This window comes from Rutidosis leptorrhynchoides, chromosome 6 (assembly GCF_046630445.1).
Source record: "Rutidosis leptorrhynchoides isolate AG116_Rl617_1_P2 chromosome 6, CSIRO_AGI_Rlap_v1, whole genome shotgun sequence".
Lineage (NCBI taxonomy): Eukaryota > Viridiplantae > Streptophyta > Magnoliopsida > Asterales > Asteraceae > Rutidosis > Rutidosis leptorrhynchoides.
The window spans coordinates 27848033-27992211 of NC_092338.1; the positions used below are offsets into that span (position 1 = coordinate 27848033).

The 144179-nt window shown below is 31.4% G+C and overlaps 1 non-coding gene across 1 annotated transcript; it reads right to left on the bottom strand.

Moving 5' to 3' along the window:
* Positions 1-101627: 101627 nt before the first annotated feature.
* Positions 101628-101734, bottom strand: LOC139856458 (small nucleolar RNA R71). The gene has a single exon (XR_011761941.1). It is a non-coding gene; the product is annotated as a small nucleolar RNA R71 (small nucleolar RNA).
* Between the last annotated feature and the right edge of the window lie 42445 nt (positions 101735-144179).

Sequence of the window (144179 nt, forward strand, 5' to 3'; positions counted from 1 at the left end):
TACGATTTCTTTTCAAGTAGCAGATTTTGTCACAGCTCCACTTCGACTTCTCAGTGAGACTACTTCTATTATAATCTCGATACATATACCTTGTCCTTTCGCCATCATTACCGGAGAACCTTTTATATTTCACAACATCATCAGCAGATGTACCAGCAACTCGTTATCTCTTTTGCGAAATCCGCAATCAGTATTTTGAAAATCTCGTAGAAATTCTCCCAGTTATACCGAAAACGTCTATCCCTAAGAATTTCATACTCCGAATGTGAAGTTTCTGAAAAACACCCTGAACTGCGAAGTAGTTCTTGGGATGCTAATGAAGCAGCAAAAACCATAAACGATGTTAACAGTCAAAAGTTTGATGATAAATTATAGTGTGTTGGTAAAGCTCAGAAAAATAGAAGGGGTTGGAATTGGAAAATGGACGGAGCAAAGTATGAAAGAGGTTGTGAATAAATCACAAGAACTGAATCTGCTTTCAAAGAATTCAAATGATTCAGAACCTGCTGAAACCGTTAGTAAGAACCCTACTCGATATTCTAAATCTTTCCGGATGATATTCTTCGTCATTACCTTATCTTAGATATTATAAGATATCTTCATATTTTCTGTTATACATATTCTCCATATTTCAGGAGATATTTTCACAACCATTCATATCCGCAATCATTTATCTCTCCGTAACATCTGCGTTACATCATAAAAGAAACTGTGTTAGTTTCTAAATTCTGAAACCTCCGAATTTAAAATATGAATGTTTTGAAGTAAGTGTTAGGAACTGATGCATGAATTAGTATAATATAATGAAACTTGATCAACTTCATTATATTATAGTAGGTTATGTTAAGTTTCTAATGGAATGTGATGATACACAGTACCATCATCATGTGCCATGTTACACGGCTCTTACATTCTATCTAATCCTCAAACGTATTAGGAACATATCGTCTTGATAGTTCGATCTTTTCCAGGATATTCTGGTAATTGGACAAATCAAAATCATGCCATTATCAATTCTTTCTTAAAGCATTAGCTATGTTCATTCCAAATTTCATACCTACGAATTCCGGATCATTACTCGCTTGACTCGAGGACGGGAAGAAGAAACGAAGGGACAAAGCCTCGAAGTAGGAAGTGGGGTAAAAATCGCAGCAAATAGAAGAGAGCCTTAACTATGGATGACAACGATTATAAAAGACAAAAGCAGGAACATCGAAGTATAAGGGAAGATATCAAACTCAACAACCATCCAGAATTTACAAACCGTGTGTATCGATGACGATAGCAATATAGAGACACGGGAGAACTAGAAACAATATCAACGCAAGAATATAGTAGAAGTAAATAGATTCTTCTGGTGGAAGATGAAAAAGAAGGATGACAGATGTAAAAATTAAGTATATATCAAGGATTAGAATAGGATGGAGCATATTGACAAATATCCTTAAGTAAGAATTAAGGGGAAAGAGTAGAAGATGTGGGATATGGAAATAAGGGAACGAAGGGAGGTAGTTTTATAAGTGTCCGACAAAGAAATCACAATAGATTTGCCGCATTAAATCAAAGGAGATCCTGTTTCCTAAATCGTCGAAGAACCAAATCTTATTACATAATATTTTCTTTAAATCTCTTAAATTCTGGAAATCAATTCTAGTCACGTCATCGGTTAAAACAATTTCATATTCATTCTTTTGTGATAGCTTCACTCGTGCGCTTCACATGATCGAATCGTTTTATCCATATCTTCCGATAATGATAAAACTCTATTATTACCTCATATTTGTCATGAAAATATTCCTATTGTTATTTATGACAATTTCTACCAAATTTCGGGGACGAAATTTATTTAACGGGTGGGTACTGTAACGACCCGGAAATTTCCGACCAAATTTAAACCATAATCCCTATATGTCTCCGACACGATAAGCAAAAACTTTAATGTTGAGTCTAGAAAGTCTGAAATCTAGATCTGGATAATTAGTTACCCTATCGACCATTCCGACGATTCACGAACAATTATGTATAAATAATTATGTAAATATAAATATATAAATATAAATATATGGACATGATGTTTGATATGCATAGTTTGTTATATTAATAGCAATATTAATATCATTATTATTATGATATGTAGAAATTTATAATATTTCAATTAATGTAAAATAATCATGTATCGTTATATTAATGTTATAATTGTTATTATTAATATTGGAGAAATATAATTATAATCATGAATATATATATAAAAAAAATAATAATAATCATAATTAGGAAAAGCATAAGTATAAAATAAGTGTATAGTTATGATAAAATTTTATCATTAATACTATCATTAACTTCAATATTATTATTATCAGAATTATGAAAATGATTAAGATTTATTTATAACTATTATATCTAATAATATTATTAACATCATTTTTATAATTATAAGTATTAAAATTATTATTGTTGATATTAGTGTTAACATTATTATTAATTATTAACAATTATTATAATTGAAAATAACATTTTATTATTAATCTCTGTATTACTAATAAAAGTATTATTATTGTTAATTATTGATTAATTATATATAATTCTTTATAAAAAAAAAAACGTTGCATGTCTTTATCCAGCTGTGTTGTAATTTTGTTGTGTCCCTAAAAATTCCTATAACCAAGATAACTTCATATATATGGATCCAAAAATCAGTTCCACCTTTACATCTTTATTTGTATTTTTCTTTTTCTTCTACTGTATGTAATTGATTCCTTACGTTGGATTCTTGGATATAAAAATCAGTTAATCATTCATTAACACTACAAAATATCATTTGAGATTACCCCAAAATACTGAATTCAATTAAAATGTTTTATATATATATTTTTTTAAATCGCTACACCTCTGTACGCTAATTTTTTTTAGCCAAAACCTCAAATTCGATTTCAAACATAAATTGTATGAATGCCAATCTGTTAAGAATCTCTTATACAAACTATCTGCAAGGTTTCGCTTTTCAATTTCTCAAAACGATTACAAAATCGTGATTCAGACTTTAGAAATTCAAAAGTCAATATTATGTTCTTGGATTAAAATCGAAATGGTTTTGATGTTTTCGATTAAATTGATAATTTCTTAGGTTTCTGTAAACGATTTAAAACGTATTTCATTTAGGTTATATGATCTATAACATACTAAATTTCAAAATCTATTTTTTTATAAAAGTAAGCAGCGAACAGCGACTGTGCTGTTTTTTTTTTTTTTTTTTTTTTTCGCGTTTGATAAATATATATATATCAACTTGCAAATCGTTTATGAATTAATTTCACATTTTAAATCGATTTAATCGTATATCTGCTGGATAGACTGGATTCATGGTCGAGCTAGTTAAGGAAGAAGAAGGAAAAGATTAGAAACAGAGAAATACGGTTTAATAATAATTAGGATAGGATAAGAATCAGAAAAAAAGCAATAGCCGAATGGTTGGGGAGTGTTTGGGATTAACGGGAGGTCATGGGTTCAATTCCGGTCTAGTGCAAATCTTTTTGTGACAAACCTCAAAGGTAGTCTTTACTTATTATTATTATTATTATTTCATTATTATTATTTATTGTTATTAGTATTATTATTACTATTATTATTATGATCATTTTATTCAAAATTTATAAAATTATTATTAGTATTAACATTATTATTATTATTATCATTATTACTTTCATATTAAACAAGATTTTTAAGACAAATTATTTATACATACATAAAACTATATGAATATTAATTACTTTAAAGATATACAAATTAAACATAATATAAATTAGTTCGATTTCAATTACGTGTGTTAATATACATATAAATGATATAGGTTCGTGAATCCGAGGCCAACCTTATACGTGTTCAACGATGTTATATGTATTTTTACTACAAAATACAGTAGGTGAGTATATAGTCCCACTTTTAAACTCTAAATATTTCGGGATGAGAATACATGTATTTTATGTTTTACGTTATGGACACAAGTAACTGAAAAATATATTCTACGTTGAGTTGTACCACTGGCATACTTCCCTGTAGCTTGGTAACTATTATTTACAGCGGTATTGTAAACGCGAATCCTGTTGATAGATCTATCGGGCCTGACAACCCCAACCGGACTGGACGACCAGTATTCAAAGGTTGCACAGTACTTCGTTTTGCGACTACACTTGGTACGGTGTAGTAAGATTTCATAATAAAGGGAATATGCGACGTGATTAAATGTTAAGTATGGTTACCAAGTGCTCAACCACTTAGAATATTTTTATTAAAATGTTTACATATGAAATCTTGTGGTCCATAGTTATTACGCTGCTAGCATCAAACCTATATATCTCACCAACTTTATGTTGACGTTTTAAAGCATGTTATTCTCAGGTACAAATTAAGTCTTCCGCTGTGCATTTGTTCATGTTAAGGACATTAGTTGGAGTCGATCATCGCAATGGAACCAACTGTTGAAGATTCCGTCCGGGAGGATTAGTCTCGGACGTTTCAGTATACGTCTCAGACTCGATCACAACTCAAACTATATATATTATTGTAGAATCAACCTCAACCCTGTATAGCTAACTCATGCATTACTGCATATAGAGTGTCTATGGTTATTCCAAATAATATATATAGATGCGTCGATATGATATGTCAAAACCTTGTATACATGTCCCGATATTTAAAGTGCGTAAAATAAATAACAGAAATTAAAAGACGATAAATAAAGTGCATAAAGTGAATAACAGAATTTAAATGACGATAAATAAAATTGCGAGAATATAAATTGCGAGAAATAAACTACGATAAATAAATTGCGATAATAAAATGTATCAACAGTTAGCTAGGAACAGTTAGCTAGGATTTTGTTAACGTGGATTCTTAACAAAATTTCTCATAGTTAATTTGTTTGTTTCTAACAAATTTTATTTTGTCCAATGTTTTCTTCATTATGCCACTTGTTGGATTCTGATAGGTCAAAATCCAAATATGAAGTTGAAGGAAAATGGTTATTCTGCGGTAAACGGATACGTATATCTGTGGATGTAAGTAGGATAGTAATTGACCGTTGAATCTGATTCGAAGAATGTACAGTGTAACTTATTAATGTGAAATCTAAATATTCCTCGGGTATTACCTACCCGTTAAAATATTTTCACCATTAACAGTTTGTACAAAAGAATTTTTAATTACAATCTTTATGAAAACATATATACATATATATTTTCTTCAGATGTAATCATGGATTTAATGAGTTAATATGATATTAATCTCATTTGATTTATCGTTAGAACTAAAATACATAATCTCTAAAACATTAGAAATTATATAATCGTCATGTAGAACGAAGATAAATGATGTAGAATGATTCGTGGAACGATGATTGTGCTCGAGGTACAGAATGCAATATTGAGGCATGTGATGTTGAAACTTGTGTTGTTGGTGGTACTGTTGATGCCGGTGATGTTGCTGAAGCTGGTACGTTTTGCACCATATCTTCCAAATTGATTACTCTAACGCGAAGTTCGTTAACTTATTACTACGGGATGATTGTCGGTCAAAACGAGCGGATGAATAAGGTTTAGAATTGTGGATAGAATATAATCGTGACGAGATACTTTGAAAATAAGAGAGAAAATGGTGTTTCGAACAGGTTCGCCGGTAAGCGCTTCGGATTCATTGTCAAGAGGTGAATTCGATTTTTGGAAGGGATCGCCTTCTTCGCGTCTCCATTGATTAAGTCGACTACGAATGCATCAGATGAATTGGGAATGGCTGATTGATTGATTCATTCTGGTTATACTACTTTCAGAGTTCGAGTGGAAATCCATATCGGAATAGCTGTCGGAATAACTATCGGAATAGCTATCAAAATCTGAGGGACTCGAACTGGTTGAGGGATTCATCTCGTACGATCAGATGAAGGATTTTCATTAAGAAATAGATTATAGGATGTAGATTAGTACCCTGCAATACATAGTTTACATATGGATATATAATACTAAAATCCCATAAGTTACAGAGGAATCTACGAAAGCTGTCAGACAAAGGTAACAATAACAGATACGCTAAGATATGAATTTATCTATACAATGTCTATACAATAGAGGTAGTAAGACATGTCTAGACTTTAAGAATGATAAGCAAATGATTCCCTAAGAATGATAAGCAGGTAATTTTTGACACGAAATGATAAGCAAAACTTTTGACATGCGGTCGAAGTCCAGACTCACTAATGCATCCTAACGACTTATCAGTTAGACACACTAATGTAGACCTGGTTCGCTAAGACCACCGCTCTGATACCAACTGTAGAGACCCGTCCTAATCTGTCATGACCGAGAAAATTTCGACTAATTTTAAATCAAACTTTCAATACGATTTAGTATTTTTGACACAATAAGAAAAGTCTGTAATGTTGAATCTCAAAATCTTTGAACTATTCTTATGAATCCATTTGACATTTGATTATTTCCGACGACTCACGATACGATTGCTTGTAAATAGATATGTGTGTGTATAATAATATGAAATATTATTTATTGTAATTGTTATAATTAATTTTGTAAAATAATAAATTTTATTTACAAAGTATCTATAAATAAAGTATATAGAATATATATATATATATATACATATATATATATATATATATATATATATATATATATATAGGATTTCGAAGTTGTTTAGTAAACAACGGTAACGCTCAATTTTCATTCGATTGATAGTAAACGAGTTAAAAAGGAACTTATGTGATTTAAAGATAAAAGGTGATCTTAAAATGAGTTCTATAAATTATAGACTTAATAAAAATGTATTTAGGAACTATTTGGTAAGTTTTAAAACTTTTTATATTTTTACCCAGAATTGAGAGGGACAGTTGGTGTAATTTTTATTTAATAATTAATGATTGAATTTTTATACCATAATGACCAATATAAATAAATATAGTTAATTTAAAAATATCAGATTTTTCTGGATACTTTTTATCCGCCACTGATTACGACGGAGCACGAAATTCAGCCCGTAAAAGAAATTTAAAACAATAATGGACCGATGGCTATACTATTAATACTGTGTTGCACTTTTCTTTCAATCTTTCAAGTTGATTGAATTGTGATTTTTAAATATATTATTAATATTAATAGAGTTAGTACACGAACTATAACTTATAATTATACAAAAACTAATATGAGTATAATTCATATTACATATCCTACTTTATCGTTATCATAAAAGTTAGACTAATAATAATCATCTACCTAATATCACTTGACTATTTAAATAACAACTAGGTAAAAAAATAAATAAATAAATAAATAACAACAATCGAATAGATCCACACGTGATTTTCATTTGATATTTATATTGATTGATATCTTGGGAGTATTTTGAAGAAGTCAAAAAGGGGATGAATACATGATTATAAAATCTCTATTATGTCGGCCATATATGGTTTTATATACCAATTCAAATTCATAGCGTTATTCATCTAACTGCATAATTCACCTCTAATAAATAAACCTATACAATCAAGAAAAGACGACTTGAAAAAAAAAACAAATAAAGATAACGGAGAGTGAGCAATCGTAAGGGAAATAAAGGTGACTTCTACTAGTTAATTCGATGCTCTTTTGAGGTAATTCCTAACCTTACTTCAATATTTATATATGATTATGTACCGTGTGTTCATATTTTGATTGGAGCAAATCGAAATCGGCCATTAAACTCACCATCTTGATTGATTAGGAAACCAAAAAGTTCGGGTCCTAAATCAACGACTAGGAATTTAAGAATGTGATAACAATCAATATTAATACGTTGTATGATATAATGATGGGAACTGTTATACTTAATTAATTTAATTACTAGAATTAAAAGAGAATAATAGTCATAGAATCATAAGTTGAATTGATAACTTAATAAAAGTATTTTTTTTACTCGCCTAAATTAAATTTCAGGCAGGATTTAAAACCCATGGAAATTTGATTTTACCATTTTCATGGCGTCTTAATTTTATTTTTAGTTTTATTTAATTTTTTTTTTAAATTTTCCAACTTATTGGCCGGAGGTCCACTCGGAAGCAATCTCTCTATCCGTCGAATAGAGAGAGGGATGACTTTCTCTACTTTTGAGAGTGTTTTTCACTTTAGGTGAAGAAATGACTTCTTTGTATTCTCGGATAGGGGAAGGATCGTCTACATCTCACCTCCCCCATACACCACTCATTGTGGTATTGGATTTTGTTGTAGTTGTTGTTAATAAAAGTATTTTTTTTTTTTTTTTACAAATTTTACAATTTGACAGACTTTGGGATATTGTGAGAAAAAGAACTGGGAATTGGATTTGAAAGTGAAGTTTATATGAGTGTAATTACCAAATAAACATGAAAATGTACGGTTTCATAAATATTGCACTTGACATCCCTTCAGTAAAACCTTTTGAAAATTTATGATTTTACAATTATAGGGTTCTTGTAAACAATAGTAGGCGTACCATTTTAATACTATGAATTAATTAATTTCCGTACTCATTATATTAGCTGATATGGACAAATTTGTACGATGTAGTATTACTTCTATTAAAATAATAATAAATATAGTTACGGTTATAATTTATTAATTAAATATTATTTATTTAATTAAATAGAAATGATAAAATAAATCCATAAATCAATAAAACATAGAGGGCTTCATTGGAATTTGTCTTAATAATTGTGGAGTACAACAGTAAGCTATAACTAAATACTTAAATTTTATCATTGGTGTTGTATGACTTATGACTTGACCTAGATTGTTAGACATTTATTAACCAAGATATGTTCTCTAGGTTGATGTCTATGGTTACTTGCATTTCGAGTTTCAATCACATCTCTGTAATTTGCTTTTCTGTGCTGCTAAGGTGAGTTTCATTTGCTCCCTTTTTAATTGCTTTTGCAATATATATTTTTGGGCTGAGAATACATGCGCTGCTTTTATAAATGTTTACGAGGTAGACACAAGTACTTAAAATATATTCTACGTTGAGTTGTACCACCCTGCATATCTTCCCTAATAGCTTGGTAACTACTATTTACATGTGGTATTGTAAACGCGAATCCTGTTGATAGATCTATCGGGCCTGACAACCCCAACCGGACTGGACGACCAGTATTCAACGGTTGCACAGTACTTCGTTTCGGTGAATACACTTGGTACGGTGTAGTGAGATTTCATAATAAAGGGAATATGCGACGTGATTAAATGTTAAGTATGGTTACCAAGTGCTCAACCACTTAGAATGCTTTACATACACTTGCGAGTGTATTATGTTTATGATTATGAAATCTTGTGGTCTATTAATATATTGAAATAATTGATACGATAAACCTATGAACTCACCAACCTTTTGGTTGACACTTTTAAGCATGTTTATTCTCAGGTACGAATTAAGTCTTCCGCTGTGCATTTGCTCATTTTAAGGACATTACTTGGAGTCGATCATCACAATGGGACCAAATGTTGATGACTTCGTCCAGATGGATTAGGACGGGTCGTTTCAGTTGGTATCAGAGCGGTAGTCTTAGCGAACCAGATCTTGCATTAGTGTGTCTAACTGATAGTTGTTTAGATGCATTAATGGGTCTGGACTTCGACCGTGTCTGCATGTCAAAAGTTTTGCTCATCATTTAGTGTCGAAAATTATTTGCTTATCATTCTTAGTCTAGACACATTTTACTGCATTGACTGCATGAATAGTGTATAGACAAAATTCATATCTTAGCGTATCTGTTATTGTTACCTTTGCCTGACAGCTTCCGTAGATTCCTCCGTAACTTATGGATTTTAGTATTATATATGCATATGTAAATGATGTATTACAGGGTACTAATCTACATCCTTTAATCTATTTCCTATCGAAAATCCTTCATCTGATCGTACGAGATGAATCCCTCAACCAGTTCGAGTCCCTCAGATTTCGATAGCTATTCCGACATGGATATTCACCTAAGCTCCGAAAGCGGTGTCACCAGAATGAATCAATCAATCAGCCATCCCCAATTCATCTGATGGGTTCGTAGTTTACTTAATTATTGGAGATAAGAAGAAGGTGATCCCTTCCACCAACCGAATTCACCTCTGGGTGAAGAACCTGAAGCACTTACCGACGAACCAGTCCGAAACACCATTTTCACCCTCATTTCCCGAATATCTCACCACGATTATATTCTATCTAAAATTCTAAACCTTATTCATCCGCTAGTTTCGACCGACGATCATCCCAGAATAATGGAAGAAGTCAATGAGCTTCGCGCTCGAGTAATCAATTTAGAAAACATGGTGCGAAACTTACCAGCTTCAGCAACATCACCAGCACCAACAGTACCACTAACAACCAAAGTTTCAACATCACATGCCTCAATATCTCATTCTGTACCTCGAGTATAATCATCGTTCTACATGACGTTCTACATCATTTATCTTCGTTCGACATGATGATTATGTAATCTCTAATGTTTTAAAGATTATGTACTCTAGTTCTAACCAAAAAGCAAATGAGATTAATAACATATTAACTCATTAAATCCATGATTGCATCTGAAGAAAATATATATGCAAGTATATTTTCATAAAGATTGTAATTAAAAATTCTTTTGTACAAACTGTTAATGGTGAAAATATTTTAACGGGTAGGTAATACTCGAGGAATATTTGGGTTTCACATTAATAAGTTACACTTACATTCTTCAAATCCGATTCAACAGTCATTTACTATCTTACTTACATCCACGGATATACGTATCTGTTCACTACAAAATAACCATTTTCATTCAATTTCATATTTGGATTTTGACCTATCAGAATCCAACAAGTGGCATAATGAAGAAAACATTGAACAAAATAAAATTTGTTAGAAACAAATAAATTAACTATGAGAAATTCTATTAAGAATCCACGCTAACAAAATCCTAGCTAACTGTTCCTTGCTAACTGTTAATTCCAATTACATTTATTTATCGCAATTTTAATTCTTGCAATTTTATTTATCGTCATTTAATTTTTGTTATTTATTTTACGCACTTTAAATATCGAGACACGTATACAAGGTTTTGACATATCTTATCGACGCATCTATATATATTATTTGGAATAACCATAGACACTCTATATGCAGTAATGCTGGAGTTAGCTATACAGGGTTGAGGTTGATTCTACAATAATATATATAGTTTGAGTTGTGATCGAGTCTGAGACGTATACGGGTCACGACACGTATTAATTAATTCGAATATAATATATTAAACTATATATGAATTACTGAACTGTTAAATGTGGACTATCGACTGTGGACTAATGACATTGGACAATTAAAATGAATTAAAATATTGATTATAACATATGAAACTAAACATCTCTTCAAGTTTGCCACTTGATTTCATCTTAAACCTCATTTGTATCTTGACGAATACAATCTGCGTTCAAACTTTTCATGATTCTTGAAAACACCTCAATTGAGGGGATGAACCAACCGCACTTCATCTACGGAAGAAATGATTGACGCATGTAGTTATCTACCTGAAAACACTCAGAACCTGAGTAAACGTTTAACACGTATTTGTGCTAGCTCCTTTAGTGTTGTTATTACCCAAAATAACTTTACAATCCCTTTTTAAGATAGCCAATTTTGTCACAGCTCTAGCAAGTCAACTTCGACTTTTCGTTCGAAACAATCATATTATAACCTTGATATATATGCGTGCTCTTTTATTGTTACCGGGGAACGTTTTATATTCCACCATATTACCATCAGCGTTTAATCATCTAAAAACACAATTCTCCTAAAACTGCCTTGGTTTAATAACCGATGACCCAGATCCGTTAACTTTGAAAATGCTAACGAAGCAGCATGTTGTAGATGGTCTTAATGGCTAAAAGTTGGTGATAAAGAAGGAAGTGTTAGGAACGCTCGATAGAAAATTTGGTACTGAAAATCGGATTAAGCACACCATGAAGGAGACCAAGGATAAATACAAAGACTAAACCCTATATTCAAAGAATCCAGGTAATTCTGGATCCGATGAAATCTTTAGAGAATATCTTGCTCCAAAGTCATGTTAAAATATTGCGGAAAATTTTTCTTTATCAACTTTCGAACTTAGAAATTCTAAAATATCATCATAAAATATCTTCGATATTTCTGAGGATATTTTCATAAATATTCTTGTCCGAAATTATCTACCTCTTCGTGTTTTCTGTATTCCATTATATTGGAAACTTCTGTAAAATCTAAGTATTAATTATGAATGAATTGTGGAGAAGTGTTGGGAATTGAAGCATGGGTTAGTATAATATAATGACGCTTGGCCAACGTAATTATATTACAGTAAGTCATGCTAAGTTTTTAATGGAAAGGGATGATTCAGAGAATATAACGTCATCATGTGCCATGTTACATAACTCTATCATTCTACTTAACTTCTGAACATATCAAGAAAATGTAATCTTGATGGTTCTATTTTCCGTGATGTTGATAAATTTGAAAATCAAATCGTGCTATCACGTTCCTTCCTGTTTAGAAAATTATAATCATTCGAAACTCTATATCTACGAATTCTGGACCATTATTCGCTTGACTTAAAGTTGGGAAGAGAAAACAAAAGTATGAAGTTTCGATACATAGGGGAAATATAAAGCCCAACAACAACACCGAAATTACAAACCGTGTATAGCAATGTTTATAGCAATTTAAAGACTCGGGAGAACTAAAAACACTATAAACCCAAGAGCATAGTAGAAGTAGACAGATTCTTTTGGTGGTAGATGAAAAAGGACAATGACAGATATGAAAGTCATGATATATCCAGAATTAAAATTAGATGAAGCATATTGACTGATGATTTTGAAATATGAATTAAAGTATAGAAAATGGAAGAAGTGAAAAACATTGGAACGGGAGAAGCTTAATTTATAATGGAAATATCGGACATAGTAATCAGGCAGATTACCGTATTTAATAATAGAGATCTTAAATTCCTTATTCGTCGAAGAAAATCAAATCTTTTAGATTTCGAAGATTTTCTTTAAATCCCTTGAATTCCGAAATTCAACCAATCTACGTCAAAAGATATGACAAAACTTACTTTCCTCATTTCACACTTTTGTGATAGCTTCATTCGTACTCCTCGAATAATCGAATCGTTTTATCAATATTACTCAATGTTGATAAAACCCTATTTTGTCAACTCTGATTCGCCATAAAAACATTCTTATTGTCAGCCATGACGACCTCGACCAAATTTCGGAACGAATTTTTTTTAACGGGTAGGTACTGTCATGACCGGGAAAATTTCGACTAATTTTAAATCAAACTTTCAATACGATTTAGTATTTTTGACACAATAAGAAAAGTCTGTAATGTTGAGTCTCAAAATCTTTGAACTATTCTTATGAATCCATTTGACATTTGATTATTTCCGACGACTCACGATACGATTGCTTGTATATAGATATGTGTGTGTATAATAATATGAAATATTATTTATTGTAATTGTTATAATTAATTTTGTAAAATAATAAATTTTATTTACAAAGTATCTATAAATAAAGTATATAGAATATATATATATATATATATATATATATACATATATATATATATATACATATATATATATATATATATATATATACACATATATATATACATGTATATATATATATACATATATATATATATATATATATATATACATATATATATATATATATATATATATATATATATATATATATATATATATATATATATATATATATATATATACATATATATATATATATAGGATTTTGAAGTTGTTTAGTAAACAACGGTAACGCTCAATTTTCATTCGATTGATAGTAAACGAGTTAAAAAGGAACTTATGTGATTTAAAGATAAAAGGTGATCTTAAAATGAGTTCTATAAATTATAGACTTAATAAAAATGTATTTAGGAACTATTTGGTAAGTTTTAAAACTTTTTATATTTTTACCCAGAATTGAGAGGGACAGTTGGTGTAATTTTTATTTAATAATTAATGATTGAATTTTTATACCATAATGATCAAAATAAATAAATATAGTTAATTTAAAAATATCGGATTTTTCTGGATACTTTTTATCCGCCACTGATTACGACGGAGCACGAAATTCAGCCCGTAAAAGAAATTTAAAACAATAATGGACCGATGGCTATACTATTAATACTGTGTTGCACTTTTCTTTCAATCTTTCAAGTTGATTGAATTGTGATTTTTAAATATATTATTAATATTAATAGAGTTAGTACACGAACTATAACTTATAATTATACAAAAACTAATATGAGTATAATTCATATTACATATCCTACTTTATCGTTATCATAAAAGTTAGACTAATAATAATCATCTACCTAATATCACTTGACTATTTAAATAACAACTAGGTAAAAAATAAATAAATAAATAAATAACAACAATCGAATAGATCCACACGTGATTTTCATTTGATATTGATATTGATTGATATCTTGGGAGTATTTTGAAAAAGTCAAAAAGGGGATGAATACATGATTATAAAATCTCTATTATGTCGGCCATATATGGTTTTATATACCAATTCAAATTCATAGCGTTATTCATCTAACTGCATAATTCACCTCTAATAAATAAACCTATACAATCAAGAAAAGACGACTTGAAAAAAAAAACAAATAAAGATAACGGAGAGTGAGCAATCGTAAGGGAAATAAAGGTGACTTCTACTAGTTAATTCGATGCTCTTTTGAGGTAATTCCTAACCTTACTTCAATATTTATATATGATTATGTACCGTGTGTTCATATTTTGATTGGAGCAAATCGAAATCGGCCATTAAACTCACCATCTTGATTGATTAGGAAACCAAAAAGTTCGGGTCCTAAATCAACGACTAGGAATTTAAGAATGTGTTAACAATCAATATTAATACGTTGTATGATATAATGATGGGAACTGTTATACTTAATTAATTTAATTACTAGAATTAAAAGAGAATAATAGTCATAGAATCATAAGTTGAATTGATAACTTAATAAAAGTATTTTTTTTACTCGCCTAAATTAAATTTCAGGCAGGATTTAAAACCCATGGAAATTTGATTTTACCATTTTCATGGCGTCTTAATTTTATTTTTAGTTTTATTTAATTTTTTTTAAATTTTCCTACTTATTGGCCGGAGGTCCACTCGGAAGCAATCTCTCTATCCGTCGAATAGAGAGAGGGATGACTTTCTCTACTTTTGAGAGTGTTTTTCACTTTAGGTGAAGAAATGACTTCTTTGTATTCTCGGATAGGGGAAGGATCATCTACATCTCACCTCCCCCATACACCACTCATTGTGGTATTGGATTTTGTTGTAGTTGTTGTTAATAAAAGTATTTTTTTTTTTTACAAATTTTACAATTAGACAGACTTTGGGATATTGTGAGAAAAAGAACTGGGAATTGGATTTGAAAGTGAAGTTTATATGAGTGTAATTACCAAATAAACATGAAAATGTACGGTTTCATAAATATTGCACTTGACATCCCTTCAGTAAAACCTTTTGAAAATTTATGATTTTACAATTATAGGGTTCTTGTAAACAATAGTAGGCGTACCATTTTAATACTATGAATTAATTAATTTCCGTACTCATTATATTAGCTGATATGGACAAATTTGTATGATGTAGTATTACTTCTATTAAAATAATAATAAATATAGTTACGGTTATAATTTATTAATTAAATATTATTTATTTAATTAAATAGAAATGATAAAATAAATCCATAAATCAATAAAACATAGAGGGCTTCATTGGAATTTGTCTTAATAATTGTGGAGTACAACAGTAAGCTATAACTAAATACTTAAATTTTATCATTGGTGTTGTATGACTTATGACTTGACCTAGATTGTTAGACATTTATTAACCAAGATATGTTCTCTAGGTTGATGTCTATGGTTACTTGCATTTCGAGTTTCAATCACATCTCTGTAATTTGCTTTTCTGTGCTGCTAAGGTGAGTTTCATTTGCTCCCTTTTTAATTGCTTTTGCAATATATATTTTTGGGCTGAGAATACATGCGCTGCTTTTATAAATGTTTACGAGATAGACACAAGTACTTAAAATATATTCTACGTTGAGTTGTACCACCCTGCATATCTTCCCTAATAGCTTGGTAACTACTATTTACATGTGGTATTGTAAACGCGAATCCTGTTGATAGATCTATCGGGCCTGACAACCCCAACCGGACTGGACGACCAGTATTCAACGGTTGCACAGTACTTTGTTTCGGTGAATACACTTGGTACGGTGTAGTGAGATTTCATAATAAAGGGAATATGCGACGTGATTAAATGTTAAGTATGGTTACCAAGTGCTCAACCACTTAGAATGCTTTACATACACTTGCGAGTGTATTATGTTTTTGATTATGAAATCTTGTGGTCTATTAATATATTGAAATAATTGATACGATAAACCTATGAACTCACCAACCTTTTGGTTGACACTTTTAAGCATGTTTATTCTCAGGTACGAATTAAGTCTTCCGCTGTGCATTTGCTCATTTTAAGGACATTACTTGGAGTCGATCATCACAATGGGACCAAATGTTGATGACTTCGTCCAGATGGATTAAAACGGGTCGTTTCATAATCCATCCGGACGAAGTCCATATCGATTATAAACGATTCACAACAGTTGATTTCATCGCGAGGTACTTGACCTCTATATGATACATTTTTCACACATTGCATTCGTTTTTGAAAAGACAATCTTTCATTTCATCGAAAGTTGACGACATGTATACCATTTCATAATATATCTAACTATAATTGACTTAATTATAATCTTGATGAACTCAACGACTCAAATGCAACGTCTTTTGAAATATGCCATGAATGACTCCAAGTAATATCTCTAAGATGAGCAAATGCACAACGGAAGATTTCTTTCATACCTGAGAATAAACATGCTTTCAAGTGTCAACCAAAAGGTTGGTGAGTTCATTAGTTTAACATAAATAATCATTTCCATTATTTTAATAGACCACAAGATTTTCATTTCTCATAAATATACGTCCCATGCATAGAGACAAAAATACCATTCATATGGATTGAACACCTGGTAACCGACATTCACAATATGCATATAAGAATATTCCCATCATTCCAGTGGGGGATCCTCCTTCGGACATGATATAAATTTCGAAGTACTAAAGCATCCGGTACTTTGGATGGGGCTTGTTGAGCCCGATAGATCTATCTTTAGAGTTCGCGTCAATTAGGGTGTCTGTTCCCTAATTCTTAGATTACCAGACTTAATAAAAAGGGCATATTCGATTTCGATAATTCAGCCATATAATGTAGTTTCAATTACTTGTGTCTATTTCGTAAAGCATTTATAAAAACAGTGCATGTATTCTCAGTCCCAAAAATATATATTGCAAAAGCATTTAAAAGGGGAGCAAATGAAACTCACGCTTATAAATATTGTAAAATAGTTATTAAAACATTTCATGTATTCTCAGCCCAAAAATATATATAAAAAGGGAATAATGAAACTCACCAAATGTATTTTGTAGTAAAAATACATATGACTATATTGAACAATGCAGGGTTGACCTCAGATTCACGAACCTATATCGTTTTGTATATTCATTAATACATATAATCGTGATCGAACAATTATTTATATTATTATTAGTGATAATTTTTATATTATTAACTTACATATTTTATTATATAATCATTTTGTATATTTTAAGTAAAGTATCTATATATTTAAGTTATGGTTATTATATTTATTTGATATATATAATCTTTTGTTTACAAAATAATATTTATAGTAAGACTAGAGTAATAATATAATAATAAAAATGACAATAATTATAATACTTAATATTACCATTTGAGATATTAATGGTTATGGTTTCATTAGTGATAAAGTTAATGCTATTAATACTAATAATATACTTATACTAATAATAATGGTCCTAATATTTATAAAGTGATAATAATACTAATAATTATGAAAATAATAATAATTTGTATTATCTTCATAATAATAATAATAATAAACATATTCATCATAATGATACTAATATTAAAGTTTTAAAATTAATAATAATATCACAGTTAATACTTATAATAATAATAACAATAGATATAATACTTGTAGTTATAATACAAATAACAATTATGATACATACAATAATAATTACAATACTAAGTATAATACTAGTAATTATGATAAAAATGATACTATATTTATAATAATCTCAAAGTTATATTAATATTCATGATAATCATTAGTATTCAAATAATACTAACCATAATAATAATAATAATAATAATAATAATAATAATAATAATAATAATAATAATAATAATAATAATAATAATAATTATAATTATAAAAGAAATGATAATAAAAAGTATATACCCTCTTAATTGATTTTCTGGAAAAAAAAATGCTCGGGCGGGACTTGAACCCGTGACCTCTCGAAACTCGCTAACACTGTTCACCATCGGACCATTACCATTTTTCTGAAGTAATACAACTCTAATATATATATAACTCGTCCTCTCTGTCTCACCTTCTTCTTCCTCTTTCCTCAACTCACACGACCCAATTCAATTACAAATCGTATAAACAATTTATATGTTGTCTTGAAATTATAAAACCGAAACATAAATCAATTAGATGTGTTTGAGATTAATTAAAACAGAAAAGGAAATAAAAAAAATAAAATAAAAAAGAGAACCGTTGCTGGTGGTCACGGCTTAAAAAAAAATGATTATGATTATGGAAACGTTTTGGACAAAGTTTATAATACAAATTGTGTTTCAAATGTTCCATAAAAACGTTTTCAATCATCAAATTCAACAGATACGTCACGAAATTTCTCAATTTGAACTTAGAACAAAAGTTGACTTTTTTTATCAAAAACTTTGACTCTAAAATTACTCATCGATTTTGCGAATTGATAACTAAAACTTTGCAGAAAGATCGTGTGAGCAATTTCTAACAACTTTACATTTATACTTTTTGGATTTTGATTTAAAATCGGCTTTTGATGATTTGAGTTCAATGCAGGGGAAACCGACGGATTTTTAAAAAAATAAATAAATACAGAATAGAGAGTGGATCGAGATATTAGACAGATTTTTGTAGTATTGAGAAATTGATGTATCAAGTTGCGGACAGGAACAAGATTCTGTACTGAGTGATCGAGATATATAACCTACTCTAATTATATAACAGATTTTATAATTTATATAACATAATTAGTATAAATAAATAATAAGTGTATTAATAATAATAATTCTAATTATCTTAATAATAATAATTAGTAATGATAATAAATAAATAAAATGATAATAATAATAATATCACTAATGATAATAATATTATTAGTAATATTTATAATATTAATATGATGTTATAAAAAAAATAATATTGATTTCTAATAATATTACTTATTATAATACTAGTTATAATAATACTATTATTTGTGATAATAGTAAGACTTCATACATATACCCAATTTCTTATCTGTAGATAATAATATTAATAATAATAATATCGAAATACAAATAATCATAATACAAATAATTTTGTTAGTAGTAACATTAATGATAATTGTTGATGATTATGTAATAATAATATCTGCTAATAATATAATTAATAATTAAGTTATAACAAGTTACATATATCCATTTTTATAGAAAAACAGTAATACAAGTATTGATAATGATACTATAACAATTATATTTTTAAATTATAATTACGTATTATATGATAACATATGTTTGAATAATTAATAGTTACCCATTTATATATATTACCATATATTAATAGTTATTAGTAAGAATCATATATATATATATATATATATATATATATATATATATATATATATATATATATATATATATATATATATATATATATATATATACATACATATACATTTTTAGAATACATAATTATTATTATTTTACATTTTTATTTCTAATTGATTAAAGCATATTTTATTTATTCAAAAATATTATATATACTTAAGTTTATATTTATATATATTTACATTTTTTTTACACACATTTGTTCGTGAAACGTCGGGAGGTGGTCGAGGTTCAAATGATTACATGAATACAGTTTAAATTGTTTTGTGACTCAACATTACAGACTTTACTTATCGTATCTAAATCATATAAAGGTTAAGTTTAAATTTAGTCGGAAATTCCCGGGTCATCACATAAAACATCACTTCTATTCATTAAACCCATAAAACAATTTTTGTGTTATTCAAAAATTCATTACAATTTACATTCAAACCGTTCATGATTCTTGAAAATGAAATGCCCCGTTCTTATTGATTAAAAACGTTCCATATTAATTGATTTCGTTGCGAGGTTTTGACCTCTATATGAGACGTTTTTCAAAGACTGTATTCTTTTTAAAACAAACCATAACCTTTATTTCATCAATAAAGGTTTAAAAAGCTTTACGTAGATTATCAAATAATGATAATCTAAAATATCCTGTTTACACATGACCATTACATAATGGTTTACAATACAAATATGTTATAACAAAATAAGTTTCTTGAATGCAGTTTTTACACAATATCATACAAGCATGGACTCCAAATCTCGTCCTTATTTAAGTATGCGACAGCGGAAGCTCTTAATAATCATCTGAGAATAAACATTCTTAAAACGTCAACAAAAATGTTGGTGAGTTATAGGTTTAACCTATATATATCAAATCATAATAATAGACCACAAGATTTCATATTTCAATACACATCCCATACATAGAGATAAAAATCATTCATATGGTGAACACCTGGTAACCGACATTAACAAGATGCATATATAAGAATATCCCCATCATTCCGGGACACCCTTCGGATATGATATAAATTTCGAAGTACTAAAGCATCCGGTACTTTGGATGGGGTTTGTTAGGCCCAATAGATCTATCTTTAGGATTCGCGTCAATTAGGGTGTCTGTTCCCTAATTCTTAGATTACCAGACTTAATAAAAAGGGGCATATTCGATTTTGATAATTCAACCATAGAATGTAGTTTCACGTACTAGTGTCTATTTTGTAAATCATTTATAAAACCTGCATGTATTCTCATCCCAAAAATATTAGATTTTAAAAGTGGGACTATAACTCACTTTCACAGATTTTTACTTCGTCGGGAAGTAAGACTTGGCCACTGGTTGATTCACGAACCTATAACAATATATACATATATATCAAAGTATGTTCAAAATATATTTACAACACATTTAATATATTTTGATGTTTTAAGTTTATTAAGTCAGCTGTCCTCGTTAGTAACCTACAACTAGTTGTCCACAGTTAGATGTACAGAAATAAATCGATAAATATTATCTTGAATCAATCCACGACCCAGTGTATATGTATCTCAGTATTGATCACAACTCAAACTATATATATTTTAGAATCAACCTCAACCCTGTATAGCTAACTCCAACATTCACATATAGAGTGTCTATGGTTGTTCCGAAATATATATAGATGTGTCGACATGATAGGTCGAAACATTGTATACGTGTGTATGGTATCTCAAGATTACATAATATACAATACAAGTTGATTAAGTTATGGTTGGAATAGATTTGTTACCAATTTTCACGTAGCTAAAATGAGAAAAATTATCCAATCTTGTTTTACCCATAACTTCTTCATTTTAAATCCGTTTTGAGTGAATCAAATTGCTATGGTTTCATATTGAACTCTATTTTATGAATCTAAACAGAAAAAGTATAGGTTTATAGTCGGAAAAATAAATTACAAGTCATTTTTGTAAAGGTAGTCATTTCAGTCGAAAGAACGACGTCTAGATGACCATTTTAGAAAACATACTTCCACTTTGAGTTTAACCATAATTTTTGGATATAGTTTCATGTTCATAATAAAAATCATTTTCTCAGAATAACAACTTTTAAATCAAAGTTTATCATAGTTTTTAATTAACTAACCCAAAACAGCCCGCGGTGTTACTACGACGGCGTAAATCCGGTTTTACGGTGTTTTTCGTGTTTCCAGGTTTTAAATCATTAAGTTAGCATATCATATAGATATAGAACATGTTTTTAGTTAATTTTAAAAGTCAAGTTAGAAGGATTAACTTTTGTTTGCGAACAAGTTTAGAATTAACTAAACTATGTTCTAGTGATTACGAGTTTAAACCTTCGAATAAGATAGTTTTATATATATGAATCGAATGATGTTATGAACATCATTACTACCTAAAGTTTAGTAGGTAAACCTACTAGAAGTGACAAGAAATGATCTAGCTTCAAAGGATCTTGGATGGCTTGAAAGTTCTTGAAGTAGGATCATGACACAAAAACAAGTTCAAGTAAGATTTTTACTCGAATTAAGATAGTTTATAGTTATAGAAATTGAATCAAAGTTTGAATATGAATATTACCTTGAATAAGAAAGATAACCTACTATATATAACAAAGGTTTCTTGATCTTAGATGATTACTTGGAATGGATTAGAAAGCTTGGAAGTAAATTAGTAAACTTGAAGGGATTTTTGAAGTGTTCTTGAAGTGTTCTTCCTATGATGATTATAGCTTGATTCTTGAAGTGATTTTTGATGAAGATGATGATTAACTACTGGAAAAATACGTTCATAATAGTGTGTGTGTGTTGAGAGAGAATTAGAAAGAGAATTGGAAGTGAAATGGAGTGAATGATGAGTGGTAATTGGTGAGTGGTGAGTGGGGTTAAAAGGAGTTCTAGTTAGTTGATTAGCTCATGGTAGAAGTTAAAATTGATTAGTCATACATGACATAATCAAGAGTGGAATCCCATTCTAGTTCCTATTGGTATATACCCATAGTAAGTACGTGTTGAAGCTGTGTATAATACGGGTAAGAATACGACTAGAATTCTTGATGAAAGAAAAGAATGGGAAAGTAACTGTAACCATTTTCTTTAAGTATGAGTATTTTGATATATGTCTTGAAGTCTTCCAAAAGTATTTTAATACATCTAAATACACTACATGTATATACATTTTAACTGAGTCGTTAAGTCATCATTAGTCGTTACATGTAAGTGTTGTTTTGAAACCTTTAAGTTAACGATCTCAATTAATGTTGTTAACCCATTGTTTATTATATCTAATGAGATGTTAAATTATTATATTATCATGATATTATGATATATTAATATATCTTAATATGATATATATACATTTAAATGTCGTTACAACGATAATCGTTACATATATGTCTCGTTTCGAAATCCTTAAGTTAGTAGTCTTGTTTATATGTATATAACTCATTGTTAATATACTTATGGAGATACTTACTTATCATAATCTCATGTTAACCATATGTATATCCATGTATATATCGTCATGTCGTTTTTACAAGTTTTAACGTTCGTGAATCGCCGGTCAACTTGGGTGGTCAATTGTCTATATGAAACATATTTCAATTAATCAAGTCTTAACAAGTTTGATTGCTTAACAAGTTGGAAACATTTAATCATGTAAATATCAATCTCAATTAATATATATAAACATGGAAAAGTTCGGGTCACTACAGTACCTACCCGTTAAATAAATTTCGTCCCGAAATTTTAAGCTGTTGAAGGTGTTGACGAATCTTCTGGAAATAGATGCGGGTATTTCTTCTTCATCTGATCTTCACGCTCCCAGGTGAACTCGGGTCCTCTACGAGCATTCCATCGAACCTTAACAATTGGTATCTTGTTTTGCTTAAGTCTTTTAACCTCACGATCCATTATTTCGACGGGTTCTTCGATGAATTGGAGTTTTTCGTTGATTTGGATTTCATCTAACAGAATAGTGAGATCTTCTTTAGCAAAACATTTCTTCAAATTCGAGACGTGGAAAGTGTTATGTACAGCCGCGAGTTGGTGAGGTAACTCAAGTCGGTAAGCTACTGGTCCGACACGATCAATAATCTTGAATGGTCCAATATACCTTGGATTTAATTTCCCTCGTTTACCAAATCGAACAACGCCTTTCCAAGGTGCAACTTTAAGCATGACCATCTCTCCAATTTTAAATTCTATATCTTTTCTTTTAATGTCAGCGTAGCTCTTTTGTCGACTTTGGGCAGTTTTCAACCGTTGTTGAATTTGGATGATCTTCTCGGTAGTTTCTTGTATAATCTCCGGACCCGTAATCTGTCTATCCCCTACTTCACTCCAACAAATCGGAGACCTGCACTTTCTACCATAAAGTGCTTCAAACGGCGCCATCTCAATGCTTGAATGGTAGCTGTTGTTGTAGGAAAATTCTGCTAATGGTAGATGTCGATCCCAACTGTTTCCGAAATCAATAACACATGCTCGTAGCATGTCTTCAAGCGTTTGTATCGTCCTTTCGCTCTGCCCATCAGTTTGTGGATGATAGGCAGTACTCATGTCTAGACGAGTTCCTAATGCTTGCTGTAATGTCTGCCAGAATCTTGAAATAAATCTGCCATCCCTATCAGAGATAATAGAGATTGGTATTCCATGTCTGGAGACGACTTCCTTCAAATACAGTCGTGCTAACTTCTCCATCTGGTCATCTTCTCTTATTGGTAGGAAGTGTGCTGATTTGGTGAGACGATCAACTATTACCCAAATAGTATCAAAACCACTTGCAGTCATTGGCAATTTAGTGATGAAATCCATGGTAATGTTTTCCCATTTCCATTCCGGGATTTTGGGTTGTTGAAGTAGACCTGATGGTTTCTGATGCTCAGCTTTGACCTTAGAACACGTCAAACATTCTCCTACGTATTTAGCAACATCGGCTTTCATACCCGGCCACCAAAAATGTTTCTTGAGATCCTTGTACATCTTCCCCGTTCCAGGATGTATTGAGTATCTGGTTTTATGAGCTTCTCTAAGTACCATTTCTCTCATATCTCCAAATTTTGGTACCCAAATCCTTTCAGCCCTATACCGGGTTCCGTCTTCCCGAATATTAAGATGCTTCTCCGATCCTTTGGGTATTTCATCCTTTAAATTTCCCTCTTTTAAAACTCCTTGTTGCGCCTCCTTTATTTGAGTAGTAATGTTATTATGAATCATTATATTCATAGATTTTACTCGAATGGGTTCTCTGTCCTTCCTGCTCAAGGCATCGGCTACCACATTTGCCTTCCCCGGGTGGTAACGAATCTCAAAGTCGTAATCATTCAATAATTCAATCCACCTACGCTGCCTCATATTAAGTTGTTTCTGATTAAATATGTGTTGAAGACTTTTGTGGTCGGTATATATAATACTTTTGACCCCATATAAGTAGTGCCTCCAAGTCTTTAATGCAAAAACAACTGCGCCTAATTCCAAATCATACGTCGTATAATTTTGTTCGTGAATCTTCAATTGTCTAGACGCATAAGCAATCACCTTCGTTCGTTGCATTAATACACAACCGAGACCTTGCTTTGATGCGTCACAATAAATCACAAAATCATCATTCCCTTCAGGCAATGACAATATAGGTGCCGTAGTTAGCTTTTTCTTCAATAACTGAAACGCTTTCTCTTGTTCATCATTCCATTCAAATTTCTTCCCTTTATGCGTTAATGCAGTCAAGGGTTTTGCTATTCTGGAAAATTCTTGGATGAACCTTCTGTAGTAACCCGCTAGTCCTAAAAACTGGCGTATGTGTTTCGGAGTTTTCGGGGTTTCCCACTTTTCAACAGTTTCTATCTTTGCCGGATCCACCTTAATACCTTCTTTGTTCACTATGTGACCGAGGAATTGAACTTCTTCCAACCAAAATGCACACTTTGAAAACTTAGCGTACAATTCTTCCTTCCTCAATACTTCTAATACCTTTCTCAAATGTTCACCGTGTTCTTGGTCATTCTTTGAGTAAATAAGTATGTCATCAATGAAAACAATGACAAACTTGTCAAGGTATGGTCCACACACTCGGTTCATAAGGTCCATGAACACAGCTGGTGCATTAGTTAAACCAAACGGCATGACCATAAACTCGTAATGACCGTAACGTGTTCTGAAAGCAGTCTTTGGAATATCATCTTCTTTCACCCGCATTTGATGATACCCGGAACGTAAGTCAATCTTTGAATAAACAGACGAGCCTTGTAGTTGATCAAATAAGTCGTCGATTCTAGGTAGTGGGTAGCGGTTCTTGATGGTAAGTTTGTTCAACTCTCGGTAGTCGATACACAACCTGAATGTACCATCTTTCTTCTTGACAAACAAAACAGGAGCTCCCCACGGTGATGTGCTTGGTCGAATGAAACCACGCTCTAAAAGTTCTTGTAATTGGCTTTGCAGTTCTTTCATCTCGCTAGGTGCGAGTCTGTAAGGAGCACGAGCTATTGGTGCAGCTCCTGGTACAAGATCTATTTGAAATTCAACGGATCGATGTGGGGGTAATCCCGGTAATTCTTTCGGAAATACATCGGGAAATTCTTTTGCAATGGGAACATCATTGATGCTCTTTTCTTCAGTTTGTATTTTCTCGACGTGTGCTAGAACAGCATAGCAACCTTTTCTTATTAGTTTTTGTGCCTTCAAATTACTAATAAGATGTAACTTCGTGTTGCCCTTTTCTCCGTACACCATTAAGGGTTTTCCTTTTTCTCGTATAATGCGAATTGCATTTTTGTAACAAACGATCTCTGCTTTCACTTCTTTCAACCAGTCCATACCGATTATCACATCAAAACTCCCTAACTCTACTGGTATCAAATCAATCTTAAATGTTTCGCTAACCAGTTTAATTTCTCGATTCTGACATATATTATCTGCTGAAATTAATTTACCATGTGCTAATTCGAGTAAAAATTTACTATCCAAAGTCGTCAATGGACAACTTAATTTAGCACAAAAATCTCTACTCATATAGCTTCTATCCGCACCCGAATCAAATAAAACGTAAGCAGATTTATTGTCAATAAGAAACGTACCCGTAACAAGCTCCGGGTCTTCCTGTGCCTCTGCCGCATTAATATTGAAAACTCTTCCGCGGCCTTGTCCATTCGTGTTCTCCTGGTTCGGGCAATTTCTAATAATGTGGCCCGGTTTTCCACATTTATAACAAACTACATTGGCATAACTTGCTCCGACACTACTTGCTCTGCCATTACTCGTTCCGACACCATTTGTTCCTTTCGTTCTATTAACCCCTGGTCCGTAGACCTCACACTTCGCCGCGCTATGACCATTTCTTTTACACTTGTTGCAAAATTTGGTGCAAAACCCCGAGTGATACTTTTCACACCTTTGGCATAGCTGCTTCTGATTGTTGTTGTTGTTGTTGTTGTTGCGGTTATTATTGTTGTTGGGATGATTGTTGTAGTTGCTGTTGTTGTTGTTGTTGTTGTTGTTGGGCCGTTTGTTGTAGTTGCGATTGATGTTGCGATTGTTGGGATAATTGTTGTAATTGCTGTTGTTGTTGTATTGGTGATTCTTATCACCGTTTTCCTCCCACTTTCTTTTGACTTGCTTCACATTGTCCTCTTCAGCAGTCTGTTCTTTAATTATTTCTTCAATCTGGTTCACTAGTTTGTGAGCCATTCTACATGCCTGTTGTATGGAGGCGGGCTCGTGTGAACTTATATCTTCTTGGATTCTTTCCGGTAATCCTTTCACAAACTCGTCAATCTTCTCTTCCTCATCTTCGAATGCTCCCGGACACAATAGGAACAATTCTGTGAATCGTCTTTCGTACATGGTAATATCAAATCCTTGGGTTCGTAACACTCTAAGTTCTGTCTTGAGCTTATTGACCTCGGTTCTGGGACGGTATTTCTCGTTCATCAAGTGCTTGAATACTGACCACGGTAGTGCGTACGCATCGTCTTGTCCCACTTGCTCTAGATAGGTATTCCACCATGTTAACGCAGAACCTGTGAAGGTATGCGTAGCGTACTTCACTTTGTCCTCTTCAGTACACTTACTTATGGCAAACACCGATTCGACCTTCTCGGTCCACCGTTTCAATCCGATCGATCCTTCGGTTCCATCAAATTCCAAAGGTTTGCAGGCAGTGAATTCTTTGTAGGTGCATCCTACACGATTTCCTGTACTGCTAGATCCAAGGTTATTGTTGGTATGTAGCGCAGCCTGTACTGCGGCTATGTTTGAAGCTATAAAAGTACGGAATTCCTCTTCATTCATATTCACGGTGTGTCGAGTAGTCGGTGCCATTTCCTTCAAAATAGTCAAATGGAACAAGTTAATCATACAGAATATTAAGAGTAGTTAATAGTATTTCGTAGCATAATATGAACTCATTTATAAAAGCTTTTTCTTCATATTACCGTTTTATAAGTTTAAATTCGGGTAGTACCTACCCGTTAAGTTCATACTTAGCAGCTAATATACAATTCAACTACTACAATTCTATATGAAAAACTGATTATAATAATATTTCGCGTTCAAACTTTTACACAATATTTTACAACTTACAATACCGCTTATTTTACATATAGCATGAAATATAGCACACAATAAATTTGATACAAGATGGTTGAGAAGATAATTCTAGCTAGTACACAAGTCGTTCAGCAAAGGCAATAAAGACACGTAATTCATACGTCCAGAAACAAGTCATGCATTCTGGTTTTACTAGGATTACTTCCCATCCTTGGTCTTGTGGAACATAACCGTTATGGCCATTGATAAGACATCGTGTTGTAACGTCGTCAAAGGGACGAGGGGTACGTAATGTCCAACAGTCCCGTAACAATCTAAAAACCTCATTTCTTACCCCAATTACCGACTCCGTCACTTGTGGGAACGTTTTGTTTAATAGTTGTAGCCCGATGTTCTTGTTCTCACTTTGGTGAGAAGCGAACATTACTAATCCGTAAGCATAACATGCTTCTTTATGTTGCATGTTAGCCGCTTTTTCTAAATCACGAAGTCCAATATTCGGATATATTGAGTCAAAATAATTTCTTAACCCATTGCGTAAAATAGCATTTGGGTTCCCCGCAATATATGCGTCAAAGTAAACACATCGTAACTTATGGATTTCCCAATGTGATATCCCCCATCTTTCGAACGAAAGCCTTTTATAAACCAAGGCATTCTTGGAACGTTCTTCGAATGTCTTACAAACTGATCTCGCCTTAAATAGTTGTGCTGAAAAATTTTGACCGACTCTAGACAAGATTTCATCAATCATGTCTCCGGGTAGGTCTCTTAAAATATTGGGTTGTCTATCCATTTTGTATTTTTATACTGTAAAATAGACAGGAGTTAGATTCATAAAAAAAAATACTTATTAATACAAGCAATTTTTACATATATCATAAAGCATAAGCACACTATATTACATATATTACACCACACGAATACAACTATCTTATTCCGACTCGCTTGTTTCTTCTTCTTCGGTTTTGGTTCGTTTTGCCAAGTTTCTAGGGATATATGATGTTCCCCTAATACGAGCCGTCGTTATCCACATTGGTTTAGAAAAACCTGGTGGTTTAGAGGTTCCCGGGTCATTGTTACAACTTAAGGACTTCGGGGGTTGACGATACATATAAAGTTCATCGGGGTTGGAATTAGATTTCTCTATTTTTTTGCCCTTTCCCTTATTATTTTCTTTTGCCTTTTTAAATTCAGTTGGGGTAATTTCTATAACATCATCGGAATTCTCGTCGGAATCCGATTCATCGGAGAATTGATAATCCTCCCAATATTTTGCTTCCTTGGCGGAAACACCATTGACCATAATTAACCTTGGTCGGTTGGTTGAGGATTTTCTTTTACTTAACCGTTTTATCATTTCCCCCACCGGTTCTATTTCTTCATCCGGTTCCGATTCTTCTTCCGGTTCCGATTCTTCTTCCGGTTCCGACTCTTCTTTCGGTTCCTCTTCGGGAACTTGTGAATCAGTCCACGAATCATTACAATTTACATTTGACTCTTCATTATTATTAGGTGAGTCAATGGGACTTGTTATAGAGGTAGACATCTATCACATAATATCAAACGCGTTAAGAGATTAATATATCACATAATATTTACATGTTAAAAATATATAGTTTCCAACAAAATTTGTTAAGCAATCATTTTTCAAGTAAACACGGTCGAAGTCCAGACTCACTAATGCATCCTAACAAACTAGATAAGACACACTAATGCAAAATTCTGGTTCTCTAAGACCAACGCTCTGATACCAACTGAAATGTCCCGTTCTTATTGATTAAAAACGTTCCATATTAATTGATTTCGTTGCGAGGTTTTGACCTCTATATGAGACGTTTTTCAAAGACTGCATTCTTTTTAAAACAAACCATAACCTTTATTTCATCAATAAAGGTTTAAAAAGCTTTACGTAGATTATCAAATAATGATAATCTAAAATATCCTGTTTACACATGACCATTACATAATGGTTTACAATACAAATATGTTACAACAAAATAAGTTTCTTGAATGCAGTTTTTACACAATATCATACAAGCATGGACTCCAAATCTCGTCCTTATTTAAGTATGCGACAGCGGAAGCTGTTAATAATCACCTGAGAATAAACATGCTTAAAACGTCAACAAAAATGTTGGTGAGTTATAGGTTTAACCTATATATATCAAATCATAATAATAGACCATAAGATTTCATATTTCAATACACATCCCATACATAGAGATAAAAATCATTCATATGGTGAACACCTGGTAACCGATATTAACAAGATGCATATATAAGAATATCCCCATCATTCCGGGACACCCTTCGGATATGATATAAATTTCGAAGTACTAAAGCATCCGGTACTTTGGATGGGGTTTGTTAGGCCCAATAGATCTATCTTTAGGATTCGCGTCAATTAGGGTGTCTGTTCCCTAATTCTTAGATTACCAGACTTAATAAAAAGGGGCATATTCGATTTTGATAATTCAACCATAGAATGTAGTTTCACGTACTTGTGTCTATTTTGTAAATCATTTATAAAACCTGCATGTATTCTCATCCCAAAAATATTAGATTTTAAAAGTGGGACTATAACTCACTTTCACAGATTTTTACTTCGTCGGGAAGTAAGACTTGGCCACTGGTTGATTCACGAACCTATAACAATATATACATATATATCAAAGTATGTTCAAAATATATTTACAACACTTTTAATATATTTTGATGTTTTAAGTTTATTAAGTCAGCTGTCCTCGTTAGTAACCTACAACTAGTTGTCCACAGTTAGATGTACAGAAATAAATCGATAAATATTATCTTGAATCAATCCACGACCCAGTGTATACGTATCTCAGTATTGATCACAACTCAAACTATATATATTTTAGAATCAACCTCAACCCTGTATAGCTAACTACAACATTCACATATAGAGTGTCTATGGTTGTTCCGAAATATATATAGATGTGTCGACTTGATAGGTCGAAACATTGTATACGTGTCTATGGTATCTCAAGATTACATAATATACAATACAAGTTGATTAAGTTATGGTTGGAATAGATTTGTTACCAATTTTCACGTAGCTAAAATGAGAAAAATTATCCAATCTTGTTTTACCCATAACTTATTCATTTTAAATCCGTTTTGAGTGAATCAAATTGCTATGGTTTCATATTGAACTCTATTTTATGAATCTAAACAGAAAAAGTATAGGTTTATAGTCGAAAAAATAAATTACAAGTCGTTTTTGTAAAGGTAGTCATTTCAGTCGTAAGAACGACGTCTAGATGACCATTTTAGAAAACATACTTCCACTTTGAGTTTAACCATAATTTTTGGATATAGTTTCATGTTCATAATAAAAATCATTTTCTCAGAATAACAACTTTTAAATCAAAGTTTATCATAGTTTTTAATTAACTAACCCAAAACAGCCCGCGGTGTTACTACGACAGCGTAAATCCGGTTTTACGGTGTTTTTCGTGTTTCCAGGTTTTAAATCATTAAGTTAGCATATCATATAGATATAGAACATGTTGTTAGTTAATTTTAAAATTCAAGTTAGAAGGATTAACTTTTGTTTGCGAGCAAGTTTAGAATTAACTAAACTATGTTCTAGTGATTACGAGTTTAAACCTTCGAATAAGATAGTTTTATATATATGAATCGAATGATGTTATGAACATCATTACTACCTCAAGTTTAGTAGGTAAACCTACTGGAAGTGACAAGAAATGATCTAGCTTCAAAGGATCTTGGATGGCTTGAAAGTTCTTGAAGTAGGATCATGACACAAAAACAAGTTCAAGTAAGATTTTTACTCGAATTAAGATAGTTTATAGTTATAGAAATTGAATCAAAGTTTGAATATGAATATTACCTTGAATAAGAAAGATAACCTACTATATATAACAAAGGTTTCTTGATCTTAGATGATTACTTGGAATGGATTAGAAAGCTTGGAAGTAAATTAGTAAACTTGAAGGGATTTTTGAAGTGTTCTTGAAGTGTTCTTCCTATGATGATTATAGCTTGATTCTTGAAGTGATTTTTGATGAAGATGATGATTAACTACTGGAAAAATACGTTCATAATAGTGTGTGTGTGTTGAGAGAGAATTAGAAAGAGAATTGGAAGTGAAATGGAGTGAATGATGAGTGGTAATTGGTGAGTGGTGAGTGGGGTTAAAAGGAGTTCTAGTTAGTTGACTAGCTCATGGTAGAATTTAAAATTGATTAGTCATACATGACATAATCAAGAGTGGAATCACATGCTAGTTCCTATTGGTATATACCCATAGTAAGTACGTTTTGAAGCTGTGTATAATACGGGTAAGAATACGACTAGAATTCTTGATGAAAGAAAAGAATGGGAAAGTAACTGTAACCATTTTCGTTAAGTATGAGTGTTTTGATATATGTCTTGAAGTCTTCCAAAAGTATTTTAATACATCTAAATACACTACATGTATATACATTTTAACTGAGTCGTTAAGTCATCGTTAGTCGTTACATGTAAGTGTTGTTTTGAAACCTTTAAGTTAACGATCTCAATTAATGTTGTTAACCCATTGTTTATTATATCTAATGAGATGTTAAATTATTATATTATCATGATATTATGATATATTAATATATCTTAATATGATATATATACATTTAAATGTCGTTACAACGATAATCGTTACATATATGTCTCGTTTCGAAATCCTTAAGTTAGTAGTCTTGTTTATATGTATATAACTCATTGTTAATATACTTATGGAGATACTTACTTATCATAATCTCATGTTAACCATATGTATATCCATGTATATATCGTCATGTCGTTTTTACAAGTTTTAACGTTCGTGAATCGCCGGTCAACTTGGGTGGTCAATTGTCTATATGAAACATATTTCAATTAATCAAGTCTTAACAAGTTTGATTGCTTAACATGTTGGAAACATTTAATCATTTAAATATCAATCTCAATTAATATATATAAACATGGAAAAGTTCGGGTCACTACAGAAAACACCTCAAATAAGTAACAATCGAGATGATGATCCAACCACACGTTATCAATGGAAAGAAGGATTACGCGTATAGCGATACACCTGAAAAACTCTCGAAACCAAAGTAACAGCTTAACACATATCTGTGTCAGATCCTTTGGCATTTATTACCAAAAATAACTTTGTAATTCCTTTTCAAAGTAGGAAATTTTGTCACAGCTTCAACAAGCCGATTTTGAATTTTCATTCGAATTAACTTTATCATAACCTTGATATATACGGTTACCCTTTTCGTCATTGTTACCGGGGAACCTTTTACATTCCACCACATTATCAGCAGATATACCAGCAACTTCATTACACCTTGACTTTAGCCTCTCCGAAGAGTCATTATATTTATTTTTTGAAACCCTACCATGTACTCATCTACATCTTGTAACAATAATTGCCATACCAACTACCGGGAATCATCAATCAGTATTTTGAATCTCGCAGCGTTTCTACATCAATAGTTATATGTACACATATAACATTTATCTCTTAGAATTATGATCTTCCATTCTGAAAAGTACCCAGTCTATGAATCAATACTCTGAATGATGAAAAAGCTGAATGAAGCAGCAAAAACTGTAAACGACCTTAATAGTCGAAGGTGTAATGATAAAGAATAGTGTGTTGGCAAAGCTCGGAAGAGTTGGAATTAGAAAACGGATTGAGCAAACCATGAAGGAGGCTGTGGACAAATCACAAATACTAAACCTGCCTTCAAAGAATCCAAATGATTCGGTATCTGCTGAAGTCATTAACGAATACTTTGCTCCTGACTCTACACTTTTACGGACAAATCTTCATCACCATCCATCAATATTAGAAATTCTAAGATATCATCGTATCTTTCATTATAAATATCCTTGATATTTCTGAAGATATTTTCATAACTATTCTTATTTGAAATTATTTATCTCTTCGCGATATCAGTGTTACATCAGAAAGGAAACTGTTTTAGTTTCTAAATTCTGAAAGATTCGAATTTAAAATATGAGTGTTGTAGTAACCCGAACTTTTCCATGTTTATATATATTAATTGAGATTGATATTTACATGACTAAATGTTCCAACGTGTTAAGCAATCAAACTTGTTAAGACTTGATTAAATGAAATAAGTTTCATATCGACAATTGATCACCCAAGTTGACCGGCGATTCACGAACGTTACAAAATTGTAAAAACTACATGTTGTGGTATATATAGACATATATATATGGTTGACATAAGATTATGATGAGTAAGTATCTCACTAAATATATTAACAATGTGTGATATACATAAGAAATGAGATTACTAAGTTAAGAAACTCGAAATGATATATATAACGATTATCGTTATGATAACGTCTACTAAATACATATGTACCATATTAAGATAATGATACACTATATTTAACATGAAAAAATGATATTTGAATATATCATTAAGTGTGTTAACAATGAACTACATATGTAAAAACAAGACTACTAACTCAAGAATTACGAAACAAAGACTTATATGTAACGATTATCGTTGTTACGATATTTTAATGTATGTATCATATTAAAAGATATTCATACATCATAATATCATGATAATATAATAATTTAACATCTCATTTGATATAATAAACATTGGGTTAACAACATTAATTTAGATCGTTAACTTAAAGGTTTCAAAACAACCCTTACATGTAACGACTAACGAAGACTTAACGACTCCATTAGAATGTATATACATGTTGTGTTCTGATATGTATTCTTACACTTTTGAAAGACTTCAAGACACATATCAGAGTAGTTCTACTTAACAAAAATGCTTACAATTACATCCTCGTTCAGTTTCATCAACAATTCTACTCGTATGCACCTGTATTCGTACTCGTACAATACACAGCTTTTAGATGTATGTACTATTGGTATATACACTCCAATGATCAGCTCTTAGCATCCCATGTGAGTCACCTAACAAATGTGAGAACCATCATTTGGCAACTAGCATGAAATATCTCATAAAATTTCAAAAATATTAGTAATCATTCATGACTTATTTACATGAAAACAAAATTACATATCCTTTATATCTAATCCATATACCAACAACCAAAAACACCTACAAACACTTTCATTCTTCAATTTTCTTCATCTAATTGATCTCTCTCAAGTTCCATCTTCAAGTTCTAAGTGTTCTTCATAAATTCCATAAGTATAGTTTCATAAAAATCAAGAATACTACCAAGTTTGCAAGTTTACTTCCAAGCTTTCTAATCCATTCCAAGTAATCATCTAAGATCGAGGAACCTTTGTTATTTACAGTAGGTTATATTTCTAATTCAAGGTAATATTCATATTCAAACTTTGATTCAATTTCTACAACTAAAACAATCTTATTTCGAGTGAAAATCTTACTTGAACTGTTTTCGTGTCATGATTCTGCTTCAAGAACTTTCAAGCCATCCAAGGATCCTTTGAAGCTAGATCCATTTTTCTCACTTCCAGTAGTTTTATCCAGAAAACTTGAGGTAGTAATGATGTTCATAACATCATTCGATTCATACATATAAAGCTATCTTATTCGAAGGTTTAAACTTGTAATCACTAGAACATAGTTTAGTAATTCTAAACTTGTTCGCAAACAAAAGTTAATCCTTCTAACTTGAATTTTAAAATTAACTAAACACATGTTATATATCTATATGATATGCTAACTTAACGATTTAAAACCTGGAAACACGATGAACACCATAAAATCGGATATACGCCGTCTTAGTGAAACTGGGGGCTGTTTTAGTTTGGATAATTAAAAACTATGATAAACTTTGATTTAAAAGTTGTTCTTCTGGGAAAATGATTTTTCATATGAACATGAAACTATAACCAAAAATCTTGGTTAAACTCAAAGTGAAAGTATGTTTTTCAAAATGGTCATCAAGATGTCGTTCTTTCGATGGAAATGACTACCTCTTTAGTAATTGACATGTAACTTAAATTTCTGACTATAAACCAATACTTTTTCTGTTTGGATTCTTAAATTAGAGTTCAATATGAAACCATAGCAATTTTATTCACTCAAAAAGGATTTAAAATGAAGAAGTTATGGGTAAAACAAGATTGAATATTTTTGATCTTTTTAGCTACGGGAAATGTTTAACAAATCTATACCAATTATATCCTAGCTAACTTATATTGTATTATACATGTATTCTAATATATTATGTATTCTTGGGATACCATAGGCCCTTATGAAAATGTTTTGACATATCATATCGACCCATGTATATATATTTTGGAACAACCATAGACACTCTATATGCAGTAATGTTGGAGTTAGCTATACAGGATTGAGGTTGATTCTAAAAATATATATACTTTGAGTTGTGATCTAGCCTAAGACGTGTATACACTGGGTCATGGATTGATTCAAGATAATATATATCGATTTATTTCTGTACATCTAACTGTGGACAACTAGTTGTAGGTTACTAACAAGGACAGCTGACTTAATACACTCAAATCTTTAAAACATAATAAAAATGGTTGTAATTATATTTTGATCTTACTTTGATATATATGTACATATTTGTATAGGTTCGTGAATCGATCTGTGGCCAAGTCTTATTTCCGAGGAAGGAAATATCTGTGAAAGTGAGTTATAGTCCCACTTTTAAAATCTAATATTTTTGGGATGAGAATACATGCAGGTTTTATAAATGATTTACAAAATAGACACAAGTACGTGAAACTACATTCTATGGTTGAATTATCGAAATCGAATATGCCCCTTTTTATTAAGTCTGGTAATCTAAGAATTAGGGAACAGACACCCTAATTGACGCGAATTCTAAAGATAGATCTATTGGGCCTAACAAACCCCATCCAAAGTACCGGATGCTTTAGTACTTCGAAATTTATATCATATCTGAAGGGTGTCCCGGAATGATGGGGATATTCTTATATATGCATCTTGTTAATGTCGGTTACCAGGTGTTCACCATATGTATAATTTTTATCTCTTTGTATGGGATGTGTATTGAAATATGAAATCTTGTGGTCTATTGTTACGATTTGATATATATAGGTTAAACCTATAACTCACCAACATTTTTGTTGACGTTTAAAGCATGTTTATTCTCAGGTGAATATTAAGAGCTTCCGCTGTTGCATACTAAAATAAGGACAAGATTTGGAGTCCATGTTTGTATGATATTGTGTAAAAAATGCATTCAAGAAACATATGTCGATGTAATATATTTCTATTGTAAACCATTATGTAATGGTCGTGTGTAAACAGTATATTTTAGATTATCATTATTTGATAATCTACGTAATTTTTTTAAAACCTTTATTGATAAAATAAAGGTTATGGTTGTTTTAAAAATGAATGCAGTCTTTGAAAAACGTCTCATATAGAGGTCAAAACCTCGCAACGAAATCAATTAATATGGAACGTTTATAATCAATATGAACGGGACATTTCAGTTGGTATCCGAGCGTTGGTCTTAGAGAACCATAAAAATTTGCATTAGTGTGTCTTATCGAGTTTGTTAGGATGCATTAGTGAGTCTGGACTTCGACCGTGTTTTCTTTAAAAATGATTGCTTAACATTTTTGTTGGAAACTATATATTATTAACATGTAAATATTATGTGATAAATTAATCTCTTAACATGTTTGATATTGTGTGATAGATGTCTACCTCTATCACAAATCCCATTGACTCACCTAATAATAACGAAGAGTCGAATATATATTGGCAAGATTCACAAGTTCCCGAAGAACCGGAAGAAGAGGAAACGGAACCGGAAGAAGAGGAACCAGAAGAAGAGGAACCAGAAGAAGAGGAAGTTCCGGAGGGGGAATAGTAGGAACCACAGAAAAATGGTCAAATAAAAGAAAATCCTCAACCAATGGACCAAAGTTAATAATGGTCAATGGTGTTTCCGCTAAGGAAGCAAAATATTGGGAAAATTACCAATTTTCTGATGAATCGGATCCTGATGAGGATTTCGATGATGTTATAGAAATTACCCCGACCCAATTTAATGAGGTAAAAGAAAATAATAAGGGAAAAGGCATCAAAATAGAGAAATCTAATTCCGACCCCGATGAACTTTATATGTACCGTCAACACCCGTGTCATAACCCGTCCTTATCCTCCTGGATGAAGTCATCATCATCTGGTCCCATTGCGAGGTACTGACCTAAATATGCCACGAATGACTCCAAATAATATCTTTCAATTGAGCAAATGCACAGCGGAAGACTTAATTCGTACCTGAGAATAAACATGCTTAAAAGTGTCAACCAAAAGGTTGGTGAGTTCATAGGTTTATCCTAACAATCATTTCAATATATTAATAGACCACAAGATTTCATAATCATAAACATAATACACTCGCAAGTGTATGTAAAGCATTCTAAGTGGTTGAGCACTTGGTAACCATACTTAATATTTAATCAACGTCGCATATTCCCTTTATTATGAAATCTCCCTACACTGTACCAAGTGTAGTAACAAAACGAAGTACTGTGCAACCGTTGAATACTGGTCGTCCAGTCCGGTTGGGGTTGTCAGACCCGATAGATCTATCAACAGGATTCGCGTTTACAATACCCATGTAGATAGTAGTTACCAAGCTACAGGGAAATATGCCAGTGGTACAACTCAACGTAGAATGTATTTTTAAGTACTTGTGTTTATTTCGTAAATATTTATAAAAGCAGCGCATGTATTCTCAGCCCAAAAATATATATTGCAAAAACAATTAAAAAGGGAGCAAATGAAACTCACCATACTGTATTTTGTAATAAAAATACATAGGACGACATTAAACAAGTATAGGGTTGGCCTCGGATTCACGAACCTATATCATTTATATATATATTAACACATAATATGGTAATCGAACGAATTTATATTATTAGTGATATATAAGTTATTGTTATATGTTTTAAATTTAGTGTTATGTATTAATTGTTATTAATACTCGTAATTAAAAAAAATTGTAATCTCTTTATAATGTTAATAATAATGATATCACTAATGTCAATTCCAAAATAATAAATAAAAATGATAGTTTTATTAATAATGTTATTTTTAATAAAAATATAGTTTTTGTAAAAATGATAATTTTAACAATAATGATATTAAAATAAAAAGTTGTATTGTTTTTATAATAAAAATTATAGTTTTGATAATAACTCTTAATTTTAATAATGCTTAATAATAATACTTGATAATAATTAATGTTAATAACAAAAATAATATTAATGATAATGATAGTTATGATAATAATAATAATAATAATAATAATAATAATAATAATAATAATAATAATAATAATAATAATAATAATAATAATAATAATAATAATAATAATAATAATAATAATAATAATAATAATAATAGAAATAATAATAATAATAAGTTATACCTTTTTAGCATTAAAAAGACTTAAAGTGCCCGAGACAGGACTCGAACCCAAAAAGACTTAAAGTGCCCGAGAATGGACTCGAAGCCAAGACCTCTCGGTTCTCAACACTCCTCCTTACCTTCTGAGCCACTCATACTTTTCTGATTTATTTGATACATAATTTATTTTAGCTAATAATTTTTGTTCTCTGCTTCATCTTCCTAAACAATCACGATCATCATTATCTGTATATTATTGCCATTAACACTATCATTCATCTTCATATTTTACGTACGTTTCTTCACCATCTTTCGATACTATCACAACTTAAATCATCGATAACATTTAATCGTTCCAACAAAGAACATTAGTTATATTTCGGCCCAATTAGAAACTTGAACATGGGACACGGCCCAACATAAGTTAGATCTCATTCCAATCTCACAAACGGCAACGTGGTCCAACCAATAAAAAAATGAAGAAGCCCGATCCAATTAAATTAATAAGAGGCGGCTGTACATGTGTTTTAAAATCCAAAATTTATGTCTCTATCTTGATTCTTGACCCCATCAAAACTTTATCATAATTATTTAATCATGCCTCCACAACTTGTGATAAAAAAAAATATATCGTGCAGTAGTCATATAGAAGCCGCAACAATAGAGTTTTCGATTTGAATTAGAAACAGAAATAAACATGAAAGAGAGGGAGATAGAGAGAGAGAGAGAGAGAGAGAGAGAGAGAGAAGAAAGAGTGGTGATCGTGATTCGAACGAGAAACAGAAAAACAAAGTAGCGGTGATGGTGGTAGATGGTTCTTTGGTTTGAAGATGGTGATGCAAGGTGGGTGTTTACAGCAGCAGGGTGGTTTTCGAATCATAACAGGGATAGATAGGTGGTGTTAGGTCTTTTCGAGATTTGCAATAACAATAACAATATAGCAGCTAATGACGAGTTGGTGGTGGGTTCACGGTGAAGAGAGATGGAGGAGAGAGAGGAGAGAGATATGGTGTCGGTGATGGTTAAATGATTGTCTTCGATGAACAGAAAATGATGTTGGTTGTTTTGGTTGTTCACATAAAGAGAAACAGAAACACAGAAAATAGATAGCAGCGTAGCAACATTTATAGGTTGGTGATTGGGTTTGATCAAAGGGGTGTTCTTGGACTGAGATGGAAACAGAAATAGCTTGTAGTGATTGTTAGTTGTGAACAGAAGTGGATATTCATGGAGCTTAGTCGAAACGAAATAGAAAAAGAAAAAGGAAGAATGAAACGTGAAGATGGTGAAGGTTGTCCTTGGTGGTTATGGAATTGTTGGGTTTGTTTTATGGTTCAATGGAGATGACGATTATATAGTATGCCGTAGGTGGTTAGTGGTGTTTGTGGTTCATATATAATATGAAGAAGGAAAGAAAACGCAGCAGGGGTCAAGCAATTTTTCGTGGTTTCGTTTAATGAAGAATATGGGTGGAGTGAAAATTATGATGTGTGAGTTCATCATGTAATATATGTAATTATATATATATATACACACTGTAAGATTTTAAATGATGAGGAGAAGGAACAAAAACAGAATATCAATTAAGAATAGTAATTCAATCTTACATCACACAGTAATGCAGCCATATTACTTGGAATTTTATACCGACAGTTTTATCCCTTATGGCTATATCGTGTCCATTGCTAAACAGTTACGGAATAAAAGTGTTCCTAAAAATCTCAAACTTTTAGATTAAATATAATTAATTATTTCACTCATTAACTATTTGAAACCTGATCAAAAAGGTTCGATAATTATTTATTTTCTGTTCCAATTTATATGTACGGAGTACTAATATTTAATCTTAAAAATGTAAAAATATTTTAAACAAATCCAAAATCTTCGTAATCAATTTACAGTCCAACTTTTATCTTAACCATTCATGAACATGTATTATATCTATATTAAAACTAACGAAACGTTAACCGAGTGTCACTGACGTTTACTAATTAGGTTCGAAATCAATTATTTTTAATATATTTTCTTTCTATATGCAAACAGTTGTAAATAGTAAGTTTTAACTATTAAAATAAATATATTATATATTTTTAAACAATTCGATTTAATATAATTTTATATATTTAAAAGAAATATTTATATATACATATATATATACATATCTATATATTTATAATAGTAGTTTTCATTACATCACATATTATTTTACATATTTATTTTCCTAAAATTAAATCATATACTATATCAAATAATATTTCAAATTATTATTATTATATATATATATATATATATGTTTAAATATATATGTATCTATTTACAAATAGTTGTTCGTGAATCGTAGGAAACAGTCGAAGGTCAAATGAATATATGAAACAGTTCAAAATTTTTGAGACTCAACCTAACAGAGTTTTCTTATCGTGTCAAGAATATTAAATCGTATCGAGAGTTTGGTTTAAAATTAGTCGAAATTTTCCGGGTCGTGACAGTACCTACCCGTTAAAGAAATTTTGTCCCGAAATTTGAGTGAGGTTGGCATGACTAACAATAAAAATGTTTTCATGAAAAATATGAGTTGATAATTAGAGTTTTATCATTAATATAGATAAAACGATTCAATCATGGGAAGCATACGAGTGAAGCTATTACAAAAGAGTGAAAAGTTTCGTCTTCATTTTTGACGTAGTCACTGTTGAATTCCGGAATTCAAGGAATTTAAGGAAAATTTTTGAAACCTGAATAAGATCTAATTTCCTCAGGATTAAGGAAATTAAAATCTCTTTAATTTAATGCGATCATCTGTCTTGATTGCTTTGTCTGGCATCTCCACTATAAATGAACTTCTCCCGTTTCATTATTTTCACCACTCCAATACCTTCTTTCTCGATCTATACTTTCAGTGATTGTGAATATGCTTAATCCAGTTCTGATTCTTGTTCTTATCCTCATTATCACAACAATCATTCTACTTTTCCAACTTCTACCGGAGGAATCTGTTTTCTTCTACTTCGCCCTTGGGGTTATAATGTTTTTAATTTTCCCGTGTCTTTATGTTGCGATAAACATTGATATACACGATTTGTAATTCCTGTTTTTGTGATCGGCTTTATATTTTCCTTTATTTTTCGGAACTCCATGCTCTTGTTTTCTCTTCCCGATTCTAAATCAAGCGATTAATGGTCCAGATTTCGTAGATATAGAGTTTCGAATGATTATAGTATTCTAAGTAGAAAGGAATGTATTAACACGATTTAATTTGTCAAATTACCAGAATCTCTGAGGATGGAACTATCAAGAATATATTTTCTTGATATGTTCAAAGGTTAAATAGAATGAAAGAGTTATGTAACATGGTTCATGATAAAGGTATGATCTGTGATCCTTTATCACGCTCCATTAGAAATTTAGCATGACTTACTGTAATATAATCACGTTGGCCAAGTGTCATTATATTATACTAACTCATGCTTCAATTCCCAACACTTCTTCACAATTCATTCATAATTTATACTTAAACTTTACAGAAGTTTCCAATATAATGGAATACAGAAAACACAAGAGGTATATAATTTTTGACAAGAATATTTATGAAAATATCCTCAGAAATATTGAAGATATTTATGATGATATTTTGGAATTTCTAAGTTCGAAAGTTGATGAAGAAAAATTTTTCGCAAGATTTTAACATGACTTTGGAGCAAGATATTCTCTAAAAATTTCATCGGATACAGAATTACTTGGATTCTTTGAATATAGGGTTTAGTCCTTGTATTTGTAGAGACCCGTCCTAATCCATCCAGATGAAGTTCATATCGGTTACAAACGATTCACAACAGTTGATTACATCACGAGGTAATTGAAATATCCCGTTCTTATTGATTAAAAACGTTCCATATTAATTGATTTCGTTGCGAAGTTTTGACCTCTATATGAGACATTTTTCAAAGACTGCATTCATTTTAAAACAAACCATAACCTTTATTTCATCAATAAAGGTTTAAAAATCTTTATGTAGATTATCAAATAATGATAATCTAAAATATCCTGTTTACACACGACCATTATATAATGGTTTACAATACAAATATGTTACAACAAAATAAGTTTCTTGAATGCAGTTTTTACACAATATCATACAAGCATGGACTCCAAATCTCGTCCTTATTTAAGTATGCGACAGCGGAAGCTCTTAATAATCACCTGAGAATAAACATGCTTAAAACGTCAACAAAAATGTTGGTGAGTTATAGGTTTAACCTATATATATCAAATCATAATAATAGACCACAAGACTTCATATTTCAATACACATCCCATACATAGAGATAAAAATCATTCATATGGTGAACACCTGGTAACCGACATTAACAAGATGCATATATAAGAATATCCCCATCATTCCGGGACACCCTTTGGATATGATATAAATTTCGAAGTACTAAAGCATCCGGTACTTTGGATGGGGTTTGTTAGGCCCAATAGATCTATCTTTAGGATTCGCGTCAATTAGGGTGTCTGTTCCCTAATTCTTAGATTACCAGACTTAATAAAAAGGGGCATATTCGATTTCGATAATTCAACCATAGAATGTAGTTTCACGTACTTGTGTCTATTTTGTAAATCATTTATAAAACCTGCATGTATTCTCATCCCAAAAATATTAGATTTTAAAAGTGGGACTATAACTCACTTTCACAGATTTTTACTTCGTCGGGAAGTAAGACTTGGCCACTAGTTGATTCACGAACCTATAACAATATATACATATATATCAAAGTATGTTCAAAATATATTTACAACACTTTTAATATATTTTGATGTTTTAAGTTTATTAAGTCAGCTGTCTTCGTTAGTAACCTACAACTAGTTGTCCACAGTTAGATGTACAGAAATAAATCGATAAATATTATCTTGAATCAATCCACGACCCAGTGTATACGTATCTCAGTATTGATCACAACTCAAACTATATATATTTTGGAATCAACCTCAACCCTGTATAGCTAACTCCAACATTCACATATAGAGTGTCTATGGTTGTTCCGAAATATATATAGATGTGTCGACATGATAGGTCGAAACATTGTATACGTGTCTATGGTATCTCAAGATTACATAATATACAATACAAGTTGATTAAGTTATGGTTGGAATAAATTTGTTACCAATTTTCACGTAGCTAAAATGAGAAAAATTATCCAATCTTGTTTTACCCATAACTTCTTCATTTTAAATCCGTTTTGAGTGAATCAAATTGCTATGGTTTCATATTGAACTCTATTTTATGAATCTAAACAGAAAAAGTATAGGTTTATAGTCGGAAAAATAAGTTACAAGTCGTTTTTGTAAAGGTAGTCATTTCAGTCGAAAGAACGACGTCTAGATGACCATTTTAGAAAACATACTTCCACTTTGAGTTTAACCATAATTTTTGGATATAGTTTCATGTTCATAATAAAAATCATTTTCTCAGAATATCAACTTTTAAATCAAAGATTATCATAGTTTTTAATTAACTAACCCAAAACAGCCCGCGGTGTTACTACGACGGCGTAAATCCGGTTTTACAATGTTTTTCGTGTTTCCAGGTTTTAAATCATTAAGTTAGCATATCATATAGATATATAACATGTGTTTAGTTGATTTTAAAAGTCAAGTTAGAAGGATTAACTTTTGTTTGCGAACAAGTTTAGAATTAACTAAACTATGTTCTAGTGATTACAAGTTTAAACCTTCGAATAAGATAGCTTTATATGTATGAATCGAATGATGTTATGAACATCATTACTACCTTAAGTTCCTTGGATAAACCTACTGGAAAAGAGAAAAATGGATCTAGCTTCAACGGATCCTTGGATGGCTCGAAGTTCTTGAAGCAGAATCATGACACGAAAACAAGTTCAAGTAAGATCATCACTTGAAATAAGATTGTTATAGTTATAGAAATTGAACCAAAGTTTGAATATGATTATTACCTTGTATTAGAATGATAACCTACTGTAAGAAACAAAGATTTCTTGAGGTTGGATGATCACCTTACAAGATTGGAAGTGAGCTAGCAAACTTGAAAGTATTCTTGATTTTATGTAACTAGAACTTGTAGAATTTATGAAGAACACTTAGAACTTGAAGATAGAACTTGAGAGAGATCAATTAGATGAAGAAAATTGAAGAATGAAAGTGTTTGTAGGTGTTTTTGGTCGTTGGTGTATGGATTAGATATAAAGGATATGTATTTTTGTTTTCATGTAAATAAGTCAGGAATGATTACTCATATTTTTGTTATTTTATGAGATATTTCATGATAGTTGCCAAATGATGGTTCCCACATGTGTTAGGTGACTCACATGGGCTGCTAAGAGCTGATCATTGGAGTGTTTATACCAATAGTACATACATCTAAAAGCTGTGTATTGTACGAGTACGAATACGGGTGCATATGAGTAGAATTGTTGATGAAACTGAACGAGAATGTAATTGTAAGCATTTTTGTTAAGTAGAAGTATTTTGATAAGTGTATTGAAGTCTTTCAAAAGTGTATAAATACATATTAAAACACTACATGTATATACATTTTAACTGAGTCGTTAAGTCATCGTTAGTCGTTACATGTAAGTGTTGTTTTGAAACCTTTAGGTTAACGATCTTGTTAAATGTTGTTAACCCAATGTTTATAATATCAAATGAGATTTTAAATTATTATATTATCATGATATTATCATGTATGAATATCTCTTAATATGATATATATACATTAAATGTCTTTACAACGATAATCGTTACATATATGTCTCGTTTAAAAATCATTAAGTTAGTAGTCTTGTTTTTACATATGTAGTTCATTGTTAATATACTTAATGATATGTTTACTTATCATAGTATCATGTTAACTATATATATATATCCATATATATGTCATCATATAGTTTTTACAAGTTTTAACGTTCGTGAATCACCGGTCAACTTGGGTGGTCAATTGTCTATATGAAACATATTTCAATTAATCAAGTCTTAACAAGTTTGATTGCTTAACATGTTGGAAACATTTAATCATGTAAATATCAATCTCAATTAATATATATAAACATGGAAAAGTTCGGGTCACTACAGTAATTGACCTCTATATGATACATTTTACAAACATTGCATTCGTTTTTAAAAGACAAACTTTCGTTACATCGACAGTTGACGGGCATGCATATCATTTCATAATATATCCAAATATAATTGACTTAATAATAATCTTGATGAACTCAACGACTAGAATGCAACGTCTTTTGAAATATGTCATGAATGACTCCAAGTAATATCTCTAATATGAGCAAATGCACAGCGGAAGATTTCTTTCGTACCTGAGAATAAACATGCTTTCAAGTGTCAACCAAAAGGTTGGTGAGTTCATTAGTTTAACATAAATAATCATTTCCATAATTTTAATAGACCACAAGATTTTCATTTCTCATAAATATACGTCCCATGCATAGAGACAAAATAATCATTCATATGGATTGAACACCTGGTAACCGACATTCACAATATGTATATAAGAATATCCCTATCATTCTGGGATCCTCCTTCGGACATGATATAAATTTCGAAGTACTAAAGCATCCGGTACTTTGGATGGGGCTTGTTGGACCCGATAGATGTATCTTTAGGATTCGCGTCAATTAGGGTGTCTGTTCCCTAATTCTTAGATTACCAGACTAAAAAGGGGCATATTCAATTTCGATCATTCAACCATATAATGTAATTTCGATTACTCGTGTCTACTTCGTAAAACAGTTATAAAAACAGCGCATGTATTCTCAGTCCCAAAAATGTAAAGAGTAAAAGGGAGCAAATGAAACTCACCTAATGTATTTTGTAGTAAAAATACATAGAACGACATTGAACAAGTATAGAGTTGACCTTGGATTCACGAACCTATATCATTTATGTATATATTAACACACATAGTATTAATCAACTAGGTTTATAGATTTTATAATGTATTATGATTAATATCCTTATATATAATTATATTTTATATATATAAAGAATATTTGTTGTAATAATAATAATAATACTAGTAGTACTATTAGTAATACAATTAATGATAATAATAATAATAATAATGTTAAAATTAATAATTTTAAATGTTAAAAATAAAAAATAATAATAATGATAATATTCATAAAAATAATAATAATAGTAATTTTCAAAAAAATAATAATAATGATGACAATTTTAATAATAATAATGATAAAAATAGTTATTAATAATGATAACATAAAAAAAATAGTTTTTAATAATAATAATAATAATAGTAATAATAATTATAATAATAATAATAATAATAATAATAATAATAATAATAATAATAATAATAATACTTACTTTAATAAATAAAATGATAATAATAATAATAATAATAATAATAATAATAATAATAATAATAATAATAATAATAATAATAATAATAATAATAATAATAATAATAATAATAATAATAATAATAATAATAATAATAATAATAATAATAATAATAATAATAATAATAATAATAATAATAATAATAATAATAATAATAGATTGAGTGTTTACCTTCAAGCTTTTTCCTAAAAAAATGTCTCAAACAGGGCTCGAACTTCAGACCCCTAGCTTAACCCAAAACACACTCAACCACTACACCATCTATGCTTTTCTAATTAAGTTCCTAATTCAAATCTTATTAACCATCTCTCGGCCCAACAGGAAGTATACCATGGATTTCGGCCCAATCAACCTATAAGGATCGAATAAGGAATATAAACAAGGTGGCCCAAATACTTAGTCCAACTGGTGCAGTTATTATTTGAAAAAAAATAAACTGTAGTAGCCAAGATTTGAACTCAAGACCAATCGCTAACCCAACAACACTCTAAACCATTCCGCTATTTGTACTTTTCTAATTTAATACCCAACTTGTATCTTAATATATAATATATCTCTATGTTTTCATCTTCTTCTTCTAAAATAAAATCTCTGTATTTTTGCTTCTCATTCTCATCATCGTAATCCTGGTTTCATGCTTCATTATTCATAATCATAATCATAATTATCATTATCATAATTTAATCGTCATCTTCTACATCTATACCTTAATTGCGATTATCACTTCATCACCATTAACATCATCATTCTATCATGTTATTATCTATCATCATATCATTAATAACTATCATCACTTTCCTAATCGACGATCATAATCGTTTAACATAAAATCACGATTATTACTAATAATTATTGTTATTGTACCTTCTTCATCATCATTCGAAGCTTTCTCGTCGTCCTCACTAAAACTGAATCGAGTCACAGTAGATTTGTAGCAGTAGTAATAGTTCAAAATAGAAAGATAGTAACCGTAACAGATGCAGGTTTCGATGGAGTTAATTTTAGCGAAAATAATAGGAACAGAAAAGGAATCGGAATGGGTGTTGGTTTTATTTAACGAAACAGAAGTTAGCAACAGGAAACAGAAAGAGTTGCAGTAGTCTTTTCTTTTCTTTTCTTTTCTTTTGAATTACACAGGATTATAGCAGCGGTTTACATAGATGCGTGTTATGTAATAAACGTATAGCAACATAGCATCGTTGATGGTGATCGTTGTGAGGTTGTGGTCTCAAGGTGTTGTGGTGGTGACGGTTTAGTGTATCATGATGATGGTTTGATGTAGGTTCACAAAAGGTTGAAGGCTTGTTGAATGGTGATGAAAAAAATGGGTTTTTGAATAACAGTAACCAAATAAGTGGGTTTTGAACATAACTAACAACTAGAATCCAAGGGTGATTTTAATGGTGGTGATGTTTATAGGATTACAAGTACACCGTAGGTGATGGTGGTTTGTCATGGTATCGTTAATATGTTGGTGAATGGTGGTTTAGTCGTGTAAGGTTGATAGCATTAAACATCCACGAAAGGAAGTTCAGCAGCAGTAAGTTAAGCAACGATGAGGTTGTTTTTGGATGTCGATAGTTGCTCAAAGAAAAGAGCTATTCAGCTCATTTATTTCATAGAAAGAAAGGAAAGAGAGTAGCAAGTGGGTTAAAGGTATGAAGGTGGGTGTGAATTGATCTTAGATGTATGCATTATATATATATATATATATATATATATATATATATATATATATATATATCTGTTAAGTGATAAAAAAATTTAATAGTAAACAGGTGAGTCAAATGGATTAAGATAGATAGAAGGGTTGTTTATATTGCTCACAAGAAAAATAGGAAATGGGAAAAGCAGTAGCAACAAAAGAAGTGGGGTTGAAGTGTTTGTTAACTTCTTGCATTACATTAACATACATACATACATACATACATACATACATACATACATATATATATATATATATATATATATATATATATATATATATATATATATATATATATATATATATATATATATATATATATATATATATCAATCAATTTTGAAAGGAACTTGTAACAGAAAAGTAGTCGAATATCATGCATAGTGCTTTCTAAATGATTATAATATAATTGAGATTTAAACGTGTTAATTCTTAGCCATCGTCTACTATTCCTTTCACGGACTGAAATTTGTGCTCCGTTGATAAATTAGTGGCGGATTAAAAGTCTTCAGAAAAATCCCAAATTTTTATGATAATTATATTTATTTATTTCAGTCATTATGGTATAAAATTCAATCGTTAATTTATTAAATAAAACTTACATCAACTGTCCCTCTCATTTTTGAGTAAAATATAAAAAGTGTTAAAATTAAATATCTAGATCCTAAATACATTTTTAGTAAGCCTAAAATTTATAGAACTCATTTTCGGATCACCGTTGTGATGACCCGGAAATTTCTGACAAAATTTAAACTTAATCTTTGTATGATTAACATTTTCGACACGATAAGCAAAGTCTGTAAAACTGAATCTCAAAATTTTTGAACTACTTTCATATATTCAAATACCTTTCGGTTATTCTTGACGATTAGCGAACAATTATATGTATATAGATACATATATATATATATACTATAACTTGAAAACGTAACAATGTATTAATTGTTTGATACTGTACATTAAACTTATTGGTTTAAATATTTATTTGAATATATATGATAAGTTGGAATATTAATTATATGAATAACTTGCGACGTATATTTAAAACGTGTTTATGAATGTTGAAAATATATATTAACTTGGTCATAAAACGATTTGTTATTATATATATATTAATAAATAGCGAGACAACGATTTATAGAAGTAAATGACCAAAACACTCGAAAGTTTAAGATACACTTTGAATGATATAGTTTATTGATAATTTAAAACTATATTTTGACAAAGGTAAGAGTCACAAAACGTAAATTGCGAGTTTTCTAAGCGTACAAAAATGCGTTCGAGAAACCGGAACCGGGACATAAGTCGAGTGACAATGTACGAGTCATCGGAACAAAAATTACAAGTCAACTATGCACATGAATTTAATATAATATATAATTAATTATTTAAATTATATATATTATAAATATTATAAAATATTATGTCGACAAACAAGAAGTTAAAAATTTGTGAGCTGTCCTAGGGTGCCATGCGATCGCATGGCCTTGAAGCACAAATCCCATGCGATCGCATGGGGTACTTTTTCAGAAAAGGTTCTATAAATTCAAACGATTTCATTTCAATCACACACATATTTATTTATGTTACTTCCTCCGTATTTAAATTATTATTATTATTATTATTATTATTATTATTATTATTATTATTATTATTATTATTATTAAGATTAATATTATTATTAATCTTATTAATTATTAGTGTTATTAATTATTAATTAGTAATATACATAAAATACTACGACGAGGTTATGAGCGTGTCACTTTCAAAAATGGGTTTTTGAGTGGGATAAAGTTAAGAAAATTATGGGTTATAGCTATGGAGGTTATGGGTAATGTTCATGGGTATTATTTACAAGTCAAACCTACTGTTACAATCTATTTTGTGTCTACGTACTTTTCTGCAATATTGAATCACAATATTGATACGTAAGCATTTATATTTTATCTTTTATACATTAATTGTGTATCCATGTCTAGTGCTTGAGTATATATATTTATACATGTTTGTATGCTAAATTTCGTCGTTAATCAGTTTATAATGAATCACGAATTAAATACATATATTACTGGTAAAAGGTATATGATATACATGTTTTCGGAAAGCTGGCGAAAAATCAATAACTTTTCATTTAGACACCGAATAGTTTCGATGAACGGATTAAAAGATATGATCAACTGAATTATGATTGACGTTAATTGAAATTGCTTTTGAATCTGCAATTAAGATTTAAACAACTTGTTTACGAGATTGATAAAGTGAACTTTTAAATATTACCAACCGAGTAAATGACTCCTTATATAAGGTATGTCTCGTTTTGTTGAAATATTGTCAAAATTGACTTTTGAAACGACTTTGGATAACTTTTGTATGTCGATCTCGAGCATTAGGATTATGATACACTATGACCTGACCTAGCTTGATAGACATTTATTGACCAACATATGTTCTCTAGGTTGAGATCTACGGTTATTTGGTAATCCGAGTTTCAGTCACATTTTGGTGAACGACTTTATATGCTGCTAAGGTGAGTTTCATTTGCTCCCTTTTTAATTGCTTTTGAAATATATATTTTTGGGCTGAGAATACATGCACTTTATTTTAAACGCAATGGATACAAGTACACACTAAATTCTACACCGAGTTTGAACCGAAAATCCCTTAGCTTTGGTAACTAGTAACTGCCGGTTATAAGAACTGGTGGGCGCGAGTAGTTATATATGGATCCATAGGGCTTGATATCCCCGTCCGAGCTAGAGCACTAGCCTTTTAATGGACGTATGCTATTTGAGAAGCGCACACGTTGGTTTGCGTGTATTATTAAGATGATTATACAAAGGGTACAAATTATATATACGTTAAGTTTAGTTACCAGGGTGCTCAATTTCGTAGAATATTTTGATAAACGTTTCTGGATGAAACAGCTGAAATCTTGTGATCCACCTTTATGTACAGATTATGCAAAACATTAAAACTATGAACTCACCAACCTTTGTGTTGACACTTGTTAGCATGTTTATTCTCAGGTTCCCTAGAAGTCTTCCGCTATTTGCTTATATGTGATACAAGCTATGTTCATGGAGTCATACATGCTTTATTCAAGAAAACGTTGCATTCACCAAATCATCACCATGTATCTTATTTTGACTGCATTGTCAACGGAAGTACTATTGTAAACTATTATTTACGGTGATTGTCTATATGTAGAAATCATCAGATGTCAAAAACCTTTGATTTAAATATTCATATATGGTTTGCCTTTTTAAAAGAATGCAATGTTTATAAAACATATCATATAGAGGTCAAATACCTCGCAATGAAATCGATGAATGACGTGTTCGTCCATATGGATTTGGAGCGATCGTCACAGTTGGTATCAGAGCGTTGGTCCTAGCGAACCAGGTCTTGCATGAGTGTGTCTAACTGATAGTTGTTAGGATGCATTAGTAAGTCTGGACTTCGACCGTGTCTGCATGTCAAAAGTTTTGCTTATCATTTCTTGTCGGAAATTACCTGCTTATCATTCCTAGTCTAGACACGTTTTACTGCATTGATTGCAAGAATAGTGTATAGACAAAATTCATATCTTAGCGTATCTGTTACTGTAAACTTTTTCTGACATTTTTCGAAAATTTCTCCGTGATTTATGGAATTTGGTATTATATATACATATGTAAATTATGTATTGAAGAATACCAAACTAAATTCTATAATCTGATTCATATCAAAAATCATCTCCCTAATTATACAAGATGGATCCCGTATTTAGTTCAAATTCCTTAAATTTCGACAGCTATTCTGATATGGATATTCACCTGAACTCCGAAGACAGTGTAACCAGAATGGATCAACAAATTAGCCATCATGTATTCTGGATGAATTGGGGATGGGTTCGTAGCTTACTTAGTCATTGGAGACAAGAAGAAGGCGATCCCTTCCATCCACCACATTGCCCTCTTGGCGAAGAACCTGAAGCACTTACCGGCGAACCTATTCGTAATACTATTTTCTCTCTCATTTCCAGAGTATCTCATCATGATTATATACTATCCCATATTATAAATCTTATTTATCCGATCGTCCGAACCACCGATCATCCCGATATAATAGAAGAAGTCAACGAGCTTCGTGCTCGGGTAGTGGCTTTGGAGAATATGGTGCGAAGGTTACAAACACCAGCAGCAGCACCAGCAGCATAACCAGTACCACCATCATCAACAACAACAACAACAACAGTACCATTACCACCACCAACAACCACATCCGCATCCCACACCTCAATATCACATCTAAAAACTGTACTTCGAATATCAACATCATATGCACCGTAGATACCAAGGAGTGCCAACAACAATAAATGATGAAGTATGGATTCATAACTTCATCGAAGAAACATTCTACGGTGATTATGTGATTTCTAAAGTTTAGAGATTATCTAGTCTAGCCTTAACCCTAAATCAGATAGAGTAGAAACCCTTATCCGAATGGTGTAAGATACAATCTAGACTTGTTTTACCAACATCATCAACAGTACCCTTAGCCTCACCAGCACAGTCAGTGTTGTCAACAAGGTTAGAATCAGCAGCACCTCTAACATCACAAGCTCCGTCAGTTCAAGAAAGCACCGTGGATATTATTACAAGTCAAAAACGCGTATATTTGTATCAACGAGTTATGAAATATTAACTCATTCCCTTTGAAGAATTTATATGTATATCTTATATATATTTTAAAACCATCATAAATCTTTTCATACTAAGCTATTAAGTATAAATTGAAAAATGGTAAATACTACTCGGTTAAATTCATATTACTAATATGCTATGATGTACATCCTTCGTTAACAACTTAACCTTCATTAACTACAATCTCTGTTTCAATCCAATGAATTCTGTTTCATAATAAACCAAGTGTATTATTCAATAATATGGTTGATTTTACACTTTCATCTTCGATGCACTCGAAACTTTCTAGAAAACATCATTTGCACCTTGCGAAGTTTGCAAGAATTCCACGAATATCAACACCCTTCACCAAGGAATATCAATAAGAATAAATAATGAAGTATTGATTTCATTAGCGAAATACTCCCCAAAGATTATGTAATCTTTAATATTTTAGAGATTATTCATTTCTAATTCAAGCTGAAAATCAAATGAGCTTAATATGATATTAACTCATTAAATATGTATTACATCTGAAGAAAATATACATACATATATTTTCATAAAAACGGTAATAAAAATTCTTTTGTACAAAGTATTAATTGTGAAATCTTTAACGGGTAGGTAATACTCGGGAAATATATAAGTTCACAATTAATATGTTATACTATACATTCGTCAACTTTGATTCAAAAAAAAAAATTATTAACTATGCTAACAGCGATATACAATCGTTTCCATACAAATTCAATTACATATTCTGATATTGACGGATCAGAATCCAAGTCAAGATTTAACGGGTGACATTATTCTTAGATCTTTACATCTTTCAAATGCTATACTTTGACTTCAAAACTGTGCTAGAACATCACTTCTATTCGTAAACCCAGAAGAAGAAAAAAAATATTTGTATCATTCAAAATTCTAGAACATCATATGTATCTTGACAATTACAATCTTCATGTAAACCCTTCAAACTTCTGAAAACACCTCGGATTGATAACCGACGATTCGGTTATGATAACTTTGAATGCTCATGAAGCAGCAAAAACTGTAAACGACCTTATCAGCCAAAAGTTTGATGATAAAGAAAAGTGTGTTAGCAAAGCTCAGAAAAAAAAGAGAAGGTTTGAAACTGGAAAACGGATTGAGCAAAGTATGAAGGAGGCTGTGGATAAATCACAAAGACTAAACCTGCCTTCAAAGAATCCAAATAATTCAGTATCTGCTGAAGCCATTAACGAATACCTTGCTTCCGAATCTAAACCCTTGCGGACAATATTCTTCATCATCCTCTGATATTAGAAATTCTAAGATATCATCGTATCTTTCATTATAAATATCCTCCATATTTCTGGAGATAATTCCATAATCATTCTTATCGGAAATCAATTTTCTCCTTGCGATATCTGTGTGACATCATAAAAGAAACTATTTTAGTTTCTAACATCTGAAAAATTCAAAAAATTTAATGTTTTGAAGTAGTGTTGGGAATTGAAGCATGAATTAGTATAATATAATGACACTTGATCAACGTGATTATATTACAGTAAGTCATGCTAAGTTTCTAATGGAACGTGATAAAGGTTCACAGATCCCACCCTCATCATGAACCATGTTACATAACTCTTTCATTCTATTTAACCTCTAAACATATCAAGAAAATATTTTTCTTGATGATTCAGTTTTTTTCGAGGTATTCTGGTAATTTGACAAATCAGATTGTGCCATTACCGTTTCTTTCTTAGAATATTAATTATGTTCATTCCGAAATTCATACCTACGAATTCTGGACCATTATTCGCTTGACTTAAAGTCGGGAAGAGAAAACGAAAGCATGAAGCTCCGAAATATAAAGGAAAATATAAAGCCAGAAAACAACCCCGAAATTACAAACCGTGTATATCAATGCGTATAGCAATATAAAGACACGGGAGAATGAAAACAATATAACCCCAAGGTAATAGTAGAAGAAAATAACCTCCTCTGGTGGCAGATGAAAAAGAAGAATGAATGATATGATAGTCAAGAAAATATCAAGAATCGGAACTGGATGAAGCATTTTCACAAATCTTTTGTAAGTATGAAATAAGGAAGAAGATTATAGGAGTGGTGAAAATAAATGAAACGAAAAAGGTCAATTTATAGCAAAATATCAGACATAGCAATCGAGACAGATTACACATTTAATCAAAGGAAATCCTAATTTCCTTAAATTCCGAAGAATCAAATCTTATTTAAATTATGAAGATTTTCTATTCCTTAAATTCCGGAAATCAATCGTTACTACGTCAACAGATAAGACGAATCTCTATTCTCCATTTCACTCTATTACGATAACTTCCCTCATACGCTTCGAGTAATTGGATTTTTTTTATCCATATTATTCAACGGTGATAAAAATTCTATTTATCAACACATAATCGTTATGAAAACATTTTTATTGTTAGCCATGACGACCTCACTCAAATTTCGGGACGAAATTTCTTTAACGGGTAGGTACTGTGATGACCCGGAAATTTCTGACAAAATTTAAACTTAATCTTTGTATGATTAACATTTTCGACACGATAAGCAAAGTCTGTAAAACTGAATCTCAAAATTTTTGAACTACTTTCATATATTCAAATACCTTTCGGTTATTCTTGACGATTCGCGAACAATTATATGTATATAGATACATATATATATACTATAACTTGAAAACGTAACAATGTATTAATTGTTTGATACTGTACATTAAACTTATTGGTTTAAATATTTATTTGAATATATATGATAAGTTGGAATATTAATTATATGAATAACTTGTGACGTATATTTAAAACGTGTTTATGAATGTTGAAAATATATATTAACTTGGTCATAAAACGATTTGTTATTATATATATATTAATAAATAGCGAGACAACGATTTATAGAATTAAATGACCAAAACACTCGAAAGTTTAAGATACACTTTGAATGATATAGTTTATTGATAATTTAAGACTATATTTTGACAAAGGTACGAGTCACAAAACGTAAATTGCGAGTTTTCTAAGCGTACAAAAATGCGTTCGAGAAACCGGAACCGGGACATAAGTCGAGTGACAACGTACGAGTCATCGGAACAAAAATTACAAGTCAACTATGCACATGAATTTAATATAATATATAATTAATAATTTAAATTATATATATTATATATATTATAAAATATTATGTCGACAAACAAGAAGTTAAAAATTTGTGAGCTGTCCCAGGGTGCCATGCGATCGCATGGCCTTGAAGCACAAATCCCATGCGATCGCATGGGGTACTTTTTCAGAAAAGGTTCTATAAATTCAAACGATTTCATTTCAATCACACACATATTTATTTATGTTACTTCCTCCGTATTTAAATTATTATTATTATTATTATTATTATTATTATTATTATTATTATTATTATTATTATTATTATTATTATTATTATTATTATTATTATTATTATTATTATTATTAAGATTAATATTATTATTAATCTTATTAATTATTAGTGTCATTAATTATTAATTAGTAATATACATAAAATACTACGACGAGGTTATGAGCGTGTCACTTTCAAAAATGGGTTTTTGAGCGGGATAAAGTTAAGAAAATTATGGGTTATAGCTATGGAGGTTATGGGTAATGTTCATGGGTATTATTTACAAGTCAAACCTACTGTTATAATCTATGTTATGTCTACGTACTTTTCTGCAATATTGAATCACAATATTGATACGTAAGCATTTATATTTTATCTTTTATACATTAATTGTGTATCCATGTCTAGTACTCGAGTATATATATTTATACATGTTTGTATGCTAAATTTCGTCATTAATCAGTTTATAATGAATCACGAATTAAATACATATATTACTGGTAAAAGGTATATGATATACATGTTTTCGGAAAGCTGGCGAAAAATCAATAACTTTTCATTTAGACACCGAATAGTGTCGATGAACGGATTAAAAGATATGATCAACTGAATTATGATTGACGTTAATTGAAATTGCTTTTGAATCTGCAATTAAGGTTTAAACAACTTGTTTACGAGATTGATAAAGTGAACTTTTAAATATTACCAACCGAGTAAATGACTCCTTATATAAGGTATGTCTCGTTTTGTTGAAATATTGTCAAAATTGACTTTTGAAACGACTTTGGATAACTTTTGTATGTCGATCTCGAGCATTAGGATTATGATACACTATGACCTGACCTAGCTTGATAGACATTTATTGACCAACATATGTTCTCTAGGTTGAGATCTACGGTTATTTGGTAATCCGAGTTTCAGTCACATTTTGGTGAACGACTTTATATGCTGCTAAGGTGAGTTTCATTTGCTCCCTTTTTAATTGCTTTTGCAATATATATTTTTGGGCTGAGAATACATGCACTTTATTTTAAACGCAATGGATACAAGTACACACTAAATTCTACACCGAGTTTGAACCAAAAATCCCTTAGCTTTGGTAACTAGTAACTGCCGGTTATAAGAACTGGTGGGCGCGAGTAGTTATATATGGATCCATAGGGCTTGATATCCCCATCCGAGCTAGAGCACTAGCCTTTTAACGGACGTATGCTATTTGAGAAGCGCACACGTTGGTTTGCGTGTATTATTAAGATGATTATACAAAGGGTACAAATTATATATACGTTAAGTTTAGTTACCAGGGTGCTCAATTTCGTAGAATATTTTGATAAACGTTTCTGGATGAAACAACTGAAATCTTGTGATCCACCTTTATGTACAGATTATGCAAAACATTAAAACTATGAACTCACCAACCTTTGTGTTGACACTTGTTAGCATGTTTATTCTCAGGTTCCCTAGAAGTCTTCCGCTGTTTGCTTATATGTGATACAAGCTATGTGCATGGAGTCATACATGCTTTATTCAAGAAAACGTTGCATTCACCAAATCATCACCATGTATCTTATTTTGACTGCATTGTCAACGGAAGTACTGTTGCAAACTATTATTTACGGTGATTGTCTATATGTAGAAATCATCAGATGTCAAAAACCTTTGATTTAAATATTCATATATGGTTTGCCTTTTTAAAAGAATGCAATGTTTATAAAACATATCATATAGAGGTCAAATACCTCGCAATGAAATCGATGAATGACGTGTTCGTCCATATGGATTTGGAGCGATCGTCACAACTGTTTATTTTAAAATCATATAAGTTAGAAAATTAACTTGTCTAAATAATCATTGAATGTTAACGAGTGCTTCTATCGTTTACTTAACTAATTTAATAAACACATTTTAAATACACAATGCAAGTTATGTATATATATAGTTCTAACAATTAACATTTGTATATATTGAACTTCATTCTTTAAAAGGCTTCACCTATATCATAAACGTTTTCAATAATATGAAACTAAATAATTATCTTATCAAAGACATGTGAAAATCATTGAATTGATAGTTAAGCAGGAATCTCTACTATCCTTAATGTTAAAATGGAAAGATTTCCTAAATCAAAGTAGACCTCTCAACAGAGACTCGTAATCATACAATGTATCTGATAAATCAATCTTTTTATATTATCTTTTAATCTCGTCGTTAAATATATTAAACAAATATGTTCATGTAAGGTATTGTCCATTTAAATACTTTGTTAACATTTCAAGTTATAATCTACACACACACACACACACACACACACACACACACACACACACACACACACATATATATATATATATATATATATATATATATATATATATATATATATATATATATATATATATATATATATATATATATATAATCATATTTATTTACTTATTAGTTCGTGAATCGTCGTAATTTGGTCAAGGTTAAATGAATGTATGAACACATTTTAAGATTTTTGAGATTCAACTTAACAAATTTTACTTATCGTATCGGAAACATATAAAGATCAAGTTTAAATTTGGTCAGAAATCTCCGGGTCATCACAGTACCTACCCGTTAAAGAAATTTCGTCCTGAAATTTGAGTGTGGTGGTCATGGCTAACAATATAAATGTTTTCATGACGAATATGAGTGGATAAAATAGAATTTTATTACCATAGAGTAATGTGGATAATATGATTCGATTACTCGAAGCGGGTGAGTGAAGTTATCACAAAAGAGTGAGATGAGAAAGACAAGTTTCATCATAACTTTTAACTAGTCATGGTTGAATTCCGGAATTCAAGGGATTTTAAGAAAATTTTCGAAATCTAAAAGATTTGATTCTTCGGCGAGTAAGGAAATTAAGATCTCTATAATTAATGCGGAAATCTGCCTTGATTTCTTTGTCTGGTATTTTCACTATAAATGAACTTCTTCCGTTCCATTACTTTCACCATTCCTATACTTTATTCCTCTATTCCTACTTCTAAAATATTGTGGAAATGCTCCATCCAGTTCTGATTCTTGATATTTTCCTATCTATGTATCTGTCATCCTTCTTTTCAATCTTCCACCAGAAAATCTGTTTACTTCTACTATTGCCTTGAGGGGATACTATTCTTAATTATACCGTGTCTTTATATTGCTATTCGTATTAATATCCACAGTTTGTAACTTCTGTGTTGTTATTGGGTTTTATATCTTCCCTTATATTTCAATGTCCCTGCTTCTGTCTCCTATAATTATTATCATCCACAGTTATGTGCTCTCTTATTTGCTGGCATTTATACCCCTTTCTATTTCAGAGCTTCATGCTTTTGTTTACTTTTCGCAAGTACGGTCCAGAATTCATAGGTATGGAGTTTCGAATTATCATAATATACAAGGTAGAAAGGAAAGGTAGTAGCACGATTTGTTTTGTCAAATTACCCGAATCACTGAGAATAGAACTATCAAGAATATATTTTCTTGATATGTTCAGAAATTAAGCAGAATGAAAGAGTTATGTAACATGGCACATGATGACGTTATAATCTGTGAATCATCATGTTCCATTTAGAAACTCAGCATGACTTACTGTAATATAATCACGCTGATCAAGTGTCATTATATTATACTAACTCATGCATCAGTTCCCAACATTACTTCAATAACATTCATATTCTAAGCTCGAAAGTTTACAGAATATAGAAACTAACAGTTTCTATATGATGTAACACTGATATCAGGAAGAGATTAATAATTTCAGATAAGAATAGTTATGAAAATATCTTCAGAAATATGGAGAATATTTATAATGAAAGATACGATGATATCTTGGAATGTCTAATATTTAAGGACGGTGAAAAAAATTTTGTCCGCAAGAGTTTGGAGTCAAAAGCAAGGTATTTGTTAATGACTTCAGCAGGTACTGAATCATTTAGATTCTTTAAAGTCAAACTTATTCTTTGTGATTTGTCCACGACTTCCTTCATAGTTTGCTCAATCAGTTTTTCAGTTCCAACTTTTCTGAGCTTTTCCAACATACTACTCTTTATCATCAAATTTTCGACGATTCAGGTCGTTTACAGTTGCCCACAGTTTCTGCTGCTTCATTCAGCTTTTTCAAAGTTCAATGTATTGATTCGTAGGCTGGGTGCTTTTCAAAATTTCAGAATGAAAGATCGTAATTCTAAGAGATAAATGTTATATGGATACATATAACTGTTGATGTAGATATGCTATGAGTTTTCAAAGTACTGATAGCTGATTCCCGGTAATTGGTATGGCAGTTCTCGTTACAAGATGCGGATGAGTATATGATAGGGTTTCAATGAATAAATATAATGATTTATCAGAGAGATTTAAATCAAGAAGCAACGAGGTTGCTGGTACGTCTGCTGGTAAGATGGTAAAATATGAAAGGTTCCCCGGTAACAATAAAAGAGCATGCATATATATATCAAAGTGATAATAAGGTTGTTTCGAACGAAAAGTCGAAGTTGACTTGTTGGAGCTGTGACAAAATTGGCTAATTTGGAAAGAGATTGCAAAGTTATTTTCGATAATAATAACGCTAAAGGAATTAGCACAGCTATGCATTAAACGTTTACTCAATTTTCGAGAGTTTTTAGGTGCATAACAATATGCATCGATCTTTTCTTCCATAGGTAATGTCACGACCCGGAAAATTTCGACTAATTTTAAACCAAACTCTCGATATGAATTAATATCTTTGATACGATAAGCAAAGTCTGTTAGGTTGAGTCTCAAAAATTTTGAACTGATTTCATATATATTCATTTGACCTTTGACTATTCTCGACGACTCACGATACGATTGCTTGTAAGTAGATATGCATCTATATATATATGTATATAATAATATGAAATATTATATACTGTAATTGTTAGAATTAATTATTGTAAAATAATAATAATATATAATAATTACTATTTAAAAAGTATTTACATAAGTAAATAAAGTATATATATATATATATATATATATATATATATATATATATATATATATATATATATATATATATATATATATATATATGATTTAGAATTTATTAATAAACGCTCGTAGCACCCGTTTGTCATCTTGATAATTATTAATCAAGTTAAAGACGAACTTATGTGATTTTAAATAAACGGTGATCTAAAAATGAGTTATAGCTTGTTAAAAATATATTTAAAACATATTAAGTTAAGTACTCCGTACATATTAATTGGAACAGAAAACAAATAATTAACGTATACGTTTGATCAGGTTTCAAACAGTTAATGAATGAAATGAATAAATTGATTTAATTTTAAAATATGGGATTTTATGAATTAAATTTATCCATAACTGTTTAGTAATGGAAACAATATAATACTCCGTGATTTAATGTCAGTAGAAGAATCCATAAATTAAGCCGCTTAACTGTGACTTGATTCTCACACGTTTATTAGATAACTTTATATTATAATTACAATTAATTTGGTTATTGCTGTTGATTGAATCCATCATCCATTCTTTATTCTCTTATATATACATACATACATACATATTCATACAAAAGATCAAAACCTACTATCTTATATTTTTGTTTTATGTTGAAACATAATCTTTGGCACCCACACATACATAATCTGTTTTACATCAATATCCAACTCACTATTATATTTCCAAATGATTCTTTTTCTTTTCACCTTTCACTTTCTAAAATATATGCTAGCTATCATTATTCTATATAAATATATCTACATATATATCAATACTTAGAGATACACACATATAATCAAACCCAAACCAAACCACCATCTTCACTCTTCTTCTTCAACGATCATCACCATCTAGAAACCATTGATCTACCACCATTTCCAAACATAACTCGACACCATTTTCAATATTTAAACAATCACTACAAATCTACAAAACTACCACCATCCCCGCAACTACTGTGATAACTTGTTGTTGCTACGGTTTTGTACTAAAATACCCTAAAAACACCACGTCGATCACTAATGCATTAAAACAGGCTGTAATTTCTACTTAACTTCCTCAAACAGTGAACGAAGGAAATATATGATATTGTGTGTTTTGTTTTGTTTAGATCACCATAAACTACTTCAACCATAAACCACATAACCACCAACAAAACCACTGTGTTGTTTGTGTGTTGAGTGAGAAAAAAAAACAAATCGGAACAATCACTTACGATCACCCTGGCTCAACGCCACGAATCATCCTTGATATGTAGCTATTCGATTCAATATTTTCTGGTTCACCCTTTCTGTTTCAACCACCAACGAACACCAAGACTCAAGAACAACCATCACCACCGAAACCACCACCCTAAACTATCACTACCACCTTTTTCTCGATCTCTCTCTAACTTCGAGCTTTCTGTGTCAACCATCCTCACTGTTTACCATTACTACTACCATTTTTTTTTACTGTTACGTTGCTACTATTGTCCTTGTAATCGAGACCCAAACCCACTGCACTAATACACTTTTGGATGGTGATATACTACAGTATAAATGGAAGTGAAGAAGACCCAAAATGAAAACAGGAAACTGCTATGCTACTCGCTGTCTTTCGTTTTCCTCTTTTCTGTTTATATTCGCACCTATCTATAACCAAACCCAATTGAGTTTCTGTTGCTACTCCACCTGCAATACTGATACCCGTTTGCTACTATACTATTCCTACTTCACCTCACTAACCTTAATAAACTTGCTTGAATTATTATTCAATTGATACTATTTTCGGGTTCAAGAAACATCACCATAATCATCTCATCAGACCACCACCATCGACCACTAAAACAATTAAACTTACAGCAGTCGACGACGATGATGAATTTATGATGAATTGATGATAACGATGACACGAGAATGATACAATAAAGATTGATGATGATTACCTGCTATTCGTGAAGATTGGTGCTCGAATAAAGATAATGATGAACTGATGGTTATTGCTTGATAAATTAATCGATTGTTGAACCAAAAGATTCAGTGAACCATCGCGATATTTTTATTTCTTCTTCCTGCGTTCTGCGTTTAATCTCGATCTGTTTTGGGGATGACAACAAACGCGTAATTGCTTTTGTTAGGTATTATTAATATTATATTTATTATTATTATTATTATTATTATTATTATTATTATTATTATTTTAATTATTATTATTATTATCAATAATATTGTCATTATAAGTATTATTATTTTTATTATCATAATTATTATTATCATCATTTTTAGGAATATTTACTAATATTATTATTATAAAATAATACAACTTTTTATTTATTATTATTGATATTATTTTATCAAATGATTTTTTAGTTATATAAACTATAGTTAATACATATAACATATCTGTATTACAATAAATATTAGTTATTTAAAGTGCAAATATTTAAATTAGTTACTAATGAAACATAAAATTTATTTAAAATAACAATTATATCATCAATAATATATAACTTTGTTCGATTACAATTATGTGTGTTAATAGATATATAAATGATATAGGTTCGTGAATCCGAGGTCAGCCTTACACTTATTAAATGACGTCATATGTATTTTTACTACAAAATACAGTATGGTGAGTTTCATTTGCTCCCTTTTTAATTGCTTTTGCAATATATATTTTTGGGCTGAGAATACATGCGTTGCTTTTATAAATGTTTACGAAATAGACACAAGTACTTAAAATACATTCTACGTTGAGTTGTACCACTGGCATACTTCCCTGTAGCTTGGTAACTACTATTTACATGGGTATTGTAAACGCGAATCCTGTTGATAGATCTATCGGGCCTGACAACCCCAACCGGACTGGACGACCAGTATTCAAAGGTTGCATAGTACTTCGTTTTGGTGACTACACTTGGTACGGTGTAGTGAGATTTCATAATAAAGGGAAGATGCGACGTTGATTAAATGTTAAGTATGGTTACCAAGTGCTCAACCACTTAGAATATTTTTAGTAAAACGTTTGTATACATGAAATCTTGTGGTCTATTAACATATGGAAATGAGTGTTATTATAAACCTATGAACTCACCAACCTTTTGGTTGACACTTTAAAGCATGTTTATTCTCAGGTATGAATTAAGTCTTCCACTGTGCATTTGCTCAATTTAAGGACATTACTTGGAGTCGATCATCGCAATGGGACCAAATGTTGATGACTTCGTCCAGGTGGGTAAGGACGGGTCGTTTCAGGTAATGTGCAGTTAGTTCATCCTTTCGATTGAGGTGTTTTCAAGAATCATGAAAGATTTTGAACGCAGATTTGTAATCGTCAAGATACAAATGAAGTTTAAGATGAAATCAAGTGGCAAACTTGAAGAAATGTTTAGTTTCATATGTTATAATTAATGTTTTAATTTATTTTAATTGTCCAATGTTATTATTCCACAGTCGATAGTCCACAGTTGACAGTCCAATAATTCATATATAGTTTAATATATAATATTCGAATTAATTAATACGTATCATGACCCGTGTACATGTCTCATGTAGTGACCTGAACTTTTCCATGTTTATGTATATATTAAATGAAATTGTTATTTACATGATTAAGTGTTTCCAATATGTTAAGCAATCAAACTTGTTAAGACTTGATTAATTGAAATAGGTTTCATATAGACAATTGACCACCCAAGTTGACCGGTGATTCACGAACGTTAAAACTTGTAAAAACTATATGATGACATATATATGGATATATATATATAGTTAACATAATATTATGATAAGTAAACATATCATTAAGTATATTAACAATGAACTACATATGTAAAAATAAGACGACTAACTTAATGATTTTGAAACTAGACATATATGTAACGATTATCGTTGTAACGACATTTAATGTATATATATCATATTAAGATATATTCATACATCATGATATCATGATAATATAATAAATTAAAATCTCATTTGATATTATAAACATTGGGTTAACAACATTTAACAAGATCGTTAACCTAAAGGTTTCAAAACAACACTTACATGTAACGACTAACGATGACTTAACGACTCATTTAAAATGTATATACATGTAGTGTTTTAATATGTATTCATATACTTTTTAAAGACTTCAAGACACTTATCAAAATACTTCTACTTAACAAAAATGCTTACAATTACATCCTCGTTCAGTTTCATCAACAATTCTACTCGTATGCACCCGTATTCGTACTCGTACAATACACAGCTTTTAGATGTATGTACTATTAGTATATACACTCCAATGATCAGATCTTAGCAGCCCATGTGAGTCACCTAACACATTTCAGAACCATCATTTGGCAACTAGCATGAAATATCTCATAAAATTACAAAAATATGAGTAATCATTCATGACTTATTTACATGAAAACAAAATTACATATCCTTTATATCTAATCCATGCACCAACGACCAAAAACACCTACAAACACTTTCATTCTTCAATTTTCTTCATCTAATTAATCTCTCTCAAGTTTTATCTTCAAGTTCTAAGTGTTCTTCATAAATTCTACAAGTTATAGTTTCATAAAATCAAGAATACTTCCAAGTTTGCTAGCTTACTTCCAATCTTGTAGAGTGATCATCCAACCTCAAGAAATCTTTCTTATTTATAGTAAGATATCTTTCTAATACAAGTTAATTCTCATATTCAAACTTTGATTCAATTTCTATAACTATAACAATCTTATTTCAAGTGGAAATCTTACTTGAACTTGTTTTCGTGTCATGATTCTGCTTCAAGAACTTTCAAGCCATCCAAGGATCCTTTGAAGCTAGATCCATTTTTCTCATTTCCAGTAGCTTTATCCAGAAAACTTGAGGTAGTAATGATGTTCATAACAGCATTCGATTCATACATATAAAGCTATCTTATTCGAAGGTTTAAACTTGTAATCACTAGAACATAGTTTAGTTAATTCTAAACTTGTTCGCAAACAAAAGTTAATCCTTCTAACTTGACTTTTAAAATCAACTAAACACATGTTCTATATCTATATTATATGCTAACTTAATGATTTAAAACCTGGAAACACAAAGAACATTGTAAAACCGGACATACGCCGTCGTAGTAACATCGCGGGCTGTTTTGGGTTAGTTAATTAAAAACTATGATAAACTTTGATTTAAAAGTTGTTCTTCTGGGAAAATGATTTTTCTTATGAACATGAAACTATATCCAAAAATCATGGTTAAACTCAAAGTGAAAGTATGTTTTCTAAAATGGTCATCTAGACGTCGTTCTTTCGACTGAAATGACTACCTTTACAAAAATGACTTGTAACTTATATTTCTGACTATAAACCTATACTTTTCTGTTTAGATTCATAAAATAGAGTTCAATATGAAACCATAGCAATTTGATTCACTCAAAACGAATTTAAAATGAAGAAGTTATGGGTAAAACAAGATTGGATAATTTTTCTTGTTGTAGCAACGTGAAAATTGGTAACAAATCTATATTAATCATATCCTAGCTAACTTATATTGTATTATACATGTATTCTAATATATTATGTAATCTTGGGATACCATAGACACGTATGCAAATGTTTTGACATATCATATCGACCCATGTGTATATATTATTTGGAACAACCATAGACACTCTATATGCAGTAATGTGGGAGTTAGCTATACAGGATTGAGGTTGATTCCAAAAATATATATACTTTGAGTTATGATCTAGCCGGAGACGTGTATACACTGGGACGTGGATTGATTCAAGATAATATATATCAATTTTTTTTATGTACATCTAACTTTGGACAACTAGTTGTAGGTTACTAACGAGGACAGCTGACTTAATGAACTTAAAACATCAAAATGTATTAAAAGTGTTGTAAATATATTTTGAACATACTTTGATATATATGTACATATTTTTTATAGGTTCGTGAATCGACTAGTGGCCAAGTCTTACTTCCCGACGAAGTAAAAATATGTGAAAGTGAGTTATAGTCCCACTTTTAAAATCTAATATTTTTGGGATGAGAATACATGCAGGTTTTATAAATGATTTACAAAATAGACACAAGTACGTGAAACTACATTCTATGGTTGAATTATCGAAATCGAATATGCCCCTTTTAATTAAGTCTGGTAATCTAAGAATTAGGGAACAGACACCCTAATTGACGCGAATCCTAAAGATAGATCTATCGGGCCCAACAAGCCCCATCCAAAGTACCGGATGCTTTAGTACTTCGAAATTTATATCATATCCGAAGGAGGATCCCGGAATGATAGGGATATTCTTATATATGCATCTTGTTAATGTCGGTTACCAGGTGTTCACCATATGAATGATTCTTATCTCTATGTATGGGATGTATATTGAAATATGAAATCTTGTGGTCTATTGTTACGATTTGATATATATAGGTTAAACCTATAACTCACCAACATTTCTGTTGACATTTAAAGCATGTTTATTCTCAGGTGAATACTAAGAGCTTCCGCTGTTGCATACTAAAATAAGGACAAGATTTGGAGTCCATGTTTGTATGATATTGTGTAAAAACTGCATTCAAGAAACATATGTCGATGTAATATATTTCTATTGTAAACCATTAAGTAATGGTCGTGTGTAAACAGTATATTTTAGATTACCATTATTTGATAATCTACGTAAAGCTTTTTGAACCTTTATTGATGAAATAAAGGTTATGGTTTGTTTTAAAATGAATGCAGTCTTTGAAAAACGTCTCATATAGAGGTCAAAACCTCGCAACGAAATCAATTAATATGGAACGTTTTTAATCAATAAGAACGGGACATTCAGTTGGTATCCGAGCGTTGGTCTTAGAGAACCAGAAAATTTGCATTAGTGTGTCTTATCGAGTTTGTTAGGATGCATTAGTGAGTCTGGACTTCGACCGTGTTTTCTTTAAAAATGATTGCTTAACATTTTTGTTGGAAACTATATATTTTTAACATGTGAATATTATGTGATATATTAATCTCTTAACGTGTTTGATATTATGTGATAGATTTCTACCTCTAGAACAAGTCCCATTGACTCACCTATTAATAATGAAGAGTCAAATGTAAATTGGAATGATTCGTGGACTGATTCACAAGTTCCCGAAGAAGAACCGGAAGAAGAGTAGGAACCGGAAGAAGAATCGGAACCGGAAGAAGAATTGGAACCGGAAGAAGAAATAGAACCAGTGGGGGAAATAATAAAACGGTTAAGTAGAAGAAAATCCTCAACCAACCGACCAAAGTTAATTATGGTCAATGGTGTTTCCGCCAAGGAAGCAAAGTATTGGGAGGATTACCAATTCTTCGATGAATCGGATCCCGACAAGGATTCCGATGATGTTATAGAAATTACCCCAACACAATTTAATAAGGCAAAAGAGAACAATAAGGGAAAGGGTATAAAAATAGAGAAATTTGATTCCAAACCCGATGAACTTTATATGTATCGTCAACACCCGTATTTCTTAAGTTGTGACAATAACCCGGGAACCTCTAAACCACCAGGTTTTTCTAAACCAATGTGGAAAACGACGGCTCGTATTAGGGGAACATCATATATCCCTAGAAACTTGGCAAAACGAACCAAAACCGAAGAAGAAGAAACGAGCGAGTCGGAATAAGATAGTTGTATTCATGTGGTGTAATATATGTAATATAATGTGCTTATGCTTTATGATATATGTAAAAATTGCTTGTATTAATAAGTATTTTTTTTATGAATCTAACTCTTGTCTATTTTACAGTATAAAAACACAAAATGGATAGACAACCCAATATTTTAAGAGACCTACCTGGAGACATGATTGATGAAATCTTGTCTAGAGTCGGTCAGAATTCCTCGGCACAACTATTTAAGGCGAGATCAGTTTGTAAGACATTCGAAGAACGTTCCAAGAATGCCTTGATTTATAAAAGGCTTTCGTTCGAAAGATGGGGGATATCACATTAGGAAATCTATAAGTTATGATGTGTTTACTTTGACGCATATATTGCGGGGAACCCAAATGCTATTTTACGCAACGGGTTAAGAAATTATTTTGACTCAATATATCCGAATATAGGACTTCGTGATTTAGAAAAAGCGGCTAACATGCAACATAAAGAAGCATGTTATGCTTACGGGTTAGTAATGTTCGCTTCTCACCAAAGTGAGAATAAGAACATCGGGCTACAACTATTAAACAAAACGTTCCCACAAGTGACGGAGTCGGTAATTGGGGTAAGAAATGAGGTTTTTAGGTTATTACGAGACTGTTGGTCATTACGTAACCTTCATCCTTTTGACGATGTTACAACACATTGTCTTACTATCGGTCACAACGGTTATGTTCCACAAAACCAAGGATGGGAAGTGGTATTAGTAAAACCAGAATGCATGACTTGTTTCTGGACGTATGAATTACGTGTCTTTATTGCCTTTGCTGAACGCCTTATTTATTAACTAGAATTATCTTCGCAACTACTTTGTATCAAAGTTTTATGTGCAATATTTCATGCTATATGTAAAAAAAGCGGTATTGTAAGTTTGTAAGTTATTGTATAAAGGTTTGATTATGATTTTTTTTTTTGATTAGTTTTTCATATAGAATTGTAGTAGCTGAAATGGTATGTTAGCTACTAAGTATGAACTTAACGGGTAGGTACTACCCGAATTAAAGAGTATAGAACGCTAATATGAAGAAAGAGCTTTTATAAATAAGTTCATATTACGCTACGAAATACTATTGACTACTCTTGATATTCTATATGATTAACTCGTTTCATTTGACTATTTTGAAGGAAATGGCACCGACTACTCGACACACCTTGAATATGAGCGAAGAGGAATTTCGTGCCTTTCTTGCTTCAAACATAGCCGCAGTACAGGCTGCGCTACATACCAACAATAACCTTGGATCTAGCAGTACAGGAAATCGTGTAGAATGCACCTACAAAGAATTCACTGCCTGCAAACCTTTGGAATTTGATGGAACCGAAGGACCGATCGGATTGAAACGGTGGACCGAGAAGGTCGAATCGGTGTTTGCCATAAGTAAGTGTACTGAAGAGGACAAAGTGAAGTACGCTATGCATACCTTCACAGGTTCTGCATTAACATGGTGGAATACCTATCTAGAGCAAGTGGGACAAGATGATGCTTACGCACTACCGTGGTCAGCATTCAAGAACTTGATGAACGAGAAGTACCGTCCCAGAACCGAGGTCAATAAGCTCAAGACAGAACTTAGAGGGTTACGAACCCAAGGATTTGATATTACCACGTACGAAAGACGATTCACAGAATTATGCCTATTGTGTCCGGGAGCGTTCGAAGATGAGGAAGAGAAGATCGACGCGTTTGTGAAAGGATTACCGGAAAGAATCCAAGAAGATATAAGTTCACACAAGCCCGCCTCCATACAACAGGCATGTAGAATGGCTCAAAAACTAGTAAACCAGATTGAAGAAAGAATTAAAGAACAGACTGCTGAAGAGGTCAATGTGAAGCAAGTCAAAAGAAAGTGGGAGGAAAACGGTGATAAGAATCACCAATACAACAAAAACAGCAATTACAACAATAATCGCAACAACTATCCCAACAATCGCAACATCAATCGCAACTACAACAAACAGCCCAACAACAACAATAACAACAACAACAACAACAACAACAATAATAACAACTACAACAATCATCCCAACAACAATAATAACCGCAACAACAACAACAATCAGAAGCAACTATGCCAAAGGTGTGAAAAGTATCACTCGGGGTTCTGCACCAAATTTTGCAACAAGTGTAAAAGAAATGGTCATAGCGCGGCGAAGTGTGAGGTCTACGGACCAGGGGTTAAAAGAACGAAAGGAACAAATGGTGTCGGAATGAGTAATGGCGGAGCAAGTAGTGTCGGAGCAAGTTATGCCAATGTAGTTTGTTATAAATGTGGAAAACCGGGCCACATTATTAGAAATTGCCCGAACCAGGAGAACACTAATGGACAAGGCCACGGAAGAGTTTTCAATATTAATGCGGCAGAGGCACAGGAAGACCCGGAGCTTGTTACGGGTACGTTTCTTATTGACAATAAATCTGCTTACGTTTTATTTGATTCGGGTGCGGATAGAAGCTATATGAGTAGAGATTTTTGTGCTAAATTAAGTTGTCCATTGACGCCTTTGGATAGTAAATTTTTACTCGAATTAGCAAATGGTAAATCAATTTCAGCAGATAATATATGTCGAAATCGAGAAATTAAACTGGTTAGCGAAACATTTAAGATTGACTTGATACCAGTAGAGTTAGGGAGTTTTGATGTGATAATCGGTATGGACTGGTTGAAAGAAGTGAAAGTAGAGATCGTTTATTACAAAAATGCAATTTGCATTATACGAGAAAAAGGAAAACCCTTAATGGTGTACGGAGAAAATGGCAACACGAAGCTACATCTTATTAGTAATTTGAAGGCATAAAAACTAATAAGAAAAGGTTGCTATGCTGTTCTAGCACACGTCGAGAAAGTACAAACTGGAGAAAAGAGCATCAATGATGTTCCCGTCGCAAAAGAATTTCCCGATGTATTTCCGAAAGAATTACCGGGATTACCCCCACATCGATCCGTTGAATTTCAAATAGATCTTGTACCAGGAGCTGCACCAATAGCTCGTGCTCCTTACAGACTCGCACCCAGCGAGATGAAAGAACTGCAAAGCTAATTACAAGAACTTTTAGAGCATGGTTTCATTCGACCAAGCACATCACCGTGGGGAGCTCCTGTTTTGTTTGTCAAGAAGAAAGATGGTACATTCAGGTTGTGTATCAACTACCGAGAGTTGAACAAACTTACCATCAAGAACCGCTACCCACTACCGAGAATCGATGACTTATTTGATCAACTACAAGGCTCGTCTATTTATTCAAAGATTGATTTACGTTCTGGGTATCATCAAATGCGGGTGAAAGAAGATACTATTCCAAAGACTGCTTTCAGAACACGTTACGGTCATTACGAGTTTATGGTCATGCCATTTGGTTTAACTAATGCACCAGCTGTGTTCATGGACATTATGAACCGAGTGTGTGGACCATACCTTGACAAGTTTGTCATTGTTTTCATTGATGACATACTTATTTACTCAAAGAATGACCAAGAACACAGTGAACATTTGAGAAAGGTGTTAGAAGTATTGAGGAAGGAAGAATTGTACGCTAAGTTTTCAAAGTGTGCATTTTGGTTGGAAGAAGTTCAATTCCTCGGTCACATAGTGAACAAAGAAGGTATTAAGGTGGATCCGGCAAACATCGAAACCGTTGAAAAGTGGGAAACCCCAAAAAACTCCGAAGCATATACATCAATTTTTAGGATTGGCTGGTTACTACAGAAGATTCATCCAAGATTTCTCCAAAATAGCAAAACCCTTGACTGCATTAACGCATAAAGGGAAGAAATTTGAATGGAAGGATGAACAAGAGAAGGCGTTTCAATTATTGAAGAAAAAGCTAACTACGGCACCTATATTGTCATTGCCTGAAGGGAATGATGATTTTGTGATATATTGTGACGCATCAAAGCAAGGTCTCGGTTGTGTATTAATGCAACGGACGAAGGTGATTGCTTATGCGTCTAGACAATTGAAGATTCACGAGCAAAATTATACGACACATGATTTGGAATTAGGCGCGGTTGTTTTTGCATTAAAGACTTGGAGGCACTACTTATATGGGGTCAAAAGTATTATATATACCGACCACAAAAGTCTTCAACACATATTTAATCAGAAACAACTGAATATGAGGCAGCGTAGGTGGATTGAATTGTTGAATGATTACGACTTTGAGATTCGTTACCACCCGGGGAAGGCAAATGTGGTAGCTGACGCCTTGAGTAGAAAGGACAGAGAACCCATTCGAGTAAAATCTATGAATATAATGATTCACAATAACCTTACTACTCAAATAAAGGAGGCGCAATAAGGAGTTTTAAAAGAGGGAAATTTAAAGAATGAAATACCCAAAGGATCGGAGAAGCATCTTAATATTCGGGAAGACGAAACCCGGTATAGGGCTGAAAGGATTTGGGTACCAAAATTTGAAGATATGAGAGAAATGGTACTTAGAGAAGCTCATAAAACCAGATACTCAATACATCCTGGAACGGGGAAGATGTACAAGGATCTCAAGAAACATTTTTGGTGGCCGGGTATGAAAGCCAATGTTGCTAAATACGTAGGAGAATGTTTGACGTGTTCTAAGGTCAAAGCTGAGCATCAGAAACCATCAGGTCTACTTTAACAACCTGAAATCCCGGAATGGAAATGGGAAAACATTACCATGGATTTCATCACTAAATTGCCAAGGACTGCAAGTGGTTTTGATACTATTTGGGTAATAGTTGATCATCTCACCAAATCAGCACACTTCCTGTCAATAAGAGAAGATGACAAGATGGAGAAGTTAGCACGACTGTATTTGAAGGAAGTCGTCTTCAGACATGGAATACCAATCTCTATTATCTCTGATAGGGATGGCAGATTTATTTCAAGATTCTGGCAGACATTACAGCAAGCATTAAGAACTCGTCTAGACATGAGTACTGCCTATCATCCACAAACTGATGGATAGAGTGAAAGAACGATACAAACACTTGAAGACATGCTACGAGCATGTGTTATTGATTTCGGACACAGTTGGGATCGACATCTACCGTTAGCAGAATTTTCCTACAACAACAGCTACCATTCAAGCATTGAGATGGCGCCGTTTGAAGCACTTTATGGTAGAAAGTGCAGGTCTCCGATTTGTTGGAGTGAAGTGGGGGATAGACAGATTACGGGTCCAGAGATAATACAAGAAACTACCGAGAAGATCATCCAAATTCAACAACGGTTGAAAACTGCCCAAAGTCGACAAAAGAGCTACGCTGACATTAAAAGAAAAGATATAGAATTTGAAATTGGAGAGATGGTCATGCTTAAAGTTGCACCTTGGAAAGGCATTGTTCGATTTGGTAAACGAGGGAAATTAAATCCAAGGTATATCGGACCATTCAAGATTATTGATCGTGTCGGACCAGTAGCTTACCGACTTGAGTTACCTCAACAACTCGCGGCTGTACATAACACTTTCCACGTCTCAAATTTGAAGAAATGTTTTGCTAAAAAAGATCTCACTATTCCGTTAGATGAAATCCAAATCAACGAAAAACTTCAATTCATCGAAGAACCTGTCGAAATAATGGATCGTGAGGTTAAAAGACTTAAGCAAAACAAGATACCAATTGTTAAGGTTCGATGGAATGCTCATAGAGGACCCGAGTTCACCTGGGAATGAGAAGATCAGATGAAGAAGAAATACCCACATTTATTTCCAGAAGATACGTCCACACCTCCAACTGCTTAAAATTTCGAGACGAAATTTATTTAACTGGTAGGTACTGTAGTGACCCGAACTTTTCCATGTTTATGTATATATTAAATGAAATTGTTATTTACATGATTAAGTGTTTCTAATATGTTAAGCAATCAAACTTGTTAAGACTTGATTAATTGAAATAGGTTTCATATAGACAATTGACCACCCAAGTTGACCGGTGATTCACGAACGTTAAAACTTGTAAAAACTATATGATGAAATATATATGGATATATATATAGTTAACATGATATTATGATAAGTAAACATATCATTAAGTATATTAACAATGAACTACATATGTAAAAATAAGACGACTAACTTATTGATTTTGAAACTAGACATATATGTAATGATTATCGTTGTAACGACATTTAATGTATATATATCATATTAAGAGATATTCATACATCATGATATCATGATAATATAATAATTTAAAATCTCATTTGATATTATAAACATTGGGTTAACAACATTTAACAAGATCGTTAACCTAAAGGTTTCAAAACAACACTTACATGTAACGATTAACGATGACTTAACGACTCAGTTAAAATGTATATACATGTAGTGTTTTAATATGTATTCATATACTTTTTAAAGACTTCAAGACACTTATCAAAATACTTCTACTTAACAAAAATTCTTACAATTACATCCTCGTTCAGTTTCATCAACAATTCTACTCGTATGCACCCGTATTCGTACTCGTACAATACACAGCTTTTAGATGTATGTACTATTGGTATATACACTCCAATGATCAGCTCTTAGCAGCCCATGTGAGTCACCTAACACATGTGGGAACCATCATTTGGCAACTAGCATGAAATATCTCATAAAATTACAAAAATATGAGTAATCATTCATGACTTATTTACATGAAAACAAAATTACATATCCCTTTTATCTAATCCATACACCAACGACCAAAAACACCTACAAACACTTTCATTCTTCAATTTTCTTCATCTAATTGATCTCTCTCAAGTTCTATCTTCAAGTTCTAAGTGTTCTTCTTAAATTCTACAAGTTATAGTTTCATAAAATCAAGAATACTTCCAAGTTTGCTAGCTTACTTCCAATCTTGTAGAGTGATCATCTAACCTCAAGAAATCTTTCTTATTTACAGTAAGATATCTTTATAATACAAGGTAATACTCATATTCAAACTTTGATTCAATTTCTATAACTATAACAATCTTATTTCAAGTGGAAATCTTACTTGAACTTGTTTTCGTGTCATGATTCTGCTTCAAGAACTTTCAAGCCATCCAAGGATCCTTTGAATCTAGATCCATTTTTTTCATTTCCCGTAGCTTTATTCAGAAAACTTGAGATAGTAATGACGTTCATAACATCATTCGATTCATACATATAAAGCTATCTTATTCGAAGGTTTAAACTTGTAATCACTAGAACATAGTTTAGTTAATTCTAAACTTGTTCGCAAAAAAAAGTTAATCCTTCTAACTTGACTTTTAAAATCAACTAAACACATGTTCTATATCTATATTATATGCTAACTTAATGATTTAAAACCTGGAAACACGAAGAACACTGTAAAACCTGACATACGCCGTCGTAGTAACACCGCGGGCTGTTTTGGGTTAGTTAATTAAAAACTATGATAAACTTTGATTTAAAAGTTGTTCTTTTGGAAAATTATTTTTCTTATGAACATGAAACTATATCCAAAAATCATGGTTAAACTCAAAGTGGAAGTATGTTTTCTAAAATGGTCATCTAGACGTCGTTCTTTCGACTGAAATGACTACCTTTAAAAAAATGACTTGTAACTTATATTTCCGACTATAAACCTATACTTTTTCTGTTTAGATTCATAAAATAGAGTTCAATATGAAACCATAGCAATTTGATTCACTCAAAACGGATTTAAAATGAAGAAGTTATGGGTAAAACAAGATTGGATAATTTTTCTTGTTGTAGCAACGTGAAAATTGGTAACAAATCTATATTAATTATATCCTAGCTAACTTATATTGTATTATACATGTATTCTAATATATTATGTAATCTTGGGATACCATAGACACGTATGCAAATGTTTTGACATATCATATCGACCCAAGTGTATATATTATTTGGAACAACCATAGACACTCTATATGCAGTAATGTGGGAGTTAGCTATACAGGGTTGAGGTTGATTCCCAAAATATATATACTTTGAGTTGTGATCTAGCCTGAGACGTGTATATACTGGGTCGTGGATTGATTCAAGATAATATATATCAATTTTTTTATGTACATCTAACTTTGGACAACTAGTTGTAGGTTACTAACGAGGACATCTGACTTAATGAACTTAAAACATCAAAAAGTATTAAAAGTGTTGTAAATATATTTTGAACATACTTTGATATATATGTACATATTTGTTATAGGTTCGTAAATCGACTAGTGGCCAAGTCTTACTTCCCGACGAAGTAAAAATCTGTGAAAGTGAGTTATAGTCCCACTTTTAAAATCTAATATTTTTGGGATGAGAATACATGCAGGTTTTATAAATGATTTACAAAATAGACACAAGTACGTGAAACTACATTCTATGGTTGAATTATCGAAATCGAATATGCCCCTTTTTATTAAGTCTGGTAATCTAAGAATTAGGGAACAGACACCCTAATTGACGCGAATCCTAAAGATAGATCTATCGGGTCCAACAATGAAAGGACCCGTCCTAATCCATCCGGACAAAGTCCATATCGATTACAAACGATTCACAATAGTTGGTTACATCGCGAGGTACTTGACCTCTATATGATACATTTTACAAACATTGCATTCGTTTTTAAAAGACAAACTTTCTTTACATTGATAGTTGACGGCAAACACACCATTTCATAATATATCTAACTATAAGTGACTTAATAATAATCTTGATGAACTCAACGACTCGAATGCAACGTCTTTTGAAATATGTCATGAATGACTTCAAGTAATATCTTTTAAATGAGTAATTGCATAGCGGAAGATTTCTTTCGTACCTGAGAATAAACATGCTTTCAAGTGTCAACCAAAAGGTTGGTGAGTTCATTAGTTTAACATAAATAATCATTTCCATCATTTTAATAGACCACAAGATTTTCATTTCTCATAAATATACGTCCCATGCTTAGAGACAAAAATCATTCATATGGATTGAACACCTGGTAACCGACATTAACAATATGCATATAAGAATATCCCCATCATTCCGGGATCCTCCTTCAGACATGATGTAAATTTCGAAGTACTAAAGCATCCAGGATCCTCCTTTGGATGGGGCCCGATAGATCTATCTTTAGGATTCGTGTCAATTAGGGTGTCTGTTCCCTAATTCTTAGATTACCAGACTATAAAGGGGCATATTCGGTTTAATAATCCAACCATTGAATGTAGTTTCGATCACTTGTGTCTATTTCGTAAAGCATTTATAAAAGCAGCGCATGTATTCTCAGTCCCAAAAATATATATTGCAAAAGCATTTAAAAAGGGATTAATAAAACTCACCTAATGTATTTTGTAGTAAAAATACATATGACAATATTGAACAATGTAGGGTTGGCCTCGGATTCACGAACCTATATACAATTTTGTATATTAACACATGTAATGGAAATCGAATAAATATATATATTATTTTTAATAATATACTTGTTAAATTATTTGTTATACACATATAGTTATATTTAATTTATATATTTTATTTAACTAGTGTTTATCTTTCACCATAACATATTAATACTAATAATTTATTTAGGATTTATATATGATAAAATATATGTATATATACGTATATATTATTTGATATATTTATATATATATATAGCTTAGTTACTATCTTGTTAATGAAAATTATAGTGATATTGTTAATAATGATACCTTTATCTAATTATAAGATTAATAATACTAATAGTTACAAAAGTGATACTAGTATTAATATTAATCATAATCATATTAATAATATCACTAAAATGACAAGGTTTATAATAATCTTACCTATAACAATATTAATATTAATTAATGTTCCTAATACATATAAAATTAATTATAATATTAGTAATACTAATAATATCAATAATAACAATATTCCTAATATCTAATAAATAATACTAGTAGTAATCCTAATCATTTTACAAAAATATTATTACATATATTAATAATTAGTAATGGTACTAATAATAATAATCATAATACTTTTAATAATAATAATCAATAATCATAATAACAGTAACAATAACAATAACAATAGCAATACCAATAACAATAAGAATAATAATAATAATAATAATAATAATAATAATAATAATAATAATAATAATAATAATAATAATAATAATAATAATAATAATAATAATAATAATAATAATAATAATATATTTATAAAAATAAGATTAGAAAGTATACCCTTTTAAAAAGCTTTTAGAACAAGGATGCATGGAACAAGACTCGAACCCGAGACCATTTGCTCACCCACCAACACCCTCACCATCCATCTGTCTTGCTTTTTCTGTTTTAATCCCATAACTAATTTTTATAACCCGTATTACATATTCATCTCCTTCTTCAAATTCAAAATGAACACAGATCATAACTCATTTAATCCATCAGTTAAACAGTTGATTTAAAACTTGTAATAACATGTGTAATTGAAACAGAAAACGACCTTTGTGATTAACAGAAAAACAAAACAGAAAAAAAATTAAATACCGAGATAGCTGCTGCTGTTTGCGACGAGAAAAAAAAAATATGATTTCGATTTTTACAACGTGTTAGCCAAAGATTACAACATAAAATATCTTTCAAATCGTTCAAAGAAACTTTAAAAATTTTCAATTTTACCTAAAAAAATCTCAAGATTATGAATTCGCAATTTAAAGAACGGTTTGATATTTAAGAACAAAAACTTTGACTCTACAATTGATACTCGATATTATGAATTGGGTTATGAAACATTGCAGAAAGTTTCACTAAGGGATTCCTAACATAACTGCATTTTTACATTTTTAAAATTCGTTTGAAAAGGAATTATGGTGAAAAAGTAATAATAACAGAGGTAGCGACTAATTTATTGAATTCCTTTTTTTTTTTAAATCAATCAAACAAAAGTTGTATTGGGTTTTAATTGATAAAGATGATAGATAAATGACTGAATTAATCTCTATCATTGTGTAACTTGTTTGATTTATATCCAAAAAAGAATCGACAGGCTTTTCATTCAGTAAAATAAATAAATAAATAAATAAAACTGGGAAAAAGACTTGCAACTGATTTTGGTCTTTTGTGATGATCGAATCTCAATTGGTAACAATGTTGGAGACAATAACAAAAAATCAGATAGTGCTTGACAAGGATGTAAAACAGCTTCTGCTTTCCAATCCATATATTCGATTTTTTTTTATTTTTATTTATTTTTAATATTAATAAATAATTAAATAGATTAATAAATATAATAATTAATAACAACATTAACAATTATGGTAATAATAATTATCATTAACAATATTAATGATAAATTGTATTATTTATATGATAATATTAATAATGACTTTAATAATAATGGTAATTATAATTTATAAAAGTAATAATATTAATAATAATAATAATATTAATCATGATAAGAAATAATATTTAAATTACAACTAAATAATAATTTTAATCATTCTTATAATAATATTTATATTTAAGTATTTATTTTGATAATCATAATCTTAAATTTATTAAAAAAATTTTTTTTTATATTTAACATTTGTTAATATCACTAACAATGATATTAATAATAATGAAAGTAGTAATAATATAGTTTGTCCTTACTATTATATCTTATATATATATAATAATAATTATGTATAGTTATCATATATGTTTATATATGTAAAATTTTTAATAATAACATTATTATATTATTTATTATTTTACATAATTCGTTCTTATAACAACAACATATAATATTATATTCCAATTACCATTTATATACACACATATCTATTTACAATTAATTGTTCGTGAATCGTCGAGAATAGTCGAAGGTTAATTGATTACATGAATATAATTTTCAAAGTTTGCGAGACTCAACATTACAGACCTTGCTTATCGTGTCGGAAACATATAAAGATTAAAGTTTAAATTTGGTCGGAAATTCCCGGGTCATCACAGTACCTACCCGTTAAAGAAATTTCGTCCCGAAATTTGAGTGAGGTCATCATGGCTAACAATAAATATGTTTTCTTGACGAATATGAGCTGATAAATAGAGTTTTCATCATTACAGAATAATACAGATAAAATAATTCGATTATACGAAGAGTATGAATGAAACTATCATGAGAGAGGTCCCAACGGGCATCGTCCACCTTCGCCCAAAAACTTGCCCAAATTTTTAGCCGTTAGTAAAATAAAATAAAAATTCCAACGGCTATCCCAACGGTCACTTTTACCCTATAAAAACACCACCCATATACTTCATTTTATACACTCAAACATATATTTCTTTTATATTTCCACCTTTCTCAAAATCAAAATCAAACACTCCCAAACTGCAAAATGTTAACACTTCCCCCAATGATTGTTTCATTCGATGTTCATTACGGAGGTGATTTCCGTAATCAAATGAAGGAATATAAGTGGTGCGACAGTATTTCGTTTGAAGATATTGACATTCGTGATGTTGGTTTACAAGACTTGCTATCCTTTCTGAAGGAAAAAGTTCCGTGTGAATTCACGTCTGTGTTCTTTTATAAAGACGATTATGATGCGGATTGTAGGGCAAGTTTTCTGTGTACCGATGATCAATGGTACTTTATAAAAGATACCATTAAAGATCGTGGTAAACGCATTTCTTTGTATGCGGTTCTTGAAGATGAAGAGACGTTGGGTTATCGCTACCTCGATGAATCAACTGAAGCAGCAGTTGAGGCATCAAGAGAAATACCGATGTCTCCAGAGTACCTCACGGATGGGGAAATGACTGGTGAACGCTACTTTGTAGATGACAATTGACGACGACGAGTAGTTTGATTGTAATCTTTTAATTTTTAATTGTCGTGATGTTTTAATTTTTAATTATTGTAATTTCAGTATTGTTGTCGAGTTTTATATCTTCCTTTATGTTTCGGAGCTCTTCGTCTTTTTAATCTCCTCTCGATCTCTAGTAAAACGAGTAATGGTCTAGAATTTGTAAGTATGGAGTTTCGAATGAATTTAATGTTATAATCATGAAAGAACGTGATAGCACGATTTGATTAGTCAAATTACCAGAATCATTGAGAGTAGAGCTATCAAGAATATACTTTCTTGATATGTTCAGAAGTTAATTAGAATGAAAGAGTTATGTAACATGACACATGATGGTGGTATGATCTACTGTGAACCATCATGTCCCATTAGAACTCAGCATGACTTACTATAATATAATCACGTTGATCAAGTGTCATTATATTATACTAACCCATGCATCAGTTCCCAACATTACTTCAATAACATTCGTATTTTAAGCTCGAAAGTTTACAGAATATAGAAATTAACAGTTTTTATATGATGTAACACTGATAGCACAAAGAGATAAATGATTTCAGATACTATTAGTTATGAAAATATATTCAGAAATATCGAGGATATTTATAATGAAAGATACGATAATATCTTTGAATATCTAAGATCAGAGGATGATGGAGACTATTGTCCGCAAGTGTTTAGAGTAATGAGCAAAATATTCACTAAAGACTTCAGCAGACATTGAATCATTTAGATTCTTTGAAGTCAAACTTATTCTTTGTGATTTGTCCACGGTTTTCTTCAAAGTTTCGCATAATCTGCTTTTCGGTACTAGATTTTCTATTGAATGTTTCCAATATAATGATACACAGGAAGCACGAAGAGGTATATACTTTCGGACGAGAATATCTTTGAAAATATTCTCAGAAATATCGAAGATATTAATGATGATATTTTAGAATTTCTAAGTTCGATGGTTGATGGAGAAAGATTTTCCGCAAGATTTTAAGATGACTTAGGAGCAAGATATTCTCTAAAGATTTCAACGGATCCAGAATTATCTGGAATCTTTGAATATTGGGTATGGTCCTTGTATTTGTCCTTGGTCTCCTTCGTGGTTAGCTCAATCCGTTTTCCAGTTCCAACTTTTCTGAGCTTTTCCAACATACTATTCTTTATCATCAACTTTCGATGATTAAAGTCGTTTACGGTTGTCTATGGTTTCTACTGCTCCATTCAGCTTTTCCAACATTCAGAGTATTGACTTGTGACTGAGTGCTTTTCAGAATTTCAGAATGAGAGATCATAATTCCTAGAGATAAATGTCATACATATAACTGTTGATGTAGATATGTTGTGAGTCTTCAAAGTACTGATGGCTGATTCTCGGTAATTATTATGGCAGTTCTCGTTACAAGATGCGGATGAGTATATGATAGGGTTTCAGTGAATAAATATAATGATTTGTCAGAGAGATTTAAGCCAAAAAAAAAAAACAACGAGGTTGCTGGTACGTCTGCTGGTAATATAGTGGAATATAAAAGAATTCTCCGGTATTAAAAAGGGTAATTGTATATATCAGGATTATAGTAAGGCTACTTCGAATGAAAAGTCGAAGTTGACTTGCTGGAGCTGTGACAAAATTGGCTACTTTGAAAAGGGATCGCAAAGTTATTTTTGCTAATAATTGCCAAAGGTTCTGACGCGGCTACGTGTTAAACTTTTACCCAGTTGCCGAGAGTTTCTTAGGTGCATAACTATATGCATAAATCTTTTCTTCTGTAGATGAAGTGTGGTTGGTTTATCCTCTCGATTGAGGTGTTTTCAAGAATCATGAAAGGTTTGAACGCGGATTGTAATCGTCAAGATACAATTGAGGTTTAAGATGAAATCAAGTGGCAGACTTGAAGAATTGTTTAGTTTCATATGTTTTAATCAATATTTTAATTCATTTTAATTGTTCAATGTTATTAGTCCACGGTCGATAGTCCACAAATAACAGTCCAATAATTCATATATAATTTAATATATAGTATTCGAATTAATTAATACGTATCGTGACCCGAGTACATGTCTCAGACTCGATCACAACTCAAACTATATATATATAGATGGGTCGATATGATATGTCAAAACATTGTATACGTGTCCCGATATTTAAAATGCGTAAATAACATAATGACGATAAATAAAGTGCGTAAAATAAATAACAGAAATTAAATGAGGATAAATAAAATTGCGAGAATGTAAATTGCAATAATTAAATTGCGATAAATAAAATGTAACCAGTTAGCTAGGAACAGTTAGCTAGGAACAGTTAGCTAGGATCTTTTTAGCGTGGTTTCTTAACAAAATTTCATATTGTTAATTAGTCTGTTTCTAATCAATTTTTATTGTGTCCATTATTTCTTCATTATGCCACTTGTTGGATTCTGATAAATCAAAATCCAAATTTGAAATTGGATGAATATGGTTATTCTGTGGTGAACGGATTTGTATATCTGTGGATGTAAATATGATAGTAAATGATTGTTGAATCAGATTCGAAGAATGTACAGTTTAACTTATTAATGTGAAATCTAAATATTCCTCGGGTATTACCTACCCGTTAAAATATTTTCACCATTAACAGTTTGTACGAAAGATATTTTAATTACAATCTTTATGAAAATATACTTACATATATATCCTCTTCAGATGTAATCATGGATTTAATGAGTTAATATGATATTAATCTCATTTGATTTACCGTTAGAACAAGAATATATAATCTCTAAAACATTAGAGATTGCATAATCGCTATGTCGAACGAAGATAAAATAGATAGAACGATACATAGTACGATGTTTATACTCGAGGTACAGAATGAGATGTTGAGACATGAATTGTTGATGGTACTGGTGCTGTTACTGATGGCACTGTTGGTGTCGGTGATGTTGCTGAAGCTGGTACATTTTGCACCATATTCTCTAAATTGATTACTCGAGCGTGAAGTTCGTTGACTTCTTGTATTACTCTGGGATGATTGTCGGTCGGAACGAACGGATGAATAAAGTTTCGAATTTTGAGATATTATATAATCATGGCGAGATATTCGGGAAATGATGGTGAAAATAGTGTTTCGGACTGGTTCGCCGGTAAGTGCGTCAGGTTCTTTGCCAATAGGTGAATTCGGTTGGTGGAAGGGATAGCCTTCTTCGCGTCTCCATTGGTTAGGTCAACTACGAACCCATTAGATGAATTGGTTGATTCATTCTGGTGACGCTGCTTTTGGAGCTTAGGTGAACATCTATATCGGAATAGCTGTCGGAATAACTATCGGAATAGCTATCGGAATCTGAGGGACTCGAACTGGTTGAAGGATTTATCTCGTACGATTAGATACAGGATTTTCGATAGGAAATAGATTATAGGATGTAGATTAGCACCCTGCAATACATAATTTACATATGCATATATAATACTAAAATCCCATAAGTTACGGAGGAATCTACGGAAGCTGTCAGGCAAAGTTTACAGTAACAGATACGCTAAGATATGAATTAGCAGATACCCTAAGATACGCTAAGATATGTGTCTAGACTAAGAATGATAAGCAAGTAATTTCCTAAGGATGATAAGCAGATGATTTCCGACAAAAATGATAAGCAAAACTTTTGACTTGCAGACACGGTCGAAGTCCTTCTAATGCATCCTAACGACTATCAGTTAGACACACTAATGCAAGACCCAGTTCACTAAGACCACCGCTCTGATACCAATGAAAGGACCCATCCTAATCCATCCGGACAAAGTCCATATCGATTACAAACGATTCACAATAGTTGGTTACATCGTGAGGTACTTGACCTCTATATGATACATTTTACAAACATTGCATTCGTTTTTAAAAGACAAACTTTCTTTACATTGATAGTTGACGGCAAACACACCATTTCATAATATATCTAACTATAAGTGACTTAATAATAATCTTGATGAACTCAACGACTCGAATGCAACGTCTTTTGAAATATGTCATGAATGACTCCAAGTAATATCTTTTAAATGAGTAATTGCACAGCGGAAGATTTCTTTCGTACCTGAGAATAAACATGCTTTCAAGTGTCAACCAAAAGGTTGGTGAGTTCATTAGTTTAACATAAATAATCATTTCCATCATTTTAATAGACCACAAGATTTTCATTTCTCATAAATATACGTCCCATGCATAGAGACAAAAATCATTCATATGGATTGAACACCTGGTAATCGACATTAACAATATGCATATAAGAATATCCCCATCATTCCGGGATCCTCCTTCGGACATAATGTAAATTTCGAAGTACTAAAGCATCCGGTACTTTGGATGGGGCTTGTTGGGCCCGATAGATCTATCTTTAGGATTCGCGTCAATTAGGGTGTCTGTTCCCTAATTCTTAGATTACCAGACTATAAAGGGGCATATTCGGTTTAATAATCCAACCATAGAATGTAGTTTCGATCACTTGTGTCTATTTCGTAAAGCATTTATAAAAGCAGCGCATGTATTCTCAGTCCCAAAAATATATATTGCAAAAGCATTTAAAAAGGGATTAATAAAACTCACCTAATGTATTTTGTAGTAAAAATACATATGACAATATTGAACAATGTAGGGTTGGCCTCGGATTCACGAACCTATATACAATTTTGTATATTAACACATGTAATGGAAATCGAATAAATATATATATTATTTTTAATAATATACTTGTTAAATTATTTGTTATACAGATATAGTTATATTTAATTTATCTATTTTATTTAACTAGTGTTTATCTTTCACCATAACATATTAATACTAATAATTTATTTAGGATTTATATATGATAAAATATATGTATATATACGTATATATTATTTGATATATTTATATATATATAGCTTAGTTACTATCTTGTTAATGAAAATTATAGTGATATTGTTAATAATGATACCTTTATCTAATTATAAGATTAATAATACTAATAGTTACAAAAGTGATACTAGTATTAATATTAATCATAATCATATTAATAATATCACTAAAATGACAAGGTTTATAATAATCTTACCTATAACAATATTAATGTTAATTAATGTTCCTAATACATATAAAATTAATTATAATATTAGTAATACTAATAATATCAATAATAATAATAATAACAATATTCCTAATATCTAATAAATAATACTAGTAGTAATCCTAATCATTTTACAAAAATATTATTACATATATTAATAATTAGTAATGGTACTAATAATAATAATCATAATACTTGTAATAATAATAATCAAAAATCATAATAACAGTAACAATAACAATAGCAATAGCAATACCAATAACAATAAGAATAATAATAATAATAATAGTAATAATAATAATAATAATAATAATAATAATAATAATAATAATAATAATAATAATAATAATAATAATAATAATAATAATAATAATAATAATAATAATAATAATAATAATAATAATAATAATAATGATAATAATATATTTATAAAAATAAGATTAGAAAGTATACCCTTTTAAAAAGCTTTTAGAACAAGGATGCATGGAACAAGACTCGAACCCGAGACCATTTGCTCACCCACCAACACCCTCACCATCCATCTGTCTTGCTTTTTCTGTTTTAATCCCATAACTAATTTTTATAACCCGTATTACATATTCATCTCCTTCTTCAAATTCAAAACGAACACAGATCATAACTCATTTAATCCATCAGTTAAACAGTTGATTTAAAACTTGTAATAACATGTGTAATTAAAACAGAAAACGACCTTTGTGATTAACAGAAAAACAAAACGGAAAAAAAATTAAATACCGAGATAGCTGCTGCTGTTTGCGACGAGAAAAAAAAAACAAAATATGATTTCGATTTTTACAACGTGTTAGCCAAAGATTACAACATAAAATATCTTTCAAATCATTCAAAGAAACTTTAAAAATTTTCAATTTTACCTAAAAAAATCTCAAGATTATGAATTCGCAATTTAAAGAACGGTTTGATATTTAAGAACAAAAACTTTGACTCTACAATTGATACTCGATATTATGAATTGGGTTATGAAACTTTGCAGAACGTTTCACTAAGGGATTCCTAACATAACTGCATTTTTACATTTTTAAAATTCGTTTGAAAAGGAATTATGGTGAAAAAGTAATAATAACAGAGGTAGCGACTAATTTATTGAATTCCTTTTTTTTTTTTTAAATCAATCAAACAAAAGTTGTATTGGGTTTTAATTGATAAAGATGATAGATAAATGACTGAATTAATCTCTATCATTGTGTAACTTGTTTGATTTATATCCAAAAAAGAATCGACAGGCTTTTCATTCAGTAAAATAAATAAATAAATAAATAAAAGTGGGAAAAAGACTTGCAACTGATTTTGGTCTTTTGTGACGATGGAATCTCAATTGGTAACAATGTTGGAGACAATAACAAAAAATCAGATAGTGCTTGACAAGGATGTAAAACAGCTTCTGCTTTCCAATCCATATATTCGATTTTTTTTATTTTTTATTTTTATTTTTAATATTAATAAATAATTAAATAGATTAATAAATATAATAATTAATAACAACATTAACAATTATGGTAATAATAATTATCATTAACAATATTAATGATAAATTGTATTATTTATATGATAATATTAATAATGACTTTAATAATAATGGTAATTATAATTTATAAAAGTAATAATATTAATAATAATAATAATATTAATCATGATAACAAATAATATTTAAATTACAACTAAATAATAATTTTAATCATTCTTATAATAATATTTATATTTAAGTATTTATTTTGATAATCATAATCTTAAATTTATTAAATTTTTTTTTTTATATTTAACATTTGTTAATATCACTAACAATGATATTAATAATAATGAAAGTAGTAATAATATAGTTTGTCCTTACTATTATATCTTATATATATATAATAATAATTATGTATAGTTATCATATATGTTTATATATGTAAAATTTTTAATAATAACATTATTATATTATTTATTATTTTACATAATTCGTTCTTATAACAACAACATATAATATTATATTCCAATTACCATTTATATACACACATATCTATTTACAATTAATTGTTCGTGAATCGTCGAGAATAGTCGAAGGTTAATTGATTACATGAATATAATTTTCAAAGTTTGCGAGACTCAACATTACAGACCTTGCTTATCGTGTCGGAAACATATAAAGATTAAAGTTTAAATTTGGTCGGAAATTCCCGGGTCATCACAAACAAGCCCCATCCAAAGTACCGGATACTTTAGTACTTCGAAATTTATGTCATATCCGAAGGAGGATCCCGGAATGATGGGGATATTCTTATATATGCATCTTGTTAATGTCAGTTAGCAGGTGTTCACCATATGAATGATTTTTATCTCTATGTATGGGATGTATATTGAAATATGAAATCTTGTGGTCTATTGTTACGATTTGATATATATAGGTTAAACCTATAACTCACCAACATTTTTGTTGACGTTTAAAGCATGTTTATTCTCAGGTGAATACTAAGAGCTTTCGATGTTGCATACTAAAATAAGGACAAGATTTGGAGTCCATGTTTGTATGATATTGTGTAAAAACTGCATTCAAGAAACATATGTCGATGTAATATATTTCTATTATAAACCATTATGTAATGGTCGTGTGTAAACAGTATATTTTAGATTATCATTATTTGATAATCTACGTAAAGCTTTTTAAACCTTTATTGATGAAATAAAGGTTATGGTTTGTTTTAAAATGAATACAGTCTTTGAAAAACGTCTCTTATAGAGGTCAAAACCTCGCAACGAAATCAATTAATATGGAACGTTTTTAATCAATAAGAACGGGACATTTCATCTCAGACTCGATCACAACTCAAATTATATATATTATTGTAGAATCAACCTCAACCCTGTATAGAGAACTCGATCATTACTGCATATAGAGTGTCTATGGTGATTCCAAATAATATATATAGATGCGTCGATATGATATGTCAAAACCTTGTATACGTGTCCCGATATTTAAAGTGCGTAAAATAAATAACAGAAATTAAATAAAGATAAATAAAGTGCGTATAAGGAAATTAAGATCTCTATAATTAATGCGGAAATCTGCCTTGATTTCTTTGTCTGGTATTTTCACTATAAATGAACTTCTTCCGTTCCATTACTTTCACCATTCCTATACTTTCTTCCTCTATTCCTACTTCTAAAATATTGTGGAAATGCTCCATCCAGTTCTGATTCTTGATATTTTCCTATCTATGTATCTGTCATCCTTCTTTTCAATCTTCCACCAGAAAATCTGTTTACTTCTACTATTGCCTTGGGGGGATACTATTCTTAATTATACCGTGTCTTTATATTGCTATTTGTATTAATATCCACGGTTTGTAACTTCTATGTTGTTATTGGGTTTTATATCTTCCCTTATATTTCAATGTCCCTGCTTCTGTCTCCTATAATTATTGTCATCCACAGTTATGCGCTCTCTTATTTGCTGCGATTTATACCCCTTTCTATTTTGGAGCTTCATGCTTTTCGATTTATACGCCTTTCTATTTTGGAGCTTCATGCTTTTGTTTACTTTTCGCAAGTACGGTCCAGAATTCATAGGTATGGAGTTTCGAATTATCATAATATACAAGGTAGAAAGGAAAGGTAGTAGCACGATTTGTTTTGTCAAATTACTCGAATCACTGAGAATAGAAATATCAAGAATATATTTTCTTGATATGTTCAGAAGTTAAGCAGAATGAAAGAGTTATGTAACATGGCACATGATGACGTTATAATCTGTGAATCATCATGTTCCATTTAGAAACTCAGCATAACTTACTGTAATATAATCACGTTGATCAAGTGTCATTATATTATACTAACTCATGCATCAGTTCCCAACATTACTTCAATAACATTCATATTTTAAGCTCGAAAGTTTACAGAATATAGAAACTGATAGTTTCTATATGATTTAACACTGATATCAGGAAGAGATTAATAATTTCAGATAAGAATAGTTATGAAAATATCTTCAGAAATATGGAGAATATTTATAATGAAATATACGATGATATCTTGGAATTTCTAATATCGAAGGACGGTGAAAAAAATTTTGTCCGCAAGAGTTTGGAGTCAAAAGCAAGGTATTTGTTAATGACTTCAGCAGGTACTGAATCATTTAGATTCTTTAAAGTCAAACTTATTCTTATGATTTGTCCAAGACTTCCTTCATAGTTTGCTCAATCAGTTTTTCAGTTCCAACTTTTCTGAGCTTTTCCAACATACTACTCTTTATCATCAAACTTCCGACGATTCAGGTCGTTTACAGTTACCCACAGTTTATGCTGCTTCATTCAGCTTTTTCAAAGTTCAATGTATTGATTCGTAGGCTGGGTGCTTTTCAAAATTTCAGAATGAAAGATCGTAATTCTAAGAGATAAATGTTATATGGATACATATAACTGTTGATGTAGATATGCTGTGAGTTTTCAAAGTACTGATAGCTGATTCCCGGTAATTGGTATGGCAGTTCTCGTTACAAGATGCGGATGAGTATATGATAGGGTTTCAATGAATAAATATAATGATTTATCAGAGAGATTTAAACCAAAAAGCAACGAGGTTGCTGGTACGTCTGCTTGTAATATGGTAAAATATGAAAGGTTCCCCGGTAACAATAAAAGAGCACGCATATATATATATATCAAAGTGATAATAAGGTTGTTTCGAACGAAAATTCGAAGTTGACTTGTTGGAGCTGTGACAAAATTGGCTAATTTGGAAAGAGATTGCAAAGTTATATTCGATAATAATAACGCTAAAGGAATTAACACAGCTACGCGTTAAACGTTTACTCAATTTTCGAGAGTTTTTAGGTGCATAACAATATGCATCGATCTTTTCTTCCATAGGTAATGTCACGACCCAGAAAATTTTGACTAATTTTAAACAAAACTCTCGATATGATTTAATATCTTTGACACGATAAGCAAAGTCTGTTAGGTTGAGTCTCAAAAATTTTGAACTGGTTTCATATATATTCATTTGACCTTTGACTATTCTCGACGACTCACGATACGATTGCTTGTAAATAGATATGCATCTATATATATGTATATAATAATATGAAATATTATATACTGTAATTGTTAGAATTAATTATTGTAAAATAATAATAATATATAATAATTACTATTTAAAAAGTATTTACATAAATAAATAAAGTATAATATATATATATATATATATATATATATATATATATATATATATATATATATATATATATATATATATATATATATATATATATATATATATATATATGATTTAGAATTTATTGATAAACGCTCGTAGCACCCGTTTGTCATCTTGATAGTTATTAATCAAGTTAAAGACGAACTTATGTGATTTTAAATAAACGGTGATCTAAAAATGAGTTGTAGCTTGTTAAAAATATATTTAAAACATATCAAGTTAAGTACTCCGTACATATTAATTGGAACAGAAAGCAAATAATTAACATATATGTTTGATCAGGTTTCAAACAGTTAATGAATGAAATGAATAAATTGATTTAATTTTAAAATATGGGATTTTATGAATTAAATTTATCCATAACTGTTTAGTAATGGAAACAATATAATACTCCGTGATTTAATGTAAGTAGAAGAATCCATAAATTAAGCCGCTTAACTGTGACTTGATTCTCACACGTTTATTAGATAACTTTATGTTATAATTACAATTAATTTGGTTATTGCTGTTGATTGAATCCATCATCCATTCTTTATTCTCTTATATATACATACATACATATTCATACAAAAGATCAAAACCTACTATCTTATATTTTTGTTTTATGTTGACACATAATCTTTGGCACCCACACATACATGAATCTGTTTTACGTCAATATCCAACTCACTATTATATTTCCAAATGATTCTTTTTCTTTTCACCTTTCACTTTCTAAAATATATGCTAGCTATCATTATTCTATATAAATATATCTACATATATATCAATACTTAGAGATACACACATATAATCAAACCCAAACCAAACCACCGTCTTCACTCTTTTTCTTCAACGATCATCACCATCTAGAAACCATTGATCTACCACCATTTCCAAACATAACTTGACACCATTTTCAACATTTAAACAATCACTACAAATCTACAAAACTACCACCATCCCCGAAACTACTGTGATAACTTGTTGTTGCTACGGTTTTGTGCTAAAATACCCTACAAACACCACGTCGATCACTAATGCATTAAAACAGGCTGCAATTTCTACTTAACTTCCTCAAACAATGAACGAAGGAAATATATGATATTGTGTGTTTTGTTTTATTTAGATCACCATAAACTACTTCAACCATAAACCACATAACCACCAACAAAACCACTGTGTTGTTTGTGTGTTGAGTGAGAAAAAAAAACAAACCGGAACAATCACTTACGATCACCCTGGCTCAACGCCACGAATCATCCTTGATATGTAGCTATTCAATTCAATATTTTCTGGTTCACCCTTTCTGTTTCAACCACCAACGAACACCAAGACTCAAGAACAACCATCACCACCAAAACCACCACCCTAAACTATCACTATAACCTTTTTCTCGATCTCTCTCTAACTTCGAGCTTTCTGTGTCAACCATCCTCACTGTTTACCATTACTACTACCATTTTTTTTACTGTTACGTTGTTGCTATTGTCCTTGTAATCGAGACCCAAACCCACTGCACTAATACACTTTTGGATGGTGATATACTACAGTATAAATGGAAGTGAAGAAGACCCAAAACGAAAACAGGAAACTGCTATGCTACTCGCTGACTTTCGTTTTCCTCTTTTCTGTTTATATTCGCACCTATCTAAAACCAAACCCAATTGAGTTTCTGTTGCTACTCCACCTGCAATACTGATACCTGTTTGCTACTATACTGTTCCTACTTCACCTCACTAACCCTAATAAACTTGCTTGAATTATTATTCAATTGATACTATTTTTGGGTTCAAGAAACATCACCATAATCATCTCATCAGACCACCACCATCGACCACTAAAACAATTAAACTTACAGCAGTCGACGATGATGATGAATTTATGATGAATTGATGATAACGATGACACGAGAATGATATGATAAAGATTGATGATGATTACCTGCTATTCGTGAAGATTGGTGCTCAAATAAAGATAATGATGAACTGATGGTTATTGCTTGATAAATTAATCGATTGTTGAACCAAAAGATTCAGTGAACCATCGCGATATTTTTATTTCTTCTTCCTGCGTTCTGGATTTAATCTCGATCTGTTTTGGGGATGACAACAAACGCGTAATTGCTTTTGTTAGGTATTATTAATATTATATTTATTATTATTATTATTATTATTATTATTATTATTATTATTATTTTAATTATTATTATTATCAATATTATTATCATTATAAGTATTATTATTTTTATTATCATAATTATTATTATCATCATTTTTAGGAATATTTACTAATATTATTATTATAAAATAATACAACTTTTTATTTATTATTATTGATATTATTTTATCAAATGATTTTTTAGTTATATAAACTATAGTTAATACATATAACATATCTGTATTACAATAAATATTAGTTATTTAAAGTGCAAATATTTAAATTAGTTACTAATGAAACATAAAATTTATTTAAAATAACAATTATATCAACAATAATATATAACTTTGTTCGATTACAATTATGTGTGTTAATAGATATATAAATGATATAGGTTCGTGAATCTGAGGTCAACCTTACACTTATTAAATAACGTCATATATATTTTTACTACAAAATACAGTATGGTGAGTTTCAATATATATTTTTGGGCTGAGAATACATACGCTGCTTTTATAAATGTTTACGAAATAGACACAAGTACTTAAAATACATTCTACGTTGAGTTCTACCACTCGCATACTTCCCTGTAGCTTGGTAACTACTATTTACATGGTTATTGTAAACGCGAATCCTGTTGATAGATCTATCGGGCCTGACAACCCCAACCGGACTGGACGACCAGTATTCAACGGTTGCACAGTACTTCGTTTTAGTGACTACACTTGGTACGGTGTAGTGAGATTTCATAATAAAGGGAATATGCGACGTTGATTAAATGTTAAGTATGGTTACCAAGTGCTCAACCACTTAGAATATTTTTAGTAAAACGTTTGTATACATGAAATCTTGTGGTCTATTAACATATGGAAATGAGTGTTATGATAAACCTATGAACTCACCAACCTTTTGGTTGACACTTTAAAGCATGTTTATTCTTAGGTATGAATTAAGTCTTCCGTTGTGCATTTGCTCAATTTAAGGACATTACTTGGAGTCGATCATCGCAATGGGACCAAATGTTGATGACTTCGTCCAGGTGGGTAAGGACGGGTCGTTTCAGTTGGTATCAGAGCTGGTTTAATGCCGTTTATGAGCGGGGTTAATCGTAGAGGGGTTTCTCACAGTGTTACCTGTGATGAAGCATTGACTCTTACTCCTCGCGGTCCCTATTAGGGTTGGCTGTACGTTGCCGAGAGGCAGGCTGTAAAATCAGTGTCTGAGGTATGCTCAGTGGTCACCAGGCGGTTAGCTAGGAAGGCACTGAGTGGGATGCGTCCCTACTATTATTACATTTGGTATCAGAGCGGTGGTCATAGCGAACCAGGTCTTGCATTAGTGTATCTAACTGATAGTTGTTAGGATGCATTAATGAGTCTGGACTTCGACCGTGTCTGCATGTCTAATAATGCTAAAAACGAACATATATTTCATAGCATTATTCCTCAAAAAAGACAAGCTTTTAGTTGCAATTGTTCTATTTACAAGTGATATTCGTTTAAATAATAAAAGGTGAAGACAAAAGACAGATTCGACGAATTGAAGACGCAAACGACCAAAAAGCTCAAAAGTACAAAAGACAATCAAAGAGGTTCCAATTATTGATAAGAAACGTCTCGAAATTACAAGAGTACAAGATTCAAAACGCAAAGTACAAGATATTAAATTGTACGCAAGGACGTTCGAAAATCCGAAACCGGGACCAGAATCAACTCTCAACGCTTGACGCAACGGACTAAAAATTACAAGTTAATTATATATATAAATATAATATAATATATAATTAATTATATTAATTATATATATATTATATTTATAAAATAAATCGTCGACAAACAAAGAGCCAAAAGCTGGTGAGCTGTATTTACAAACTCCGCGACTCGCGGAGTTTGAAGGCAAAAAATGCCGCGAGTCGCGGAGCCCCAAAGTTTGAAACTCCCTATAAAAGCAACCGAATTCTGAGCATTTTTCAACACTCTTAATCTATCTCTCTTTCAATATATACGTAAAAATATATATATAATTTATATTTTAATTTTAATTTTAATTTTAAATCCTAATAATAAGGGTATGTTAGCGAATGTTGTAAGGGTGTAAGTCGAAATTCTGTCCGTGTAACGCTACGCTATTTTTAATCATTGTAAGTTATGTTCAACCTTTTTAATTTAATGTCTCGTAGCTAAGTTATTATTATGCTTATTTAAAACGAAGTAATCATGATGTTGGGCTAATTACTAAAATTGGGTAATTGGGCTTTGTACCATAATTGGGGTTTGGACAAAAGAACGACACTTGTGGAAATTAGACTATGGGCTATTAATGGGCTTTATATTTGTTTAACTAAATAATAGTTTGTTAATGTTAATATAAAGATTTACAATTGGGCGTCCCTATAAATTACCATATACACTCGATCGGACACGATGGGCGGGGTATTTATATGTACGAATAATCGTTCATTTAACCGGACACGGGAATGGATTAATAGCCACTAGAATAATTAAAACAGGGGTGAAATTATGTACAAGGACACTTGGTATAATTGATAACAAAATATTAAAACCTTGGATTACACTCAGTCGACATCCTGGTGTAATTATTAAACAAAGTATTAAAATCTTGTTACAGTTTAAGTCCCCAATTAGTTGGAATATTTAACTTCGGGTATAAGGATAATTTGACGAGGATACTCGCACTTTATATTTATGACTGATGGACTGTTATGGACAAAAACCAGACGGACATATTAAATAATCCAGGACAAAGGACAATTAACCCATGGGCATAAAACTAAAATCAACACGTCAACCATCATGATTACGGAAGTTTAAATAAGCATAATTATTTTATTTCATATTTAATTTCCTTTATTTTGTATTTAATTGCACTTCTAATTATTGCATTTTTATTGTTATTGTATTTAATTGCACTTTTAATTATCGTACCTTTTAATTATCGCAAGTTTATTTTATCGCACTTTTATTATTCGCAATTTCATTATTGTTATTTACTTTACGCTTTAATTTAAGTCTTGTATTTATATTTATTATTTTACATTTGGTTTTAACTGCGACTAAAGTTTTAAAATCGACAAACCGGTCATTAAACGGTAAAAACCCCCCTTTATAATAATAATATTACTTATATATATATATTTGTATTTTTATAAAAGTAAACTAATATAGCGTTAAGCTTTGTTTAAAAAGATTCCCTGTGGAACGAACCGGACTTACTAAAAACTACACTACTGTACGATTAGGTACACTGCCTATAAGTGTTGTAGCAAGGTTTAAGTATATCCATTCTCTAAATAAATAAATATCTTGTGTAAAATTGTATCGTATTTAACAGTATTTCCTGTAAAATATAAGCTATTTTATATACTACTCTGCTAAAACATCAAGTATTTTTGGCGCCGCTGCTGGGGAACTCTTAAAATCCGGAAGCGCAACGCTAATATAAAAAAAAAGATTTTTATTTTACTTTTATTAAAATTCGTTTTTATAAAAATACGTTTTAAATATTCGAAAATATAAAAAGAAAAACAAAAATATAAGTATTTTTAAGATTTTGTTAAATATTTAAGTTTTATAAAGTTTCTTTAGTTTGTAAAAATATAAGTTTTATTTAATTTATTTTATAAATATATTTTATAAATATAAAACCGAAAAAAAAAAAAAATATATATATATATATATATATATATATATATATATATATATAAATCTAGCTTTAAGATTTTTATTTATAAAATTATAAAGTAGTTCTATTTTTATTCTAGTTTTTAAAATATAAGTTTTTATTATATATAAATTTTAGATTATAAAACAGAAAAATATAAAACAGAAAATAAAAAAATAAAAAACGCGTCGAATATTAAATAACCTGTCAGTTGAATTCTGGAACCCCGCGAGTCGCGGGGTTTGATGCTTTGAATACCGCAAGTCGCGGAGCCGTCTGACACGGGCCACACAGAACCCTAATCGGCATTAAATACGGAGTATTATTAATTATTATTAATTAATTTGTAATTAGGGTTAAATATTTAATTAATTTAGTATTTAATTTAAGTTTTAATTAATTTATGTATTTAGTTTAATTAGTTTAATTAATTTGTAAAATTAATAGTTTTAATAAATAAATAATATAAAAATAATATTTTTATAAAAAATTGTACTTTTTACAACTTTTTGTATATTTTTATATTTTATCCCTTTTTAATTGTTTTAGCGTAATATTTGTATTTTTCGCTCATATTTAGTTTTAAACTTAGTTTTTGCCATAGTTATTTTTACTTCTAGATTTTTAGGCTTTGCCGTAGAATTCCTTAAGTGCTTTTTCTTTAGACTAAGATTTTGGTGCTTTAGAATTTTGCGACGCCTTTTTAAGTTTTAGTTTCTTTTTAAGTTATTTCCATTTGGGATTTAGTTTTTCCTGTAAGCTTTAATATTTTAGACGACTTTTACCTATGTATCAATTATCATTCCAATTAGTAATCTCAATTTGCGATTATAATTTTAAGTTAGTTGTAGTAATAAGGTTAGGTTAGTCAATTGTTTTTAAGTTTTATAAGTTTCTTTTATTTTTCCGTCACCTTTTATTTTTCAACCATTTTTCTTTTTCGACCTTTTTCGACGAACTCTTTTTCTTTCTTATTTCTCGCTATTCTAGTTTTAGGACATAAATTTTTATTCTACTTCTTATCTAAATTTCTTAAAATTACGAAAATTTATTTTAAGTGGTTAAATTAATAGACATCAAAATTTTCTGGTTCGTAGTAATAGTTGGATTTGTACGTGGACCGGGTTATTGGAGCCAAACAGTCCTCAATTATATTGAGACCAAACGAATCCTGCCCCTCTGCTGCATCTTTTGGCTATTCGAAACGTGGGCAAAATCAGAAAAGTCTATTGATTGGATAACTTATTATAATTTTTCTTTCCTTTTTAAAACTAATAGGATATTCAGTGAATGCACCGAGCAAGACGTTCACCACCTTTTGTACGTTCACCACCTGTAACTAGATCAAGACATTTAGCAAATATTATTGCCGTTGATTTTTCTTTAGAATCGTCATCCAGTCGACCAAGTACTTCAGTTCAAATTTCCGATAATCCATTTTTTGAACCCGACCTCACAATTGAGAATCCGGAGAATATTCAGGAACGATTCGTAGATCCTGAACCACTAAACTTTCCTCCGGAACCACCAATCATTCAAACAGAGATTGTTGAGGAACGAACCATTAAATCAGAATCCTCTAGTGATTCCGATTCAACAAATTCAATTATGGAAAATCTGGAACCTTTAAATATGGAAGACCGAATGAGAGCTAAACGCACTGGCCAAGGTCACGCAATTACTCATCCAGACATTAATGCGCCAGATTATGAAATCAAAGGACAAATTCTACACATGGTGACTAATCAATGCCAATTTAGTGGTGCACCGAAGGAAGATCCAAATGAACATTTACGTACCTTTAATAGGATCTGCACACTATTTAAAATTCGAGAAGTTAAGGATGAACAGATATATCTCATGTTATTTCTCTGGACTTTAAAGGGAGAAGCCAAAGATTGGTTGGAATCGTTACCTGAAGGGGCGATTGATACATGGGATGTTTTAGTTGAAAATTTTCTTAAACAATTCTTTCCTGCATCTAAAGCCGTAAGACTTCAAGCAGAAATTGTTACGTTTACACAGAAACCAAATGAAACTCTATATGAGGCATGGACAAGATTTGGAAAGTTATTAAGAGGATGTCCGCAACATGGTTTAGACACCTGTCAAAAAGTACAAATATTCTACCAAGGATGCGACATCACTACAAGGAAAGACATAGATATAGCAGCTGGTGGTTCTATTATGAAGAAAACCGAAACTGATGCTTACAAAATTATTGATAACACTGCTTCCCACTCACACGAATGGCACCAAGAAAAAGATATCGTTAGATCATCTAAAGCAGCTAGAGCCGATTCTAGCCATGACTTAGATTCCATTTCCGCAAAGATAGATGCTGTCAAGAGACGAATGGAAAAGATGACTAAGGATATTCACTCAATACGAATTAGTTGTGAGCAGTGTGGAGGACCACATTTGACAAAAGATTGTCTCAGTATTGAATTAACAATGGAACAAAGAGAGAATATTTCATACATAAACCAAAGGCCTGGAAATAATTATCAGAATAATTATCAACCGCCAAGACCGATTTACAATCAAAACCAGAACTATAACTGAAATATTCCATACAACAACCAACAAGGTCCTAGCAATCAACAAGTATCCAATAATAATTACAATCAGCAAAGACCTAATTTTCAAAACAAACCACCACAACAAACCGATGATAAAAAGCCGAATTTAGAAGATATGATGACGAAGCTAGTTGAAACTCAAACGCAGTTTTTCACATCTCAGAAACAAACTAATGAACAAAATGCTCAAGCATTTAGAAATCAACAAGCTTCTATTCAAAATCTGGAACAAGAAGTAAGTAACCTAGCAAGGTTAATAGGTGAAAGAAAACCGGGAAGTCTACCTAGTGATACAAATGCTAACCCCAGGAATGAAACAGCTAAAGCCATTACCACAAGAAGTGGTACAACACTTAAACCACATGAAATACCTGAAACTTCCGATGAAGCTATTCCTACTCCACAAGAACCACAACCTAATCAAGATAAGGAAAAAGAACCGGTAGTTGAAAAGGTTAATGAAGATAACACAGTTAAGGCTAAACCTTATGTTAAACCATACCAACCACCACTTCCTTACCATAGTAAAATGAAGAAAGAGAAACTTGAAGCCGAGCAATCCAAATTCTTGGATATGTTTAAACAGATAAATGTAAATCTTCCTTTCATTGATGTAATTTCAGGAATGCCTAGATATGCTAAATTCTTGAAAGATCTAATGTCAAATAGAAAGAAAATGGAAGAACTCTCGGCTGTTACCATGAATGCTAATTGTTCAGCAGTGTTGTTGAATAAAATACCAGAAAAATTATCTGATCCAGGAAGTTTCACAATTCCATGTTTTCTGGGTAGTCTTAGTTCAATAGAAGCATTGGCAGACTTAGGTGCTAGTATAAATCTAATGCCGTATTCACGATACGCTAAACTAGACCTTGGAGAATTGAAACCAACCAGAATAAGCATACAACTAGCCGATAGATCAATAAAATATCCTAGAGGGATAATGGAGAACATGCTAGTTAAAGTTGGTACTTTAGTATTTCCAGTAGATTTTGTTGTTTTGGACATGGAAGAAGATTCTCAAGTTCCTCTCATATTAGGAAGACCATTCTTAAACACGGCTAAAGCAATGATAGACGTGTTCGGTAAGAAACTGACCCTAAGTATAGAGGATGAGAGTGTTACCTTTTCAGTTGATAGAGCAATGCAACAACCACAATCTGCAGATGATACATGTTATTATATTCAAACTATAGATGCACATGCAGAATTATTAGAAGAATTTCCAGAATTACAAGGAACAGGAGAATGTTCTTTAGGAGAAGGTAATGAACCAATTGATGAAGCTGAAATGTTAGCTACACTTATAGCTAATGGATATGAACCAACAATAGAAGAAATTCAAATGCTAAAAGAAGAAGACAGATATCGATACAAATCATCGATAGAAGAACCTCCGAAATTAGAGTTAAAGCCACTTCCAAACCATTTGGAATACGCTTATTTACATGGTGAATCTGAATTACCTGTAATAATATCGTCTTCTCTTACTGAAAATGAGAAATCACAACTCATTTCTGTGTTGAAAGCTCATAAACCAGCCATTGCATGGAAGATTCATGATATTAAAGGAATAAGTCCTTCGTATTGCACACATAAAATCCTTATGGAAGAAGGTCATAAAACGTATGTGCAACGCCAACGAAGACTAAATCCTAATATGCAAGATGTAGTTAAAAAAGAGATTATTAAACTGCTAGATGCAGGTTTGATATATCCAATTTCTGATAGTCCATGGGTAAGCCCAGTTCAATGCGTACCTAAGAAGGGTGGCATGACTGTCATTACAAATGAGAAAAATGAGCTTATTCCTACTAGGACTGTAACAGGATGGCATGTGTGTATTGATTATAGAAAATTAAATGACGCCACCAGAAAAGATCACTTTCCCTTACCTTTCATAGATCAAATGTTGGAAAGATTAGCCGGAAATAATTACTATTGTTTTCTAGATGGATTTTCCAGATATTTTCAAATTCCAATAGCACCCGAAGATCAAGAGAAAACCACATTCACGTGCCCTTATGGTACTTTTGCTTACAAACGCATGCCATTTGGACTTTGTAACGCCCCTGCAACCTTTCAAAGGTGCATGATGGCGATTTTTCACGACATGATAGAAGAATGCATGGAAGTTTTCATGGATGACTTTTCAGTCTTCGGTGATACATTTGAATCATGTCTAGCTAATCTTGAACGAATGCTTATTAGATGCGAACAATCAAATCTAGTTCTTAATTGGGAGAAATGCCATTTTATGGTTAAAGAAGGCATCGTTCTTGGTCATAAAATTTCAAAAGAAGGAATTGAAGTGGATAGAGCTAAAGTAGATGTAATTGCTAAACTTCCACATCCCACCAATGTTAGAGGAGTTAGGAGTTTTCTAGGGCATGCCGGTTTTTACCGATGTTTCATAAAAGATTTTTCTAAAATTGCCACTCCTATGAATAAACTCCTAGAAAAGGATGCTCCATTCATCTTTTTAGATGAGTGTATCAAATCTTTTAATATTCTTAAAGAGAAACTCACTAATGCTCCAATCATGATAACACCAAATTGGAATCTACCATTTGAACTAATGTGCAATGCAAGTGATTTTGCAATGGGAGCCGTTTTAGGACAAAGGATTGAAAAACGATTTCAACCTATATATTATGCTAGTAAGACGTTACAAGGAGCACAAACGAACTATACAACTACTGAAAAAGAACTCCTTGCTATTGTCTTTGCTTTTGACAAATTTCGATCATATCTCGTTCTAGCAAAAACGGTGGTCTATACTGACCATTCTGCTCTTAGATACCTATTTTCAAAACAAGATGCTAAACCAAGATTAATCCGTTGGATCTTACTCTTACAAGAGTTTGATATTGAAATCCGAGATAAAAGAGGAGCAGAAAATCTCGCCGCTGATCATCTTTCTCGTCTTGAAAATCCCGAATTAGAAGTTCTAAATGAATCGGCCATGTAAGACAACTTTCCTGATGAATATCTATTGAAGATAGATTATAATGAAATTCCATGGTTTGCAGACTATGCAAACTACTTAGTTTGTGGATTCCTTGAAAAAGGATTATCGTACCAAAGACGAAAGAAATTCTTCAGTGATATAAAACACTATTTTTGGGAAGATCCACATCTGTTTAAAAGTTGTCCCGATGGAATAATACGCCGATGTGTATTTGGAGATGAAGCTAGTAAAATTTTAAACCATTGTCACACAGGACCAACAGGAGGGCATTATGGGCCTTAACTAACAGCAAGAAAAGTTTATGATGCTGGATTCTATTGGCCTACAATTTACAAAGACGCACACCTTCTTTGCAAATCCTGTGATGCTTGTCAAAGGGACGGAAAAATAAGTCAACGTGATGAAATGCCACAAAATGTCATCCAAGTATGTGAAGTATTTGACATTTGGGGTATTGACTTTATGGGTCCATTTCCAAAATCTCATAATAATCTATATATACTTGTAGCCATTGATTATGTATCTAAATGGGCGGAAGCACAAGCTCTCCCAACTAACGATGCACGAGTTGTAGTCAACTTTTTAAAACATCTTTTTGCAAGGTTTGGAACACCGAAAGCTTTAATAAGTGATCGGGGAACTCATTTCTGTAATAATCAACTTGAGAAAGTTCTTAAAAGATATGGAGTAACTCATAAAATCTCCACCGCATATCATCCACAAACAAGTGGACAAGTTGAAAATACCAACCGAGCTTTAAAACGTATTCTAGAGAAAACCGTAGGATCAAATCCGAAGGAATGGTCCATTAAATTGGAGGATGCACTCTGGGCTTTTAGAACAGCCTACAAAACTCCAATTGGAACCACACCTTTTAGACTTGTTTATGGAAAAGCATGTCATCTTCCAGTAGAAATTGAACACAAAGCGTTTTGGGCTTTGAAGACATGTAATCTTGATATACATGAAGCTGGACGTCTACGATTAAGTCAACTAAACGAATTAGAAGAATTAAGACATGAAGCATACAATAATTCGTTAATCTATAAAGAAAGAACGAAGAAATGGCATGATAAAAGAATCAGAAGTTCAAAAGAATTTAAGGAAGGAGACAGAGTTCTTCTTTTCAATTCACGATTCAAGCTATTTCCTGGAAAATTGAAATCAAGATGGTCTGGACCATTCATAGTCAAAAGAGTTTTCCCATACGGAACAGTAGAATTGATAAATTCAAATGGGATTGAATTTAAAGTTAATGGTCACAGAGTTAAACACTACATAGATAGTCCGATGGAAGTCGACGATGAAGTTAATCACAATTTCGACACCACAGCTAACTAAGTGTGGGGAGAATCAAGTCTTTAAAGGATATTATGTATTTCTGTTAGAGTTAGATTGTCTATTTTCGTGTAGTTCTCGAAAATGGAACCCGAATGGTCTTTCCCTAGCAGACCCTAAAGAACTAGTCTTCTCCCCCCATTCTGAATTTTTATTTTTTTAGGAAATGAAGACTGCCTGTGAACTAAACTATGGTCTAATGCTACACGCTTTGATCACTAAACGTAATAATGACACACTTTCGAGTGAAATAGTATCAGTAATCAGAGAAAGAATGGACGGAGTTAGAAAAGAATCCAGATGCGAAGATAATAAGTTACAATTTGGTAAAGGAAAATCAAAATCCGCAGCAAAAAGAAGAGCACGACACCTAGAAAGATGTCACAAATGCGGAAAATGGTCACATGGAGGTAAATGTTCAAATAATCAAACCTATTCAAATACCGAATTTGTTACTTTATGCAGAGACGGACCGTTCATATGTTTAGAAGAAAAGACACTGAATGCTCGAGGTTACGCCTATGTAGCCATGGAAAACTAATTAAACCGACTATCTTATGAATGAGATAGATCATATAACTAAGAAATCTATTTCACAGGTATGTCTGTACAGTTTTTATTTTTATTTTTATTTTTAACCTTTTGATAATAAACGCTAATTTGTTCGCTATAAAGTATTAAATTGGTATTGAATAAAATTAGGTTTGGCGACCGAAATTATTGATATCATTCAAAAATTTATTACATCACTGCGAAATTTAACGTTTATTCTTAAGGTATAAATATCTTTAATCAATCAACCCAAAATATTTCAAAAATTCGTCATGAGTTAAATTAGGTCTTGGAACCGAAATTACTTTACCGAAAAGAGAGGCGTATATTTTTGATAATATTTGATTGATTAAAGTGGGATAAAAAGGCAAAAAGATTTTTAATTTTATTTTTACCATGTTTTTAAAATTAATATTTAAATCTTAAATTAATATTGTAAACTTTGTAAAAACAATATTTTTAAAATTGTAAATATTTAAAAAATTAATATAAGTTTGGTATGAATTTATAATATGAATTTTTAAATTAAGTTTGATGTGAATTTTTAATTTTATGCATTTCAAATTTTAAGTTTGGTGTGAATTTTTAATATTAATTTTGAATTTTATATTTAAGTTGTGTGAATTTAAAAACAAAAATTTACTTTATCTCATTAAGTTAAAAATATGATTTTTAAAATTCATCGTAAGTTGAAGACTAGGTCTTTGAACCGAAATTGCTTTACCCGAGGGAGGGACAGGAACTTTTATTATCATTATTTTTAATTTTATTAAATTAAAGTATGCCAAAAACATTAAAAAAACCCAAAAATCTTAGCTTTTAAAACAATCGCTACAAAAAGACAAATTTTAAAATTTTGTCGAAGGACGGACTAGGACATCGATCCGAAACGACCTCGTCCTAAATAACAAGAGAAACAAAAATTTAAAATTAATTACTTAATTGTTTTATTTAATATAAGATTTAAAAAAAAAATACAAACTCCGCGAGTCGCGGAGTTTGAAAGGTAAATCCACCGCGACTCGCGGAGGATGAAAAAACCAGAAAAAAAATATATACTGATCGATTTGAAAAGTCCCAACACAGAAAAAAAAAACACTGCGAAAACCCTCGAAAAAACACGCAAAAACACCCCCAAAATCACAATTTTTAACCGTTAATCATCAAATCTTTTACTAAAATCATGTTGAGAAGGATGCTATCAAGGAATTACTCAAGAAAAACGGTAAATTTCTACACCTAAAGACCATTTAATCCGAAATTAGTGTTCTTGAGCAATTTTTTTCCCCAATTTGATTTTGATGCTTTTTAGTGTAATTATGCTTAAATTGTTTATGTATTATGCTTGTATAACCTAGATTGATGCTATTTAACATGATTAGAAGCCTTAAACTTCAAATTTTGAGTAATCTAGGGTTTGTGTTCTTGAGCAAATTTGGGGCTTTTTGATATAAACAGGTTATGGCCGATTTTTGTCATTAATTGTTGCTAAATTAAGTTGTGTAACATGTTTAGGTAGTTAAATGATCCAAACTTTGAGCCTAAACATGATTTTGAGAATTAAAGTGGACTTTTTCAAGTCTAAAATTCATGAACTTGATTTTTGAGAGATAATGCCATTTGAAACTTGTTTAATTGCTAGTAATGATTATTTTGACATGTTATTTGAGTTGAATGCTTATGAACTTGGCGAACATTTTCGTATATGCTTATTTGAAAAAGTGTAGATTTGATAAAAATATGAAAATGAGCTTAAGTTTGATATAAATTGATCATGTCATTGTAATAAGGATTGATTGATGATTTTGCTGACACTAATGCATATTTGGATGCACAAAAATTGTGTTTGATGTGTTTTGCAGACTGAAAGGGGTGAATCTTCATCCCAAGCCCGCAATGCTCCTGCTGAGAATGCGGAACAACAGGAGGTGGATAACTACTACAAGCAAGATATACCTCATCCAGTCATGACATTTTCTGATATGCACTTGGAAGATTTGCATCCGAACCTGAGATTTGACAGACTTTGGATAGATTATCCAAAATACCAAAGGGGTTTGCATACTCTTCATTCTAAGGTTGTTGAGGTACCTAGTGTAGTGACCCGAACTTTTCCATGTTTATATATATTAATTGAGATTGATATTTACATGATTAAATGTTTCCAACATGTTAAGCAATCAAACTTGTTAAGACTTGATTAATTGAAATATGTTTCATATAGACAATTGACCACCCAAGTTGACCGGTGATTCACGAACGTTAAAACTTGTAAAAACTATATGATGACATATATATGGATATATATATAGTTAACATGATACTATGATAGGTAAACATATCATTAAGTATATTAACAATGAACTACATATGTAAAAACAAGACTACTAACTTAATGATTTTTAAACGAGACACATATGTAACGATTATCGTTGTAAAGACATTTAATGTATATATATCATATTAAGAGATATTCATACATGATAATATCATGATAATATAATAATTTAAAATCTCATTTGATATTATAAACATTGGGTTAACAACATTTAACAAGATCGTTAACCTAAAGGTTTCAAAACAACACTTACATATAACGACTAACGATGACTTAACAAAAATGTATATACATGTAGTGTTTTAATATGTATTTATACACTTTTGAAAGACTTCAATACACTTATCAAAATACTTCTACTTAACAAAAATGCTTACAATTACATCCTCGTTCAGTTTCATCAACAATTCTACTCGTATGCACCCGTATTCGTACTCGTACAATACACAGCTTTTAGATGTATGTACTATTGGTATATACACTCCAATGATCAGCTATTAGCAGCCCATGTGAGTCACCTAACACATGTGGGAACCATCATTTGGCAACTAGCAAGAAATATCTCATAAAATTATAAAAATATGAGTAATCATTCATGACTTATTTACATGAAAACAAAATTACATATCCTTTATATCTAATCCATACACCAACGACCAAAAACACCTACAAACACTTTCATTCTTCAATTTTCTTCATCTAATTGATCTCTCTCAAGTTCTATCTTCAAGTTCTAAGTGTTCTTCATATATTCTACAAGTTCTAGTTACATAAAATCAAGAATACTTTCAAGTTTGCTAGCTCACTTCCAATCTTGTAAGGTGATCATCCAACCTCAAGAAATCTTTGTTTCTTACAGTAGGTTATCATTCTAATACAAGGTAATAATCATATTCAAACTTTGGTTCAATTTCTATAACTATAACAATCTTATTTCAAGTGATGATCTTACTTGAACTTGTTTTCGTGTCATGATTCTGCTTCAAGAACTTCGAGCCATCCAAGGATCCATTGAAGCTAGATCCATTTTTCTCTTTTCCAGTAGGTTTATCCAAGGAACTTAAGGTAGTAATGATGTTCATAACATCATTCGATTCATACATATAAAGCTATCTTATTCGAAGGTTTAAACTTGTAATCACTAGAACATAGTTTAGTTAATTCTAAACTTGTTCGCAAACAAAAGTTAATCCTTCTAACTTGACTTTTAAAATCAACTAAACACATGTTCTATATCTATATGATATGCTAACTTAATGATTTAAAACCTGGAAACACAAAAAAACACCGTAAAACCGGATTTACGCCGTCGTAGTAACACCGCGGGCTGTTTTGGGTTAGTTAATTAAAAACTATGATAAACTTTGATTTTAAAGTTGTTATTCTGAGAAAATGATTTTTATTATGAACATGAAACTATATCCAAAAATTATGGTTAAACTCAAAGTGGAAGTATGTTTTCTAAAATGGTCATCTAGACGTCGTTCTTTCGACTGAAATGACTACCTTTACAAAAATGACTTGTAACTTATTTTTCTGACTATAAACCAATACTTTTTCTGTTTAGATTCATAAAATAGAGTTCAATATGAAACCATAGCAATTTGATTCACTCAAAACGGATTTAAAATGAAGAAGTTATGGGTAAAACAAGATTGGATAATTTTTCTCATTTTAGCTACGTGAAAATTGGTAACAAATCTATTCCAACCATAACTTAATCAACTTGTATTGTATATTATGTAATCTTGAGATACCATAGACACGTATACAATGTTTCGACCTATCATGTCGACACATCTATATATATTTCGGAACAACCATAGACACTCTATATGTGAATGTTGGAGTTAGCTATACAGCGTTGAGGTTGATTCCAAAATATATATAGTTTGAGTTGTGATCAATACTGAGATACGTATACACTGGGTCGTGGATTGATTCAAGATAATATTTATAGATTAATTCTGTACATCTAACTGTGGACAACTAGTTGTAGGTTATTAACGAGGACAGCTGACTTAATAAACTTAAAACATCATAATATATTAAAAGTGTTGTCAATATATTTTGAACATACTTTGATATACATGTATATATTGTTATAGGTTCGTGAATCAACCAGTGGCCAAGTCTTACTTCCCGACGAAGTAAAAATCTGTGAAAGTGAGTTATAGTCCCAGTTTTAAAATCTAATATTTTTGGGATGAGAATACATGCAGGTTTTATAAATGATTTACAAAATAGACACAAGTACGTGAAACTAAATTCTATGGTTGAATTATCGAAATCGAATATGCCCCTTTTTATTAAGTCTGGTAATCTAAGAATTAGGGAACAGACACCCTAATTGACGCGAATCCTAAAGATAGATCTATCGGGCCCAACAAGCCCCATCCAAAGTACCGGATGCTTTAGTACTTCGAAATTTATATCATATCCGAAGGGTGTCCCGGAATGATGGGGATATTCTTATATATGCATCTTGTTAATTTCGGTTACCAGGTGTTCACCATATGAATGATTTTTATCTCTATGTATGGGATGTGTATTGAAATATGAAATCTTGTGGTCTATTATTATGATTTGATATATATAGGTTAAACCTATAACTCACCAACATTTTTGTTGACGTTTTAAGCATGTTTATTCTCAGGTGATTATTAAGAGCTTCCGCTGTCGCATACTTAAATAAGGACGAGATTTGGAGTCCATGCTTGTATGATATTGTGTAAAAATTGCATTCAAGAAACTTATTTGGTTGTAACATATTTGTATTGTAAACCATTATGTAATGGTCGTGTGTAAACAGGATATTTTAGATTATCATTATTTGATAATCTACGTAAAGCTTTTTAAACCTTTATTGATGAAATAAAGGTTATGGTTTGTTTTAAAATGAATGCAGTCTTTGAAAAACGTCTCATATAGAGGTCAAAACCTCGCAATGAAATCAATTAATATGGAACGTTTTTAATCAATAAGAACGGGACATTTCAGTTGGTATCAGAGCGTTGGTCTTAGAGAACCAGAATTTTGCATTAGTGTGTCTTATCGAGTTTGTTAGGATGCATTAGTGAGTCTAGACTTCGACCGTGTTTACTTGAAAAATGATTGCTTAACAAATTTTGTTGGAAACTATATATTTTTAACATGTGAATATTATGTGATATATTAATCTCTTAACGTGTTTGATATTATGTGATAGATGTCTACCTCTAGAACAAGTCCCATTGACTCACCTAATAATAATGAAGAGTCAAATGTAAATTGGAATGATTCGTGGACTGATTCACAAGTTCCCGAAGAGGAACCGGAAGAAGAGTCGGAACCAGAAGAAGAATCGGAACCGGAAGAAGAATCGGAACCGGATGAAGAAATAGAACCGGTGGGGGAAATAATAAAACGGTTAAGTAAAAGAAAATCCTCAACCAACCGACCAAGGTTAATTATGGTCAATGGTGTTTCCGCCAAGGAAGCAAAATATTGGGAGGATTACCAATTCTCCGATGAATCGGATTCCGACGAGAATTCCGATGATGTTATAGAAATTACCCCAACTGAATTTAAAAAGGCAAAAGAAAATAATAAGGGAAAGGGCATGAAAATAGAGAAATCTAATTCCAACCCCGATGAACTTTATATGTATCGTCAACCCCCGAAGTCCTTAAGTTGTAACAATGACCCGGGAACCTCTAAACCACCAGGTTTTTCTAAACCAATGTGGATAACGACGGCTCGTATTAGGGGAATATCATATATCCCTAGAAACTTGGCAAAACGAACCAAAACCGAAGAAGAAGAAACAAGCGAGTCGGAATAAGATAGTTGTATTCGTGTGGTGTAATATATGTAATATAGTGTGCTTATGCTTTATGATATATGTAAAAATTGCTTGTATTAATAAGTATTTTTTTTATGAATCTAACTCTTGTCTATTTTACAGTTTAAAAACACAAAATGGATAGACAACCCAATATTTTAAGAGACCTACCCGGAGACATGATTGATGAAATCTTGTCTAGAGTCGGTCAGAATTCCTCGGCACAACTATTTAAGGCGAGATCAGTTTGTAAGATATTCGAAGAACGTTCCAAGAATGTCTTGGTTTATAAGAGACTTTCGTTTGAAAGATGGGGGATATCACATTGGGAAACCCATAAGTTACGATGTGTTTACTTTGACGCATATATTGCGGGGAACCCAAATGCTATTTTACGCAACAGGTTAAGAAATTAGTTTGACTCAATGTATCCGAATATAGGACTTCATGATTTAGAAAAAGCGGCTAACATGCAACATAAAGAAGCATGCTATGCTTACGGGTTAGTAATGTTCGCTTCTCACCAAAGTGAGAAAAAGAACATCGGGCTACAGCTATTAAACAAAACGTTCCCACAAGTGACGGAGTCGGTAATTGGGGTAAGAAATGAGGTTTTTAGATTGTTACGGGACTGTTGGACATTACGTAACCCTCGTCCCTTTGATGACGTTACAACACGCTGTCTTATCAATGGCCATAACGGTTATGTTCCACAAGACCAAGGATGGGAAGTAGTCCTAGTAAAACCAGAATGCATGACTTGTTTCTGGACGTATGAATTATGTGTCTTTATTGCCTTTGCTGAACGACTTGTGTACTAGCTAGAATTATCTTCACAACTATCTTGTATCAAAGTTATTGTGTGCTATATTTCATGCTTTATGTAAAATAAGCGGTATTGTAAGTTTGTAAAATATTGTATAAAAGTTTGAACGCGAAATATTATTATAATCAGTTTTTCATATAGAATTGTAGTAGTTGAATTGTATATTAGCTACTAAGTATGAACTTAACGGGTAGGTACTACCCGAATTTAAACTTATAAAACGCTAATATGAAGAAAAAGCTTTTATAAATGAGTTCATATTATGCTACGAAATACTATTAACTACTCTTAATATTCTGTATGATTAACTTGTTACATTTGACTATTTTGAAGGAAATGGCACCGACTACTCGACACACTGTGAATATGAATGAAGAGGAATTCCGTACTTTTCTAGCTTCAAACATAGCCGCAGTACAGGCTGCGCTACATACCAACAATAACCTTGGATCTAGCAGTACAGGAAATCGTGTAGGATGCACCTACAAAGAATTCACTGCCTGCAAACCTTTGGAATTTGATGGAACCGAAGGACCGATCGGATTGAAACGGTGGACCGAGAAGGTCGAATCGGTGTTTGCCATAAGTAAGTGTACTGAAGAGGACAAAGTGAAGTACGCTACGCATACCTTCACAGGTTCTGCGTTAACATGGTGGAATACCTATCTAGAGCAAGTGGGACAAGACGATGCGTACGCACTACCGTGGTCAGCATTCAAGCACTTGATGAACGAGAAGTACCGTCCCAGAACCGAGGTCAATAAGCTCAAGACAGAACTTAGAGGGTTACGAACCCAAGGATTTGATATTACCACGTATGAAAGACGATTCACAGAATTGTGCCTATTGTGTCCGGGAGCGTTCGAAGATGAGGAAGAGAAGATCGACGCGTTTGTGAAAGGATTACCGGAAAGAATCCAAGAAGATATAAGTTCACACGAGCCCGCCTCCATACAACAGGCATGTAGAATGGCTCACAAACTAGTGAACCAGATTGAAGAAAGAATTAAAGAACAGACTGCTGAAGAGGCCAATGTGAAGCAAGTCAAAAGAAAGTGGGAGGAAAATGGTGATAAGAATCACCAATACAACAACAGCAATTACAACAATAATCGCAACAATTACCCCAACAATCGCAACATCAATCGCAACTACAACAAACGGCCCAACAACAACAACAACAACAACAACAACAACAACAGCAACTACAACAATCATCCCAACAACAATAATAACCGCAACAACAACAACAATCAGAAGCAGCTATGCCAAAGGTGTGAAAAGTATCACTCAGGGTTCTGCACCAAATTTTGCAACAAGTGTAAAAGAAATGGTCATAGCGCGGCGAAGTGTGAGGTCTACGGATCAGGGGTTAATAGAACGAAAGGAAAAAATGGTGTCGGAACGAGTAATGGTGGAGCAAGTAGTGTCGGAGCAAGTTATGCCAATGTAGTTTGTTATAAATGTGGAAAACCGGGCCACATTATTAGAAATTGCCCGAACCAGGAGAACACGAATGGACAAGGCCGCGGAAGAGTTTTCAATATTAATGCGGCAGAGGCACAGGAAGACCCGGAGCTTGTTACGGGTACGTTTCTTATTGACAATAAATCTGCTTACGTTTTATTTGATTCGGGTGCGGATAGAAGCTATATGAGTAGAGATTTTTGTGCTAAATTAAGTTGTCCATTGACGCCTTTGGATAGTAAATTTTTACTTGAATTAGCAAATGGTAAATTAATTTCAGCAGATAATATATGTCGGAATCGAGAAATTAAACTGGTTAGCGAAACATTTAAGATTGATTTGATACCAGTAGAGTTAGGGAGTTTTGATGTGATAATCGGTATGGACTGGTTGAAAGAAGTGAAAGCAGAGATCGTTTGTTACAAAAATGCAATTCGCATTATACGAGAAAAAGGAAAACCCTTAATGGTGTACGGAGAAAAGGGCAACACGAAGCTACATCTTATTAGTAATTTGAAGGCACAAAAACTAATAAGAAAAGGTTGCTATGCTGTTCTAACACACGTCGAGAAAGTACAAACTGAAGAAAAGAGCATCGATGATGTTCCCATTGCAAAAGAATTTCCCGATGTATTTCCGAAAGAATTACCGGGATTACCCCCACATCGATCCGTTGAATTTCAAATAGATCTTGTACCAGGAGCTGCACCAATAGCTCGTGCTCCTTACAGACTCGCACCCAGCGAGATGAAAGAACTGCAAAGCCAATTACAAGAACTTTTAGAGCGTGGTTTCATTCGACCAAGCACATCACCGTGGGGAGCTCCTGTTTTGTTTGTCAATAAGAAAGATGGTACATTCAGGTTGTGTATCGACTACCGAGAGTTGAACAAACTTACCATCAAGAACCGCTACCCACTACCGAGAATCGACGACTTATTTGATCAACTACAAGGCTCATCTGTTTATTCAAAGATTGACTTACGTTCCGGGTATCATCAAATGCGGGTGAAAGAAGATGATATTCCAAAGACTGCTTTCAGAACACGTTACGGTCATTACGAGTTTATGGTCATGCCGTTTGGTTTAACTAATGCACCAGCTGTGTTCATGAACCTTATGAACCGAGTGTGTGGACCATACCTTGACAAGTTTGTCATTGTTTTCATTGATGACATACTTATTTACTCAAAGAATGACCAAGAACACGGTGAACATTTGAGAAAGGTGTTAGAAGTATTGAGGAAGGAAGAATTGTACGCTAAGTTTTCAAAGTGTGCATTTTGGTTGGAAGAAGTTCAATTCCTCGGTCACATAGTGAACAAAGAAGGTATTAAGGTGGATCCGGCAAAGATAGAAACTGTTGAAAAGTGGGAAACCCCGAAAACTCCGAAACACATACGCCAGTTTTTAGGACTAGCTGGTTACTACAGAAGGTTCATCCAAGACTTTTCCAGAATAGCAAAACCCTTGACTGCATTAACGCATAAAGGGAAGAAATTTGAATGGAATGATGAACAAGAGAAAGCGTTTCAGTTATTGAAGAAAAAGCTAACTACGGCACCTATATTGTCATTGCCTGAAGGGAATGATGATTTTGTGATTTATTGTGACGCATCAAAGCAAGGTCTCGGTTGTGTATTAATGCAACGAACGAAGGTGATTGCTTATGCGTCTAGACAATTGAAGATTCACGAACAAAATTATACGACGCATGATTTGGAATTAGGCGCGGTTGTTTTTGCATTAAAGACTTGGAGGCACTACTTATATGGGGTCAAAAGTATTATATATACCGACCACAAAAGTCTTCAACACATATTTAATCAGAAACAACTGAATATGAGGCAGCGTAGGTGGATTGAATTGTTGAATGATTACGACTTTGAGATTCGTTACCACCCGGGGAAGGCAAATGTGGTAGCCGATGCCTTGAGCAGGAAGGACAGAGAACCCATTCGAGTAAAATCTATGAATATAATGATTCATAATAACCTTACTACTCAAATAAAGGAGGCGCAACAAGGAGTTTTAAAAGAGGGAAATTTAAAGGATGAAATACCCAAGGGATCGGAGAAGCATCTTAATATTCGGGAAGACGGAACCCGGTATAGGGCTGAAAGGATTTGGGTACCAAAATTTGGAGATATGAGAGAAATGGTACTTAGAGAAGCTCATAAAACCAGATACTCAATACATCCTGGAACGGGGAAGATGTACAAGGATCTCAAGAAACATTTTTGGTGGCCGGGTATGAAAGCCGATATTGCTAAATACGTAGGAGAATGTTTGACATGTTCTAAGGTCAAAGCTGAGCATCAGAAACCATCAGGTCTACTTCAACAACCCGAAATCCCGGAATGGAAATGGGAAAACATTACCATGGATTTCATCACTAAATTGCCAAGGACTGCAAGTGGTTTTGATACTATTTGGGTAATAGTTGATCGTCTCACCAAATCAGCACACTTCCTGCCAATAAGAGAAGATGACAAGATGGAGAAGTTAGCACGACTGTATTTGAAGGAAGTCGTCTCCAGACATGAAAAACCAATCTCTATTATCTCTGATAGGGATGGTAGATTTATTTCAAGATTCTGGCAGACATTACAGCAAGCATTAGGAACTCGTCTAGACATGAGTACTGCCTATCATCCACAAACTGATGGGCAGAGCGAAAGGACGATACAAACGCTTGAAGACATGCTACGAGCATGTGTTATTGATTTCGGAAACAGTTGGGATCGACATCTACCGTTAGCAGAATTTTCCTACAACAACAGCTACCATTCAAGCATTGAGATGGCGCCGTTTGAAGCACTTTATGGTAGAAAGTGCAGGTCTCCGATTTGTTGGAGTGAAGTGGGGGATAGACAGATTACGGGTCAAAAGATTATACAAGAAACTACCGAGAAGATCATCCAAATTCAACAACGGTTGAAAACCGCCCAAAGTCGACAAAAGAGCTACGCTGACATTAAAAGAAAAGATATAGAATTTGAAATTGGAGAGATGGTCATGCTTAAAGTTGCACCTTGGAAAGGCGTTGTTCGATTTGGTAAACGAGGGAAATTAAATCCAAGGTATATTGGACCATTCAAGATTATTGATCGTGTCGGACCAGTAGCTTACCGACTTGAGTTACCTCAACAACTCGCGGCTGTACATAACACTTTCCACGTCTCGAATTTGAAGAAATGTTTTGCTAAAGAAGATCTCACTATTCCGTTAGATGAAATCCAAATCAACGAAAAACTCCAATTCATCGAAGAACCCGTCGAAATAATGGATCGTGAGGTTAAAAGACTTAAGCAAAACAAGATACCAATTGTTAAGGTTCGATGGAATGCTCGTAGAGGACCCGAGTTCACCTGGGAGCGTGAAGATCAGATGAAGAAGAAATACCCGCATCTATTTCCAGAAGATTCGTCAACACCTTCAACAGCTTAAAATTTCGGGACGAAATTTATTTAACGGGTAGGTACTGTAGTGACCCGAACTTTTCCATGTTTATATATATTAATTGAGATTGATATTTACATGATTAAATGTTTCCAACATGTTAAGCAATCAAACTTGTTAAGACTTGATTAATTAAAATATGTTTCATATAGACAATTGACCACCCAAGTTGACCGGTGATTCACGAACGTTAAAACTTGTAAAAACTATATGATGACATATATATGGATATATATATAGTTACCATGATACTATGATAGGTAAACATATCATTAAGTATATTAACAATGAACTACATATGTAAAAACAAGACTACTAACTTAATGATTTTTAAACGAGACACATATGTAACGATTATCGTTGTAAAGACATTTAATGTATATATATCATATTAAGAGATATTCATACATGATAATATCATGATAATATAATAATTTAAAATCTCATTTGATATTATAAACATTGGGTTAACAACATTTAACAAGATCGTTAACCTAAAGGTTTCAAAACAACACTTACATATAACGACTAACGATGACTTAACGACTCAGTTAAAATGTATATACATGTAGTGTTTTAATATGTATTTATACACTTTTGAAAGACTTCAATACACTTATCAAAATACTTCTACTTAACAAAAATGCTTACAATTACATCCTCGTTTAGTTTCATCAACAATTCTACTCGTATGCACCCGTATTCGTACTCGTACAATACACAGCTTTTAGATGTATGTACTATTGGTATATACACTCCAATGATCAGCTATTAGCAGCCCATGTGAGTCACCTAACACATGTGGGAACCATCATTTGGCAACTAGCAAGAAATATCTCATAAAATTACAAAAATATGAGTAATCATTCATGACTTATTTACATGAAAACAAAATTACATATCCTTTATATCTAATCCATACACCAACGACCAAAAACACCTACAAACACTTTCATTCTTCAATTTTCTTCATCTAATTGATCTCTCTCAAGTTCTATCTTCAAGTTCTAAGTGTTCTTCATATATTCTACAAGTTCTAGTTACATAAAATCAAGAATACTTTCAAGTTTGCTAGCTCACTTCCAATCTTGTAAGGTGATCATCCAACCTCAAGAAATCTTTGTTTCTTACAGTAGGTTATCATTCTAATACAAGGTAATAATCATATTCAAACTTTGGTTCAATTTCTATAACTATAACAATCTTATTTCAAGTGATGATCTTACTTGAACTTGTTTTCGTGTCATGATTCTGCTTCAAGAACTTCGAGCCATCCAAGGATCCATTGAAGCTAGATCCATTTTTCTCTTTTCCAGTAGGTTTATCCAAGGAACTTAAGGTAGTAATGATGTTCATAACATCATTCGATTCATACATATAAAGCTATCTTATTCGAAGGTTTAAACTTGTAATCACTAGAACATAGTTTAGTTAATTCTAAACTTGTTCGCAAACAAAAGTTAATCCTTCTAACTTGACTTTTAAAATCAACTAAACACATGTTCTATATCTATATGATATGCTAACTTAATGATTTAAAACCTGGAAACACAAAAAAACACCGTAAAACCGGATTTACGCCGTCGTAGTAACACCGCGGGCTGTTTTGGGTTAGTTAATTAAAAACTATGATAAACTTTGATTTTAAAGTTGTTATTCTGAGAAAATGATTTTTATTATGAACATGAAACTATATCCAAAAATTATGGTTAAACTCAAAGTGGAAGTATGTTTTCTAAAATGGTCATCTAGACGTCGTTCTTTCGACTGAAATGACTACCTTTACAAAAATGACTTGTAACTTATTTTTCTGACTATAAACCTATACTTTTTCTGTTTATATTCATAAAATAGAGTTCAATATGAAACCATAGCAATTTGATTCACTCAAAACGGATTTAAAATGAAGAAGTTATGGGTAAAACAAGATTGGATAATTTTTCTCATTTTAGCTACGTGAAAATTGGTAACAAATCTATTCCAACCATAACTTAATCAACTTGTATTGTATATTATGTAATCTTGAGATACCATAGACACGTATACAATGTTTCGACCTATCATGTCGACACATCTATATATATTTCGGAACAACCATAGACACTCTATATGTGAATGTTGGAGTTAGCTATACAGCGTTGAGGTTGATTCCAAAATATATATAGTTTGAGTTGTGATCAATACTGAGATACGTATACACTGGGTCGTGGATTGATTCAAGATAATATTTATCGATTAATTCTGTACATCTAACTGTGGACAACTAGTTGTAGGTTATTAACGAGGACAGCTGACTTAATAAACTTAAAACATCATAATATATTAAAAGTGTTGTAAATATATTTTGAACATACTTTGATATACATGTATATATTGTTATAGGTTCGTGAATCAACCAGTGGCCAAGTCTTACTTCCCGACGAAGTAAAAATCTGTGAAAGTGAGTTATAGTCCCAGTTTTAAAATCTAATATTTTTGGGATGAGAATACATGCAGGTTTTATAAATGATTTACAAAATAGACACAAGTACGTGAAACTAAATTCTATGGTTGAATTATCGAAATCGAATATGCCCCTTTTTATTAAGTCTGGTAATCTAAGAATTAGGAAACAGACACCCTAATTGACGCGAATCCTAAAGATAGATCTATCGGGCCCAACAAGCCCCATCCAAAGTACCGGATGTTTTAGTACTTCGAAATTTATATCATATCTGAAGGGTGTCCCGGAATGATGGGGATATTCTTATATATGCATCTTGTTAATGTCGGTTACCAGGTGTTCACCATATGAATGATTTTTATCTCTATGTATGGGATGTGTATTGTAATATGAAATCTTGTGGTCTATTATTATGATTTGATATATATAGGTTAAACCTATAACTCACCAACATTTTTGTTGACGTTTTAAGCATGTTTATTCTCAGGTGATTATTAAGAGCTTCTGCTGTCGCATACTTAAATAAGGACGAGATTTGGAGTCCATGCTTGTATGATATTGTGTAAAAATTGCATTCAAGAAACTTATTTGGTTGTAACATATTTGTATTGTAAACCATTATGTAATGGTCGTGTGTAAACAGGATATTTTAGATTATCATTATTTGATAATCTACGTAAAGCTTTTTAAACCTTTATTGATGAAATAAAGGTTATGGTTTGTTTTAAAATGAATGCAGTCTTTGAAAAATGTCTCATATAGAGGTCAAAACCTCGCAACGAAATCAATTAATATGGAACGTTTTTAATCAATAAGAACGGGACATTTCACCTAGGGTCATAGAATGGGGACCATTAGAAGCTGTAGAATTGGCCGGCCCAATTAGGGAATTACTTGCACCGAGGTATGGTAATTCTACTTTTAATGACTGGGTACGTTTATTCACCATGCGTAGACCTGTATATAAAGTATGGTGTGAAGAATTGTTGTGTAGTATAGAATTAAATGATCGGGTAGCTAGTTTAATCGATCGATCTTTTTTTAGATTTTTGTTAGGAGGTTCGATGTGCCACATGTCTTTACTAGACATGGCTCAGGCTTTACGTATATATACGCCTGAGGAGTTAGCATCTGCCGATTGTAGAGGGTTGATACTAAATGGTAGAAAGATAGATGAAAATTTTGATACACATGGTGTATGGAGTCAAATGACAAGCCATCACCGATTCAAAGGGGGAAATTACTCTTATTTGGATATAGATAGAGCTGAATTAAGAGTAATTCATAGGTTTTTAGCTAATTCGATTAAACAAAGAGGTAAGAACAAGGAAAAGGTAAATGAACAGGATTTGTTTTACCATATGTGTATTCGAGACCCACAAAGCGCTGTAAGTATACCTTATTGTGTGGGTTATTATTTATCAGCTATGGTTAGGGGGATGAGACCGCATAGCATAATAGAAGGTGGTATTTTTATTACTTTGATTGCTGAATATCTCGGTGTGGATATAAGTCGGGGGGATTATTAGTCGAAGAACCAGAACCCCGCGATACTATAGGTTTAAATGTATACCATGGTGCGAAAGTTTTGAAGAGGCGAAATAACGCCGCAGTACAATACCATGGTAGACATCCACAGGTTGAGAGAAACCAACAGCAAGGTAATGTAGGAGGGGGAAATGAAATGCAAGAAATGCAAAGGTTTATAGCTTCACAGGAGTACGAAAATTCTAGACAGAGAGCATTTGAAGATTGGCAAGTTCATCAAAACCAAATCATAGCTCATTGCCAACATATAGGTAGAAACTATATTCCTACTCTGAAACCCATATTCCCTCCCTGGTCTATAGAGATGCAACCACCGTATCCTACGTATAACCCTGCCGAAGCATTTTATAGCACCTATGGTTATGCATGGAACCCCTATTGGTACCAGTATCATCCCTAGTCTACTTAGTTTTATTTATTTTGTAATTTTTAATGTTGATACGTTTAATACTTATGTTAATATTGTAATAATTTTTATAATTGTCTAACTTTTATTCTTAGATTTTAATAATTTTTGAATGTGGGGTAATATACCAAACTTCAAAAATATGTATATATGTTTGCAGTTTATCTTATGTACACAACAGGGTAAAACAACGCATTTTCAAAGACTGGCATTAAGTTCAGCAAAAGCAACTAATTTTGACGACAAGATGCAAAATATATGTGAAATAACAACAAGACGGAATGAACAAATGATGTGCACCATTTATCATTCAGCAAACAAACGCCAATATGTTTGGAAAATTTGGTAAAATTTAATCATTTTCACACAAATCACCCTCAATAATTTAATTTGTTACTGATTTCTTGCAAATGAGGGCATTGCAAGATCTTAAGTGTGGAAAGGGGTTAAATTCTTTCGGATTTTTAAAATTTTTACTTTATACACTTGGTTACCATTAGAAATACTAGTAAAGTAGTAGTTGTATTAGAATCTAGTGCTCTCTGATAATAAAGAACAGCCCTAGTCTTATATACTGACTACCCAATTCTAGTAAAAAATTTTAAAATTTTCAATTAAATGAACTCAAAATCATGTTTATACATATTTATGAACGATAAAACTAGGTTTTAACACCGAAATTATTGTTACCTCAGAAAGGACATAAATTGAGAAACAAACCAAAATGTTAAAATTCATTTAAAATGGAATAGAGGACGATAAAAAGGAAAAGAAAAGCCAAGTGTGGGAAAATTTACCAAGTTATCTTAAACATATGTCACATATATCTGTAACAAATAACTGAAAATACTTTTGCTTTGGACTAAACTAAACTGTTTTACCCGATGAAAGAAAAGAAAAGATGGATCTACACGATGAATCAATTCCATCATTAAAAGGAAGTAAAGTCTTCCGAAAAAGACACGCGCTTCTTGATTTAGGTCATGAAGTTGTCGTCCAGACCAGCTGTAGGTTGACGAAAAATCTAGAAAAGTCATCACTAAAATCAGCAGGAAATCCACGGACCTCAGCATTAAACAGGGTCGCCAAGTGGTCAGATTTATCCTAACCATGAGAAGGATTTATCTCATAAAATGGGGGGCACCATGCAAATTAGCTGGATAAGACTAATGAATCAGATCCCCAGAAAGGATAATCTCCTTAAAAGATCAAAAATTAGCTTTTAAGCCTGATATTACTCAATCCTAGAGATTGACCTTAAAGATTGAGAATTACAAACTCATGGAATTCAATGATATCTAAACTCGAGCTTGAACGAGAAAATATTTTGATCAAAATTACAAACCGATTTGTTTTCTGAAAACCCTATTTTCAATGCATTCATTACCATTGAACGTGAAATCATAGGAATTCACCTGGAATTCATTAGGTCACCTGAACTAAATCGGGTGTCAACCGTAAGAACGGTGGTTGCATAGTGGTCAAAGACAGGACCTTGTGCCAGACCGAAAAATTATAAGGGTGAGCTTTACTATTGCTCCTACCAAGGATAGTAATTGCGTCCGACACGTTATAGACCATAATTAAAAGCATGTCATGGGACATTGCCTTAACAGTTGCTTGTTCAACGCTTTCCTTTACAACCGGACGGTAGTTTACCGAAAGGTAATATACGGGACAAGTAAACTGGATGTGTTGCTTTCCAAATACAAGGTTAGCAAGTGGGTGACACAAAACCATAAGTTTTGAGCTAAAATTTTCAAATATGAAATCCACCAAACCCACAAAAAATATTTTGCAAACACCGGTGAAGGGTTATTCCGAAAAACTTATCTAGAGTAAAAACTAGATTTAATTTTCAAAAGATCAAATATTTTCATAAAGATCCAATTTCCTTAATGGATCTAAATTTTTATAGTCATGTGGGACTGTAAACCATATCGTTACTACCATTGTTTATACCACCGTATAGAAATCACTGATGTACAAAGTGTGAAAAATAAAGAAGTGATTCTAGTATTTCAAGACGATATTGCTTGAGGACAAGCAACGCTCAAGTGTGGGAATATTTGATAATGCTAAAAACGAACATATATTTCATAGCATTATTCCTCAAGAAAGACAAGCTTTTAGTTTCAATTGTTCTATTTACAAGTGATATTCGTTTAAATAATAAAAGGTGAAGACAAAAGACAGATTCGACGAATTGAAGACGCAAACGACCAAAAAGCTCAAAAGTACAAAAGACAATCAAAGAGGTTCCAATTATTGATAAGAAACGTCTCGAAATTACAAGAGTACAAGATTCAAAACGCAAAGTACAAGATATTAAATTGTACGCAAGGACGTTCGAAAATCCGGAACCGGGACCAGAATCAACTCTCAACGCTCGACGCAACGGACTAAAAATTACAAGTTAATTATATATATAAATATAATATAATATATAATTAATTATATTAATTATATATATATTATATTTATAAAATAAATCGTCGACAAACAAAGAGCCAAAAGCTGGTGAGCTGTATTTACAAACTCCACGACTCGCGGAGTTTGAAGGCAAAAAATGCCGCGAGTCGCGGAGCCCCAAAGTTTGAAACTCCCTATAAAAGCAACCGAATTCTGAGCATTTTTCAACACTCTTAATCTATCTCTCTTTCAATATATACGTAAAAATATATATATAATTTATATTTTAATTTTAATTTTAATTTTAAATCCTAATAATAAGGGTATGTTAGCGAATGTTGTAAGGGTGTAAGTCGAAATTCTGTCCGTGTAACGCTACGCTATTTTTAATCATTGTAAGTTATGTTCAACCTTTTTAATTTAATGTCTCGTAGCTAAGTTATTATTATGCTTATTTAAAACGAAGTAATCATGATGTTGGGCTTATTACTAAAATTGAGATATTGGGCTTTGTACTATAATTGGGGTTTGGACAAAAGAACGACACTTGTGGAAATTAGACTATGGGCTATTAATGGGCTTTATATTTTTTTAACTAAATTATAGTTTGTTAATGTTAATATAAAGATTTACAATTGGGCGTCCCTATAAATTACCATATACACTCGATCGAACACGATAGGCGGGGTATTTATATGTACGAATAATCGTTCATTTAACCGGACACGGGAATGGATTAATAGCCACTAGAATAATTAAAACAGGGGTGAAATTATGTACAAGGACACTTGGTATAATTGATAACAAAATATTAAAACCTTGGATTACACTCAGTCGACATCCTGGTGTAATTATTAAACAAAGTATTAAAATCTTGTTACAGTTTAAGTCCCCAATTAGTTGGAATATTTAACTTCGGGTATAAGGATAATTTGACGAGGTACTCGCACTTTATATTTATGACTGATGGACTGTTATGGACAAAAACCAGACGGACATATTAAATAATCCAGGACAAAGGACAATTAACCCATGGGCATAAAACTAAAATCAACACGTCAACCATCATGATTACGGAAGTTTAAATAAGCATAATTATTTTATTTCATATTTAATTTCCTTTATTTTGTATTTAATTGCACTTCTAATTATCGCATTTTTATTGTTATTGTATTTAATTGCACTTTTAATTATCGTACCTTTTAATTATCGCAAGTTTATTTTATCGCACTTTTATTATTCGCAATTTCATTATTGTTATTTACTTTACGCTTTAATTTAAGTCTTGTATTTATATTTATTATTTTACATTTGGTTTTAACTGCGACTAAAGTTTTAAAATCGACAAACCGGTCATTAAACGGTAAAAACCCCCCTTTATAATAATAATATTACTTATATATATATTTGTATTTTTATAAAAGTAAACTAATATAGCGTTAAGCTTTGTTTAAAAAGATTTCATGTGGAACGAACCGGACTTGCTAAAAACTACACTACTGTACGATTAGGTACACTGCCTATAAGTGTTGTAGAAAGGTTTAAGTATATCCATTCTCTAAATAAATAAATATCTTGTGTAAAATTGTATCGTATTTAATAGTATTTCCTGTAAAAATATAAGCTATTTTATATACTACTCTGCTAAAACACCAATGTCAAAAGTTTTGCTTATCATTTCGTGTCAGAAATTACTTACTTATCATCTTTAAAGTCTAGACACATCTTACTGCCTCTATTGCCTAGATAGTGTATAGACAAAACTCATATCTTATCATATCTACTAATTCATATCTTAGCGTATCTGTTACTGTAGACCTTACTTGACAGCTTCCGTAGATTCCTCCGTAACTTATGGGATTTTAGTATTATATATGCATATGTAAATTATGTATTGCAGGGTACTAATCTACTTCCTATAATATATTTTTTATCGAAAACCCTTCATCTGATCGTACGAGATGAATCCCTCAACCAGTTCGAGTTACTCAGATTTCGATAGCTATTCCGATAGTTATTCCGACAGCTATTCCGACATGGATATTCACCTAAGCTCCGAAAGCAGTGCCATCATAATGAATCAACCAATCAGCCATCACCAATTCATCTGATGGGTTCATATTCGACTTAATCAATGGATACGCGAAGAAGGCGATCCCTTCCACCAACTGAATTCACCTCTTGACAATGAACCTGGAGCGTTTACCGGCGAACCTGTTCGAGACACCATTTTCTCTCTCATTTCCAGAGTATCTCATCACGATCATATACTATCTCAGATTCTAAACCTTATTCATCTGCTCGTCCGAACCGACAATCATCCTGGTATAATAGAAGAAGTTAACGAGCTTCGCCCCCGAGTTGTAGCCTTGAAAAATATGGTGCAAAACGTACCAGCTTCAGCAACATCACTGGCACCAGCAGTACCACCAACATCAACATCCGCATCACACGTCTCGATATCATAATCTATACCTCGAACATCAACATCATACACACCATGGATACCAAGGAGTACCAACAACAACGAATAATGAAGTATTGATCCATAACTTCATTAATATTCTGCGAAGAATATGTGGTTTCTAATAGTTTTAGAGATTACTTATTCTAGCTCAAACCGAAAAGCAAATGAGGTAATATCATATTAACTCATTAAATCCATGATTACATCTGAAGAAAATATATATGTATATATGTTTTCATAAAGATTGTAATTAAAAAAAAAAAATTCTTTCGTACAAACTGTTAATGGTGAAAATATTTTAACGGGTAGGTAATACCCGAGAAATATTTAGATTGCACATTAATAAGTTACACTGTATATTCTTCGAATCTGATTCAACGGTCATTTACTATCCTACTTACATCCACCAATATACGCCATTCACCAAAGAAAAACTATTTTCATTCAAATTCAATTTCATATTTAGATTTTGACCTATCAGAATCCAACAAGTGGCATAATGAAGAAAATATTGAACAAAATAAAATTTGTTAGAAACAAACAAATTAACTATGAGAATTTTGTTAAGAATCCACGCTAACTGTTCCTAGCTAATTGTTCCTAGCTAACATATTACATTTTATTTATCGCAGTTTAATTATCGCAATTTACATTCTCGTAATTTTATTTATCGTCATTTAATTTCTGTTATTTACTTTACGCACTTTATTTATGGTCATTTAATTTCTGTTATTTATTTTTACGCACTTTAAATATCGGGACACGTATACAAGGTTTTGACATATCATATCGATGCATCTATATATATTATTTGGAATAACCATAGACACTCTATATGCAGTAATATTGGAGTTAGCTATACAGGGTTGAGGTTGATTCTACAATAATATATATACTTTGAGTTGTGATCGAGTCTGAGACGTATACGGGTCACGACACGTATTAATTAATTCGAATATTATATATAAAACTATATATGAATTATTGGACTGATACTGTGGACTATCGACTGTGGAATGTCAAGATTGGACAATTAAAAATGAATTAAAATATTGATTATAACATATGAGACTAAACATTTCTTCAAGTTTGCCACTTGATTTCATTTGTATCCTGACGATTACAATCTGCGTTCAAACCTTTCAAGATTCTTGAAAACACCTCAATCGAGAGGATAAATCAACTGCACTTCATCTACGGAAGAAAAGATTGATACACATAGTTATGCACCTGAAAAATACTCGAAACCTGAGCAAACGTTTAACACGCATCTGTGCTATCACCTTGGGCGTTATTATTACCGAAAAATCACTTTACAATCCCTTTTCAAAGTAGCCAATTTTGTCACAGCTCCAGCAAATCAACTTCAACTTTCATTCAGGTTTGCCTTATTATAACTTTGATATATATGTGCGTGCTCATTTATTGTTATCAGGAAACCATTTATATTCCACCATATTACCATCAGCGTTTAATCATCTAAAAACACAATTCTCCTGAAACCACCTCGGTTTGATAACCGATGACCCAGATCCATTAACTTTGAAAAATGCTGACGAAGCAGCATGTTGTAGATGGTCTTAATGGCCAAAGTTGATTTTAAAGAAGGAAGGGTTAGGAACGCACAATAGAAAATTTGGTACTGAAAAACGGATTGAGCTAACCATAAAGGAGACCAATGACAAATACAAGGACCAAACCCTACATTCAAAGAATCTAGGTAATTCTGGATCCGATGAAATCTTTAGAGAATATCTTGATCCGAAGTATTGATAAAATCTTGCGGAAAATTTTTCTTTATCAACCTTCGAACTTAGAAATTACAAAATATCATCATAAAATATTTTCTATATTTTTGAGGATATTTTCATAAATATTCCTGTCCGAAATTATCTATCTCTTCGTGTTTTCAGTATTCCGTTATATTGAAAACTTCTGTAAAATCTAAGTATAAATTATGAATGAATAGTGGAGAAGTGTTGGGAAGTGAAGCATAAGTTAGTATAATATAATGACGCCCGGCCAATGTGATTATATTACAGTAAGTCATGCTGAGTTTCTAATAGAACGTGATGATGATTCACAGATCTTATCCTCATCATGTGTCATGTTACATAACTCTTTCATTCTACATAACCTCCGAACTATCAAGAAGAATATATTCTTGATATTTCTATCTTCAGTAATTTTGATAAATTTGAAAATCAAATCGTGCTATTTCATTTTCTTTCTGATTAGAAGATTTTCTTTAAATTCCATGAATTTCAGAAATTCACCATGACTACGTCAAAAGTTAAATCTCTATCTCGATCTTTTGTGATAGCTCCACTCATACGCTTCGAGTAATCGAATTGTTTTATCCATATTACTCAATGATGATAAAACTCTATTTATCAATTCATATTCATCATGAAAACATTTTTATTGTTAGCCATAACAACCTCGATCAAATTTCGGGACGAAATTTCTTTAACGGGTAGGTACTGTCACGACCCGGAAAATTTTGACTAATTTTAAACCAAACTCTCGATACGATTTAATATCTTTGACACGATAAGCAAAGTCTGTTAGGTTGAGTCTCAAAAATTTTGAACTGATTTCATATATATTCATTTGACCTTTGACTATTCTCGACGACTCACGATACGATTGCTTGTAAATAGATATGCATCTATATATATATATATATATATATATATATATATATATATATATATATATATATATATATATATATATATATATATATATATATATATATATATATATATATATATATATATATATATATATATATATATATATATATATATATATATAATATGAAATATTATATACTGTAATTGTTAGAATTAATTATTGTAAAATAATAATAATATATAATAATTACTATTTAAAAAGTATTTACATAAATAAATAAAGTATATATATATATATATGATTTAGAATTTATTAATAAACGCTCGTAGTACCCGTTTGTAATCTTGATAGTTATTAATCAAGTTAAAGACGAACTTATGTGATTTTAAATAAACGGTGATCTAAAAATGAGTTATAGCTTGTTAAAAATATATTTAAAACATATCAAATTAAGTACTCCGTACATATTAATTGGAACAGAAAACAAATAATTAACGTATATGTTTGATCAGGTTTCAAACAGTTAATGAATGAAATGAATAAATTGATTTAATTTTAAAATATGGGATTTTATGAATTAAATTTATCCATAACTGTTTAGTAATGAAAACAATATAATACTCCGTGATTTAATGTCAGTAGAAGAATCCATAAATTAAGCCGCTTAACCATGACTTGATTCTCACACGTTTATTAGATAACTTTATATTATAATTACAATTAATTTGGTTAGTGATGTTGATTGAATCCATCATCCATTCTTTATTCTCTTATATATACATACATACATATTCATACAAAAGATCAAAACCTACTATCTTATATTTTTGTTTTATGTTGACACATAATCTTTGGCACCCACACATACATGAATCTGTTTTATGTCAATATCCAACTCACTATTATATTTTCAAATGATTCTTTTTCTTTTCACCTTTCACTTTCTAAAATATATGCTAGCTATCATTATTCTATATAAATATATCTACATATATATCAATACTTAGAGATACACACATATAATCAAACCCAAACCAAACCACCATCTTCACTCTTCTTCTTCAACGATCATCACCATCTAGAAACCATTGATCTACCACCATTTCCAAACATAACTCGACACCATTTTCAACATTTAAACAATCACTACAAATCTACAAAACTACCACCATTCCCGCAACTAGTGTGATAACTTGTTGTTGCTACGGTTTTGTGCTAAAATACCCTACAAACACCACGTCGATCACTAATGCATTAAAACAGGCTGCAATTTCTACTTAACTTCCTCAAATAGTGAACGAAGGAAATATATGATATTGTGTGTTTTGTTTTGTTTAGATCACCATAAACTACTTAAACCATAAACCACATAACCACCAACAAAACCACTGTGTTGTTTGTGTGTTGAGTGAGAAAAAAAAACAAACCGGAACAATCACTTACGATCACCCTGGCTCAACGCCACGAATCATCCTTGATATGTAGCTATTCGATTCAATATTTTCTGGTTCACCATTTCTGTTTCAACCACCAACGAACACCAAGACTCAAGAACAACCATCACCACCGAAACCACCACCCTAAACTATCACTACCACCTTTTTCTCGATCTCTCTCTAACTTCGAGCTTTCTGTGTCAACCATCCTCACTGTTTACCATTACTACTACCATTTTTTTTTTACTGTTAGGTTGCTGCTATTGTCCTTATAATTAAGACCCAAACCCACTGCACTAATACACTTTTGGATGGTGATATACTACAGTATAAATGGAAGTGAAGAAGACCCAAAACAAAAACAGGAAACTGCTATGCTACTCGCTGTCTTTCGTTTTCCTCTTTTCTATTTATATTCGCACCTATCTAAAACCAAACCCAATTGAGTTTCTGTTGCTACTCCACCTGCAATACTGATACCCATTTGCTACTATACTGTTCCTACTTCACCTCACTAACCCTAATAAACTTGCTTGAATTATTATTCAATTGATACTATTTTCGGGTTCAAGAAACATCACCATAATCATCTCATCAGACCACCACCATCGACCACTAAAACAATTAAACTTACAGCAGTCGATGATGATGATGAATTTATGATGAATTGATGATAACGATGACACGAGAATGATACGATAAAGATTGATGATGATTACCTGCTATTCGTGAAGATTGGTGCTCGAATAAAGATAATGATGAACTGATGGTTATTGCTTGATAAATTAATCGATTGTTGAACCAAAAGATTCAGTGAACCATCGCGATATTTTTATTTCTTCTTCCTGCGTTCTGCGTTTAATCTCGATCTGTTTTGGGGATGACAACAAACGCTTAATTGCTTTTGTTAGGTATTATTAATATTATATTTATTATTATTATTATTATTATTATTATTATTATTATTATTATTATTATTAGTATTATTATTATTATTATTATTATTATTATTATTATTATTATTATTATTATTATTATCAATATTATTATCATTATAAGTATTATTATTTTTATTATCATAATTATTATTATCATCATTTTTAGGAATATTTACTAATATTATTATTATAAAATAATACAACTTTTTATTTATTATTATTGATATTATTTTATCAAATGATTTTTTAGTTATATAAACTATAGTTAATAAATATAACATATCTGTATTACAATAAATATTAGTTATTTAAAGTGCAAATATTTAAATTAGTTACTAATGAAACATAAAATTTATTTAAAATAACAATTATATCATCAATAATATATAACTTTGTTCGATTACAATTATGTGTGTTAATAGATATATAAATGATATAGGTTCGTGAATCCGAGGTCAACCTTACACTTATTAAATGACGTCATATGTATTTTTACTACAAAATACAGTATGGTGAGTTTCATTTGCTCACTTTTTAATTGCTTTTGCAATATATATTTTTGGGCTGAGAATACATGCGCTGATTTTATAAATGTTTACGAAATAGACACGAGTACTTAAAATACATTCTACGTTGAGTTGTACCACTGGCATACTTCCCTGTAGCTTGGTAACTACTATTTACAAGGGTATTGTAAACGCGAATCCTGTTGATAGATCTATCGGGCCTGACAACCCCAACCGGACTGGACGACCAGTATTCAACGGTTGCACAGTACTTCGTTTTGGTGACTAAACTTGGTACGGTGTAGTGAGATTTCATAATAAAGGGAATATGCGACGTTGATTAAATGTTAAGTATGGTTACCAAGTGCTCAACCACATAGAATATTTTTAGTAAAACGTTTGTATACATGAAATCTTGTGGTCTATTAACATATGGAAATGAGTGTTATGATAAACCTATGAACTCACCAACCTTTTGGTTGACACTTTAAAGCATGTTTATTCTCAGGTACGAATTAAGTCTTCCGCTGTGCATTTGCTCAATTTAAGGACATTACTTGGAGTCGATCATCGCAATGGGACCAAATGTTGATGACTTCGTCCAGGTGGGTAAGGACGGGTCGTTTCAGGTAATGTGCAGTTGGTTCATCCTTTCGATTGAGGTGTTTTCAAGAATCATGAAAGATTTTGAACGCAGATTTGTAATCGTCAAGATACAAATGAAGTTTAAGATGAAATCAAGTGGCAAACTTGAAGAAATGTTTAGTTTCATATGTTATAATTAATGTTTTAATTTATTTTAATTGTCCAATGTTATTAGTCCACAGTCGATAGTTCACAGTTGACAGTCCAATAATTCATATATAGTTTAATATATAATATTCGAATTAATTAATACGTATCATGACCCGTGTACATGTCTCAAACTCGATGACAACTCAAATTATATATATTATTGAAGAATCAACCTCAACCCTGTATAGAGAACTCGATCATTACTGCATATAGAGTGTCTATGGTGATTCCAAATAATATATATAGATGCGTCGATATGATATGTCAAAACCTTGTATACGTGTCCCGATATTTAAAGTGCGTAAAATAAATAACAGAAATTAAATAACGATAAATAAAGTGTGTAAAGTAAATAACAGAAATTAAATGACGATAAATAAAATTGCGAGAATTAAATTGCGATAAAATAAATTGCGATAAATAAATTGCGATAAATAAAATGTAATCAGTTAGCTAGGAACAGTTAGCTAGGATTTTGTTAGCGTGGTTTCTTAACAAAAATTCATATTGTTAATTAGTCTGTTTCTAATCAATTTTTATTGTGTCCATTATTTCTTCATTATGCCACTTGTTAGATTCTGATAGATAAAAATCCAAATATGAAATTGAATAAAAATGGTTATTCTGCGGTGAACGGATTCGTATATCTGTGGATTTAAGTAGGATAGTAAATGAATGTTGAATCATATTTGAAGAACGTACAATGTAACTTATTAATGTAAAATCTAAATATTCCTCGGGTATTACCTACCCGTTAAAATATTTTCACCATTAACAGTTTGTACAAAAGAATTTTTAATTACAATCTTTATGAAAACATATATACTTATATATTTTCTTCAGATGTAATCATGGATTTAATGAGTTAACATAATATTAAACTCATTTAGTTTCCGGTTGGAACTAGAATAAATAATCTCTAAAACATTAGAGATTACATAATCACCATGAAGGACGAAGATATTTTATGTAGAACGATTCGTAGAACGATGATTATGCTTGTGGTATAGGTTGCGAGGTTGAGACGTGTGATGATGTTGTTGTTGTTGGTTCTGATTATGCTGCTGGTACTGCTGATGGTGGTACTGTTGTTGTCGGTACTACAGGTGTTGTTGGTGCTAAGGTTAGTGATGATGTTGGTGTAGTAAGTATAGTTTGTAAATCACGCACCATTCTTGTCAGGTTTTCTATCCTACCCTCTATCATCTCTATCCATCCACTCATCTGATTCGATAGATCTTGATTATCAATTCGAAGTTCCCTAACTTCTTCTAATATTCCCCTTCGATTGGTATTCGGAAGTAGAGGTTGAATATTTTCTGAGATTGCAGTAACGCGACTTTCGAGGTGGAAAACTTTAGTAAGAAGGGTGAATACAGTGTTGCGTATAGGTTCACCGGTAAGTACATCGTTTTCTCCGATGTTAGGAGGTAAGTTTGGTTCGCAGTAGGGCTCGCCTTCTTCATTTCTCCATTGAGTGAGTAAGTCTTGGACCCACCTCCATCTCCTCCAGAAAGTAAAATAACTAAATGGTTGAGGCACTTCTGGTTCATTGACTTTGGAGTTTGCATCAATATACATCTCAAAATCGCTTCTGGAACTAATGGAATCCAAGCTAGGTGTAGGATCCATCTCTCCCGGTCAGTTAAAGGGTTTTGATATGAAATGAATTTAAAATATTGAATGATATTCTAATTATATATAGAATATCTATACATACTTCCAAAGATCCCGTGAATTACGGAGAAAATTAAGGAAACGTGTCAGATAAAGTCTACAGTAACAGATACGCTAAGATATGAATTTTTGTCTATACACTATTCATACAGTCAATGCAGTAAAACGTGTCTAGACTAAGAATAATGAGCAGGTAATTTCCTAAGGATGATAAGCAGATGATTTCCGACAAAAACGATAAGCAAAACTTTTGACATGCAGACACGGTCGAAGTCCAGACTCACTAATGCATCCTAACGACTATCAGTTAGACTCACTAATACAAGACCTGGTTCGCTAAGACCTCCGCTCTGATACCAACTGTAGAGACCCATCCTAATCCATCTGGACGAAGTCCATATCGGTTATAAACGATTCACAACAGTTGATTACATCACGAGGTAATTGACCTCTATATGATACATTTTACAAACATTGCATTCGTTTTTAAAAGATAAACTTTCGTTACATCGACAGTTGATGGGCATGCATATCATTTCATAATATATCCAAATATAATTGACTTAATAATAATCTTGATGAACTCAATGACTCGAATGCAACGTCTTTTGAAATATGTCATGAATGACTCCAAGTAATATCTCTAATATGAGCAAATGCACAGCGGAAGATTTCTTTCGTACCTGAGAATAAACCTGCTTTCAAGTATCAACCAAAAGGTTGGTGAGTTCATTAGTTTAACATAAATAATCATTTCCATAATTTTAATAGACCACAAGATTTTCATTTCTCATAAATATACGTCCCATGCATAGAGACAAAATAATCATTCATATGGATTGAACACCTGGTAACCGACATTCACAATATGTATATAAGAATATCCCCATCATTCCGGGATCCTCCTTCGGACATGATATAAATTTCGAAGTACTAAAGCATCCGGTACTTTGAATGGGGCTTGTTGGGCCCGATAGATCTATCTTTAGGATTCACGTCAATTAGGGTGTCTGTTCCCTAATTCTTAGATTACCAGACTAAAAAGGGGCATATTCGATTTCGATCATTCAACCATATAATGTAATTTCGATTACTTTTGTCTACTTCTTAAAACAGTTATAAAAACAGCGCATGTATTCTCAGTCCCAAAAATGTAAAGAGTAAAAGGGAGCAAATGAAACTCACCTAATATATTTTGTAGTAAAAATACATAGAACGACATTGAACAAGTATAGGGTTGACCTTGGATTCACGAACCTATATTATTTATGTATATATTAACACACATAGTATTAATCAACTAAGTTTATAGATTTTATAATGTATTATGATTAATATCCTTATATATAATTATATTTTATATAAAGAATATTTGTTGTAATAATAATAATAATACTAGTAGTACTATTAGTAATACAATTAATGATAATAATAATAATAATAATGTTAAAATTAATTATTTTAAATGTTAAAAATAAAAAATAATAATAATGATAATATTCATAAAAATAAAAATAATAGTAATTTTCATAAAAATAATAATAATGATGACAATTTTAATAATAATAATGATAAAAATAGTTATTAATATTGATAACATAAAAAAATAGTTTTTAATAATAATAATAATAATACTTACTTTAATAAATAAAATGATAATAATAATAATAATAATAATAATAATAATAATAATAATAATAATAATAATAATAATAATAATAATAATAATAATAATAATAATAATAATAATAATAATAATAATAATAATAGATTGAGTAACTACCTTCAAGCTTTTTCCTAAAAAAAATGTCTCAAACAGGGCTCGAACTTCAGACCCCTAGCTTAACCCAAAACACACTCAACCACTGCACCATCTATGCTTTTCTGATTAAGTTCCTAATTCAAATCTTATTAACCATCTCTCGGCCCAACAGGAAGTATACCATGGATTTCGGCCCAATCAACCTATAAAGCTCGAATAAGGAATATAAACAAGGTGGCCCAAATACTTAGTCCAACTGGTGCAGTTATTATTTGAAAAAAAAAATAAACTGTAGTAGCCAAGATTTGAACTCAAGACCAATCGCTAACCCAACAACACTCTAAACCATTCCGCTATTTGTACTTTTCTAATTTAATACCCAACTTGTATCTTAATATATAATATATCTCTATGTTTTCATCTTCTTCTTCTAAAATAAAATCTCTGTATTTTTGCTTCTCATTCTCATCATCGTAATCCTGGCTTCATGCTTCATTATTCATAATCATAATCATAATTATCATTATCATAATTTAATCGTCATCTTCTACATCTAAACCTTAATTGTGATTATCACTTCATCACCATTAACATCATCATTCTATCATGTTATTATCTATCATCATATCATTAATAACTATCATCACTTTCCTAACTGACGATCATAATCGTTTAAAATAAAATCACGATTATTACTAATAATTATTGTTATTGTACCTTCGTCATCATCATTCGAATCCTTCTCGTCGTCCTCACCAAAACTGAATCGAGTCACAGTAGATTTGTAGCAGTAGTAATAGTTCAAAATAGAAAGACAGTAACCGTAACAGATGCAGGTTTCGATGGAGTTAATTTTAGCGAAAAGAATAGGAACAGAAAAGGAACCGGAATGGGTGTTGGTTTTATTTAATGAAACAGAAGTTAGCAACAGGAAACAGAAAGAGTTGCAGTAGTCTTTTCTTTTCTTTTCTTTTCTTTTGAATTACGCAGGATTATAGCAGCGGTTTACATAGATGCGTGTTATGTGATAAACGTATAGCAACATAGCATCATTGATGGTGATCGTTGTGAGGTTGTGGTCTCAAGGTGTTGTGGTGGTGACGGTTTAGTGTATCATGATGATGGTTTGATGTAGGTTCACAAAAGGTTGAAGGCTTGTTGAATGGTGATGAAAAAAATGGGTTTTCTAATAACAGTAACTAAATAAGTGGGTTTTGAACATAACTAACAACTAGAATCCAAGGGTGATTTTAATGGTGGTGATGTTTATAGGATTACAAGTACACCGTAGGTGATGGTGGTTTGTCATGGTATCGTTAATATGTTGGTGAATGGTGGTTTAGTCGTGTAAGGTTGATAGCATTAAACATCCACGAAAGGAAGTGCAGCAGCAGTAAGTTAAGCAACGATGAGGTTGTTTTTGGGTGTCGATAGTTTCTCAAAGAAAAGAGCTATTCAGCTCGTTTATTTCATAGAAAGAAAGGAAGGAGAGTAGCAAGTGGGTTAAAGGTATGAAGGTGGGTGTGAATTGATCTTAGATGTATGCATTTTATATATATATATATATATATATATATATATATATCTGTAAAGTGATAAAAAAATTTTAATAGTAAACAGGTGAGTCAAATGGATTAAGATAGATAGAAGGGTTGTTTATATTGCTCACATTAAAAATAGGAAATGGGAAAAGCAGTAGCAACAAAAGAAGTGGGGTTGAAGTGTTTGTTAACTTCTTGCATTATATATATATATATATATCAATCAATTTTGAAAGGAACTTGTAACAGAAAAGTAGTCGAATATCATGCATAGTGCTTTCTAAATGATTATAATATAATTGAGATTTAAACGTGTTAATTCTTAGCCATCGTCTACTATTCCTTTCACGGACTGAAATTTGTGCTCCGTTGATAAATTAGTGGCAGATTAAAAGTCTTCAGAAAAATCCCAAATTTTTATGATAATTATATTTATTTATTTCAGTCATTATGGTATAAAATTCAATCGTTAATTTATTAAATAAAACTTACATCAACTGTCCCTCTCATTTTTGAGTAAAATATAAAAAGTGTTAAAATTAAATATCTAGATCCTAAATACATTTTTAGTAAGCCTAAAATTTATAGAACTCATTTTCGGATCACCGTTTATTTTAAAATCATATAAGTTGGAAAATTAACTTGTCTAAATAATCATTGAATGTTAACGAGTGCTTCTATCGTTTACTTAACTAATTTAATAAAAACATTTTAAATACACAATGCAAGTTATGTATATATATAGTTCTAACAATTAACATTTGTATATATTCAACTTCATTCTTTAAAAGGCTTCACCTATATCATAAATGTTTTCAATAATATGAAACTAAATAATTATCTTATCAAAGACATGTGAAAATCATTGAATTGAAAGTTAAGCAGGAATCTCTACTATCCTTAATGTTAAAATGGAAAGATTTCCTAAATCAAAGTGGACCTCTCAACAGAGACTCGTAATCATACAATGTATCTGATAAATCAATCTTTTGATATTATCTTTTAATCTCGTCGTTAAATATATTAAAAAAATATGTTCATGTAAGGTATTGTCCATTTAAATACTTTGTTAACATTTCAAGTTATAATCTACACACACACACATAAATATATATATATATATATATATATATATATATATATATATATATATATATATATATATATATATATATATATATATATATATATATATATATATATATATATATATATATAATCATATTCATTTACTTATTGGTTCGTGAATCGTCATAATTTGGTCAAGGTTAAATGAATGTATGAACACATTTTAAGATTTTTGAGATTCAACTTAACAAATTTTACTTATCGTATCGGAAACATATAAAGATCAAGTTTAAATTTGGTCGGAAATCTCCAGGTCATCACAGTATTTATCCTTGGTCTCCTTCATGGTGTGCTCAATCCGATTCTCAGTACCAAATTTTCTATTGAGCGTTCCTAACACTTCCTTCTTTATCATCAACTTTTGGCCATTAAGATCATCTACAACATGCTGCTTCGTCAGCATTTTCAAAGTTAACGGATCTGGGTCATCGGTTATCAAACCGAGATGGTTTCAAGAATTTCGAAGGATTTGAACGCAGATTGTAATTGTCAAGATACAAAAGATTCTTTAAGATGAAATCAAGTTACAAAGGATGTTTAAGATGAAATCAAGTGGCAAACTTGAAGAATTATTTAGTTTCATATGTTATAATCAATATTTTAAATTCATTTTTTTTATTGTCCAAAGTTGATAGTCCAATAATCGATTTATATATATATAATCTTAGAATTATCCCACGACGTATTGTATACGTATTGTCTTTGCATCAACCCAGAGACATATTGTAGATGTATTGTCTTAGAATTAACTAAGACGTATTGTGTACGTATTGTCTTAGGATTTATCAAAACGTATTGTATACTTATTGTGTTAGGATGTACCAAATATTCAAATTAATAAATACGTATCATGACCCGTGTACAACTTATTGTCTCAGAATTAATTCGACGTATTGTGTACATGTGTCTCGATATTTAAAGTGCGTAAAATAAATAGCAGAAATTAAATAACGATAAATAAAATTGCGATAATTAAATTGCGATAAATAAAATGTAACCAGTTAGCTAGGAACAGTTAGCGTGGATTCTTAACAAAATTTCCATTAGTTAATTCGTTTGTTACTAACAAATTTTTATTTTGTCCAATGTTTTCTTCATTATGCCACTTGTTGGATTTTGATAGGTCAAAATCCAAATATGAATTTAAATGAAAATGGTTATTCTGCGGTGAACATATACGTATATCGGTGATTGTAAACAGGATAATAAATGATCATTGAATCAGATTTGAAGAATGTACAGTGTAACTTATTAATGTGAAATCTAAATTTTCCTCGGGTATTACCTACCCGTTAAAATATTTTCACCATTAACAGTTTGTACAAAAGAATTTTTAATTACAATCTTTATGAAAATATACTTACATATATATTTTCTTCAGATGTAATCATGGATTTAATGAGTTAATATGATATTAAACTCATCTGATTTACGGTTAATACTAGATTACATAATCTCTAAAACTTTAGAAATTACATAATCGCCATGTCGAGCGAAGATAATCGATGTAGAACGATATGTAGAACGAAGATAAAGTAGATCGAACGATACGTAGAACGATGATTATGCTCGAGGTACAGAATGAGATGTTGAGGCATGTGATGTTGAAACTTAGGTTGTTGGTGGTATTGTTGGTGCCGGTGATGTTGCTGAAGCTGGTAGGTTCTGCACCATATTTTCCAAAGCTACAACTCGAGCGTGAAATTCGTTGACTTCTTCTATTATTCCGGGATGATTGGCGGTGTGAACAAGGGGATGGATATGGTTTAGAAGTTGAGATATTATATAATAGTTGCGAGATATTCTGGAAATGAGAGTGAAGATGGTGTTTCGGACTGGTTCGTCGGTAAGTGCTTCAGGTTTTTCGCCAAGAGGTGAATTCGGTTGGTTGAAGGAAAGGATCGCCTTCTTCTCGTCTCCATTGATTAAGTCAACTACGAACACATCAGATGAATTGGGGATGGCTGATTAATTAATTCATTCTGGTGATTTTGCTTCTGGAGCTGGAGTGAGACTCCATATCGGAATCCGAGGGATTTGAACTAGTGGTGAGTTCCATCTTGTACAGTTAGATAAAGTATTTTTGATAGGAAAAAGATTATAGGATTTAGTTTGGTATGCTTCAATACATAATTTACTTATGTATATACAATACCAAAATCCTACAAGTTACGGAGGAATCTTCGGAAGCTGTCGGACAAAGTTTAATGTAATAGGATATGAATTCGTCTGTACACTGTCTATACGATAATTACAATAAGACGTGTCGAGACGGAAAATGATAAGTAGATATTTTTCGACAAATGGTGGTAAGCAAACACTTTTAACATGCAGACCAAGTTCAAGTCTAGACTCATTAACATAACCTAACAACTACTAGGTCAAAGTCCAGACTCATTAATGTATCCTAACAACTCCTAGTTAGACACACTAATGCAAGACCTGGTTCGCTACAACCACCGCTCTGATACCACATGTCATAACCTGTCCTTATCCTCCTGGACGAAGTCATCATCATCTGGTCCCATTGCGAGGTACTGACCTAAATATGCCATGAATGTCTCCAAATAATATCTTTCAATTGAGCAAATGCACAGCGGAAGACTTAATTCGTACCTGAGAATAAACATGCTTAAAAGTGTCAACCAAAAGGTTGGTGAGTTCATAGGTTTATCCTTACAATCATTTCAATATATTAATAGACCACAAGATTTCATAATCATAAACATAATACACTCGCAAGTGTATGTAAAGCATTCTAAGTGGTTAAGCACTTGGTAATCATACTTAATATTTAATCAACGTTGCATATTCCCTTTATTATGAAATCTCCCTACACTGTACCAAGTGTAGTAACAAAACGAAGTACTGTGCAACCGTTGAATACTAGTCGTCCAGTCCGGTTGGGGTTGTCAGGCCCGATATATCTATCAACAGGATTCGCGTTTACAATACCCATGTAAATAGTAGTTACCAAGCTACAGGGAAATATGCCAGTGGTACAACTCAACGTAGAATGTATTTTTAAGTACTTGTGTCTATTTTGTAAATATTTATAAAAGCAGCGCATGTATTCTCAGCCCAAAAATATATATTGCAAAAACAATTAAAAAGGGAGCAAATGAAACTCACCATACTGTATTTTGTAATAAAAATACATAGGACGACATTAAACAAGTATAGGGTTAGCCTCGGATTCACGAACCTATATCATTTATATATATATTAACACATAATATGGTAATCGAACGAATTTATATTATTAGTGATATATAAGTTATTGTTATATGTTTTAAATTTAGTGTTATGTACTAATTGTTATTAATACTCGTAATTAAAAAAATTGTAATCTCTTTATAATGTTAATAATAATGATATCACCAATGTCAATTCCAAAATAATAAATAAAAATGATAGTTTTATTAATAATGTTATTTTTAATAAAAATATAGTTTTTGTAAAAATGATAATTTTAACAATAATGAT